The sequence below is a fragment of the Sorex araneus genome, chromosome 6, assembly GCF_027595985.1.
Source record: "Sorex araneus isolate mSorAra2 chromosome 6, mSorAra2.pri, whole genome shotgun sequence".
In the NCBI taxonomy this organism is placed as follows: Eukaryota; Metazoa; Chordata; class Mammalia; order Eulipotyphla; family Soricidae; genus Sorex; species Sorex araneus.
The window spans coordinates 162,306,480-162,446,239 of record NC_073307.1 but is presented as its reverse complement, the minus strand read 5'-3'; the positions used below and the strand labels follow the sequence as shown (position 1 = coordinate 162,446,239).

General features: G+C 56.2%; 4 protein-coding genes across 4 annotated transcripts; all 4 read left to right on the top strand.

The window, feature by feature from the left end:
• The first annotated feature begins 25,465 nt into the window (after window positions 1-25,465).
• LOC129405669 (phospholipase A and acyltransferase 3-like) lies at window positions 25,466-33,934 on the top strand. Its single transcript, XM_055142643.1, has 6 exons — window positions 25,466-25,520; window positions 26,768-26,862; window positions 29,651-29,789; window positions 31,183-31,454; window positions 33,429-33,542; window positions 33,814-33,934. Exons 2-5 carry the CDS (start codon window positions 26,854-26,856, stop codon window positions 33,507-33,509), a joined length of 501 nt encoding a protein of 166 aa, XP_054998618.1. The 5' UTR covers window positions 25,466-25,520; window positions 26,768-26,853; the 3' UTR covers window positions 33,510-33,542; window positions 33,814-33,934.
• A 22,213-nt stretch (window positions 33,935-56,147) lies between these two features.
• On the top strand, window positions 56,148-78,357 carry LOC129405668 (phospholipase A and acyltransferase 3-like). The gene is made up of 6 exons (XM_055142641.1): window positions 56,148-56,191; window positions 57,793-57,887; window positions 58,723-58,837; window positions 75,163-75,428; window positions 77,557-77,668; window positions 78,093-78,357. The coding sequence occupies exons 2-5, from the start codon at window positions 57,867-57,869 to the stop codon at window positions 77,656-77,658; spliced, it is 504 nt and encodes a 167-aa protein (XP_054998616.1). The 5' UTR covers window positions 56,148-56,191; window positions 57,793-57,866; the 3' UTR covers window positions 77,659-77,668; window positions 78,093-78,357.
• A 7,820-nt stretch (window positions 78,358-86,177) lies between these two features.
• LOC129406065 (uncharacterized) lies at window positions 86,178-110,491 on the top strand. The gene is made up of 7 exons (XM_055143823.1): window positions 86,178-86,198; window positions 87,124-87,238; window positions 87,663-87,934; window positions 90,057-90,171; window positions 105,217-105,482; window positions 109,876-109,987; window positions 110,314-110,491. Exons 1-6 carry the CDS (start codon window positions 86,178-86,180, stop codon window positions 109,975-109,977), a joined length of 891 nt encoding a protein of 296 aa, XP_054999798.1. The 3' UTR covers window positions 109,978-109,987; window positions 110,314-110,491.
• A 7,988-nt stretch (window positions 110,492-118,479) lies between these two features.
• LOC129405751 (phospholipase A and acyltransferase 3-like) lies at window positions 118,480-123,166 on the top strand. The gene is made up of 5 exons (XM_055143056.1): window positions 118,480-118,575; window positions 119,503-119,617; window positions 120,039-120,310; window positions 122,697-122,784; window positions 123,059-123,166. The coding sequence occupies exons 1-5, from the start codon at window positions 118,555-118,557 to the stop codon at window positions 123,124-123,126; spliced, it is 564 nt and encodes a 187-aa protein (XP_054999031.1). The 5' UTR covers window positions 118,480-118,554; the 3' UTR covers window positions 123,127-123,166.
• Window positions 123,167-139,760: the final 16,594 nt, after the last annotated feature.

Below are 139,760 nucleotides of genomic sequence, written 5' to 3'. Positions count from 1 at the left end.
GGGTGAAGAGGCAGAGCACATGCCTGGCATGCGGGAGACCCTGGGTTGCACCCCGGGCACCTCAGGGGCAGGCAGTGCAGTACTAGGTGTGGACAGGAGAGAAAACAGGAGTATTGGAGTTGGGGGGAGCGTGATCCGGCAGAGGAGGCGGTTAGGGCCACAGGCACCCCTTGCCCCATGCTCAGGTTCAGGGTCTGACGGTCAGTGTCTCAGTCCATTGGGCACAAGGTCCGGCTCCTAGTTGTCCTCTCCAAGGACAGACAGGCTGAGTGCGCCCCCTGGAGGTGGGTTCTGTCTGCGCAGAGGCAGCTCCCCTTGGTCCTCCATCCTGGTGTCCAGGATGCTGATCCCTGAAACTCCTCACCTGGGACACTCGAAGTGGGCACAGGGAACCCTGTAAGGAGGAGGAAGGCCCTGGAGAAATGGGATGTGACCGAGGGGAACCCACACCCTTGGGAATGAGGTGCCAGGAAGGAGCCCAGGCAGTTACAGAGACTGTGTCGGGCATCCGGATGCCCAGGGGACGGCGCGGTGTTGCCCCAGCCCTTGTGCTGTCTCGGGTCACTCTGACAAACTGTGGTCACTGTCACTGTCATCCTGTTGCTCATCGATTTGTTCGAGCGGGCACCAGTAATGTCTCTCATTGAGAGACTTATTGTTACTGTTTTTGGCATGTCCAATATGCACAGGTAGCTGGATACTCTCGATAGCTTTCCGGGTTCTCCGAGAGGGGCGGAGGAATCGAACTCAGTTCGGCCGCATGAAAGGCAAATGCCCAACCGCTATACTATTGCTCCAGCCCTGACAGTATTTTAAGCTCTCTGCAGGGGTGTTGTGATCACATAAACACACACACATCCCTGGAGTGCACCAAAGGTCATGAAACACTGAACCCACGGGCAGCGAATCTCACCGAGAGGAACAATGGTCTCGGCACATCTCCAGAGAGACCCTTTATTTTAAGATCGGCAGAATGGGACTAATTTGTTCAGTGGCTCAGGCACTCGCTTGTCTTTGTGAAGCCCCTGACGTTGACTCTGACCCATGGTCAAGGCCTTAGTCCACCATTTCTTCTAAGATCTCAGTGGGCAGCGCAGCCCCTGCTCAGGGCACCCGGCTCAGCTGAGGCAGTGGCAGCAGTTGTGGCCAGACCCAGGGCACCCCCAGAGACTCCTGTGAGGGGGTCCCCATTATGCAGGGGACCATGGCACAGTCTCCCTGCTCATGCCTCTCCACAGGGGCACAGCCCCCCAAGCTCTCCAGCTCCCCCTGGGCTCCCCCGTCAGCCTCTTGCCTGGACCCAGATTCCAGCTGCTCTGGGTGGCCCCTGTGATTGTGGGGATCTCGAGGAGCACGGGGGGAAACACTCAGACACCGTCTGGCATCTCTCCCCATGGAGGGGCTGCCAGGCTGCTGCCCTTCCTGACCCTGAGTCCCCTCCTCTTGGGGGCAGCTCTGACTCCCGGGAGTGAGGCCCACGTGGGCAGGGGCTGAGCACAGTGTCCGCAGGCTGGCCTGGGGGTCGGAACATGAACTCCAGGACCAGCAGGTGGGGAATGATGTCCTGGGGGGGTGTCTAGACCTCCTGGTGACCAGGCCTCCCTCGCTGACACAGACCTGCTCCTAGCAAAGAGGGGCTCCCGTCCACTGTGCACTTCTCCCTGTGAGCCCCTGTCACGTCTCCTCTGGGGACCCTGTTACCTCTGTCACCAAAGTCTTATTCCCGTCCCAGCCACCCCAGGAGAGGGGGGTTCTTCTCTCCTGGTGAGGGAGCCCCCTCCTCTCATGTGTTGGAGAGGAGAACAGCAGGATTCAGCAACTGATCTGGCTCCTTGCAGGTGTGGAAGGTATAGAATGTTCTAGAACCTTCCCTGTTAAGGACCCACCTCTTTCTGTCTCTGTTTTTTTTTTTCTGCAGAACCGAGTCAGTCCTGAGCCCCAACCCGGAGATCTGATTGAGATTTTCTGTAGTTATTTTGAGCACTGGGCCGTGTATGTGGGAGATAGTTATGTGGTCCATGTGACTGGCGCCGGTAAGGACGGGGTCTCTGTAGAGGACGGGCTGAGGGACTGTGGGTTCGGTTCACACTTGTGCTGGTCTCCCCTGTTGGCTTGGCCGGTGGGCACAGCACCAAGGCCGCATGACCAGAGCTGTTCTCTGTAAGCCTGTCAGGTTTTGATATTCTGTAGCCAGAATTTCCTGGACAGGCTACAGACACGTTCAGTGAGAGATTGGGGGTCACTTAGCCCCTGTTCTGGGACACAGCCCTTCCCACACCTAGTCTCCTCTGTAGCTGGTGAGCTGCAGGGACGGGGTGACAGGAAGCACGGGCTTCCCCAACTTTCATACTGCCACAGGGTCCAGGAGGAGCATGGCCCCGCTGACGGTTGGTGTCCCTGCGTCCCCTCTCTCCTCTCAAGTGCAGGCTCTGAAGCTCAAGGAGAAGCCCCTTGGGGTGGGCTGGCAGTTGGATGGTGGGCCAGGAACAGGAGTCAGTTTGGGCCACCTTGGCTCTGTGCCCCTTTCACCCATCTTTTGCGACAGTACCACCAACATCTGTCAGGGTCATTTGAAGAACTCCTGGCCTCTGCTTCAGAACCAGAAGTGAGCGGGGACCTGGGTCAGTGAGGAGGGCATGGCAGTGTGGGAGACCCGGGTTCCACCCAGTTTCCTTCTGTCTCTTAGAAAAGAAATGAGGGGAAGAGAGTCCGGGGACTCCAAAGCCGTCACCAGAGACGCAGGCCCAGTGAGTCCCTTTGTGGGTGGAGCTGGTGCGTGTCAGTCCTTCTGGGTTCATCTCCTCCGTGGGGAAGGGGCCATGGGGTGACTTACTTGGGCTGGTGGACTCCCTGGGGTTGTGCAGGGTTTGCCCTGAGTCCTCTCTTGTGTCCCCATAGACACTGAGATTCTGGGAGTAAAATCCTTTGTCGCATCGTCTGTCCAGGACACCCGTGCCGTGGTGAAGAAGGAGCTGCTGTCAGAGGTGGCCGCAGCGTGCGAGTACCGGGTCAATAACAAACACGATGGTAAGCACCAAGTGCGATCTCCTGAGAAGATCATCCAAATGGCCTTGACACTGGTGGGGCAGGAGTGGCCCTACAGTTTCACCCGGAAGAACTGCAAGCACTTCGCCATGGAGTTGCGCTACGGAGAACCTTTCTACGACCAGGTATGTCCTCAACCATTGCCCATGTCCCCGGCAGTGTGCTGGACCAGACGGAGCAGATGGACCAGACAGACTTCCGGGCATGAGCTGGACAGACAGAGAGCCACTGTCCCCCATCCAAAAGGTCACTGTCTGGGTGGTAGGTGGAGAGGCACCACCATAGGCTCTGCACATCTGGCTGAGCTGGACCCACTACTGAGAAGCAGGTTCTCTCACCCACTTCACAGATGGAGTAAACGAGGCCCACAGTGCTCCATGTATTATTAATACTCTAGCACTTGCCCTTTAGGTGGGATCTGACTACAGGGCACCTGCCATACAGGTCTTGATGTCCATGGAGGGGTCAGGGAGAGGCAGCCCAGCAGTGGAGGCCAGTTTGAGTCTGACCCTGTGAGGGAGCTGAGAGCCCAGGGAATAAGTGGTGTGAGGTTGGGCAGAGGAGGGGCCGGGCTGTGGGTGAAGAGGCAGAGCACATGCCTGGCATGCGGGAGACCCTGGGCTGCACCCTGGGCACCTCAGGGGCAGGCAGAGCAATACTAGATGTGAGCAGGAGAGAAAACAGGAGTAGAGGAGTTGGGGGGAGTGTGACCACAGCAGAGGAGGCGGTTTGGGCCACAGGCACCCCTTGCCCCATGCTCAGGCTCAGAGTCTGCCGGTCAGTGTCTCAGTCCACTGGGCACTGTTGTCCCCCAGGGTCAGATCAGCCTCTCCGTCTCTTCGGGAAAAGCTGACAGTGTTGACCTAAACCAAGTTGTCAGTCACTGACAAAGTCTGACTCCCAGTGGCCGTCTCCAGGATAGAGAGGCTGAGGCCATCTCCAGGGATAGAGAGACCCACCTGGACGTGGGTCCTGTCTGCACAGAGGCAGTCCTCTGTGGTGTCCAGGATGCTAACTCCTGAGACTCCTACCCTGGAACACTCTAACTTGGCACAGGAACCCCTGTAAGGAGCAGGAGGGCCCTGGAGGAAGGGGATGTGACTAGGGGAATCCACACCTACTCCATGCAGAGAGGGGGCTCCTGCCCACTGTGCACCCCTCCCTGTTGGCCCCCCTTCACAGCTCCTCTGGGTACCCTGTCACCTCTGTCCCAAAGGTTCATTCCCACCCCGCACCTCCAAGAAGGTGGGATGGCTCTCTTCAGATTACGGGAGCCCCTTTCTCTACGCTTCCTGATATGTGAACAGGAGGAGTCTTTGCCTGGGCCTAGATCCTTGCAATTGTGTTGGATATAGAATGCTCTAGAAGGTTATGTGCCAAGGACTCACCTCTTTCTGTCGCTTTTTCTTTTGCAGGGGAGATTCGGTCCTGAGCCCAAACCTGGAGACCTGATTGAATTTTTCCGTAGTGGAAAATTCAATAGTCCCGTGCTGGAATATCAGCACTGGGCCGTGTGTGTGGGAAATGGTTACGTGGTCCATGTGACTAGTCCCGGTAAGCACGGGGTCTCTCTTGAGGATGGGTTGGCATGACTGTTGGTTTTGTGACACACCGCTGGTCCCCCTGCAGGCCTGGCTAGTGGGAATAGCACTGAGGCCACATGACCAGTGCTGTCCCCTGATAGCCCACCAGCTTCTGTTCCTCAGTAGCCGGAAATTCCAGAGAGGTGAGGTCTGAAGGAGAAATTTGGGGGTCAGAAATATTGAGGCAGATTGCAGTGTAGGGTGTTTTTCTGCACACACATACAAAAATGTATCTTGATATAAGTTTTAGGGGCCCTTCTGGAATAGTCCTCAGGAGCCATTAAGGTCCCACCCTCAGTTCTCATCCTCCCTGTCCTGGGGTTCCTCCCAGGCCAAGACTGTTGTGCTGCTCAGGCCTTGTGGTGCTGGGGGTACCTGGGCCACACCCGGTATTGCTCCAGGACCAGGTGGCGCCTGGAAGGAACCCGAGTCAGTGCAAACAAAGCTGCTCCCCACCAAGGTCCCATCTCCAGAACCCAGAATATTTCTAGGGTGTCTCGTCACGGAGTTCAAGGCTGCCCCATGAGGGGCACGAAGACTACCAGTGAGCCCCGTGCCCTCCCTGCCAGGTTCCTCTTCTGCCTGCTGCCTCCTGACCGGGTGAGATGCCAGCAGAGCCCGATATTGCCCTCGGGGTCTCACGCTCCCCCCACCTGGTCCTGCAGCTGGAGGAGCCTGAGCAGACACGGTGTTGAGTTGCCCTTTGGTGATAATCAATGGGGAAGGACAGCGAAAACCACCCCCCCCCCACACACAGACAGTCCCTAGAGCAGCTGAGCCAGACACTGGTCTCATGGGGAGGCTTAGAGGAGAATCAGGAATTTGACAATTCAGAGTTTGGACTCCTGCCCTGGACCTTCCACCTTGGCCTGTTCAGGCTTCCCAGTTGGGGCACAGGGTGGTGCAGGGTTGCTGACTGACCACAAGTGAGTGGGTGGTGGGCTGGCCTCAGTAACCCAGCATCTGCCACCTTGGCTCTGTACCCGTGTCACCCACCTTCACGCGACAATTCCATCAAACTCTGTCTTGGGGCATTTGAAAAACTGCAGGCGTTTGCTTCAGAAAGCAAGGGTGAGAAGGGCATGGCCATGTGGGAGACCCGGGTTCCTCCCAGTTGTCCCTTAGAAAAGAAATTAGGGAAAGAGAATCCGGGGACTCCCAAGCCTTCTCTAGAGGCCCAGGCCTGAGGGGGCCCCCATTGTTGGCTGGAGCCGGGGGATGTCAGTCCTTCTGGGGTCACACCCTCCGTGGGGACAGGGGCCATGGGGTGACTTACTTGGGCTGGTGGACTCCCTGGGCATGTGCAGAGTTGACCCCGAGTCCTCTCTTGTGTCCCCGTAGACATTGATATTCGGGATGTGGAATCGATTGTGGCAGCATCTTCGCAGGGTATCCGAGCCACGGTGAAGAAGGAGCTGCTGTTCGAGGTGGCCGCAGGGAGCAAGTTCTGGGTCAATAACAAGAATGATCAGTTGTTCTCGGCACGGCCTGCTGCGGAGATCGTCCAAAAGGCCTTGGCGCTGGTGGGGCAGGAGAGAAGCTACAGCCTCATTTATCAGAACTGTGAGCACTTCGCCACGGAGCTCCGCTATGGAGTTGCCCGCTCTGACCAGGTATGTCCCTGTTCCCAGCCATGTCCCCATCCTAAGCCATGTCCTCCCTGATTGTACCGGCCAGGGGGTGATACAGCATGACAAACTGGGGAGAGAGCCACTGTGCACCCTCCAAAGTCACAGTCAGGGTGGGAGGTGAAGCGACACCAGCTCAGGCTCTGAAGATGAAGATGAAGCTGAGCCGTACTCATCACTGGTGAGAGCAGGTTCTATCACCCATTTCACGGATGGAGAAACTGAGGCCCACCGTGTTCAGTATCTGTTCACTCAGCCTAGCACTTGCACGATAGGTGGTATGTGATCCCATGTAACAGCGACACAGGCCTGGATCTCACTGGAGGGGTCAGGGAGAGGTCACCCCACAGTGGAGGTGGCCGTTATTCTTAGCGAGAACCTTATCCTTGACAGAGATTCTAGAACCCAGAGTATGGTGGATGCGAGGATTGGGCAGAGGAGGAGCCGGGTCTGTGGCTGAAGAGGCAGAGCACATGCTTGGCAAGCGGGAGACCCTGGGCTGTACCCCGGGCACCTAGGGGCAGGCAGAGCAATACTAGGTGTGGACAGGAGAGAACATGGGAGTAGAGGAGTTGGGAGGAGCGTGATCATGGCAGAGGAGACGGTTTGAATCCTGTGTGCAGAAGCAGCTTCTCTTGGTTCTCCCTGCTGTTGTCCGGCTATTGACCCCTGAGACCCCACACTGGACACCCGTAAAGGGCATAGGGCTCCTTGTAAATAGGAGGAGGACCCTGGAAAAAAGGGTTATTTTTGCAATGATGAGACCTTTTGGGAATGTGGAGCCCAGGATGGAGCACAGTCAGTTACTGAGACTGTCTGGGCACCTGTGTGTGGGGATGGCATGGGATGGCATGGTGATGGCACCATCTGTGTGATTGATTTCTCAGGTCATTTACAGCATGAACTGTGGTGCTGACAGTCTCTTTGAGCTTGTCTAGTGGGGCTTCTGTGAGCACACACACACACACACACACACACGAGCACTGGGGCATCAGCCCCCTTTACTTGTGATGCTGGAGCACATCTGGCCTCATCCATGCAAGGCAGCTGTCTTCACCCCTGAAACTTTTCCTTTTACCCCTGGAGCAGGGTTGGTTTCTTCTCTCTCCTGAGTTAAGTACCCAACGCCACAAACATCTGCTCTGTGTTCGTCTTGCAATATTTCCCTTGGGCCGTGTTTGCGGTGTTACTTCCGTCTCTCTGAAGTCCTTTTGCCCCTCTAGATTTGTTATCTCAAAATTATCTCGGCGTGACTTTGGACGTGACCTTATTTTCTTTTACACTGTGATCGTAGTTTTCCCCTCAGTGAAGTCGGACACAGGAGATTTACAATGAGGGTTGCTGGGGGATGCGGGGGGGCAGGCAGCCTCAGGGTTACACCTGCTCTGCTGAGTGCGCCCACAAAGAAAACATCGTCTGCCCCTCCTACACCATGACGGGTCCGCACCCCACCAGGGTCCACTTCCTAATCCGGAAGCCCCTTTCGGTGACACCCGGAGGGAATAACTGCAGAGAAAGCTTCGCCTCTGGAGAAACAAACAGTCCCGGTCCTCATTCAGCAGATGAGCCTGCGCGCCCGCTGGGGCTGCAGGGGGCTGAGCACCGGGATAGGATTGTTTCCGGTGCTTCAGCATCCCCCTCGCTCCCCGGCTCCTGATTGGACAGTCCCGACCGAGACTTCAGGGCACTCCCTCCTTCCCTAAAGCGCCCCCTGTCGGCTTCCTTCGCCTGACCCAGCCGCAGGAAAGCGTGTCCCTCCCCAGTGTCCACAGCGGACACCCACAGCTCCTCTCCACTGCTGCTCCCCGCCTGCAGCGCCTCCTCCTCTCGAGGGTCCTGCCCCCTCGGGAGCCCCTCGGGGCCTCTCTGCACCCCCCCCCCCCAGGGGGTTCCGCGGAAGAGGACACGAGCCAGCTGGTCCCTGCAGGGTGACGGCCCGGGTGTGTGCGTGGTGGCCGGAGCCAAATGCCAGTGACCTTCTTCTCCTGCTGCAGGTGGAGGAAAAGAAAGACGCTCTCTTAGAACTGCTGGGATATAAAGGCGACCATGTCTGAGGAGCTCCGTTTCTCTCCTGAAATGATTTTGTTTCCCAGACTAACAAGTATGTGGTGAGATCCCCAAGCCCCGACGGCCAGCCTAGCCAAGGGGGTCGGGTCTGGCCTCTCGGTCACCCTGATGGACCCTTGGGGCTCATTTCAGACAGTGCAGGTGGGGGCCCTGCAGCCCATCTGTCCCAAGTGTGGAGCCCCAAAGTTCCTAGGGAGCGAGCCCCAGGCTGCAGGGACGGGGCGCCTCTGGGGGGAAGGGCTGATCTGGGCTGGGGCGATGGGTGGCCCGAGTGGGACTCTGTCCCTGTGACAAGGCGACCCGCTCTCTCCCCTCAGGAATCTCTGAGCCGACTCAAGCCCAGGCCGCTGTCGGGCAGCAGGAACGTCCCCACCGGCCGGTGCCCGCCCCGCACTGTCTCTGGCTGGTCCCCGCACACGGAGCTTTAATAAAGGGCTGGACTCCGGGGTCTGCGTCTGTGTCCGTCTTTCTCCTGCAGGACGCGGGTCCTTCCACAGACGCTCGGGGACAGGCCTATCCCGATGGGCAGGAACAGGACCCAGGGTCTGTGGCGGGCGCTGTGTGTTCCCGGCTGTGGCCGGGTGCGGCCCCAGTGCCCGCTGCTCCTGTTGCCCCGCAGGATCCGCCCATTTTCTGGCTCTCCCCGACTCTCCTCTGTGGCTCCCCATACCCCCGCCCGGGGCTCCTGCTTCTCCACAGAGGGTCCTGCACAGACCTCCCGGGGCCTCTGTCCCGCCGCCCCCACTCTACCTCCCACTCACCCACAGGCTCCCTCTTGGTGCCTGGGAGAACGTGATTGGCTGAGCGCCCCTACATTGAGCCCACTGATTGGCTGCTGCTGGGTCAGGTGACCCACCTTTGGGCTGAAGGGCAGAGCAGAGCCCTGGGCTTCACACCCAGTATCAGTGAATTACTTTGAGAGGTGTGTATGCCTTGAGACCTGGGGCGGGGCCCTGGCACGGGGCAGCCGGGTAGGGGCGAAGGCAGAGCTAGTCTGGGCCCCTGGAGAGTAGCAGGAGTCGGGACTGTGCCCCAGAGACCTTCAGGGTTGCAGTTAGCGATGGCGCATGTGTCTCCACTAAGATATGGCTCACCAAGTCCAACCTGTTAGAAAACTTAAACTCATTGGCATTATTATCATACTTTGATTTCATTGTTCTCAAATACGTGACTGTTTAGAGGGTTTTAGGAGCGTTGCCAGAACCGAAAGGCATGTGTTCTCTCTGCCCACGGATTATTGTCCTGGCAGCCCCCCTTTCTGTACTTCTCAGAAGGGCAGTATCTGTGAGGGACCCACTGAGGGTGCAGACCCGGTTCCCGGACAGAGTCTGTCAGCTGGGTGCAGCAGAGCAGAGCGGGCTCCTGCCCTCTGAGTCCTTTCTTGGACACATTTGTGGTGACTGTGGTGCTTGACTGTGGACATGAGGGTGGGGGGTGCGAATCAGGACCCCTAAGTTGCCACACAGTGCTCCCAGTCACCTGATCTTTGGTCATGACAGCTCACCCAACTGTGGGACACTGAACCCCGTTGCCGCCCACACGCTGGCCAGTCACTCTCACCGAGCTAAAAGCCCCAACCCAGGACAGGGGCTGCTTGGATTAAGGTCTCCCATCCCCTGCCTGTTTTGCTGGAACATATGAGCCTCTGTCATATCTCCAAAATATATCATGACTGGCTTTGGGGCACGAGGTACCAGAGGTTCATTGTTAATGAGCCAAATTGTCCTTGGGAGTTTATGAGAGAAAGACCAGGGGATCCATACAGCTCATCTCCTGTCCCTTCCTGAGGTGGCCTAGAACCCAGGCTTCCTTTGTCCCGTTTCTAGAGCAGATACAAACTTTCCGCTAAGTTAAGGGTCCCCCTGCCCCTGAACTTTAAGTGGCCTTTGGTCACTAATAGCCATATAAGCTCACTAGAAGCCATGACCCAGAAACTCACAAATAAATCTCAGATGAGATCAACAAGCTGCAGAGATGCCTCTAGCCCCTGCACCAGGCTAAGTCTCAAATGGGCAGCCTAGAGGGGGCGAGTGAGTCCCCGCCCTGCTGATTAGAGGTCAAGCAACTGAAAACCTCCAGAAGTCAATCGCCACCATGCTCATGGCAGATCTCTACAGGATTGGATGAGCTTCATCCATGAGGGAATCTGCTGAAAAACTCCAGTATGCGGATTTTGTGACTGAAATGTCCAGGCTCTCACAGAGTTGAGGATAGGAACCTCCCTCCATCTCCCTCTGTTTCCAGGAGCTTGGCAGTCACACCCACGAACTGTCTCTGAGGCCAAACAAACTCATTAATGGACATGACCCAGAGACTCACAAATCTCAGAAGAGATGCAGAAGCTGGAGAAATGTCTCTGGACACCAAAATCACTACCCAGTTGAAAATTTACGTCCACTTGCATCACCAATTTAACATTTTTGAATTCCTGGAGCAAATGTGGCTGAGCGACAACTCATACTCTACACCAGTGATATGCTAGGAGTAGCACACCACATTGGCACACAAGGCTCAACCTGCAATGGCATATTGTTCAAACTCTTAGCTCCCAGGTGAGATACAACAATCCTCAAGATTCAACACTGGAGCCTCCACGCCTATTGACTGTGATCCTGAGGTCTCCTAACCCATTTTGGCACCAGAGCGGATGCTTGAGCCATGCATTTTGACTGTGAACTGAGCTACAACCTTGTGCAGCCCGGGGAGGGATTTTTTCCCCTCTCCACCCCATTTTTCTGAGCGAAAATGGCGGCAGCGGCAGCAGCCACGCGGTGAGAGCCACCCTCTAAGACCCCTCCACCAGGAGGTAGGACTTTCTTTAGTGACGTAGCCTGTAGGTGGTCCTGGGAGGGGGGATGTTCCCGGCGCGCCTTCCGCCCAGAGATGAACCGAGAGCCGCGGCACGAGAAGCAGAGCCTCCGCGCCTATTGACTGTGATCCTGAGGTCTCCTAACCCATTTTGGCACCAGAGCGGATTCTTGCAGCCATCCATTTTGACTGTGAACTGAGCTAAAATATTAGAAACCCAAAACCGCGCGGCCGCTATTGCGGCCGCGAGACTCAAAGTCTTCATTCTTACCAATGAAGAGAAATTATTAGATGATGCCTATTCGGCAGGCCTGATTGTTGGGGAAAATTTCCAATCAATAATAGTGAGTTCTGTATGGAAATATGAAATGTACTCAATATATATGGAGAATAATGGGAATATCATTAGCTACTTAGATGGGGAGTGGGGTGGGAGGGGGGGTGTATTGGGGTTCTTGGTGGTGGAACGGGTGCACTGGTGAAGGGATGGTGGTTTAATCAGTATTTGACTGTGACTTAAACCTGAAAGCTTTGTATTTTTTTCTTGTTTTCACGGTGGTTCAATAAAATATTTCTTTAAAAAAAAAGATTCAACACTGCCTCCTTATGAAACTTTTTGAGATCATTTTTAGCAGATTATCCATAGCAAACAATTAAAAATAAGTTATTTAGGGTCTGCTACTGGGGCAGATTTGGGTTGTGGCTGGGAAAATTGGATAGAATGGTGGTTGGAAGGTGTAATGGTGGTGGAAATGGTGTTGGAATATTGAATGTAATAAATTACTGTGAACAACTGAAAAATAACTTCTGTTCATTTTTTCTCCTCATTTTTTGTTGGGGTTGGAGGTTTTTTTCTTATACAATTTTACTAGTGTCTTGTATATCCTGGATATTAATCCCTTATCAGATGGATATTGGGTAAATATTCTTTCCCATCCTGTGGGGTCTTTCTGTATTTTGGTCACTGTTTCCTTCGAAGTGCAGAAGCTTCTAAGTTTGATGTAGTCCCATTTGTTTATGTTTGCTCCCACTTGCATGGTCAGTGCTGTTTCATCCTTAAAGATGCTTTTAGCTTCAATGTCATGGAGTTCTGCCTACATTTTCTTCTATGTACCTTATAGATTAATGCCTGATATTGAGATCTTTAATCCACCTTGATCTGACTTTTGTGCCTGGCATTAGACAGAGGTCAGAGTTCATTTTTTTTGCAGATAGCTATCCAGTTTTCCCAGAACCACTTGTTGAAGAGGCTTTCTTTGTTCCATTTCACATTTCTTGCTCTTTTGTCAAAGATTAAGTGGCCATATATTTGGGGGTCTGTGACAGGATATTCAACTCTGTTTCATTGGTCTGCTGGTCTGTTCCTAGCTCAAGACTATGATGTTTTAATTACTACTGCTTTATAGTAGAGTTTGAAATTGGGGGAGGTGATGCCTCCTATCTTCTTTTCCCCAAGGATTACCTTAGTTATTCGTGGGGGTTTATTGTTCCGTATGAATTTCAGGAGTGTTTTGTCTATTTTTTTGAAAAATGTGATGGGTATCCTGATAGGGACCGCATTGAAAATTGTATAGTGCTTTGGGCAGTATTGCCATTTTGATAATGTTAATTCTCCCTACCCATGAGCAGGGGATGTATCTCCATTTCCCAGTGTCCTCTTTTATTTATTGAAGTAGAGTTTTGTAATTTTCCTTGTATAGGTCCTTCACCTCTTTGGCTCAGCTGATTCCAAGGTACCTGATTTTTTGAGGTACTACTGTGAACGGGATTGTATATATATTTAGTATTGTTAGTTCTTCCTGTTGTACAGATCCCTTTACCAATAAAAATGACCTTCACTGTTTCTTGTGACCTTCTTCAGTCTGAAATCAATGTGGTCTGATACTAGGATGGCTACCCCAGCTTTTTTGTGGGAGCTGTTCGCCTGTAGGATTGTTTTCCAGCCTTTGACTTTGAGCCTGTTTTCTCTGACTGTTGAGATGTGTTTCTTGCAGTCAGCAGAATGTTGGGTTCAATTTTCTGATCCATCTTCCCACTCTGTATCTTGGCCATTCTGCAGGACAGAGTTATTAGTTTACCTCTCTTCACCTCTACCAAGAGGTTGCTGCCCCTGGACCTGAAATCACTGAAATGATCAGTCACAAGGGAAAGTGGGGTCCATCAGAACCCATGACTAGATGGTGAAGTAGGGGGCCAGAGACAAAAAGACTCACTAAAAACAGGACAAAGACAACACAAAAATGATACTCAGACAACAGACACACAACAGCTGAAAAGACTTTCTGACAATGTGTGCTCCAGATTCAGATTCTGACACCCCAAACTTGTGGTATCCCAGGAAATGTGAGGACGTCTCCCACACTACCGACCAGCGACCCTCCGGCTCATCCGCCTAGGTCCTCTGCCAGTCGCCAGATTGGGCCCTTCTGCTAGTCCCCCTGACTAGCGTCCTTCCAGGCCAGTTTTCTATGCAAGAAAGAGCTGGCACAGTCCAATTTTCCGAAACTGGCAAAACTCTGATTTTCCAAAACCAGCAAAACTCTGGTTTTCTGAAACCAGCAAAACGTGGCCAATTCAGTCCAGTTTTCTGAAACTGGCAAAACTCCAGTTATCAAAAACTGGCAAAACTTGGTCCAGTTTTCCAAAACTGGCAAAACTTGGATAAAGTTTCTATATTGTATGTGGAGACATCTCAACCGCTAGGGTTCCCGGTCAATGCACCAGATGTTGTGCCTGAGTTTCAGATCCCCAATTGTGGAGAGGCCCAGTTCCACACGTGATAATGCAGAAGCAAAGGAAATTTATTATAGCCCCAGCCAGCGCTAGCCCGAGCTAGGGTCCAAGTCTCATCGACACAGTGGAGTCTTGACAAAGACTCCGACTCCAAATCACAAGCAGTTTATACAGGGTTCAGAGTCAAGAAGTAATTTATGTACTGGTCTATTTTTAGCATTGGCCCTATTCCAGTGGTGGTCAGCAATTAGGCAATGGTTAGCAACAGTTTCTAAGGAGAGTGCAGTGACCCCTCATGGCCGGCCAGACCCAACTGCCCAATTCCTTGTCTAAGCACGTTACTCAATGGGGTAACACCAGAAACTGCAAGTCCTGCTTTGGGGAAAGAGAAACTGAGGCCTAGTTGAGACTTTATGTTAGCTGCAGCTTGTCATGGCTGCTGAGGAACCTGCTTTTGGGCCTCACAGTGCCCCTGCTCTCCCTCCCCTGAGTCCTGCATCTGAGTTTCCGGCTCCCACCCCTCCCCCACCGCCTGTGTCTGCCTTTGCTGCTTCCTCCTCCCGCCCCAAAAGTCCCCCTGAGACCAAGATGCTTTGGGGGATCCTCTCAGGCTGCTGGCATCTGGATAAACCTCTTAACTAACAACAACTGCCCCTGGGCATAGGCTGGCCAGTGACTGGGACCGTCTCTGTGCGGGATGGGGAAAGTCTATGTAGGTCGCGTCCAGACATCGGCCCTGACCTGTGAGGTTTGTCCTGCTCAGGGCGGGTAGTTTGGGGGCTGAATGTGAGGCTACTTGCAGCACCTCTTTCCCTGCCCAGGCTCCCCCCTCTCTCTCCTCCCTCCTGCTGACCCTTCTCTCCCTCCCCTTCTCCCCCTGCACATTGGGCAGAGGGATGGGTGTTGGGCCACTCCTCCTTTGGGCTCAGAGGTCCCTCCTGATGGTGCTCAGGAGACCATAGACAGTGCCTGGGTGTAACTGGGTTGGATGCATCCAAGTCAATTGCTGTCCCTCCTGGGCAGTGTCCAGCCCCCAGATGGGGTGATTTTGGCCTCTGCCCTGACCTAGACCACAACCACATCTTCCACTCAGGCCCTGCTGTCCGATGTCTCTTCTCTCTGGCTCATTTTCTGGTCCAGGTGCCCTTAGGGCGGGGCCTGCCCTGCTTGGAGAAGGAAATGGCAGCTTTGACAGAAACTGCTTGATGCGGGATTTATAATGTTAACATTCCTGGGAGGGTCAGAGAGAAAGTGAAACTTTTGTGAAAGTGAAACAGAGTGCGCAGTAAGTAGACCCTGGACTTTCGGGGCAGTAGGTCCTCGGAAGCAGGACAGCGAACTCGGTAAGTGTCCAGGAAACTGTGCCATTAGACCTGTGGTTTCGGGCGGGAGAGAGTATCGGGTGAGGTGCGGCTGTGTGCAGGGTCACCAGTGGGTTGGCCGTGGCTCCAGCCGGGTCTCAAGGCCTCAGAGCAGCTCTGGGGGTGGCCTTAGCCCCTCTGACACTCATCCCCGGAACCTGAGGGGCTGTGCGGCACCACATCCTGGACCAGGGGCACTGCCTGAGGCCCCACAGGCACCCGACCCCCACCTGGCAGTTCAGTTGGTGGGGACTGTGGGGACGTTCTAGGGGTGATGGTGCCAGAGCTGCTTGGCCTGGGCGGGGCTGGATGGCGGCTCAGGGAGGACCCCCCCATCCACCTCCTCTGTCCCTGCTCTGTGTCAGTGGGACACACTGGGAGGGGCCCAGAAAGATGATTCAAGGGGCAGAGTCAGGAGAGCGGCCCTGCCCCCCACACTCCTTCTTTGCACCCCGGGGTCCTCCCCTCAGTTGCTCTGCTCTTGCCTCAGAAATAAGCTCCCCTGGCCTGGTTCGTGGAGTACAATACTGAGGAAGTGCCTGAGCTCCTAACGGGGCTCTTTGGGGTCAGCACTTCCGCATTCCCAGAGGGGGCCAAGGGACTTCAGAGGGCGCTAGGACCCGCTCACTGCGATAGCCCGGATGGATTCCATCTCTCAGCAGTTCTGGATTTTCCCTTTGGGTTTTCTGTTCTTGTCACGTCCTTTGTGCTTCTAGTCCCACTTTGTGTGTTTCTTGTCATTTACCCACACTGCCTGGTCTGGAATAATTTCAGCCATTTCCAACAAAAAGCCTGATGCTGGGACCTCCCGGGTCTCCCCCAATTTAGATGCCGGTCACCTAGGGGGGACGACTCTTGTCACAGGGGCAGGACGGGTCTTTTCCTGGTTGAGGAGAGATTGGATGAGGCCAAAGGCAGAACGGGACAGTTGCTCTCAGCAACATGACTAGGAGGGATGGGCGATTAGCTGTAGGACTCAGCCCTTTCCCTAATAATCATTGGTTTAAAGCTCTGCGCATGGAAACTGAAAGGCAATACCTTGGCTCTGACTCACCCTCTGCTCCTTTTGAGCCTGAACTTGAACTCTGAAGTCTCCTCTGCTTAATCCCTAAGTCTGCTCCTACTGGTTCTACTCTTCCCTGCCTGAGACACAGAGCTGTGGTATGAACTTTGATACTCGTCATTTATGACACAGGTGCACCTGGATGCGACTGAGGGAAAATAAAAGTCTGCAGTGCAAGAAGGATGAACCACAGGCAGCGAATCTCACTGAGACGAAAATGGCCTCTGTAAATCTCCAGAGACCCTTATTTTAAACTCAGAAAATTGGCGCTAATCCAAGATCAGGGGTCCAGTGACCGCTCCATCTTTCTGTCGCCCCCACGTTGACTCTGGCACCTTGGATCCAAGGCCTTGTTCCATCATTTCTCCCTGAGCATCTGTGGGCGGCGCCTTCCCCACCCCCAGCAGTGAAGCTCCTGCTCAGGGCACCCGGCTCAGCTCAGATAGTGGCAGCAGGTGTGGCCAGTTCCAAGACACCCCCCAGAGGCTCCTTTGAAGGGGCCCCCATTCTGCAGGGGACCAGGGCACAGTCTCCCTGCTCATGGCACTCCACAGGGGCACAGCCCCCCAAGCTCTCCAGCCACCTCTGAGCTCCCCTTTCTGCCTCTTGCCTGGACACAGATTGCAGCTGCTCCGGGTGGCCCCTGTGATTGTGGGGGTCTCAGCGTGCATGAGGGGAAACACTCAGATACAGTCTCAGCGTCTCTCCCCAGGGAAGGGCTGACAGGCTCCAGCCCTTCCTGACCCTGAGTCCCCTCCTCTGTGGAGGCAGCTCTGACTCCCGGGAGTGAGGCCCACGTGTGCTGGTGCTGAGCTCAGTGTCCACAGTCTGGTCTGGGGGTAGGAACATGAGGTCAGGCCTCCCTCATTGACACAGAACTGCTCTGCAGAGAGGGGCTCCCTCTCACTCTGCACCCCTCCCTGTGAGTCCTCGCTCAAGACTCCTCTGGGGACCCTGTCATCTTTGTCCCCAAAGGCTCATTCGCAGCCAGGAAACCCAGGAATAGGTGGGCTACTCTATTGATGAGTGAAACCCCTCCTCTTCACTTCCTGCATGGGGGATCAGCAGAGTAAAGGCTAGGATGGCTTCTTGATGGTGTGGCAGTTGTAGAACATTTAGAACCTTCCCTGTCAAGGACTCACCTCTTTCTGTCTCTGTTTTTCTTTTGCAGAACAGAGAAGGTCCTGAGCCCAAACCCGGACACCTGATAGAGATTTTCCGTGGTAGCAAATTCGCTCCTCCCACATTCAGATATCAGCACTGGGCCGTGTATGTGGGAGACGGTTATGTGGTCCATGTGACTAATGTCGGTAAGGACGGGGTCTCTGTAGAGGACGGGCTGAAGTGACTGTGGGTTCGATTCACACTGTGCTGGTCTCCCTTGCAGGCCTGGCTGGCGGGCACAGCATTGAGGTCACATGACCAGAACTGTCCCCTGTAGACCCGTTAGCTGCTGATCTCCTGTAGCCAGAAGTTCCTAGACAGGCTGTGCACACGACCCTTTAGAGTGTAGGAGTCACTCAGCCCCTGTCGTGGGGACACAGGCCTTCCTGCGCCCAGTCTCCTCTGTAGCTGCTGATCTGCAGGGACGGGGGTACAGGAAGCAGGGGCTCCCCAACACTCAGCTCTGTCACAGGGTCACGGAAGGAGCTTGGCCCCCATCCCAGGGAGCAGCACGGTGGACCCTGGTCCCCGCCCACTGACTGTGGCTGTCTCTGTCCCTCCTTCCTCTCAGCTGCACGGTCTTTGACACAGGGAGAAGTGCCAGATCTGGAGAAGCCAGATTGAGATCCAGATCCAGAGGAGAAGGAGAATGAAGTAGCATGGGGGAGAAAGAAGCAGGAAGAGAATCAGAGGAGAATGGAGATGGGAATGGATTAAACTGCAACTGAAACCAACCAGCCTGGCTCCATTCCTTCCTTCGCCTGCCTCATCATCGCCATTAACCTCCCCGGGATCCGGGAAGCGGCTGGAGACCACCGAATGCGGGCGGCGGGAGAGACAGAGCACCGCTGCCCTGTGCCCGGTGCAGTGCCCTCCTCTCCCCTCCCTTTTCTATTTTGTATGTTTACACAACTGGCATCCCTGGGCAGTGGCGGTGACCATCCATGGTTATGGGATGGGGGAAAGTGTCTCTAGGCCGCATCCAGTCATCAGCCCTGACCTGTGAGGTTTTTCCTGCTCAGGCCGGGCAGTTTGGGGCTGAGTGTGGGCTCCTTGCAGCATCTCCCTCAGTTTGTACCAACTTATAAGAAATTGCAGAGGGGAACATAACAGGGGTAGACATCTCTGCAGAAAGAGAAGGAGCAGACGATATGGGACTAGGACAATGCAATGCGTTTTCCCGCACCAGCAGCAAAGTTAATATTATCCATTATAAACCGCCAAAGTGCAAAAGCATCTAGCAGCGTATCAGCTGGGCCACAATTATAATATTGCTGAAGCTCATGCCCTACCTGACTCCACGTTGTCTCATTCAAGATACCTTCCTTAGGAAACCAAGGACAGATTATTCTTACATGCTCAAGAAAGGCTTCTATTTGCTTCTCTTTCATTTTCAAGCCTTTTGCTCTAAACGACATTCGCAAGATTTGTGCAAACAGCTGCTGGTGACTAGAAGCTTGCCCCGGTTTTACTCCCTATTATCAATTTACACAATACCCCAAAACTCTTTCAATTACTCCGTAAATTAGTTATGACGCGTCTCTTTTTGTTGGGCCTCTTCATTGACTAATTCGTTCTCTGGTCCCTGTTCGGGCACCACTTGCTGTGTTCCGCACAGTCTACTTGAACTTAGGCAGGAGAGAGGGAATGAGAGCTGAAGACGGGGTAGAGAGGACTGTATGAAACATACAGCGACTTTATTCCAATGCTCATTTTCTTTTGTCGTATGCTGTGAACACCCTGTGGGAAAGCCGAGGGTTACAAGTTGAGTGAGCTACGTTACCTGTTATTCTGTCTTGCAGCTGCGTATGTGGGCAGTTTCTTGAACTCTCTCAGGAGTGAGAATGTGGCTCCTGGCCTGGCCAAGGTGCATCGGGTGCAGCTTTCACTTTGGCACCCCTTAACAGGGTTAGCCGCCAGGCCATGGTGCTCCCACACACCCAGCTTTCCCCCTGCTCATTCCCTTCTCAGGGAAAGCAAACAGGGGCTACCAAGGCCAGTTCCCAACAGTTTCCACAGACGCTCCCGTCAGGATTCAGGCCAGAACCTAGTGCGCACCACCTGGGCCCTTCCCTTCCCAGGACCCCCTGGCAGCTGCATCCTTCTCCATCCCTGTGAGCCAGGGACAGGCTGAAATTCACTCACAAGGGCCAGGTCCCCTCGGGTGGCTCAAGGACCCGAGCCTCCGACTCTAGCTGGGACCTTGAGCTCTTGTGTTCACATGTCTGTCTTCCCCCTTCTCTCTCTCACTTCCTGCTCACCTGCACGTCTCTTCCAGTTCCTTATCAGGGCAGGGCACAAGTTCATCTCCCATCGGCCCCCAGCCTCTGTCACTCTGGCTGCTCGGCCTTGGGGACACAGTGTCAGAGAGGCCTGTTCCCTGTGGTTTCAGGTGTGGGTGGGCACTGACCTGTTGGCCCTTTAGGGGTGGAGAAGAGGAGAAAGATGGTGTGGGGGGCTCCTGTCCTGCCTTCACAGAGTCTCATCAGGATGTCACCGGCAGGAGGGACTCGGGAGCTGGGACTCAGGAGCTGGTGTCCCATGAGGGAGAGACAGATGTCCTGGGTTGGGGACGCAGACCGCGGCAGAGCCAGGCAGGACTAGGGCCAGAGGAGGCGTTTCTGGAGGGACCAGAGGAGGAGGAAGTGTGGAAGCAGGTTGATGAAAGAGGTGCTGAGAGGGGTTCCCATACCCCAAAGCACTGCTTACATTCACCCCTGGAGCATAGACCCCTGGAGATGAGACCCAACAGGCCCCCACCCAGGCAGGTCAGGGCAGTGTCCCCCAGAGACCATCTCCCAACTACTCAGGCAGGTCATCATTTGCACCCCATTCAGCTCCCTTCATCCTGGGTTGAGTGCTCATGGCCAGTATTGCTAGTTCCGGCTTCACTCCCCTAAACGGTGCTCAGTCCTGTCTGTTCCGTGTCTCTGCAGTGCAGGCAATGTGACCCTCTGTCTGCTCTGAGATGGGCTCTGTTCAATCCATCAGCACCCTTGGGCTGCCTATGGTATCATAGAGCAGGAATCTCCTGATGTTACTGGGCCAGGCCGGGTCTGGGGTCCGGATAGCTGCAGCTTCAGCATGAGGGGGACTCAGCCCTGTCGGAATAATGCTGGGCCCATAGTCTTTGAGCTCCTGGATGGTCCAGCTGCTGATGGTCAGGAGCTGCTGGAGTTCCTGCTGACGCATCTCCTGAGCCCTATGGACTGGTCAGCCTGTGGAAACGCTCCCTGGCCCTGGGGCAATGGCCTCGATAAGCTCTTTTTGATAACAGGGCAGACTGACTTAACGGGAAATGATGTTTCCTGAAAATTATTGTAGATTGATGATTAAAATTTTTTTAAAAAAATCCAATCACTGTGAGATACAAAGTTAAAGATTGTTCATTGTTGGATTTTAGTTATATAATGTTCCAACATCCATCCCTTCACCAGTGTACATTTCCCACCCCAATGTCTTCAGTTTCCCTCTCACGCAAAGAGAGGCTGCTAAAATCTCAGGGCCGAACTAGGCTGCCAAAATGAAGAAGGACTAACATGACTGTCTGCACTTTTAACGCATGTACACTGGCATCAAAAGCATCCATCAAAGACCCGATAGTGTAAGCGCAGAAGACCAAGTACGACGTCATTGGATTGACCGAGATGAGAAGGCATCGACCACATCACGCCGTTTTCGACACTGGAGAAGAATTGTTCCTTGGAACATACGACAGTAGAGGCGTTGGTGGTGTCAGTGTCCTCGTCAACAAGAACTTGGCCTTGAGCATTGATTCGTTTGAATGCATAACAACCCGAATCAGACGCTTACGTTTGAATACAGGTGGCTCATTGCTGGCAGTTTCTATCTTCGTCGTCTATGCACCAACATCCAACGAAGAAATTGAGAAGTTCTACATGGAGCTGGAGAAGTTCTATAAAGAAGACCACACCTTCTACAAGTCATTGTTGGTCATTTTAATACCAAGATAGGACTGAGAAGGTCACCCAAAGGACTCCACCTCGGAATCCATGGCCTAGAATGAATGAACAGGGTGAGAGACTGTCTGAGTTCATCATGTTGACCAAGACCATCCATGGTAATTTGAAGTTCCAGAAGACCGAATCTAAACGTTGGACCTGGGAGTCTCTTGGCAGACAGTTCCACAACGAAATTGACTACATCATATTCAATCGACGGTTTTGCCTCACCGATGTCACTATTTTCCCAAAATTCCAAATGGGATCAGACTACCGTCTCCTTCGTTCGAAATTCTACTTCACTAAGTGGGGAGAATGGGCTTCAAGTTTTAAGAAGAGAACTCCTAGAACGACCACCAACTGGGAGCTCTTTAGCACTATTGCAGCAATATGGGAAAATACCATCGTTGACAACATCGACGAGGAATATGATTGACTGGTACAGCACCTCCATGATTGTGCGAGGAATGCCGAGAGTGAGAAAGCCAGGAAAAGACGCCAGTTTTCAGAAACTCTCAAGCTCATTTGCCAACGTGGTTCAGCACAAGCCTCAGGCAATCCCAAGCTAATGTCTGAGCTTGCAAAGCTGTGCAGAGATGCAATAAAGGAAGACCTCAAAGAGAGAAGAGCAGCAGTGTTGGCCGATGTGGCAGAAGCCGGGATAAGTATTGGCAATGCCTGCCTGTCCTTCGCCAACTACAAGACCAAGTGACTGTCCTTCGACATCCTGATGGATCTATCACATCTTCCAGAAGGGCAATGGAAAATGTTATCCATGACATCTACTCAGATCTCTTCGATAGCCACATCCATTTGCCCATATACCAAATTCCACAGGATGGATATGTCATTCCCAGCGTTCTCCCCTTTGAAATCCGACATGCCATTTAGTTGGTAAAGAAGCGTATAGCACCAGGTCCAGACATGATCAGACCCGAACACCTGAAGAATCTGCCACCAGTACTCATCAATACACTGGCTTGGCTTTTCACACTCTACCTGTCTGTATACAAGGTTCTGTCCAAATGTAAAACCAGAGGGACCATTCTGTTGTACAAGAAGGGAGACAACCAGGACATCAGGAACTATTTCCCAATCTGCCTGTTGTCCGGTGTCTACAAGATATTCACTCGAGTCATCCTGAATAGGATTGGCAGAACACTAGACAAAGGACAACCATATGAGCAAGCCAGGTTCTGTAAAGAATTCAGCACGATCGATCATATCCACACGGTGACCAAGCTCATTGAGGTTTTACGAGAGTTCAAGATGCCACTCTGTCTAACATTCATCAATTTAAAGAAGGCCTTTGATTCTGTTGAGACTGAAGCAGTCATTGAAACCCTAGCCAAACAGGTCGTTCAAACGCAGTACATCAGGACCCTCCATGAGCTGTATTACGGACTCACCACCAAGATCTCACCTTTATACAAGGAAGTGATCATCGATGTAAAGGGAGAGGTTCGGCAGGGCGACACCATTTCACCGAAACTCTTCAGTGCCAACCTCGAGAACATCATGTGTCATCTGGAATGGGAAAGAATGGGAGTGAAGATAGATGGTTGTCAACTACACATCCTCTACGTCGCTTATGACATCGTTCTAATAACACCAAATATCAACCAATTGGCACAATGCTGGCCAACTTTGACTGTGACTGTGGAAAGGTTGGACTGCAGCTGAATCTCACCAAAACAATGTTCATGAGAAATGGACAAGTTCCTGATGTTCCATTTGCTCTCAACAGAAAAAACATCTCCAAATGCAGCAGTTATGTGTACCTAGGTAGAGAACTCAACATGATGAACGACCTGGCATCTGAGCTGTGCAGGAGGAAGACAGCAGCGTGGAATGCCTTCATGAGCATTGAAGAAGTTGTTAAGAGGATGAAGAACCTCCAGCTCTGGGCACATATTTTTTACTTCATCGTTCTTCTTGCACTAATATATGCCTCACAGACCTGGACCGTATGAAAATAGGATAAGAACGCTACTCGGGTATCCCAAAGAGGAATCAAAAGAGCAATGCTTGGAATATTACGTTTCACTCAAGTGATAGAAGGAATCCAGAATTCCAACCTCTGTCGAAGATCAAGAACCAGGGACGCTGTCTCATTTGCCAAGGTGTCTAAAATCAGATGGGCCGGACTCATAATGCGATTTAGAGGTGACCAGGACTAGAGTTGTTTCTGACTGGATTCCACGGTATGTCAAAAGAACGCCTGGCTGCCTACCTACGAGATGGCCAGACTTCTTTGTCAAAATCCTCAATGAACTGTTTGAGGTTCTTCATATTTCTGGAGCAAGCAAACGCCAATGGGGTACACTGGCATGCAACAGGGATGAATGGAGATGTTAGTGGCGCCCGCTCGAGCAAATCGATGAACAACGAGATGACAAGTGATACAAGTGATTTCCTTACCTACTTTCATCACTCAGTTCCTGTCCATTGTCACCATTTCTAATTGGATAGATTGGTGCCCTGACTGGACACATGGGATGCTGTCACTGTAGGGAGTTGAGAAACCGATGATTCTGTGTTTGCGTAGAGATCTAGACACACCCTTACCATGGCCCCCCCATAACTGCATATAGCCCATGAACCTTCAGCTCCCCCTCTCCTGCCTCCTACACCACATGCTCCCCTCTCACACGTGCTGCATTCCTGACTGACTTGTGACGTAGCAGGTGACTCTGGGTTTAGTGTGGGGTGCAAGTACATGAGGGCCAGAAACGTCCTCCTACTCACGACAGTCTCTCCTTTCACACCTTCACCCTTGGCTCAGCCTTCCCCAGGAATAAGAAACGGCCCCATGGCATGCGGGCTTAGGTGGAACAGGCACCCATCCCTGATGGAATAACCAAGAATGGGTGTCCTTCCCGATGGCCAGGTATGAGGGGCAGCACTGAACTGGGGTAAGCTGAGCTTCACACATGACAGGCAGGACCAGTGATTTCTCAAACCACCATCATCACCACCACCACCATCATCATCATCATGATAATCATAATCACCATCATCATCGTGACCTGCATCCATCAGAGCTCCTGGCTCCTGCCCCTCCCCTACCTCCCATGTCTGCCTTTGCTGCTTCCTCCCCCCACCCGATAACCACAAGCCCTCCCGAGACCAGGATGCTTTGTGGGGGTCTTCTCAGGCTGCTGGCACCTGGATAAACCTTTTAACTGGCAGCAACTGACCCTGCATATAGGCCTGCCGGTGGCGGGGACCATCCATGGTTGTGGGATGCGGGAAAGTGTCTCTAGGCCGCACCCAGTCATCGGGAGTGACCTGTGAGGTTTGTTCTGCTCAGGCCAGGCAGTTTGGGGCTGAGTGTGGGCTCCTGGCAGCACCTCCCTCCCTGCCCAGACTCTCATCTCTCTCCCTCCGTCCAACCTACCCCTTCTCTCCGTCCCCTCCTCCCCTCCTACCCTTGCACATTGGGTAGAGGTATGGGGTTTGGGCCTCTCATGCTCTGGGCTCAGATGTCCCTCCTGGTGGTGCTCAGGGGATCATAGACAGTGCCTGGGTGGAACTGGGGTCGGCTGCATCCAAATCGGTTCCTACCCACTGAACTGTGTCCAGCTGTCAGACGGGGTGACCTTGGCCTTTGCCCTGACCTTGAACAACATCACCATATTCCACTATTCTACTCAGCTTCTGCTGTCCAATGTCTCCTCTCTCTGGCTCATTTACAGGTCAATGTGTCCGTAGGGTGGGGCCTGCCCTGCTTGGAGAAGGAAATGGCAGCTTTTTTTTTTTTTTTTTTTTTGCTTTTTGGGTCACACCCGGCGATGCACAGGGCTCACTCCTGGCTCATGCATTCAGGAATCACCCCTGGCGGTGCTCAGGGGACCATATGGGATGCTGGGATTCGAACCCGGGTTGGCCGCGTGCAAGGCAAACGCCCTACCCACTGTGCTATCACTCCAGCCCCGGAAATGGCAGCTTTTACAGCAATTTCTTGATGTGGAATTTAAAATGTTAACATGCCTGGGAGGGTCAGAGAGAAAGTGAAACTTTTGTGAAAGTGAAACAGAATTGCGATGTATTTAAACGCTGGACTACCGGGCAGCAGGTAACTAGGAGACGGGTCAGTAGCCTTGGTAAGTGTCCTGGAAACTGTGCCATTGGACTGGTGGGTTTGGGAGAGAGAATTGGGTGAGGTGCGGCTGTGCGCAGGGTTAACAGTGGGTTGGCTGGGGCTCGGGCCGTGTCTCAAGGCCTCAGAGCAGTTCTTGGGGTGAACTTAGTGCCTCGGACTCCATCGTCCCCGGAACCTGAGGGTCTGTGCGGCACCACGTCCTGGGCCAGGGGCACTGCCTGAGACCCCACAGGCACCCGACCCCCATCTGGCAGTTCAGTGAGTGGGGACTGTGGGGACCTTCCTAGGGGTGACAGTGCCAGAGCTGCTAGGCCTGGGTGGGGCAGGTTGGCGGCTCAGGGAGGACCCTCCAGCCCCATCCACCTCCTCTGTCCCTGCTCTGTGTCAGTGGGACACACTGGGAGGGGCTCAAAAACATGATCCAAGGGGTAGAGTCAGGAGAGCGGCCCTGCCTCCCCACACCAAACCGTGCCTTCCTTTTTTGCTTCCTGCACCCCGGGGTCCCTCCCTCAGCCGCTCTGCTCCTGCTCAGAAACAGGCGCCCCCTGACCTGGTGCCTGGGGTACAATACTGAGGAAGTGCCTGAGCTCCTAACGGGGCTGTTTGGGGTCAGCACTTCCGCATTCCCTGGAGGGGGTGCATGGACTTCAAAGGGCTCAAGGACCCGCTCACTGCGATATCCGGACGGATTCCATCTCTAAGCAGTTCTGTGTTTTCCCTTTGGCTTTTTCCATTCTTGTCACTGTCCTCTGTCCTTTGTGTTTCTTGTCCCCCTTTGTGTGTTTCTTGTCATTTCCCCATACTGTCTGGTCTGGAATAATTGCAGATATTTCCAACAAAAGGCCTGATGCTCGGACCTTCCAGGTCTTCCCCAGTTTAGATGCCAGTCACCTAGGGGGGACAGCTCTCCCACAGAGGCAGAGCAGGTTTTTCCCTAGTTGAAAAGAGAATGGATGAGGGCAAGGGAAGAACGAGGCAGTTGCTATCAGGAACATAACTAGGAGAGATGCGTGATTATCTGTAGGACTCAGCCCTTTCCTTAATAATCACTGGTTTGAAGCTCTGTGTATGGAAAGTGAAAGGTAATACCTCGGCTCTACTCACCGTCTGCCCCTGTAGACTCTGAGGTGGAACCCCGATATCTCCTCTGCTTAACCCTAGAGTCTCTGTGCCTACTGGGCTCGACCCTGCCCTGCAGGGGACACAGAGCTGCGATGTGAACTTTGATGCGCATCATTTATGACACAGGTGCACCTGAGTATGATTGAGAGAAAATAAAACTCTGCAGCGCAACGAAGGCTGAACCACAGGCATCGAATCTCACCGAGAAAAAAATGGCCTCTGTAAGTCTCCAGGGACCCTTATTTTATTTTATTTATTTTTTTAATTTAATAGTTTATTTTTAATTAGTGAGTCAATGTGAGGGTACAGTTACAGATTTATACATATTTGTGCTCATGTTTCTCCCTTACAAAGTTTGATAACCCATCCCTTCACCAGTGCCCATTCTCTACCAAAAGTAAACCCAACATCCCTCTCCCCCCTCCCCAGTCCCGTCTCCCCCCACCCCACACTGCCACTATGGCAGGGTATTCCCTTTTGTTCTCTCTTTCTGATTAGGTGTTGTGGTTTGCAATAAAGGTGTTGAGTGGCCATTGTGTTCAGTCTCTAGCCTATATTGGGCCCGCATCATCTTTCCCCCACATGACCTCCAATCACATTTTACTTGGTGTTCCCTTCTCTGAGTTGCCCAGAATGAGAGACCAGCCTCCAAGCCATGGAGACAACCTCCTGGTACTTATTTCTACTATTCTTGGGTGTTAGTCTTATAGTCTGTTATTCTATAGTCCACAGATGAGTGCAATCTTCCTATGTCTGTCTCTCTCTTTCTGGCTCATTTCACTTAGCATAATACTTTCCATGCTGATCCACTTATATGCAAACTTCATGACCTGATTCTTTCTAACAGCTGCATAGTATTCCATTGTATAGATGTACCAGAGTTTCTTCAACCAGTCATCTGTTCTAGGGCACTCGGGTTTTTTCCAGATTCTGGCTATTGTAAACAGTGCTGCGATGAACATATAAGTACAGATGTCATTTCGACTATACTTTTTGGCTTTTCTGGGATATATTCCCAGCAGTGGTATTGCTGGGTCAAATGGGAGCTCAACCTCTAGTTTTTTGAGAATCGTCCATATTGTTTTCCAAAAGGGCTGAACTAGCCGACATTCCCACCAGCAGTGTAGAAGGGTCCCTTTCTCCCCACATCCTCTCCAACAGCGGTTGCTTTTGTTCTTTTGGATGTGTGCTAGTCTCTGTGGTGTGAGGTGGTATCTCATGGTTGTTTTGATCTGCATCTCTCTGATGATTAGTGATGTAGAGCACTTTTTCATGTGCCTTTTGGCCATTCGTATCTCTTCCTTGGTAAAGTTTCTGTTCATTTCTTCACCCCATTTTTTGATGGGGTTGGATGTTTTCTTCTTGTAGAGTTCAACCAGTGCTTTATATACCCTTGATATCAACCCCTTATCTGATGGGTATTGTGTAAATATCCTTTCCCATTCTGTAGATAGTCTTTGTATTCTGGTCGCTGTATCTTTTGCGGTGCAGAAGCTTTTTAGTTTAATGTAGTCCCATTTGTTGATCTCTGTTTTTACTAGATTGCTTAGTTCCATGTCACCTTTGAAGATACCTTTATCTTCAATATCCTGGAGGGTTTTGCCTACCTTGTCTTCAATGTACCTTATGGTTTGTGGTCTGATGTTGAGGTCTTTAATCCATTTTGATCTGACTTTTGTGCATGGTGTCAGATCGAGTTCTAAGCCCATTTTTTTGCATGTGGTTGTCCAGTTGTGCCAGCACCATTTGTTAAAGAGGCTTTCCTTGCTCCACTTCACATCTCTTGCTCCCTTATCAAAGATTAGATGATCATACATTTGGGGTTGTGTGTAGGGATATTCCACCCTGTTCCATTGGTCTACAGCTCTGCCTTTGTTCCAGTACCATGCTGTTTTAATTGTTACCGCTTTGTAGTAGAGTTTAAGGTTGGGGAGGGTGATGCCTCCCATCATCTTTTTCCCAAGAATTGTTTTAGCTATCCGTGGGCGTTTATTGTTCCATATAGATTTCAGGATTGCTTGCTCCGTTTCTTTGAGGGACCCTTATCTTAAAATCAGAAAATTGGTGCTAATCCAAGGTCCCCGCATGTCAGAGCCTGGCAAGCTACCTGTGGTGTATTGGATATGCCAAAAACACTAATGACAAGTCTCAAAATGGAGACGTTACTGGTGCCAGCTCGAATAAATCGATGAGCAACGGGATGACAGTGAGAGTGACAATTAAAGGTCTGGGGTCCAGTGACTGCTCCCTCTTTCTGCCACCCCCATGTTGACTCAGATCCATTGGGTCCAGGGCCTTGTTCCATCATTTCTTCCTGAGCCTCAGTGGGCAGCGCTCACCCAACCCCCAACAGTGCAGCCCCTGCTCAGGGCATCTGACTCAGCTGAGGCAGCCGCAGCAGGTGTGGGAACCCCCAGAGACTCCTGGGCACTAGAGACTCCTGGGCAGCCCTAGAGACCAGGGCACCCACAGAGACTCCTGTGAAGGGGCCCCCATTCTGCAGAGGACCAGGGCACAGTTTCACTGTTCATGCCGATCAGCCCCCCCAAACTCTTGAGCTCCCCTGGGCTCCCTGTCAGCCTCTTGCCTGGACTCAGATTGCAGCTGCCCCGGGCTGACCCCTGTGGTTGTGGGGGTTTCGGGGTGCACGGGGAGAAATACTCAGATACAGTCTCGGCATCTCTACCGGGGAGGGGGCTGACAGGCTCCTGCCCTTCCTGACCCTGAGTCCCCTCCTCTGTGGGGGCAGCTCTGAGTCCCGGGAGTGAGGCCCACGTGAAGGGGCTGAGCTCAGTGTCCCCAGCCTGGCCTGGGGGTTGGAACACGAGAATAGGCCTCTCTCTCTGACACAGACCTGCTCTGTAGGGAGGGGTTCCCTCTCACTGTGCACTCCTCCCTGTGAGTCCCCTCTCAGGACTCCTCTGGGACCGTGTCATCTCTGTCCACAAAGGCTCACTCGCAGGCAGGAAACTCAGGACTCACCTCTTTCTATTGTTTTTTCTTTTGCAGAGTAGGTTCCATCCTGAGCCCAAACCTGGAGATCTGATTGAATTTTTCCGTAGTGGGAAATTGAACAGTCCCGGGCTGGAATATCAGCACTGGGCCGTGTATGTGGGAAATGGTTACGTGGTCCATGTGACCAGTCCCGGTAAGCACGGGGTCTCTCTTGAGGATGGGTTGGCATGACTGTTGGTTTTGTGACACACTGTGCTGGCCCCCCTGCAGGCCTGGCCATTGGGGAGGCCACTGAGGCCACATGACCAGTGCTGTCCCCTGATAGCCCACCAGCTTCTGTTCTTCAGTAGCCGGAAATTCCAGAGAGGTGAGGTCTGAAGAAGAAATTTTGGGGTCAGAAATATTGAGGCAGATTGCAGTGTAGGGTGTTTTTACACACACACACACACACACACAAATGGATCTTGGTATAAATTTTAGGAGGTCTTCTGTAATAATCCTCAGGAGCCATTGAGGTCCCACCCTCAGTTCTCATCCTCGCTGTCCTGGGTTCCTCCCAGGCCGAGGCTGTGGGGCTGCTCAGGCCTCGCAGTGCTGGGGGTGCCCAGGTCACACCCGCTATTGCTCCAGGACCAGGTGGTGCCTGGAAGGAACCCGAGTCAGTGCACGCCGAGCTGCTCCCCACCAAGGTCCCATCTCCAGAACCTAGAATATTTTTAGGGTGTCCTGTCACGGAGTCCAGGGCTGCCCCAGGAGGGACATGAAGTCTACCAGTGAGCCCCGTGCCCTCCGTGCCCACATTCTCTGCCCAGGTTCCTCTCCTGCCTGCAGTCTCCCCTTCTGGCCCGGTGAGATGCCAGAGGGCCTGATGCTGCCCTCGAGGTGTCCTGTGTCCCCATCTGGTCCTGCAGCTGGAGGAGCCTGACCAGACACGGTGTTGAATTGCCCTTTGGTGATAATCAATGGTGAAAGACAGCGGAACCCCCCCTCCCACACAGACAGCCTCTAGAGCAGCTGAGCCAGACTCTGGTCTCCTGGGGAGGCTTAGAGGAGAATAGGGAATTTGACAATTCAGAGTTTGGACACCTCCTGCCCTGGAGCTTCCGGCTTGGCCTGCTGAGGCTTCCCAGCTGGGGCTCAGGGTGGTGCAGGGTTGCTGACTGGCCACAAGTGAGTGGGTGGTTGGTTGGCCCCAGTAACAAGCATCTGATGCCTTGTCCCTGTGCCCGTGTCACCCACCTTCATGCGACAATTCCAGCAACATCTGTCTTGGGGCATTTGAAAAACTGCAGGGGTCTGCTTCAGAAAGCAGGGGTGAGGAGGGCATGGCCGTGTGGGAGACCCGGGTTCCTCCCAGTTGTCTTATAGAAAAGAAATGAGGGAAAGAGAGTCTGGAGACTCCAAAATCTTTGCCAGAGGCCCAGGCCCATTGTGGCCGCATAGTTAGTTGGAGCCGGGATATGTCAGTCCTTTAGGTGTCATCCCCTCCCCATGGTCATCTGGGGCCATGGGGTGACTTACTTGGGCTGGTGGACTCCCAGGGCATGTGCAGAGTTGACCCCGAGTCCTCTCTTGTGTCCCCGTAGACATTGATATTCGGGATGTGGAATCAGTTGTGGCAGCATCTTCGCAGGGTATCCGAGCCGAGGTGAAGAAGGAGCTGCTGTTGGAGGTGGCCGCAGGGAGCAATTTCCGGGTCAATAACAAGTATGATGGGGAGCTCAGGGCACGGCCTGCTGAGCAGATCGTCCAAAGGGCCTTGGCGCTGGTGGGGCAGAAGAGAAGCTACAATCTCATCTATCAGAACTGTGAGCACTTCGCCACGGAGCTGCGCCATGGAGTTGCTCGCTCTGACCAGGTGTGTCCCTGTTCCCAGCCATGTCCCCATTCTAAGCCATGTCCCCCCTGAGTGTACTGGTCAGGGGATTATTGGACATAACTGGAACTGGGGAGAGAGCCACTGTGCATGCTCCAAAGTCACAGTCAGGGTGGGAGATGAAGCGACACCAGCTCAGGCTCTGAAGATGAAGATGAAGCTGAGTCATACTCATCACTGGTGAGAGCAGGTTCTATCACCCGTTTCACGGATGGAGAAACTGAGGCCCACGGTGCTCACTACCTGTTCACTCAGCCTAGCACAGCAGGATAGGTGGTATGTGATCCCATGTAATAGCCACACAGGCCTGGATTTCATTGGAGGGGGTCAGGGAGAGGCCACCGCGCAGTGGAGGTGGCTCTTATCTTAGGGTCTGATCTTTGACAGAGATTCTAGAACCCAGAGTATGGGGGATTCGAGGATTGGGCAGAGGAGGAGCCGGGGCTGTGGGTGAAGCGGCAGAGCACATGCCTGGCATGCGGGAGACCCTGGGCTGCACCCCGGGCACCTCAGGGGCAGGCAGAGCAATACCAGGTGTGGACAGGAGAGAGAACAGGAGTAGAGGAGTTGGGGAGAGCATGACTATGGCAGAGGAGGCGGTTTGGGTCCTGTGTGCAGAGGAAGCTCCCCTTGGTCCTCCCTGCTGCTGTCCATCTATTGACCCCTGAGTCTCCATACCCTGGACACCCCAAAAGGGCATAGGGCTCCTTGTAAAGAGGAGGAAGAACTAGATAAGGGTGTTGTTTTTGTGGTGATGATACATTTAGGGAATATGGAGCCCAGGATGGAGCCCGGGAAGTTACTGAGGCTGTCTGGGCACCTCTGTGTGGGGATGGCATGGGATGGCGTGGTGATGGCACCATCTGTGTGATTTCTCAGGTCACTCTGATGAACTGTGGTGCTGACAGTCTCTTTAAGCTTGTCTGGTGGGGCTTCTGGAGCACACACACAGACACGACACGGACACACACACACACATGAGCACTGGGGCACGAGTCCCCTTTACTTGTGGTGCTGGAGCACATCTGGCCTCACCCATGCAAGGCAGCTGTCTTCACGCCTGAAACTTTTCCTTTTACCCCTGGAGCGGGGTTGGATTCTTCTCTCTCCTGAGTTAAGTACCCAATGCCACAAACATCTGCTCTGTGTTCGCCTTGCAATATTTCCTTTGTTCCGTGTTTGCGGTGTTATTTCCGTCTCTCTGAACTCCTCTAGATTGGTTATCTCAAAATTATCACGGCGTGGCTTTGGGCGAGTCTTTTACACTGTGACCTTAGTTTTCCCCTCGGTGAAGTGGACACAGGAGATTTATGAGGAGGGTTGCTGCAGGGCCAAGAAACGTCAGGGTGACACCTGCTCTGCTGAGTGCGCCCACACAGGGAATATCGTCTGTCCCTCCTGCACCATGACGGGTCCCCACCCCGCCAGGGTCCACTTCCTAATTCAGAAACCCCTTTTGGTGACGCCCGGGGAATAACTGCAGTGAAAGCTTTGCTTCTGGAGAAACAAACAGTCCCGGCCCTCGTTCAGCAGATGAGCCTGAGCGCCCACTGGGGCTGCAGGGGGCTGAGCACCGGGATAGGATTGTTTTCCGTGGCTCAGCATCCCCCTTGTTCCCTGGCTACTGATTAGCCAAGCCCCGACCTAGACTTCAGGGCACTCACTCCTTCCCCATAGCGCCCCCTGTCGGTTTCCTACGCCTGACCCAGCCCCAGGCCCGTGTGTCCCTCCCCAGTGTCCACAGCGGACTCCCACAGCTCCTCTCCACTGCTGCTCCCCGCCGGCAGCGCCTCCTTCTCTCGAGGGCCCTGCCCCGCTCAGGAGCCCTTTCTGGCCTCTCTGCCCCCCGGGTTCTGCTGAAGAGGGCATGAGCCAGCTGGTCCCTGCAGGGTGACGGCCCGGGTGTGTGCGTGGTGGCTGGAGCTCCACGCTAGTGACCTTCTTCTCCTGCTGCAGGTGGAGAAAAAGAAAGACGCTTTCTTAAAATTGCTGGGAATTAAAGACGACCATGCCCGAGGAGCTCTGTTTCGCTCCTGAAATGATTGTGTTTCCCAGACTAACAAGAATGTGGTGAGATCCCCAAACCCCGACGTCAGGCCTAGCCAAGGGGGTTGGGTCTGGCCTCTCAGTCACCCTGATGGACCCATGGGGCTCATTTCAGGCAGTGCAGGTGGGGGCCCTACAACCCAATTAGACCCCGGTGTATGAGCCCCAAAGTTCCTAGGGAGCCCCAGGCCTCAGGCACGGGGTCGCCTCTGGGGATAAGAGCTGGAGCTCGGCTAGGGGGCGGCGCGGGTGGGACTCTGTCCCTATGACAAGGCGACCCGCTTTCTCTCCTCAGGGAATTCTGAGCCGACTCAAGCTCAGGCCACTGTCTGGCAGCAGGAACGTCCCCACTATCCTGATGCCATCCACGCTGCCCCCTGCCCCCGGAAGACAGAGCAATAAAGGGCTGGACTCCGGGGTCTGTGTCTGTGTCCGTCTTTCTCCTGCAGGACGCGGGTGCTTCCACAGAAGCTCGGGGACAGGCCCATCCCGATGGACAGGAACAGGACCCAGGGCCCGTAGCTGGCGCTGTGTGTCCACGCGGCCATGACTGGGTGCGGCCCCAGTGCCCGCTGCTCCTGCTGCCCCTGCAGGATCCGCCCATTTTCCCAATTCTCCCGGTCAATCTAGTCTCTCCCCTGTGGCTCCTCCTAATCCCGCCTGGGGCTCCAGCCTCCCCCACAGTGTCCTGCACAAGTCTCCCAGGCCTCTGTCCCCCCTCCCACCCCCCCACACCCACAGGCGCCTGTAGGTTCCCAAGAGAACATGATTGGCTGAGCGCCCCCACACTGAGCCCGCTGATTGCTGCTGGTCAGGTGACCCTCCGCTGAGCTCTGAGAACAGAGCAGAGCCCTGGGCTTCACTCCCAGTATTAGTGATGTTACCCTGAGGGGTTTGTGTGCTCCGAGATCTCAGTGTTGGGGGGGCTGTGGCACTGGGTAGCCGGGTAGGGGCAAAGGCAGTACCAGTCTGGGCCCCTGAAGAATAGTGTGAGTCGGGACTCTACCCCAGACACGCACAGGGTTGCAGTTAGGGGTGGCACATGCATATCTGCTAAGATAGGCATCACCAGGTCTAACGTGTTTGAGAACTTAAACTCATCATCATCATGATCCTCCTCCTCCTCCTCCTCATCATCATCATCCTCATCCTCATCATTATCATCATCATCATCACCATCATTATCATCATTATTATTACAATCTCTTGCCCACACGTCTGGCTGTCTTACCCGGGGCCCTTCGGAGAAGATGGGCTTCAGTTTCCTCCCTGACCCGAGCAGAGCTTCCACGGCCGAAGATCTCCAGAGCCTAGCCACAGCCATGCTCAAGGTCCCTCTCCACACATTCGGACGAGCCTCACACATGAAGGAACCGGCAGAGGAACCCAGGTATGTGGGACCCAGGGCTGAGACCTCCAAGACTGCTCGGATCAGGAATGGACCTCTTTCGCCCAGATTCCCCATCTTCCAGTAGCTAAGAGGTCACACCCAGGGACTGCCCCCAGTGCCATGTAATCCCACCAATGGCTAACATCCAGAGACTTTAAAACCAAACTCCTGAAAGCGACATCTTATGGCCTAGTTCTCCCTCTGGGAGAGCCTGGCAAGCTACCGAGAGTGTCCTGCCCGCATGGGAGGTTCCCAAGAGAACATGATTGGGTGAGCGCCCCTACACTGAACCTACAGATTGACTGCTGCTGGCAAACTCCCCATGGCATATTCATATGCCAAAACCAGTAACAATGATGGGTCTCATTCCCCTGACCCTGAAAGAGCCTCCAATGCGGCACCATTGAAAAGGACAAGTAAAGAGAGGCTTCTAAAATCTCAGGGCTAGGATGAATGGAGACGTTATTGAGACTGCTCAAGAAATTCAACGATCAATGGGATGATGATGATGATGATGATGATGATTGTCTTGCTTTCCTTATTCTCCAATACATGACTGTTTAGAGGTTTTAGGAGCAGTGCCAGATCCTAAAGGCGTGTGTTCTCTCTGCCCACGAATTATTGTCCTGGCAGCCCCCCTTTCTATACTTCTCAGAAGGGCAGTATCTGTGAGGGACCCACTGTGGGTGCAGACTGGGTCCGGGACCAGAGTGTGTCTGCTGGATGCAGCAGAGCTGAGTGGGCTCCCGCCCTCTGAATCCTATCTTAGACATGTCTATGGTGATTATGGTCCTTGACTGTGGACAGGAGGGTGTGGGTGTGGAATCAGGACTCCCAAGTTGCCACACAGTGCTCCCTGGTCACCCAATCTTTGGTCATGACAGCTCAGCCAACACTGGGACACTGAGCCTCCGCTGCCACCCACAGGCTGGCCAGCCACTTTCTCACTGAGCTCAAAGTCCCAACCCGGCACAGGGGAGGCTTGGGTTGAGGTCTTCCACCCTCTGCCTGTTTTGCTGGAACATATGAACCTCTGTCATATCCCCCAATGGTTTAATGACTGGCTTTGGGGCACAAGGTGCCAGAGGTTCACTTTGAATGGTGCCCCGTCTTCTTGGGAGGTCTTGAGGAAGAAAGCCCAAGGATACAGCCCACCACTGTCCTTTGGTGAGGTAGCTCAGAGCCCATGCCTCCTTTTCCCCATTTCCAGAAGAGACATAAGCCTCCTGCTAGGTTAAGGGTCCCCCCCAAACTATAAGTGGCCTTTGCTCTCGCGACATGTAAGCTCACTAATAGCCATGTAGCCATGACCCAGAGACTCACAAATAAATCTCGAAAGAGATCAACAAGCTGCAGAGGTGCCTCCAGCCCCAGCGCCAGGCTAAGTCTCATCCGGGACAGCCCAGAGCAGGCGGGTGAGTCCCTGCCCCACTCCGACAGAGCCCCAAACAGTTGTAAACCTCCAGAAGTCAATTGCCACTCTTAGGGTCCGAGTCGATAATTTCCCCTTCTGATTCCGCACAAAGAGTTCAGCCAGTAATGCAACACACAAGCAGAGTTTATTAAGCCAGCTAGCTGGGGTCAAGCTTCTAGGCACGAAGGCCCAAGCAAGACCCCAAATAAGGGAAAAGCAGCAAATTTTATAGTCAGTGCTTACATCTGCTTACATCCCAACCCGCACGTATGAATTTTAACGAAAGCATGAGTAAAAATATAAGTTTCATGATTCAGAAGAAAACATACTTTCAAATAGTGCAAACAGGCAGTTACAGATAGGTAATCTAGACATGTTTTCAGAACACTCTGGCAGCTACCCACCCTGCTTGTATCTGGGTGGCTTCAATAGACAGTGAATAGAGGTTATGAAATTATTTGCCAAGGCCAAGTTTTCAGCTCAAATGACCTTTCCTCACAGATGGCCGGGGGGAGAAGTGGAGCTTTTAAGAAAAACAAAAAGATTTAAGTGAAACAAAATGTGAAGCAGGAAACAGGCATGATGAGTCGCTCCTGCTCCGCTCTGTGTCCAACACCATCACATTCATGGCCAATCTCCACAGGTTTAGATGAGCCTCATCCATTGGTGAATCTTCTGGAAAAACTCCAGTATGCAGATTTTTCGACCAAAATGTCCAGGCAGTCATGGGGTTTGGGATGGCGACCTCCCTTCATCTCCCTCTCCTTCCAGGAGCTTGGCAGTCACACCCACAAACTGCCTCTGGGGCCAAATAAGCTCATTAATGGACATGACCCAGAGACTCACAAATCTCAGAAGAGATCCACAAGCTGGGAAGATGTCTTTGTACCCAAAAATCACTATCCAGTTGAAAATTTCACTCTAGTTGTTTCGCCCTACATGAAGTTTTGAATTCCTGGAGCAAATGTAGAAAAGTGACCAGAAACCATCTCATATTCTATACCATTGATATATAGGAACACACACACACACACACACACACACGCACACACACACGCACGCATTAGCACATGACAGAGGCTGGCAAGCTACCTGTGGTATATTCGATATGCCAAAAACAGTAACAAGACTCACAATGGAGATGTTACTGCTGCCCGCTCGAGCAAATTGATAAACAATGAGACGACAGTGCTACAGTGCAATATTTCCAGTCATTTTGTATGAACACAATAAGAGATCTATTAAGCTTAAAGTTTGGCTCCGCCTGGGGATATCTCACTATGTATTCCAAATAACAGTCCTCAGGCCAGGTTAGTCTTTCCCAACCCAAGCAGGGTCCTTATCCAGGTACTTTTCTTTGGGTCATGACAGAATTTGTTCCAGGACCATGCTCTTATATAACTCTTATTGCACTTAGCTTGTCCCCTTTCTATGCTATGGGAATTACAGCTTGCACTGGGTCCATTCAGTCCCTTCATCTGAAGGATCCTCCTTTTGGGGGTGTTTGGAAGAAAGGACAACTGAGGCTTAAGTCAGGTAAATATGATGGTTGCCCAGGAGTCAATCTTACATGTAGCGAATTAACTCCTATGTTACAAAAACCGTCTTCCTGTGTCTTTACAAAAAAAGGACATTGCTAAACGATGCAAGTGACAAAAAGAAAAAAGCAACATGGGATTATTAGTGCATGATGGAATTGGGTGTGCCTCAGGGGCACTCCCGTGGGAATAACTCAATAAATATAAGCTCTTTGAGGGAGGAGCAAGGACAAACCAATGTTATCCAACACCCCTTGTCCCACGCTCTCCCCTCTCAGTCCCCAGACCACCCTCTCCCCTCTCAGCCCCCTGTCACATCCTCTCCTCCCTCAGACACTGTCCCACCTATTTCCCCGTTTTGCTGTTTCTTCCCTCCCCAGCCCCTAAGGAAGCCCTGGACCCAGCCTGAGGGAGGGGGCCTGGGGTCTCTGCTCCATCACAGGCTCCGGAATCAGTTGTTTCTCTGCAGCAACCCTGCTTAAGAGTCCGGGCTCGATCCTGATGAGGCTCGGATGGGGGTCCAGGTCACGTGTCTGTGAGGATGGGGTGTGGGCTCTGGCCCTCTGACTCTGTGAGTCCTATGTCTCTGCTCTGGCCGGGCAGGTTTCTGCTGGGTCTGGGCCTCCTGCTCCCCTCCCCGTCTGCCGCTCTCTGTGCCCCCCAGTACCTGCCTTGCCTGAGCCCCTCTTTCCCTCGTGGGGCTTTACCTCTGCTCTGACTCACCCTCCGCCTTCTCTTTAGATTCTGAGCTTGTACTCTGCTGTCCCCTCTCCTTAATTTTGAACCTACTGGTCACTTCCCTGCTCTTCTGGGAGACACAGTGGTTCCTGTGTGAACTTTGGTCCACATCATTTATGACACAGGTATACCTGGGCAGGGGTTGAGGGACACACTTACTGGAGTACAACTAAGACTGAAGCCACCGGCAGCCAATCCCTTCTGGGGGAACAATGGCCTTGGTAAGTCTCCAGAAACTTTTTATTTAAGCTTAAAAATTCAGGAACCAGAAAGAGTTGAGGTGCTCTCTCTCTCCTAATGCCCCAGCCTTGATTCTGACACCTGAGTTTGGATGCTTTACCCCACCGATTTGTCCTGTTCCTTCCTGGAGACCTCAGTGGGCGGCGCCCTCCCCATCCCAAGCAGCCCAGCCCCTACTCAGGGCACGCGGCTCAGCTGAGGCAGCGGCAGCAGGTGTGGCCAGACGCAGGGCACCCCCAGAGACCCCTGTGAAGGGTCCCCCATTCTGCAGGGACCAGGGCACAGTCTCCCTGCTCATGCCGCGCCACAGGGGCACAGCCCCCCAAGCTCTCCAGCTCCCCCTGGGCTCCCCCATCTGCCTCTTGCCTGAACTCAGATTGTAGCTGTTCCAGGCTGGCCGCTGTAGTTGTGGGGGTCTCAGGATGCGTGGGGCAAAACACTCAGATACAGTCTCGGCGTCTCTCCTGGTGGAGGGCTGCCAGTCTCTTGCCCTTCCTGATCCTGAGTCCCCTCCTCTGTGGGGGCAGCTCTGACTCCCGGGATTGAGGCCCATGTGGGCAGGGGCTGAATTCAGTGTTCCCAGGCTGGAATCTGGGTCGGAACACAAAATCAAACCGGGACCAGCAGTCGGGGGGGGGAAACGAAGGCCTGGGGGAGCGTCTAGACCTCCTGGTGACCAGGCCTCACTCACACAGATCTGATCTGTGCAGGGAGGAGGCTCCCGCCCTCTCTGCACCCCTCCCTGTAAGCCCCCTCTCACGGTTCCTCTGGGGACCCTGTCACCCCGTCCCCAAAGGCTAATTTTAGCACAAAAACTCTAGTAAAATATTGTTGAAGGAAGCCCCCTCCTCTTCACTCCTGCATTGTGGGAGTCCCGTCCTGTCTAGCAAGGAGGACCCTTCGTGGGACTGAGAAGGGGACGCAACCCAATGAACAGACTCACAGAGAGAGAGAGAGTGAGAGAGAGAGAGAGAGAGAGAGAGAAAGAGAAAGAGAGAAAGAGAGAGAGAGCATTTATTCTATGGCAGTTACAGTATTTATGCCTCTCTGCTGGGAGGGGGTGGTATGGTTACATGCAGGGACCCCCAATACAAACAGTAGTAAAATGCAGGGTGTGACATGGGCTTTAGCTAATGATAAACAAATGGCGATAGGATAAGATCAGTAAGATCAGGAGTGGCAACCTGCTACAGGAATTTAAGTAAGCCTCTGTTTAATCAGAAGATAAGAGCCAAGCTTTGTAAAATGGCTCCCTACACCAGTCGGTGCCTCATTGGCTTTTCTCCTCTCCCCTGACACAAATGCCCAATGCCACAAGCATCTGCTCTATGTTCGCCTTTGGAATGTTCTCTTTAGTGCTCCTGTTTGGGATGTTGCTTCCTTGTCCCTGATGTCCTGGGTGTCCCCTCTAGGATCAGGTATCTTACGGCCATCACTTGTCGACTCTGAGAGAGCCACTTACACTGTCAGACTCAGTCTTCTCTTCTGTGAAGTGGGAGTACAGGAGATTTATGAAGAGGGTTGCTGGGCGGCCGAGACAAATGCTCCTGTAGAGCTCAGGTCCCGCTGCTGATGCTGGGCCTTCAAGGACACTCCTCTCCTTGGGAGGGCAGAGGGCACCCTCTGGGTGACAGCTGGTCTGCTGAGTGAACAAAACCCAGGGAACATGCTCTGTCCCTTCTGCACCATGGCAGGTCCCCACCCCGCCAGGATCTTCCTACTCCAGAACCCCCTTCCGGTGACACCCGGGGGATAACTGCAGTGAAAGCTTCACCTCTGGAGGAACAAACAGTCCTGACCCTTGTTCAGCAGATGAGCCTGAGCATCACTGAGGCTGCAGGGGGCTGAACACTGGGATAGGATTGTTTCTGGTGCCTCAGCATCCCCCTTTCTTCCTGGCTCCTGATTGGCCAGTTCCAATGGAGATTTCCCGGGCACTCTCCCCTGCCCCAGAGCGCCCCCTGTTGGCTTCCTCCGCCTGTATCAGCCCCAGGCCCCGTGTCCCTCCTGAGTGTACAGAGCAGACACCCACAGCTCCTCCCCCACTGCTGCTCCCCCCTAGAGACCAGCACCCTACTACCGATGCAGGTCAGGGTAGTGGCCCCCAGAGAGCATCCTCTGGTCTCCCTCAGCCCATCCCGCCCCTCACATGCAGGACTCACATGCAGATGAGACACAGCCATGACATAGGACATGGTCCCAGCCCTGGGAAATGCAGCCTGTGGGCACCCCACCAGCAGCCTCTGTGGCAGTCTGACCTGGCCGTTGAGAGGGTGCTGGGGCCCACATGAGGCGACTCTGGGTCTCTGGTGGGGGCAAATTTGCCAGTGATTCAGAGTCACACAGGCCCCCTCGCTCCCAGGGAGCACTTCCAGCTGTGTCTGAGATGCATGGGGAGGCCTCGTTGGATGTGAGTCTCAAGTCCCCGACAGCAGGTCCCCGGTGCAGCAGTGGCCTGGAGAAGGTGCCCGAATTCTCTGCCTGGCTCCGCACCCTCCTGTCTTCTGGTCACTGTTGAAGGCCGGTCAACTGCTGTCGGAGGAGAGCCTGGCGGGAAGGAGCCCCTTCTGCAGAGGGGAGAAGCCGGGACAGCTTCATCCACGGCGCTGCGCTCACGCTACAGACCGGCTTCTAAACTTGGTGAAGGACGGGGAGAGCGGCCGCCCTGCTCCACACAGAGCTGGTACATATGTGACTCCTCACCACCTGCCAGGTCCCCATGCCACTGATCCTCCGTGTCCGTGGCCCTCAGTGCTTTGGGACCTATAGTTGTTCCCCAGAGCTGATGGAAAAAGAGTCACAGGCTCTTTAGCCGGCAAAACCTTTATTAAAATTCAACAGGGCTCATATAGGGAAGGAGGAACTATGGGACAGGGATAGAGGGGGGCAATGTAGTGGAGTGGAGCACGCAGGAGGGTTTTCACAGGAGGGCAGAGAGCACTCCTGGGAGTGGAGGCGCACCCCCCAAGCAAAGCAGAGTGAAACAATGGTCAGAGTCCACGGTAACTCCATTAACGTAAGCTCCCTGGAGGGAGGAAGTTTGCCCCAGAGCCAAGCCTGAGCTTCTTCTACAGAGGGACCATGATCCCGCAGAACTACAGCAATTACAAATTATGGGAACACGGGCCCCTTCAATGCTGTCCTTCCCCATCTCTGGAGTAGTGTCTCTGAAGTCCTCTTGCCTCCAGAAGAATCCCTGGACGGTTCCTCAATGGGCTGGCACCAGCCAGGCAGTTCAGAAACAGTTTGAGCAGGGAACCAAGGATTGTGTCCTGAGGCTCTAGGTCTGAAGAGGAGGGCAGGTTAAGGGTTAAATTTGCCTTTGTAACTGCTTGGCTGATTTGAAAGATGCTTTTGCGACCAACCGCTGGGCAGGAAATGGTCACCAAGTGGGCCAACAAACTGCTCTAGGAACTGTAAGCAAACATTTAACATTTATCAGTTAACAGTTAACAAATGTTGAGATTAGCAAATTAAGTGACCTATGTGTGATTCCCTTGGATCCAGTAGGTGTAATTCCCTTTGATCCAATATATGTGATTCCCTTTGATCCAATATGTGTGATTCCCTTTTCTCCCCCAAAAGGGTACAAACACGGTTTGTTTTTGAGTTCGGGGCCCTCAGCCTTGCCACTCTCAGGCACGGTTGAAGGTCCCGACATGGACATGTTGGCTTGAATAAACCCCATGTGTTTGCAGAAAGAGTTATCTCGGTTTTGTTCCTTTGTTCCTCCGTGCCTCCAATGGGCAGAGATCTGCTCCACCCCTAACAGGTCTTTCCTATTTGTCATGTCAGAGACACAGGCGCTGCTCAATATAGGTTGAGATCATGTTTCTAAAGTGCATGTTTAATTCAGAATATCTTGAATGGAAAATGACGGAACTCCCCTCCTGGGAGAAAGGCTGAGCCTAAGCAGCCCACTGCAGATACCCAAACATCCCTACCTGCACTCGGATCCACAACCGAGCTTCGTCTTGAGCCAGAAAGCTTTGATATTGACTCTTCCACTTACCATATAGGCCATGCAGTTGTCTGGGGATCAAGAGTTTAGAATTGCTCGGATGGGGGACCCGGGGTGTGTTTCTGTGAGGATGGGGTGTTGGGGGGCTGTGTCTCTCTGACTCAGTGAGTTCTGTGTCTCTGCTCAGGCTGGGCATGTTTCTGCTGGATCTGGGCCTCCTGCTCCCCTCCCAGTCTGCCACCCTCCGTGTCCCCCCATGCACCTGCCTTGCCTGAGCCCCTCTTTCCCTCGTTGGGTTTTACCTTGGATCTGACTCACCCACAGCCCCTTTAGACTGTGAGTTTGAACCCCGATGCACCTACTGGGCACAACCCTGCCAGGGGACAAAGCACCTATGGTATGAAGTTTGATGCATGTCATTTATGACACAGATGCACCTGGGCAGGGTTGAGAGAAAATAAAACTCTGTAGTGTAACAAAGGCTGAACCACAGGCAGCGAATCTCACCAAGAGAAGAATGGCCCTGGTAAGTCTTCAGAGACCCTTATTTTAATTCAGGAAATTGGCATTAACCCTAGTTCAGGGGCTGAGGTGCTCGCTTCATTTTTCTGCCGCCCCCATGTTGGATCCGACCCCTTGGGTCCAAGGCCTTGTTCCATCGTTTCTCCCTAAGCCTCAGTGGGTAGCGCCTTCCCCACTCCCAGCAGCGCAGCCCCTGCTCAGGGCACCCGGCTCAGCTGAGGCAGCAGCAACAGGTGTGGCCAGACCCAGGGCACCCCCAGAGACTCCTGTGAAGGGCCCCCATTCTGCAGGGACCAGGGCAGAGTCTCCCTGCTCATGTTGCTCCACAGTGGCAGAACCCCTCAAGCTCTGCAGCTCCCCCTGGGATCCCCCATTTGCCTCTTGCCTGAATCCAGATAGCAGCTTCCCCGGTCTGGCCCCTGTGATTGTGAGGGTCTCGGGTGCACGGGGGGAAACACTCAGATACTGTCTCAGCTTCTCTATGGGGGAGGGGCTCTACAGGCTCCTGCCCTTCCTGACCCTGAGTCCCCTTCTCTGTGGCGGCAGCTCTGACTCCCGGAAGTGAGGCCCACATGGGAATGGGCTGAGCTCAGTGTCCCCAGGCTGGACTCGGGGTCAGAAATGAGGTCAGCCCTGGGGGTGACGATGGTCTGGGGGAGTGTCTAGACCTCCTGTTGACCAGGCCCCCATCTCTGACACAGACCTGCTCCGTGCAGGGATGGGGTTCCACCAACTGTGCACCCCTTCCTTGTGAGCCCCCTCTCGTGATTCCTCTGGGGACCCTGTCACCTCTGCCCCCAAAGACTCATTCCACCTCAGCAAGCCCAAGAAAGTGGGATGCTTCTCTTCAGGTGAAGTCCTCTACACTTCCTGCAGACGGGAAGAGGAGGAGTCTGCACCTGGGCCTAGTTCCTTGCTATTGTGGTGGATTTAGAGTGCTCTCTGTCAGGACTCACCTCTTTCTGTTGCTTTCTCTTTCACACATCAGACTTGGTCCAAAGCCCATACCCAGAGACCTGATTGAGATTTCCCGTGGTGAGAAAATCATCCCTTGCGACGGAGATATGTGGAAGACGGTTACGTGGTTCATCTGACTCTCCTAGGTAAGCACGGGGTCTCTCTGAGGATGGCCTGACGTGACTGTGGGTTCACTGGGGCACTGTGCTGGTCCCCCTGCTGGCCTGGCCAGTGGAAATAGCACGGAGACTTAGTGACCAGTGCTGTCCCCTGATAGCATGTCACCTTCTGATCTTCAGAAGACAGGCTGTGAACACATCCTGTTTGAGAGGTGAGATCTGAAGGAGAAATTTGGGGGTCCGAGATATTGAAGCAGATTGCAGCATAGGGTGTTTTTCCACACAAACAAATAAAATGACTCCTTGGTATAAATTTTAGGGGGTCTTCTGGAATAATCCTCAGGAACCATTGAGGTCCCACCCTCAGTTCTCATCCTCTCTGTCCTGGGTTCCTCCCAGGCCCGAGGCTGTGGGGCTGCTCAGGCCTTGCAGTGCTGGTGGTGCCCAGGCCACACCCAGCATTGCTCTAGGACCATGTGGTGCCTGGATGGAACCCGGGTCAGTGCACGTCAAGCTGCTCGCCACCACGGTCCCATCTCCAGAACCCAGAATACTTCTAGAGGGTCCTGTCAAGGAGCCATGCTGTTCCATGAGGAGCACGAAGTCTCCCAGAGATCCCCGTGCCCTCCCTGCCTACACTAGGTGCCCAGGTTCCTCTTGCATGCAGCAGCTTCCTTTTCTGGCTGGTGAGATGCCAGTAGGGCTTGATGCTGCCCTCTGGGTTCTCCTGCTCCTGTACCTACTCCTGTAGCTGGAGGAAGCCAAGCTTGGACAGTGTGGAATTGCCCTTTTGAAGAGAATCAATGGTGAAGGACAGCGGAAACCCCCCTTCCGCACAAACAGCCCCTAGAGCAGTTGAGCCAGACACTGGCACCAGCCCAGCTGCTCTCCTGGGGCGTCCTTAGAGGAGAATCAGGGAACTTGACCCTGGGGAGTGTGGACATGTCCTGCCCTGGACCTTCCACCTGGGCTTGCTGAGGCCTTCCAGCTGGGGCTCAGGGCAGTGCAGGGTTGGTGACTAGTCACAAGCTAGTTGGGTGGTGGGCTGGCACCAGGAACCAGCGTCGGCTACTTTGTCTCTGCATCCGTGTCAACCACCTTCATGCGACAATTCCAGCAACATCTGTCGTGGGGCATTTGAAAATTTCCTGGTCTCTGCTTCAGAAAGCAACGGCAAGGAGGACATGGCCATGTGGGAGTCCCGGGATCCACCCAGCTTCCCTCTGTCCCTTAGAAAAGAAATGAGGGGAAGAGAGTCCGGGGACTCCAAAGCCTTGGCCAGGGCCAGACCCAGCGGCCCCTGTTGTGGGAAGGAGCAAACAGATGTCAGCCCTTCTGGGCTCATCCCCTCCATTGGACAAGAGCCATTGGATGGAATCTTTGGAGATTGCTGGGTGACAACCTAGTCCTATCTCGTGACCCCACACGCTCTGGGAAATCAGGAGCAAATATGACCGGGTCTCTGTCAGTCTTGAGCCCCAGAGCTGTGGTGAAGAAGGAGCTGCTGTCTAAGGTGGCCACAGGGTGCAAGTTCTGGGTCAATAACATGAATGATCGGCACCTCTAGCCACTACCTCCTTTGGAGATTGTCCAAAAGGCATTGATGCTGGTGGGGCAGGAGAGGCACTACAGCTTCAACCAAGAGAACTGCAAGCACATCACCACGGAGCTATGCTATGGTGCTGCCCGCTCTGACCAGGACACCCTGCCATGTCCCTGCATGAAGCAATGTCCCCACTGACTGTGCTGGCCAGAGTTCATTGGGCATGACTGGACAGAGAGCCAATGTGCCCCTCATAAGTGACACTCAGGCTTGGAGGTGAAGTGATACCAGCCTGGGCTCTGTTCACTCAGGCTAGCACCTGCACGATAGGTGGTATGTGATCCCATGCACCAGCCACACAAGTCTGGATCGCAGTGAATGGGTCAGGGAGAGGCCACCCCGCAGTGGAGGTGGCTTTTATTCGTAGGGAGAGCCTGACCCTTGACAGAGATCCTAGAACCCAGGGAATATGAGCTGTGATGATTGGGCAGAGGAGGGGCTGAGCTGTGGGTGAAGAGGCACAGAACAGGCCTGGCATCCGGGAGACCCGGGGTCCAACCCAGGCACCTCAGGAGCAGGCAAAGCAATACTAGGTGTGGACAGAAGGAAAAACGATAAGACGGGGAGTTGGGGGGAGCGTGACCATGGCAGAGGGCGAGTTTGGGCCACAGGCACTGCCCACAGCTTGGGCATCCCCTTGCCCAGCGCCCAGGCTCAGTGTCTGCTGGTCAGTGTCACAGTCCACTGGGCACTTTTGTCCTCCAGGGTCAGATCAGCCTCCTGTCTGTTCAAGAAAAGCTGATAGTGTTGATCTAAACCAACTTGTCAGTCACTGACAAGGTCCGACTCCCAGTTGCCGTCTCCACGGACAGAGGCTGGACAGAGGCGCCCCCTGGAGGTGGGTCCTGTCTGCTCAGAGGCAGCTGTCCTAGGGCCTCCCTGCTGGTGTCCAGGCTATTGTACCCTGAGACCCTACACTGGGAACACCCCAGAAGGGCACCGAACTTCTTGTAAAGAGGTGGAGGCCCCTGGAGAAAGGAGACATTGGTGCAGTGATGAAACATTTTGGAATGTGGAGCCCAATATTGAGCCCAGGTGGTTACTTAGATTATCTGGGCACCTGGGTGTCCAGGGGATGGCGTGGTGATGGCCCCAAACCATGTTATGTCTCAGGTCACTCTGATAAACTGTGGTGTTGACAGTCTCTTTGAGCTCATCTGGTGGGGCTTCTGTGAGCACATACACAGAGACAGACACAGACAGAGGACCTCTCCCCCCCGAACACACACACGAGCACTGGGGAATCAGCCTCCTTTACTTGTATTGCTGGAGCACATCTGCCTCACCTTTGCACAATAGCTGTGTTCACCCCCCAAACCTTTCCTCTTACCCCTGGACTGGGGTTGGATTCTTCTCTCCCCTGATTCAAATGCCCAATGCCACAGACATTGCTGTGTTCTCCTTTGCAATATTTTATTCGGTTGTGTTTGCGGTGTTATTTCCTTCTCTTGCCGGAGTCCAGCTCCGGCATGAAGACCATGGACTCAGAGATGAAGCATTGACCAGCAGCTATCGAGGCTGAAGGCCAGGTTTATTCTCAAGCAAGCAGTTTTTATATTCTTAACATACATTTGCCCAGGCACATAGCCAAGTCAAAAGATGTTCTCATGAGTTATACACCAAACAGACATATTTTGTGTTTGTCTCAGGATGTTCTCATTAAAAAATACCAAGTCAGATTATTCCCAAGGTTACTTAGAGCACGAGGAGTATGTACGTGCAGGATGTGTCCTGCTTATCTTGCTGGTAGGTTTTACCTTCAAGGCCCCTCTTTCAAGAGGCCCTCTGCACAGGACTCTCCCAAGCCCCCAGTGCAGGTCATACAAAGTTCATTGTCCCACGCTGGTCTCTAGTCTCTAGTCTATGTGCTCCAAGCAATCCCACTACATCCTCTCTGAACTCCTTAGTGCCCTTCTTGATTGGGCATCTCAGAATCATCCCCATGTGGCTTTGGGCGAGCCTTTTACACTGTGATCTCAGTTTTCTCCCTTGTGAAGTGGAGCACAGGAGATTTATGAAGAAGATTGCTGGGCAGGCAAGCAACCTCAGGGTGTCAGCTGCTCTGCTGAGTACGCTCACAAGGAATATCCTCTGTCCCTCCATGACCATGACAGGTCCCCACCCCACCAGGATCCACTTGTTACTCCAGAATCCCCTTCCGGTGACACCCAGGGTATAACTGCAGTGAAAGCTTCACCTCTGGTGAATAAACAGTCCCGATCCTCATTGAACAGATGAGCCTGAGTGCCCGCTGGATCTGCAGGGGATGAGCATTGGGATAGGATTGATTCCGGTGCCTCAACATCCCTCTTGCTCCCCGACTCATGATTGGCCAGTCCCGACCTAGACTTCAGGGCACTCCCCTCTGTCCCACAGCGCCCCCTGTCAGCTTCCTCCGCCTGACCCAACCCAGAGACTGCGTGTCCCTCCCACAGCGGACACCCACAGCTCCTCTCTTACTGCTGCTCCCTGTCGGGCAGCGCTTCCTTCTCTCGAGTGTCCTGCCCCCTCAGGAGCCCCTCCCGGCCTATCTGCTTCTCGGAGGGTTCCGCTGAAGAGGATACGGGCCAGTTGGGCCCTCCTGGGTGACGTCTGCGGGTGTGTGTGTAGTGGCTGGAGCCTTATACCAGTGGCCCTCTTCTGCTGAAGGTGGAGAAGAAGAAAGATGCTTAGAATCGCTTAGATATAAAGGTGCCTATCACCGAGGAGTTCTGATCTTTCCTGTAATGATCCCACCCCCTCACACACACACTAACAAGAATGTGGTAAGCCCCTGTAACCCACTATCGGCACAGCCTAGGGGGTTGGGTCTGGCCTTTTGGTCACCCTGATGGATCCTTGGGGTTCATTTCAGGTAGTGCATTGGGGGCCCCGCAGCCCATATAGACCCCAGCATGTGAGCCCCAAAGTTCCTAGGGAGCCCCAGGCCACAGGCACAGGGGCGTGTCTCGGGGAAAGGGCTGGAGCTGGGTTAGGTGGCGGTCCGGGTGGGACTTGAGTTCCTGTGACAAGGCGACCCACTTTCTCCCCTCAGGGGCCTCTCAGCCGACTCAAGCCTAGGCTGCTGTAAGACAGCAGGAATGTACCCATGATCCTGATGCCACCTGCGCTGCCCCTTCCTGCTGGTGGACAGAGAAATAAAGGGCTGGACTCCAGGGTCTACATCTGTGTCCATCTTTCTCCTGCAGGACACGGGTCCTTCCACAGAAGCACGGGGACATGCCCATCCCGATGGGCAGGTACAGAACCCAGGGCCCGTGGCCAGCGCTGTGTGTCCTTGCGGCCGTGACCGGCTGCGGCCCCAGTGCCCGCTGCTCCTGCTGACCCTGCAGGATCCCCCGTTTTCTCAGCTCTCCCGTCTCACCATGTCTCTCCTCTGTGGCTCCCCCTGCTCTTGCTCAGGGCCCCTGCTTCTTTTTTTTTTTAAAAAAAAAACTTTGAATAGTTCCTTTTTTAAAATTTTTATTCTTTTTATTGAATCACCATGAAAAAAGTTACAAGCTTTCAGGTTTAAGTCTCAGTCATGCAATGATCAAACCCCCATCCTTTCACCAATGCACATGTTCCACCAACAACAACCCTAGTATACACCCCTCCCAGCCCCCCCACCTGTGTGGCTAATGATCTTCACTTTACTCTCTCTTTACTTTGATTACATTAAATTTTTCAACAAAAACTAACTATTATTATTTGGAATTTTCCACCAACAATCAAACCTGCGGAAAAGACATCATTTGATAGTTTGTTTTCCATCGATTGCTAAGAATGAAGAATATATGAGCTCACGTGGCCGCTGTTGCGGCTGCGTAGTTTTGGATGTCTGATATTTTAGTAATTAAGTCCAGAGAGATTTCTGTCAGAAATCTCCGAAAGAAAAGGCCGAGAGAGAAAAACCTTTCCCTCCAGGGGTGGCATGGGGTTGTAGCTCAGTTCACAGTCAAGATGCATTTCTGTAAGAAGCTACTGGGTGCCAAAAGTTAGTAGGCCTCTGGGATCATAGTCTTTTAGGAGCAGAGGAGCCATTTCGTGTGCGGTCGCTCCGGATATCCCTGGGGCCCCTGCTTCTCCCCAAAATGTCTTGTACAGCCTCCTGGGGCCTCTGTCCTGCCTCCACCCCTCCCCCACTCCCCCACAGGCTCCCACAGGGTTCCCGAGAGAACGTGATTGACTGAGCATCCCCACACCGAGTCCAATGATTCGCTGCTGGTGGATCAGGTGACCCTCTGCTGAGCTCCAAGGGCAGAGCAGAGCCCTAGTCTTCACCCCCAGTGTCAGCGATGTTACTGTGAGGGGTGTGTGTGCTGTGAGCCCTGTGGGGCGTCCTGGCGTGGGGCAGCTGCGTAGGGGTGAAGCCTCACCAGTCCAGGCCCCTGGAGAGTAATGGGACTCGGGACTGTACCCCGAAGACATTCATGGTTGCAGTTAGCGGTGGAGCATACATCTCTTCTTAGACATCATCAGGTCCAACGTGTTTGCAAACTTAAACTCATAATTATTATTATTATTATTATTATTATTTTGATTTCTTTGGTCTCAAATGCATAACTGTTTAGAGGGTTTCAGGAGCATTTCCTGAACCAAAATTTCTGTGTTTTCCCGGCCTACAGATTATTGTCTTGGCAGCCCCCCTTTCTGTACTTGTCAGAAGGTCAATATCTGTGAGAGACCCACTGTGGGTGCAGACCCGGTTCTGTGACCAGAGTTTGTCCGCTTGGTGCAGCTTAGCTGAGCGGACTTCTTCCCCCACACACTCCCCAGTCCCTTTTTGGAACGTCTGTGGTGACTGTTGTCTTTGACATAGACAGAAGGCAGGGGGGAGTGGGACCATGACTCCCAAGTTGCCGCACAGTGCTCCCTGGTCACCTGATTCTTGGTCATGATAGCTCACCCAACTGTGGGACACTGAGCCCCTCTATGGCCCACAGGCTGACCAGCCACTCTCTCACCGAGCTCAAAGCCATAACTTGGGACAGGGACGGCTTGGTTTTGCTGGAACTTATGGACCTCTGTCATACCCCCAAAAGATTTCATGACTGGCTTTGAGGCATGAGGTGCCAGAGGTTTATTGTCAATGGTCCCAAGTCTTCCCTGGGAGGTCGTGTGGAAGAAAGCCCAGGGAACACTTACAGCCTGTCTCCTGTCCCCTTGTGAGGTGGCCTAGAGCCCAGGTCTCCTTTGTTCCATTTCCAGAGCAGATATGAGCCTTCTGCTAGGTTAAGGGCCCCCCCAAACTGAAAGTGGCCTTAGCTATCACCCATATAATCTCAGTAATAGCCATGACCCAGAGACTCACAAATAAATCTCAGCTAGCTGAACAAGCTGCAGAAATGCCTCCAGACCCCGAGCCAGGCTAAGTCTCATCCGGGGCAGCCCAGAGGGGCGGGTGAGTCTCCACCCTGCCCAAACAGAGCCCCAGCAGCTGAAAACCTACAGAAGTCAATTGACATCATGCTCATGGCCAATCACCACAGGCTTGGATGATCCTCATCCATGAGGGAATCTGCTGAGAAACTCCAGTATGAAGATTTTGTGACCAAAATGTCCAGGCTTTCACGGAGTCAGGGATAATAACCTCCCTCCATCTCCCTGTGCTTCCATAAGCTTGGCAGTCATGCCCACGAACTGCCTCTGGGGCCATATAAGGTCATTAACTCACATGATTCAAAAACCTCAGAAGAGATCCACAAGCTGGAGAAATATCGCTGGACCCCCAAATCACTATCCAATTGAAAATTGAACTCCAGTGTGTCACCCAATTTAACAGTTTAGAATTCCTGGAGCAGATGTGGCCGTGGGACATCTCATTCTCTACACCAGTGCTATGCTAGGAGTAGCACACGACATTAGCACACAAGACTCAACATGTAGGCACATGTTGTTAAATCTCATACAAAGGCTCAATGGCTCCCAGGTGAGATACAACAATCCTCACACACTTTCTTCTAAAGAAAAACTTTTTAAGATCATTTTTAGCAGATTATCCATAGAAGCAATACAAAATAAGTTAGTTAGGGCCTGCTACTGGGGCAGGCTTGGGTTTTGGCTGGGAAAATTTTATAGAATGATAGTGGGAAGGTATAATGGTGCTGTGGATGATGATGGAATATTGAATGTAATAAATTATTGTGAACAACTGAAAATAATTAAAAGAGGCCTTCCACATTATTATTCCTCTTCCTGACTCTCTCTTGCCTCCCCTATCACAAACTTGAACATTATTACAAAGCTGCCACCACAGCACAGTTCTGGTCCCAGGCTCACCCCCACACTGATCCATGGAAGCCCCATTTTCGTGTCCTGCCTGAGAGCAGACAGTCAAGACAGAACTCATTGGCATGGACCCCGAGCCTCACAGGGGTGGAGGTAAATGTGTTTGTGGCAGGGCCATTAGCGGTGCCTAGAGGGCACGCTAGAACTGAGCCCGGATATTCTGTCTCCAGACAGGGAGGCCCAAGAGACAGACTGGGTTAGCGGCCTCCCCCCCAAACCTGCAGAGTGTGGGCATGAGCCTGGCATGGGACAGCCGGGTAGGGGGCCTGGCTGGGAGAGGCTGGAATAGGCGTCCTCAATGCAGTGGGGCAGCTGCTAGCGCTCTCTGCACCCTGTTACCTGCCAGGGGCTGCCTGAGCACCTCCCCCTGCACCCACAACCGGGGCCGCACAGAGACTGAGCCCTAGGACAGTCCATGGCACACCTGAGAACCCTCTCCTCCTTCCTGTGTCCCTGTTTCCTGACTCAAGCCGCCTCTAGAACATACTTTGGAATGGTGGATGTAAACAGCGATCCATGAGCTCTGTGTGGAGGAGGGGGAGGGGCATAAGGGGAACGTCCCTGTGTCCATCCAGCAGCCCCAAAGCTCCAAAGTGGCACAGATGCACCTAGAAATGTGAAGGGATGACATTCAACGATGAGCTTGTGCTCAGAGGGCTCAGTCAATGAGGAAATACTTTGGTGGGTCCCTCGAGGAGTCCCGTCGGAAGGTCCCTAGAGACCAGAGCCAGGAGTAGCCCCAAAGCATCTCTCATGGCAAAAAGGAAGACAGGAAAAAAGCAAAACACACCAAAGCGGACCAAGAGGTCAGCAAGGTGGCCCTGCATCAGGGATGCAGGTTTGATCCTGGCACTGCCCCTGGGTACTGGCTCCAGGCATCTCTAGGTGAGGCCCAGAGGCTGTAGCTCACATTGAGAGGCCCTTGCCATGAACTCATTGGCTAGGAGTCCCATGCGGGCACTGGGTTCCCAGGGCACTGTCTGTGAGACCATCTGTGCTTCGAGACTTACAATATCAGCCCCACGGCCTAGGAATGCGTGTGAGGGGCCACAGTCTGTTCTGTGAAAGTCTGACCGAGCAGACCTGATGAGCGGCTGGGCTGGGAGTGTGTGGAGGTGCTGAGCACGCGGCTGACCCCAAGAGGCCAGGGATCCTCCCACTCCCTGCCCTGCACAGCTGCTGCCCGCGGGTTCTTGAGCTGTGCCCAGGCCGGAAACTGTGAGGTCAAGGGCCTCTGAGCTTGCGGGCCATGCTGGATGGTCATGGACGCTTAGAGGGGTGCAGGGACCCCTGGTGTGCAGCCTTGTGGGCGTCTGATGTGGGAAGGGGCAGTTCGTGAGAGCAGGCCCCTCACTGCGGGCTTAGCTTCACTCTGGGCAGTCGGGGTCCGAGGGGAATTGCCGAGCACTCCGGACCCGAATGGGGGCCAGCAACACCAGGGGGCCGGAAGGAGGAGGTGCCGCCAGCACAACTTCTCCAGATGGAACCCTGGCGACACTGAGCAGCAACTAACACGGCTCCAGGATTCGGGACCGGGACACATCCGAGCCACGGGGGGGCACTGGAGTGGGCTGGCGCCACCCCAAAACTCCAAGTGGTCCCGGCCGCCGGAAGTCACGCCCTCGACCCACCCTCGGCGCCATCTTGCTGACACAATCCACAGAGAAGCGGCAGGCATTCTGGTGAACAACGCGGCCCGGACAATGCTCCGGACCCGAATTGGGGCCAGCAACACCGGGGGGCCGGAAGGAGGAGGTGCCGCCATCACACCTTCTCCAGATGGAACCCTGGCGACACTGAGCAGCAACTAACACGGCTCCAGGATTCGGGACTGGGACACATCCGAGCCGCGCGGCCGTGTTAGCGGCCGCGCGACCTTTTCTAAAATCTGAAAACATACAATCTTTTAATGGAAAACTAATTATCAAATGCCTCCTTATTAGGGTTATCTTGTTTGGGGATATAACTCCCACAACAATAGTGAGTTTTGTGATGAAATATGGAACGTAATCAAGGTGAAGAGAAACTAAAGTGAAATTCATCAGTTATACAGTTGGGGTGGGGGGCGGGGGGTATACCGGGGATTTTGGTGGTGGAATATGGGCACTGGTGAAGGGATGGTGTTTGAATATGGTATAACTGAGACATAAACCTGAGAACTCTGTAACTTTCCACATGGTGATAAAATTTTTTAAAAAATAAAAATTAAAAAAAAAATTGCCGAGCACTCAGCGTGAGAGTCAGAGATTGGCAGTTGGGGATGGCAGCGCCCTGAGAAGTTTCTGGTACACGCTGTTCTCACTAGGAAGAGCAATTCGATACTCTAAGCCCGGCTTCTTCTAATCAAAGTCTGTCACAGGTCTGAACTCTCATTGGAGGAGCATGAGGCTTGTTCTGGGGGTCCTCAGGGCTACAACCAGTGCTGCTCAGGGAGCCCATGAGGACCCATTAGGGCCGTGTGGGGCCATGTGGGGCTGTGTGGGGTCAGGCTTGGACCCCAGGCAGGTGCTGCAGCTCTTGGTGGCCCCTCCCTGTCTGTCTAAAGCTGTTACTCGGCACAGAGCCTGACTGATACAATTCATGGTTCTTGCTGCAGCCTGTGGGGCCTACGCCCTGTGTCCACACCAGGTGGCAGTGGGTTGGGGTTTCCGAGGGTGTGGATGTGTTTCTGGGTGTGGGGCAGCTGGGCGAGCGGCCTGGTCTCTGAAGAGTTCTGGCCAGCAGGTGCTCTGGTCCCCTCGGGGTGCTGGAGAGCAGGCGCCAGAGACTCCATCTCGTTCCCCAAGGAATTTCCCTCCCTTCACACCTTGATGCTCTCATCCAGCCTCTCCGCAGGGCTAAGAAATGTCCCCATCACTGAGGATTTAGTGTCAACCAGGTGCTGACCCTGATGGGAGGGAAGAACGAAGCGGGGAACTAGCCGCATCACGGGGTGAGGGGCAGCGCTGCACTGGGGTCACCTGTGCTTCACACACCACAGGCCGGGCCAGCGATGGCATCAAACTGCCATAGTCACCATCTTCATCATCATCATCATCATCATCATCATCACCATCATCATCAGTGTGACCAGCGTCCTGCATCTGAGTTCCGGTTCCCGCCCCTCCCCCACCTCCCGTGTCTGCCTTTGCTGCTTCCTCCCCCAGCCCCAATGACCACAAGTCCCCGAAGTAAGATGCCCGGGGTGGGGGGGCCTTCTCAGGCTGTTGGTACTGAATAAACTTGTCTATTGGCAGCACCGTCTGGGGTATATAGGCCTGCTGGTGCCAAGGGATAAGAATGTGTGTCCGGGAATAGGGATCAAGTCCCTGAGGACCTTGGTTCTCACCTGTAGTGTGTCCTGCTCAGGGCGGGGAGTTTGGGGGCTGAGTGTGGGGCTCCTTGATGCACCACCGTCCCGCCAGACTCTCCCCTCCCTCCCTCACTCCTGCTGCCCCTTCTCTCCCTCCCATTCTCTCCCTGCACACTGGGTAGAGGGATGGGGGTTGGGCCCCTCCTGCTCTGGGTTCAGATGTCCCTCCTGGTGGTGCTCAGGGGACCATAGACAGTGCCTGGGTGGAACTGGGTCGGATGCATCTGAGTCAAGTGCCGTCCCCCCTAGACAGTGTCTAGCCCCCAGACGGGCTGACTTTGGCCTCTGCCCTGACCTCGACCAACACATCTTCCACTGATCTTCTGCTATCTGATGTCTCCTGTCTCTGACTCATTTCTTGGTCCAGGAGCCCTTAGGGCAGGGCCTGCCCTGCTTGGAGAAGGAAATGGCAGCTTTGACAGGAAATGCTGAGCAGAATGTAAAATATTAACATGGTTGGGGGAGGGGGTGAAAGAGAAATTGAAAGTGTTTGAGAGTAAACAGAATTGCGCTGCACTTAAACCTCAGACCGGGCCAGCAGGTAACTCGGAGGCAAGATAGCGGCCTCGGTAAGTGTCCAGGAAACTGTGCCGTTAGTCTGGTGGGTTTGGGCAGGAGAGTGTCCGGGTGAGGTGCGGCTGTGTGCAGGGTCAACAGTGGGTTGGCTGTGTCTCCAGCTGTGTCTCAAGGTCTCAGAGCAGCTCTGAGGGTGGCCTTATCCCCTCAGACACCATCGTCCCTGGAGCCTCAGGGTCTGCGCGGCACCACGTCCTGGGCCAGGGGCACTGCCTGAGACCCCACAGGCACCCGACTCCCATCTGGCAGTTCAGTTAGTGGGGACTGTGGGGACGTTCCTAGGGCTGACGGTGCCAGAGCTGCTTGGCCTGGGCGGGTCAGGAAGGCGGCTCAGGGAGGACCCCAAACATCCACCTCCTCTGTCCCTGCTCTGTGTCAGTGGGACAACTGGGGGAGGGGCCCAGAAAGATGATCCAAGGGGTAGAGTCAGGACATCGGCCCTGACTCCCCACCAAACCCTGCCTCCTTCTTTGATTCCTGCACCCAGGGGTCCCCCCTCAGCTGCTCTGCTCCTGCTCAGGAACAGGCACCCCTGATCTGGTGCCCAGAGTACAATCGTGAGGAAATGCCTGAGCTACTAACTTGCTGTTTGGGGTCAGCACTTCCGCATTCCCTGGAGGGGGCGAAGGAACTTCAAAGGGCGCTAGGACCCGCTCACTGCGATATCTTGGGTGGATTCGATCTCTAAGCAGTGTAGGGAGCCATTTTACAAGCCCGGCTCTTATCCTAGTCAAGTGGAGGCTTACTTGGGATTCCTGTAACAAGGTCACCACTGCTGACCTTACTGATCTTATCAGTTCGCCATTCCTCTCACTAGCCAACGCCCATGCCTGATCTGCCCAACGCCCATGCCTGATCTGCATTTTACTATTGTTCCTATGGGGGTCCAAGCATGCATACCGCCCCCTCCCACCAAGAGGTATAAGTATTGTAACTGCTGTGAATAAACTCTCTCTCTCCTCCTCCTTCTGGCTCTGCGTCTGTTCATTCGGTTACGTCCCCTCCTTAGCCCCACGAAGGGTCCTCCCTGCGGGACAGGATGGGACCCCACAAAGCAGTTCTGAATTTTCCCTTTGGGTTTTCTGTTCTTGCCACCGTCCTTTGTGTTTCTTGTGTCCCTTTGTGTGTTTCTTGTCATTTCCCCACACTGCCTGGCCTGGAATAATTTCTGACATTTCCAACAAAAGGCCTGATGCTGGGACTTCCCGGGTCTCCCCCAGTTTAGATGCCGGTCACCTAGTGGGGAAGACTCTCTCACAGAGTCAGAGCAGGTCTTTTCCTACTTGAAAAGAGATTGTATGAGGGCAAGGGCAGAACAGGGCATTTTCTCTCAGAAACATGAATAGGAGGGAGGAGTGATCATCTGTAGGACTCGGCCCTTTCCCTAATAATCACTGGTTTGAAACTCTGCGTGTGAAGAGTGAAAGGCAATACCTTGGTTATGACTCACCCTCTGCCCATTTTGAGTCTGAGCTTGAACCCCGATATCTCCTCTGCTTAACCCTCGAGTCTCTGGTCCTACTGGGCATGACCCTGACTGCAGGGGACACAGCAGTTTTGGTGTGAACTTTGATGCCCATCATTTATGACACAGGCGCACCTGAGCACAGTTGAGGGACAATAAAAGTCTGCAGTGCAACGAAGGCTGAATCGAAGACAGCAGATCTCATGGGTGGGGGACAGTCCTCGGTAAGTCTCCAGAGGGGCTGTAGCGATAGCACAGCGGGTAGGGCGTTTGCGTTGCATGCGGCCAACCCGGGTTCGATTCCCAGTATCCCATATGGTCCTGTGAAGGGCCCCCATTCTGCAGGGACCAGGGTACAGTCTCCTGCTCATGCCGCTCCACAGGGGCACAGCCCCCCAAGCTCTCCAGCTCCCCCTGGACTCCCCCATCTGCCTCTTGCCTGGACCCAGATTGCAGCTGCCCCGGGCTGGTCTCTGGCTGTGGGGGTCTCAGCGTGCATGGGGGGAAACACTCAGATACAGTCTTGGCGTCTCTCCCGGGGGAGGGTCTGACAGGCTCCTGCCCTTCCTGACCCTGAGTCCCCTCCTCTGTGGGGGCAACTCTGACTTCCGGGAGTGAGGCCCACGTGGGCAGGGGTTGAGCTCAGTGTCCGCAGGCTGGCCTGGGGGTCAGAACACGAGGTCACCCCGGGACCAACAGATGGGGGATGATGGTCTGAGGGAGCATCTAGACCTGGTGACCAGGCCTCCCTCGCTGACATAGACCTGCTCCGTGCAGGGAGGGAGGTCCCATCCACTGTGCACCCCTCCCTTGAACCTCTCTCATGGCTCCTCTGGGGACCCTGTCTCCCTGTCCCCAAAGGCTCATCCCCAGCCCAGAAACCACAGGAAAGTGGGGCTACTCTCATGGTGAGGGAAGCCCCCTCCTTTTTATTACTAGCAGGGGGAATATTGGACATATGAGGCTGGGCTGGGCTCCTTGCAGATGTGGTGGTTGTAGAATGTTCTAGAACCTTTCCTGCCAAGGACTCACCTCTATCTGTCTCTTTTTCTTTTGCAGAACCAAGAAGTTCCTGATCCCAAACCCGGAGACCTGATTGAGATTTTCTGCAATGGTTACGAGCACTGGGCCGTGTATGTGGGAGACGGTTATGTGGTCCATGTGACTGACGTTGGTGAGGACGGGGTCTCTGTAGAGGATGGGCTGAGGTGACTGTGGATTTGGTTCACACTGTGCTGGTCTCCCCTGCTGGCCTGGTCATGGGCACAGTCATCGAGGCCACATGACCATGGCTGTCCCTTGTAGGTCCATCAGCTGCTGATCTCCTGTAGCAGGAAGTTCCTGGACAGGCTGTGGACACGTCCAGTTAGAGAGTGGGGGTCATTCTGCCTTGTTCCGGGGACAGAGCCCTTCCCGCGCCCAGTCTCCTGTGTAGCTGGTGATTTGCAGGGACAGGGGGGACAGGAAGCAGGGGCTCCCAAACACTCAGCACTGCACAGGGTCACAGAAGGAGCATGGCCCCCACCCCAGGGAGCTGCACGGTGGACCCTGGTCCCCGCCCACTGACTGTGGGTGTCCCTGTGTCCCTCCCTCCTCTCAGATGCACCCTCTGTGGCTTTAGGGAGAAGAGCCCTGGGGTGGGGGTGGCAGTAGGGAGGGCGGGGTGGCCTTGGCAGGGCTGAGCCACCTTCCTCCCTACGGGAAGTACAAATTCTTTAAACTTATAGGGGGCTTCTGGATGGGTGCTCAGGAGGCCTCAAGGCCCCACACATGATTCTTCGAACTCTCTGTCTGGGATTCCTCCCTGGCCTGAGGCTGTGGGGCTGTTCGGGCCCTGCAATGTGGGTGGGGGGTGCTCAGATAGAACCCAGATCAATGCACGCCAAGCCTGCACCTCAAACCATGTCCCATCTCCAGAACCCAGAATATTTCTAAGGTGTCCCAGGATGGAGCCCAGGGCTGTCCCATGAGGGGTGCGGGCTACCGTTGAGCCCTGTGCCATCCCTGCCCACTGTCAGTGCCCAGGTTTCTCTGCTGCCTGTAGTCTCCACTCTGACCGGGTGAGATGCCAGCTGGACCCAATGCTGCCTTCTGGGTTCTCCTGTGAACCCAGCTGTTCCCACAGCCTGAGGGAGCCAGGCCTGACAGTGTGGAATTGCCCTTTGGAAGATAATATATGGTGAAGGACATCGGAAACACCTCCTCCCGCACAGACAGCCCCTAGAGCAGCTGAGCCAGACATTGGCACCAGCCCAGCTGCTCTCCTGGGGTATCTTTTGGGAAGAATCGGGGAACTTGAACCTGAGAAGTATGACATCTCCTGCTGTGGACTTTCTGCCTGGGCCTGCTGAGGCCTCCCAGCTGGAACTCAGGGCAGTGCAGGGTTGGTGACCGGCCACAAGCTAGTTGGATGCTAGGCTGGGACCAGGAGCCAGTGTCGGCCAACTTGGCTGTGTCCCTGTCACCCACCTTCATGTGCAGTTCCAGCAACATCCTGTTGGGGCATTTGAAGAACTCAAGGCCTCTGCTTCAGAACCAGCAGTGGGCGAGGACCTGGGTCAGGGAGGAGGGCATGGCCGTGTGGGAGACAGGGTTCCTCCCAGCGTCCCTCTGTCCCTTAGCAAAGAAATGAGGGGAAGAGCGTCCAGGGACTCCAAAGCCTTCGCCAGAGGCCCAGGCCCAGTGGTCCCCCTTGTGGGTCGGAGCCGGGGGATGTCAACCCTTCTGGGTTCATCCCCTCCCTAGGGACAGGGGCCATGGGGTGACTTATTTGAGGAAGGAGTTTCCCTGGGGTTGTGCAGGGTTGACCACTGAGTCCTCTCTTGTGACCGCACAGATGGTGGGCCTTCAGGAGTGAATTTCTCCGGGTCTCCATCGGGCTTGAGATCCCGAGCTGTGGTTAAGAAGGACCTGCTGTCCAAGGCGGCCGCAGGATGCCCGTACAAGGTCAATAACAAATACGATGAAGAGATCGGGGCACGGCCTGTTGAGGAGATCGTCCGAAGGGCCTTGGCAAGGGTGGAGCAGGAGAGGAACTACAACCTCCTCTATGAGAACTGCGAGCACTTCGCCACAGATATGCGCTACAGAATTGCCCGCTCTGACCAGGTGTGTCCCCGTCCCCAGCACTGTCCCCACTAACTGTGCTTACCAGAGGGTGATTGACCAGACAAACAGAGAGCCAGTGTGCCCCTTCCGAAGTCAGTGTCAGGGTGGGAGGTGAAGGGACACCAGCTCAGACTCTGTAGATGAAGATGAGCTCTACCCATCACCGGCGAGAAGCAGGTTCTATCACCCATTTCACAGATGAAAAAACCAAGGTCCACAGTGCTCAGCTATATGTTTACTCAGCCTACTGCCTGCATGGAGGGTGGGATGTGACCCCAGGGCACCAGCCACACAAGTCTGACCGCCCTGGAGGGGTCAGGGATAGGAGACCATGCAGTGAAGGTACATTTTATTCTTGGGGTGAACCTGACCCTTGACAGGAATCCTAGAGCCCAGGAATCATGGGCTGTGAGGATTGGGCAGAGGAGGGGCTGGGATGTGGTTCAAGGGGCAGAGCACATGCCTGGCATGCGGGATACCCTGGGCTGCACCCCAGGCACCTCAAGGGCAGGCAGAGCAATACTAGGTGGGTCCTGTCTGCTCAGAGCAGTGCCCCTTGGTCCTCCCTGCTGGTCTTCCGATGATGAACAAAGAGCTAGACTAGATACCCCGCTCTTAGATGGGCACAGCGCTCTAGTGTACGGAGGAGATCACGGACAGAAGGTTCGGGGGTGAGGGGAACCCACACCTTTGGGAATGAGGAGCCAAGGATGGAGCCCAGGCAGTCGCTGAGACTGTTCTAGGCATCTGGGTGCCGAAGCGACAGTATAGTGCTGTCCCCGGCCGGGTTTTGTCTCTGGGAAACTTGGTTGAACTGTGAGTTGACATCCTCTTTAAGTGCATCTGAGGAATTGCTATGAGCACATGCATGTGCACACAGAACACACACAGCCACACACACACACACACACACACACACACACACGAAGTCAACACTTTAGTTGTGGCCCTGGAGCACATCTGGCCTCACCCTTGCAAAGGAGCTGCCTTCACCCCTGAACCACTTCCTCTTCCCACGGAGGGTGGTTGGATTCTTCTCTCCCCTGACTCAAACTTCCAAGGCCACAGACATCGTGTTTGCCTTTGCAATACTCTTTGTTTCCTGTTTGGATGCTATTTCTCTGTCCCTGATGTCCTGAGTGCACCCCTTGAGTGGGGCATCACTGGGCCCTTCACTGAGCGATTTAGGGGGCACTGGAATTTATGAAGAGCGTTGCTGGGCAGCCGGGACAAACAGCTTCTGTAGACACTGCTGACGTCGTGTGTTCAAGGCCCCCCTTTCTACTGAGAGGACAGGGGGCACCCTTATGGTGACAGGTGCTCTGCTGAGTGTGTCCACCCCAGGGAACATCCTCTGTCCCTCCTGAACCATGACGGGTCTCCACTCCCGCCAGGATCCACTTCCTACTCCAGAATCCCCTTCTGGTGACACCCGGGGGATAACTGCAGTGAAAGCTTCATGTCTAAAGGAACAAACAGTCCCGGCCCTGGTGCAGCAGATGAGCCTGAGCGCCCACCGGGATAGGATTGTTTCCGGTGCCTCAGCAGCCCCCTTGCTCCCCGGCTCCTGATTGGCCAGCCCCAACCGAGACTTCAGGGCACTACTCCCTTCCCCACAGCGCCCCCTGTCGGCTTCCTCCACCTCTACAAGCCCCAGGCCCGTGTGTCCCTCCCGAGTGTCCCCAGCGGACACCCACAGCTCCTCTCCCACTGCAGCTCCCCGCTGGGCAGCGCCTCCTTCTCTCGAGGGTTCTGCCCCCTCGGAAGCCCCTCCGGCCACTCTGCTCCCCCCGGGTTCTGCTGAAAAGGACACGAGACAGCTGGTCCCTCCGAGTGACGGCTGCTGGGGGTGGCCGGAGCCTCACTCCAGTGACCCTCTTCTCCTGCTGCAGGCGGAGTATCCCTTTCATGCTTTGGTAGATAGACTTGGTGTGGGAAACAACAATGCTGTACCGAGTACTGTGCAGGAAACGGAAAGAGGTAAGAACCTCCAACCCCGACGGCCGGCCTAGCCAAGGGGCTTCGGTCTGGCCTCTCGGTCACCCTGATGGACCCCTGGGGCTCATTTCAGGCAGTGCAGGTGGGGGCCCTGCAGCCCATCTGGACCCCAGTGTGTTAGCGCTAAAGTTCCTAAGGAGCCCCAGGCCACAGGGACGGGGGCGCCTCTGGGGGGAGGGGCTGGTTTGGGCTAGGGGAGTGGCCCGGGTGAGACTCGTGTTCATGTGGCAAGGAGACCTGCTCTCTCTCCTCAGGGGACTCTCAGCCGACTCAAGATCGGGCCACTGTCCGGCGCTGGGACGTCCCCACCCACCAATGCCCGCGGCGCACTGTCTCTCGCTGGTCCGGCACACGGAGCTTTAATAAAGGCCTGGACTCCGGTGTCTGCGTCTGTGTCCGTCTTTCTCCTGCAGGACGAGGGTCCTTCCACAGACGCTCGGGGACAGGCCCATCCCGATGGGCAGGAACAGGACCCAGGGCCTGTGTGTCCACGCGACAGTGACCGCGTGCAGCCCCAGTGCCCGCTGCTCCTGTTGCCCCCGCAGGATCCGCCCGCTTTCTCTGCTCTCCCCGTCTCTCCCCGTCTCTCCTCTGTGACTCCCCCTGCCCCAGCCCGGGGCTCCTGCTCCTCCCCACAGGGTCCTGCACAGACCTCCCGGGGCCTCTGTCCCGCTGGCCCTACCCCACTCACAGGGCCCCCCCCGCAAGATTTCTGAGAGAACGTGATTGGCTGAGCGCCCACACACTGAGCCCGCTGATTGGCTGCTGGTGGGTCAGGTGGCCCTCCCCTGGGCTCTGAGGACAGAGCAGAGCCCTGGGCTTCACCCCAGTGTCAGTGATGTTACCATGAGGGGTGCGTGTGCTGCGAGCCCTGTGGGGGACCCTGGCAAGGGGCAGCAGGGTAGGGGCGAAGGCAGCGCCAGTCTGGGGCTCTGTGCCCCGCAGTCGTTCACGGTCGCAGTTACCGGTGGCGCATGAGTCTCTGCTAAGATAGGGGTCACCAGGACCAAGGTGTTTCAAACTTAAACTCATTGTTGTTGTTGTTATTATTATTATTATTTATTTTCCTTAGTCTCCAATACATGACTGTTTAGATGGTTTCAGGAGCATTGCCAGAACCGAATGGCATTTGTTCTCTCTGCCCAGGATTATTGTCCTGGCAGACCCCCTTTCTGCACTTCTCAGAAGGTCCGTATCTGTGAGGGACCCACTGTGGGTGCAGACCCGGTTCCGGGACCAGCTGGGTGCAGCAGAGCTGAGCCTTTCTTGGCTGAGTCCTTTCTTGGACATGTCTGAGTGACTGTGGCCCTGCACCGTGGACAGGAGGGTGGGGGTGCGGGATCAGGACCCCAAGTTGCCACACAGTTCTCTCTGGTCACCCGATCCATGACAGCTCACCGAACTGGGGACACTGAGCCCTGTTCCACCCACAGGCTGGCCAGCCACTCTCTCACCGAGCTCAAAGCCCCAACCCGGGACAGGGACTGCTTGGGTTGAGGTCTTCCACACCCTGCCTGTTTTGCTGGAACATATGAACCTCTGTCATATCCCAAAAGGTTTCATGACTGACTTTGGGGCACGAGGTGCCATAAGTTCACTTTCAATGATGCCAAGTCTTCCCCTGGAGGTCGTGAGGAAGAAAGCCTAGGGGATCCCTATAGCCCGTCTCCTGTCCCTTCATGAGGTGGCCCAGAGCCCAGTCATCCTTTGTTCCATTTGCAGAGCAGATATAAGCCTTCTGCTAGGTTAAGGAACTCCCCCCGGACTTTAAGTGGCCTTTGGTCTCAAGCCATATAAGCTCACTAATGACCATGACCCAGAGACTCACAAATAAATCTCAGAAGAGATCAACACGCTGCAGAGATGCCTCCAGACCCCTATCAGGCTAAGTCTCAATTGGGGCAGCCTAGAGGGCTGGTGAGTCCCCGCCTCACTGATCAGAGGTCCAGCAGCTAAAAATCTCCAAAAGTCAATCACCGCCATGCTCATGGCGAATCTCCACAGGATCAGAGGAGCCTCATCCATGAGGGAATCTGCTGAAAAACTCCAGTATGCGCATTTTGTGACTGAAATGCCCAGGCTCTCACAGAGTCAGGGATGGCAACCTCCCTCCACCTCCCTCTGCTTTCAGAAGCTTGGCAGTCACACCCACAAACTGCCTCTGAGGCCAAATAAACTCTTTAATGAACATGACCCAGAGACTCACAAATCTCAGAGGAGATGCAGAAGCTGGAGAAATGTCTCTGGACGCCAAAAATCACTCTCCAGTTGAAAATTTACCCCACTGCATCACACAATTTAACAGTTTAGAATTCCTGGAACAAATGTGACGTGTTACATTAGTGATATGCTAGGAGTAGCACACCACATTGGCACAAAAAGCTCAACCTGTAACTGCATGTTGTTAAATCTCTCATACAAGAGCCCCCAGGTGAGATACAACAATCCGCACACTGTCTCCTAAAGAAACGTTTTGAGATCATTTTTAGCAGATTATCCGTAGCAAGCAATTAAAAATAAGTTACTTAGGGCCTGCTACTGGGGCAGACTTGGGTTGTGGCTGGGAAAAATTGATAGAATGGTGGTTGGAAGGTTTAATGGTGGTGGAAATGCTGTTGGAATATTGAATGTACTAATCTATTGCGAACAACGGAAAAATAATTAAAAGAGGCTTTTTTTTTTATCAAATCTCCCCACTTTACCATTCCTCTTTTTGACCAATCTTGCCTCCTATATACCAACCTGAGCATTACTGCAAAGCTGCCACCACAACACAGAGCTGGTCCCAGGCTTGCCCCCACTAACCCATTGAAGCCCCATTTGCCATGTCCTACCAGAGAGCCAACAGTCAACACAGGACTCATAGCCATGGACCCCAGTCTCTCAGGGGCGGAGGCAAACGTGTTCGCAGAAGGGCCTATCTGGCTCCTAGAATCAATGCTAGAACTGATCCCAGATATCTTGTCCCCAGACAGTGAGGCCCAAGAGACAGATTGGGCTAGGAGTCTCTCCCAAAAACCTGGACAGGGTAAGGATGAGCCCAGCTGCCCCCCAGGGGACCCAGACATGAGGAGCTAGAATGAGCATCCCCAGATCAGTGGGGCAGCTGCTGTCTCTCTCTCCACTCTGTCACCTGCTAGGGGCTGCCCGAGCCCCTCCTCCTGCACCCATATCCTGGCGGCACAGAGACTGAGCCCTAGGACACTTCACGGCTCCCCCATGAGCCCTCTCCTCCTTCCTGTGTCCCTGTGTCCTGACTCAAGCTGCCTTGAGAGCATCCTCTGGACTAGTGGATGCAGAAGTGATTCATGAGCTGTGTATGGAGGAGGGGAAGGGGGACAAGGGAACATCCCTGTGTCTAGTCAGGGACCCCACGGCTCCAAAGAAGCACAGATGCACCATAAAAAGGTTTCAGGATGACATTCAAGGACAAGCCCCAGTCAGAGAGCTCAGTGGAATGAGGAAATGCTTGGTAGGTCACTGTAGGAGCACTGTCAGCAGAACCCCAGAGACCAGAGTCAGGAGAAGAGGCAAAGCACTTCTGCATGGCAAAAAGGAAAAAAAGCAAAACAAACTGAAGGGAGACAGGAGCCAGGGAGGTGGCCCTGGGTCAGGAATTCAGGTTTGATCCTGGCACTGCCCCTGGGTGTTGGCCCCGGGCATCGCTGGGTGAGGCCCAGGGACCGTAGCTCCATAACACCAGTCCCTTGACCTGCACCCATTGGCCAAGAGTCCCGACGTGGCTCTGGGCTCCCTGAGCACTGTGAGCTCATCTGTGAGCCCGTCTGTGCTTCAAGGGTTAAAAGTCAGCACCAAGGCCTGGGAATGCGCTGAGGGGCCACAGTTTGCTCTATGAGGAGATCTGATGAGCGACTGTGCAGGAGCGTGTGGAGCTGCTGAGTGGAGCTGACTCTCAGAGGCTGAGGACGCTCCAACCCCTTGCCCTGCGCAGCTGCTGCCTGCGGGGTCCCTAAGCTGTGTCCAGGCCTGAAACTCTCTGTGTGGTCAAGGGCCTCTGAGCTGTGTGGGCTGTGCTGGCCGGTCACGGACACTTAGAGGAAAGTGGGGACCCCTGGTGTGCAGTGCAGCCCTGTCAGCGTCTGACATGGAAAGGGGCAGTTGATGAGAGCCGGCCCTCACTGCGGGCTCAGCCTCACTCTGGGAAATCGGGGTCAGAGGGGAACTGCCGAGCACTCAGCATGAGAGCCAGAGATTGGCGGTTGGGGATGGCAGCGCCCTGAGAAGTCTCTGGTACACGCTGTTCTCACTAGGAAGAGAGATTCGGTTCTCTAAGCCCGGCTGCTTCTAATCAAAGTCTGTCACAGGTCTGAACTCTCATGGAGGGGCACGAGGCTTGTTCTGGGGGTCCCCAGGGCCACAGCCAGTGCTGCTCAGGGAGTCCATGATGACCTGTGTGGGGCCGTGTGGGGCCGTGTGAGGCCGTGTGGGGCCGTGTGGGGCCATGTGGGGTTAAGCTTGGACCCCAGACAGGAGCTGCTGCTCTTGGCAGCCCCTTCCTGCCTGTCTAAAGCTGTTATTGGGCAAAGAGCCTGACCGAGATTAGCTCCTTGTTCTTGCTGCAGCCGTGGTCCCAGCGGCGATGGGAAGCTTTGGACTTTTTATACATGGCTGCAGCAGGCAAGGCCCATGGTGGGTGTGAGAGCAGAGACTCGGGCTGGTGGGTGGGTCAGCTGGGGCCTAAGACCTCCGTCCAATCAGGCGGAGGTGGGTGTGGATGTGTTTCTGGGTGTGGACCAGCTGGGCGAGCGGCCAGCAGGTGCTCTGGCTCCCTCGGGTGCTGGAGAGCAGGCGCCAGAGACTCCATCTCCTTCCCAAGGTATTTCCCTCCCTTCACACCTTGAAGCTCTCCCCCAGCCGCTCTTCAGGGCTAAGAAATGTCCCCATCAGGGGCTGGAGAGATAGCACAGCAGGGAGGGCGTTTGCCTTGCACACTGTCAACCCGGGTTCGATTCCCAGCATCCCATATGGTCTCCCGAGCACAGCCAGGAGGACTTCCTGAGTGCATGAGCCAGGAGTGACCCCTGTGCATCGTCAGGTGTGACCCAAAAAGCAAAAAAAAGAAAGTCCCCATCACTGAGGGTTTTTAAAAATTATTTATTTTTTAAAATTTTATTTTATTATATTGAATCACTGTGCAAAAAAAAAATACAAAGCTTTGAGGTATAAGTCTCAGTCATATAATGATTGGAATCCCATCCCTTCACCAGTGCACATGTTCCACCACCAAGAACCCCAGTATACCCCCCTCCTACCCAGCCCCCACCAAAGTAGCTAGTGATCTTCATTTTATTGTCTATACTCTGAATGCATTCAATATTTCAATAGAGAACTCACTATTATTATTTGGAATTTCCCCCCAACAATCAGACCTGCTGAAAAGGCATCATTTAGTCATTTCTTTTCATTGCTGAGAATAAAGAATGAAGATTCTATGATCTCACGGGGCCGCAATAGCGGCAGCACAGTTTTGGATTTCTGATGTTTTAGTTCAGTTCACAGTCTAGATGCATATCTTTAAGAAGCCGCTCTGGGTGCCAATATGGGTTAGAAGACCACTTGGATCATAGTCTTTACGAGCAGAGGGTCTGTTTCGCGAGCAGCAGCTCTGGATCTTATCTGGGCCAATGCGTGCCGGTACCGCCCCCTTCCCATGATCGCCTATGAGCCACAACATTGCAAAGTTCCTACCTCTGGGCGGAAGTCTTAGGGGGTGGCTCTCGCCACGTGGATGATGCCGCTGGTGCCATTTTCCCCACAGAAAAACATGGTGGAGAGGGAAAATCCCTCCCCGGGCAGCACATAGCCGTAGTACAGCTCACAGTCTAGATGCTTTTCTGTAAGAAGCTGCTCTGGGTGCCAAAATGGGTTAGAAGACCTCTTGGATCATAGTATTTAGGATCAGAGGGTCTGTTTCGTGAGCAGCAGCTCTGAATCTTATTTGGGCCGAGGGCGTGCCGGTACTGCCCCCTTCCATCACTGAGGGTTTAATGTCAACCAGGTGTTGACCCCGACGGGAGGGAAGAACCAAGTGGGGGCTTCCCCACCTGATGGCATCACGGGGTGAGGGGCAGCGCTGCACCGAGGGTCACCTGTGCTTCACACACCACAGGCCAGGCCAGCGATGGCATCAGACTGCCATAGTCGCCGTCATCATCATCATCTTCATCACTGTGACCTGTGACCTGCATCTGAGTCCCGGCTTCCACCTCTGCCCCACATCCCACATCTGCTTTTGTTGCTTCCTCCCCCAGCCCCAATGACCACAAGTCCGTGAGAGCAAGATACTTGGGGGAGGGGAGGTTGATCTTCTCAGGCTGCTGGCACTGAATACTCTTATTTTTTTTTCTCTTTGGGTCACACCCGGCAATGCACAGGGGTTACCTCCTGGCGTTACACTCAAGAATTACTTCTGGCGGTGCTCAGGGGACCATATGGGATGCTGGGAATCAAACCCAGGTCGGCTGCGTGCAAGGCAAATGCCCTACCTGCTGTGCTATTGCTCCAGCCCCAGGCACTGAGTAATCCCGTCTATCGACAGCAGTATCCTGCAGTAGACGCCTTCGGTGCTCAGGGATGGAAATGTGTGAACTGAATAGGGAATTTGTCCCTGACGCCGGGTCCCACAGCCCTCAGCTCTAACCTATAAGGTTTGTCCTGCCTAGGGGGTGCAGTTTGGGGGCCTTGTGTGGGACTTCTTGCAGCACCTCTCTCTCCTCCTTGCCCAGACTCTCCCCTCCATCCCTCCTTCCTACCTGCCCTTTCTCCCCCTCCCCTCCTCTCCCTGCACATTGGGTAGAGGGATGGGGATTGGGCCCCTCTGGCTCTGTGCTCAGGTGGTACTCAAGGGACCATAAACAGTGCCTGGGTGGAACTGGGTCGGCTGCATCTGAGTCAAGTGCCGTCCCCCATGGACTGTGTCCAGCTCCCAGACGGGGTGACTTTGGCCTCTGCTCTGACCTCAACCACCACCACATCTTCCACTCAGCCTCTGCTGTCTGATGTCTCCTCTCTTTGTCTCATTTCAGGGTCCAGGTCTCCGGAGGACGGGGCCTGCCCTGCTTGGAGAAGGAAATGGCAGCGTTGACAGGAATTCTGTCAAATTCTGTCTGCTTGGGGCAGAATTTAAAATGTTAAGATGCCTGGGAAGGTGAAAGAGGAAGTGAAACTTTTGTGAAAGTGAAACAGAGTGCGCTGCACTTAGACCCTGGACTTCAGGGCAGCTGGTAACTCAGAGGTAGGACAGTGGCCTCGGTAAGTGCCCAGGAAACTGTGCCGTTAGACGGGCGGGTGCGGGCGGGAGAGAGTGTCCGGGTGAGGTGCGGCTGTGTGCAGGGTCACCAGTGGGTTGACCGTGGATCCAGCCGTGTCTCAAGGCCTCAGAGCAGCCCTGGGGTTGGCCTTAGGGCCTCAGACACCATCATCCCTGCAACCTCAGGTTCTGCGCAGCACCACGTTCTGGGCCAGGAACACTGCCTGAGACCCCACAGGCACCCGACCCCCATCTGGCTGTTCAGCTAGTGGGGACTGTGGGGTCATTCCTAGGGGTGACAGTGGCAGAGCTGCTTGGCCTGGGCAGGGCAGGAAGGCGGCTCAGGGAGGATCCCCCCACCCCCATCCACCTCCTCTGTCCCTGCTCTGTGTCAGTGGCACACACTGGGGAAGGGTCCCAGAAAGATGATCCAAGGGGTAGAGTCAGGAGAGCGGCCCTGCACCCCATACCTAACCCTGCCTCCTTCTTTGCATCCTGCACCCCGAGGTCCCCCCTCAACTGCTCTGCTCCTGCTCAGGAACAGGCTCCGCCTGACCGGCCCAGCACCCCTGAAAGGCTCTTACTGAAGCTTTGCGACCAGCTGGGCAGTAGGAACTATGAGTGACCCCAACTCTCCAAATGTGGAGCCGGGTCTGAGGAAGCCCTAGTTCCAGTCTGAGGGAGGAGGTCTGGGGCCTCTGCTCCATCACGGGCTCCGGAATCAGCCGTTTCCCTGCAGCAACCCTGCTCCGGAGTCTGGGCTGGAGCCTGTGACGGGGCTCAGATGGGGGACGTGGGGCGCGAGTCTGTGAGGATGGGGGCTAGGGCTCTGTCCCTGCTCAGGCTGGGCAGGTTTCTGCTGGGTCTGGGCCTCCTGCTCCCTCCCCGTCTGCCGCCCTCCGTGCCCCCCTTGCACCTGCCTTGCCTGAGCCCCTCTTTCCCTCTCGGGGCTTTACCTCAGCTCTGACTCACCCACCGCCCCTTTAGACTCTGAGCTTGAACCTCGCTATCTCTTCAGCTTAATCCCCGAGTCTCTGTGCCTACTCGGCACGACCCTGCCTGCAGGGGACACAGCAGTTTTGGTGTGAACTTTGATGCGTGTCATTTATGACACAGGTGCACCTGGGCACGGCTGAGGGAAAATAAGACTCTGCAGTGCAACGAAGGCTGAACCACAGCGGATCTCATGGGGGGCACAAATTCCTCGGCAAGTCTCGAGAGACCCTTATGTTAAAATCAGTAATTTGGGGTAATCCTAGTTTAGGCGCTGAGGTGCTTGCTCTGTCTTTCTGCTGCCCCCACGTTGACTCTGACCCCTACTCAATGCCCTTTTCCTACTGTTTCACCCCAAGATCTCAGTGGGCAGCGCAGCCCCTGCTCAGGGCACCCGGCTCAGCTGAGGCAGGTGCAAAGGGTGTGGCCAGATTCAAAGCATCCCCAGAGACTCCTGTGAGGGGGACCCCATTCTGCAGGGGGCCAAGGCAGTCTCCCTGCTCATGCTGCTCCACAGGGGCACAGCCCCCCAAGCTCTCCAGCTCCCCCTGGGCTCCCCATCAGCCTCTTGCCTGGATCCAGATTTCAGCTTCCCCAGGCTGGCCCCTGTGATTGTGGGGATCTTGGGGTGCTCGGGGGAAACACTCAGATACAGTCTTGACGTTTCTCCCAGGGGAGGGGCTGACAGGCTCCTACCCTTTCTGACTCTGAGTCCCCTCCTCTGTGGGGGCAGATCTGACTCCCGGGAATGAGGCCCTTGTGGGCAGGGGCTGAGCTTGTGTCCACAGGCTGACCTGGGGGTTGGAACACGAGGTCACCCCAAGACCAGCAGATGGGGGGACGAAGGCCTGGGGGAGCATCTAGACCTCCTGGTGACCAGGCCTCCCTTGCTGACACAGACCTGCTTTGTGAAGGGAGGGGTTCCCGCCCACTGTGCACCTCTCCCTGTGAGCCCCTCTCACGGCTCCTTTGGGGACCCTGTCACTCTGCCCCGAAGGCTCATTCTCAGTCCAGAAACCCCAGGAAATGGGAGGCTACTATATTGGTGAAGGGAGCTTCCCCTCTTCATTTCTTTTTTTTTCTTTTTCTTTTTTTTTTTTTGCTTTTTGGGTCACAGCTGGCGATGCTCAGGGGTTACTCCTGGCTCTGCACTCAGAAGTCACCCCTGGTGGTGCTCAGGGGACCATATGGGATGCTGGGAATCGAACCAGGGTTGGCCGAGTGCAAGGCAAACGCCTTACCCACTGTGCTATCACTCCAGCCCCACCTCTTCATTTCTTGCAGGGGGAATATTGGGCATCTGTGGCTGGACTGGGATCCTTGCAGGTATGGTTGTAGAATGTTCTAGAACCTTCTCTATCAAGGACTCACCTTTTTTCTGTCTCTATTTTTCTTTTGCAGAACAGAGAAGTTCCTGAGCCCAAACCTGGAGAACTGATTGAGATTTTCCTCGATGGTTACGAGCACTGGGCCGTGTATGTGGGAGACGGTTACGTGGTCCATGTGACTGACGTCGGTGAGGACGGGGTCTCTGTAGAGGACAGGCCGAGGTGACTGTGGGATAGGTTCACATTGTGCTGGTCTCCTCTGCTTGCCTGGCCGGTGGGCACAGCCACTGTCCCCTGTAGGCCCGTCAGCGGCTGATCTCCTGTAGCCGGAAGTTCCTGGACAGGCTGTGGACACGTCCAGTTAGAGAGCAGGGGGTCACTCAGCCCTGTCCCGGGGACACAGGATTCCCATACCCAGTCTCCTCTGCAGCTGCTGATCTGCAGGGACAGGGGGACAGGAAGCAGGGGCTCCCCAACACTCAGCACTGCCCAGGGTCATGGCAGGAGCATGGCCTCCACCCTAGGGAGCTGCACGGTGGACCCTGGCTCCTGCCCGCCGACTGTGGGTATCCCTGTGTCCCTCCCTCCTCTCAGCGTCACCCTCTGTGGCTCAGGGAGAAGCCCCTGGGGTGGGGGTGGCAGTAGGGAGAGCAGGGTGGCCTTGGCAGGGCTGAGCCAACCCCCTCCCCTCCAGCACCTGGCATGGAAGGAAACACCAGCCGGGTGCCCGGGGCAGGGCAGGGTCTGGTCTGGGGGCTGGAGAGGCCCCTCGTGTGAGTGTCCCCCTGAAGCCGACAGCGGGGCTCTGAGTGCACGTGCCTCTGTCCCGCTACAGGGACTCGGGCGTCTCAGTGCTCCCTGCAGTCTACCTGTCGTAGACACCCTCACCTCAGTCCAGTCACGGAGGATTCGTCCCTGGCCTCGCCCTCCCTTCCATGGGAAGACGCACTTTCCCGCCTAGTTGCACTGAGCTCCTGCCGTCGAGGTCCAGGCGAGATGACAGTCCTTTGTTCCTTCCCTGCTGGGTTCGATTCCTTTATCTTCACTTCTCCAGGAGTTGCTCCCCAGACAGTGCTCAGGAGGTCCCGGTCCGATGCTGACTCTTGCAGGTTGGGCTGGCAGTCCGGGACTCACGGATGGAGATATGATGCTGCTCAGGGGTTTTGTTTGTTTATTTGGGGCCACACCCGATTGTGCTCAGGCCTGACTCCTGTCTCCATGCTCAGGGATCCCTCCTCGCGGGTGAAGGGAACTGTATGAGATGCCAGGGATGGACCCGGGTCGCCCGTGGCAAGGCCAATGCCCTCCCCACTGTGCTCTCCTGGCTCTGAGCTTGTGCTCACCCCCTGGTGCTGAGAATGACCCAGGGCCGCCTGAAGGCGCTGATTTACCAAGGGTCTCCAGGGCTGTGCCCGACGGTGTCTCAGGGACCCCATGGTGCCTGGAATCAAATCCAGAGCGAGTGCCGAGCTCTCTCTGTCGCAGCTGGGGATCTCGATGGCACACCACGCTCGGAATCCTGTTCCCCAGAAGGATTTATTTGGGGGGTGGTGCAGTGCAGGGGGACTTTGATTTTTGGACCTTGTTATTGAATCCTCTATAAGTCTTTCCGCACAGTGTTACTTTGTTTGTGCAAACGTAGATTTTCATGTCTTTATGGTTACTGGACTGGAGCGATAGCACAGCGAGAAGGGCGTTTGCCTTGCACGCGGCCAACTCGTGTTCTATTCCTCCACCCCTCTCGGAGAGCCCGGCAAGCTACCGAGAGTATCGCACCCGCACGGCAGAGCCTGGCAAGCAACCGGTGGCGTATTCGATATGCCAAAAACAGTAACAAGAAGTCTCACAAGTAACAAGGAGACGTTACTGGTGCCCTCTCGAGCAAATCGATGAACAACAGATGACAGTGCTACAGTGGTTACTGGGGGTGGGGTAGAGAGGGACTGTGGGTGTGTGCCCCTCCCCTATGGTCCAAGGCGCTCTCTCTCTCTCTCTCTCTCTCTCTCTCTCTCTCTCTCTCTCTCTCTCTCTCTCTCTGTGTTTCTAGAAGTAGGAGAGGGCGCCTCCTACAGGGCAGAGGAAAGAAGCACACTGTAGTGGGGAGGCAGGGGCAGGGAGAGAAGGGAGAGATGTTGGGAGCCTGGATGGGGGAGGGAGAAGATGGGGGGCGTTACAGAAAGCGCCGGAAGAGTAAGGGTCAGAGGAGGGAGAACCTGAAGGAGAGATTGGGGTCAGAGACCCTGAAGGCCGGCAGAGCGGGGAGCGGACTGTGTTTCCACGCAAGAGAAGGAATCCTTGGTATAAATGTTAGGGGGGCTTCTGGATCGTGCTCAGGAGGCCTGAGTGCCCGGCCCAGGTCTCCAGGCCCCTCTGCCCGAGGCTGTGGTGCTGGGGGTGCCCGGGCCACACCCGCATGACTCTGGGACCTGGTGGTGCCCGGATGGAACCCGCGTCAGTGCACGCCGAGTTGCGCCCCAACCTAGCTAAGAGGGAGGGTCTCTCCCCATCCCTGAGCTCTCACTGTCCCTCCCCCTCACTGAGCTAGGTCGCCCCTGGGGTCCACCCAGCTCCTCCTCTGCCTCGCCAGGAAAATAAAGAAAAAACCCCGAAATAAACAGATCCGGAGACTCGGGAACCTTCTCCAGAGGCCCCAGTGGGCCCCAGTGGGTCGGAGCCGGCGGGTGTCAGCCCTTCTCGACTCACCCGTTCCTGGGGGCAATGGGGAGGGGCTTACTTGGAGCTGGTTGGCGTTGCTGGTGTGGCCCAGGGTTGACCACTGAGGCCTCTCTTGTGACCCCACAGAGAAGGGGCCTTCGGGAATGAATTTGATCGCCTCTGTGTTGAGCCTGAGCACCGGAGCTGTGGTGAGGAAGGAGCTGCTGTCCAAGGCGGCCGCGGGGAAGAAGTACCGGGTCAACAGCAAATACGACCAGACGCACCCGCCGCTGCCTCGCGTCGTTGAACGGGCAGAGGCGCTGGTGGGCCGGGAGATATCCTACAACCTCCCTGAAAGGAACTGCGAGAACTTTGCCACTCTGGTGCGATACGGAGTTTCCCTCAGCGAGCAGGTGTGTCTCAGCCGCGTCCCGGTCCTCCCGTAATAGTCCTCCCTAACTCTGGCAGCAGGTTCTAGCACCCATTCTATAGATGGAGAAACTGAGGCCCACGGTGCTCAGGGATCGGTCCACACTCAGCCTAGCGTCTGCCCCCGTGAGTGGGGCCGGAGCCCTGGGCACCTGCCACACAGGCCCCGATGTCCCCGGGTGAGTCAGGGAGAGGCAGCCCCGCAGTGGAGGCAGCTTATCTCTTGGTGTTTTGCTCTCTGGGCTCTGAGCCCAGGGAATGGGGGCTGAGAGATTGGGCAGAGGAGGGGCCAGGTTCTGGGTGAAGAGGCAGAGCACATGCCTGGCGTGCGGGAAACCCTGGGCTGCACCCTGGGCACCTCAGGGGCAGGCAGAGCAATACTAGGTGTGGGCAGGAGAGGAAACAGGAGTAGAGGAGTTGGGGGGAGCGTGATCACGGCAGAGGAGGCCACAGGCACTGCCCACAGCTCGGGCATCCTGTTGCCCTGTACTCAGGCTCAGTGTCTGCTGGTCAGTGTCTTATCCACTGGGCACTATTGTCTCCCAGGGTCAGAGCAGCCTCCCCGTCTCTTGGGGAAAAGCTGACAGTGTTGACCTAAACCAACTTGTCAGTCACTGACAAGGTCCGACTCCCAGTTGCCATCTCCAGGGGTAGAGAGGCTGAGGGCGCCCCCTGGAGGTGGGTCCTGTCTGCTCAGAGGCAGCTCCCCTGGGTCCTTCCTGCTGGTGTCCAGGATGCTGACCCCTGAATCTCCAACTAGGGACGCTCTAGATGGGCACAGGGACCCCTGTGAGGAGGAGGAGGGCCCTGGAGAAAGGGGATGTGACCGAGGGGAACCCACACCTTTGGGATTGAGGAGCCCAGAAGGAGCCCAGGCGGTTACTGAGACTGTTCTGGGCACCCGAATGCCCAGAGGCCAGCGCCGTGCTGCCCCAGCCCGTGTGCTGTGTCGGACCACTCTGATGAACTATGTTCTCTTTAAGCTTGTCTGAAGGGGTTTTTTGATCACACACACACACATACACACATACACACACACACAACGAGCACTCAGGATCACACCCCTCAGTTGTGGTGCTGGAGCACATCTGGCCTCACTGTGCAAGGCAGCTGCCCTTGCCCCTGGACCATTCCCACACCCCTCCCGAGGCTGGTTGGCTTCTCTCCTCTCCCTGGGCTCAAATGCCCGAGGTCGCAAGATCCACTCTGTGTTCATCTTTGGAATGTTCTCTTCGGTCTCTGTTTGGGGTGTTGTTTCCTTGTTCTTGATGCCCTGGGTGCCCTTTAGGATCGGGCATCTCAGGGCTGTCACTTTGTGGCTTTGGGAGTGTCGTTTACACTGTTGGCCTCTTTCCCTGTGTTGGCCTGTACACAGTCTTCCCCTCTATAAAATGGGAGCACAGGAGATTTATGAAGAGGGTTGATGGACAGTTGAGACAAACCTGTAGAGTTCGGGTCCCATTGCTGACGCTGGGTCTTCAAGGACCCCCTTCTCCCGAGAAGGGCAGGGGGCACCCTAGGAGTGACACCTGCTCTGCTGAGTGCCCCCACCCTTGGGAACATCCTCTGTCTCTCCTGCACCACGACGGGTCCCCACCCTGCCAGGATCCAATTCCTACTCCAGAATCCCTTTCCGGTGACACCCGGGGAATAACTGCAGTGAAAACTTCGCCCCTGGTGAACAAACAGTCCCGACCCTCGTTCAGCAGATGAGCCTGCGCGCCCGCTGAGGCTGCAGGGGGCTGAGCACCGGGATAGGATTGTTTCCGGTGCCTCAGCATCCCCCTTGCTCCCCGGCTCCTGATTTGCCAGCCCCGACCGAGACTTCCGGACACCCCCCCTGCCCACAGCGCCCCCTACCGGCTTCCTCCGCCTGTACCAGCCGCAGGCCCGCGTGTCCCTCCCAGTGCCCACAGCGGACACCCACAGCTCCTCTCCCACTGCTGCTCCCCGCTGGGCAACTCCTCCTTCTCGAGGGTCCTGCCCCCTCGGGAGCCCCTTCTGGTCTCTCTGCCCCCCCCTCCCCCTGGGTCCGCTGAAGAGGACACGGGCCGCGGGTGTGTCCGTGGTCGCCGGGGCCCCACGCTAGTGACCCTCTTCTTCCTGCTGCAGGTGGACAAAAAGGCAAAGGTCATCAGCGAGAACGTAGCTTTACTCGGAGTCGTGGCCCTGGCCGTGATCATCCCACTCGCGTTCATTGTGTTCAGAAACTAGCTGCCAAGTGGTGAGTCCCGGGCTCCGCAACCACCAGTCGGTCTGACTCAGCCACGGGTTGTGTGTGTGTGTGTGTGTGTGTGTGTGTGTGTGTGTGTGTGTGTGTGTGTGTGTGATCTGACTTCTGGGTTATACTGCTCGGGGTCCTATTCGTGAAGACTGTGGTGTGTGTGTGTGTGTGTGTGTGTGTGTGTGTGTGTTTGTGTGTGTGTGTGTGATCTGGCTTCTGGGTTATACTGCTCGGGGTCCTGTTCGGAAGACTGTGTTGGGGCACTGCGGCCCAGGGGGAGTGTGTTAGGTACCGCCGGGCCTGTCCTGGGCCCAAGCGCAGAGGGACCAGGTGCCCCCGGGAGGCCAGGGCTGGGCGAGGGTAGAGGCTGCCGCGGGATGGGCATCGAATCCTTGTAAGAAGGCCACTCGCGCTCTCTCCTCAGGTGGGGATGCGTGGGCAGGACGCCCGTGAGGGAGGACTGACCCCAGGGCCCTGATGCCGGCTCCCGGCTCCCGCCTTCTGCTTCCGACAGGAGCAATAAACGGCCGCGTCCAGGATCCTGACAGTGGCCTTGGGATTAGTCCTGGTCAATGTGGTTCTTCTTACCCGCACACAGGGGCGGGGAGACGCCCCCGACGGACAAGAACAGGAGCCAGCGCCCCCTGCTGGCGCTGATGCATGCGTGCTACATGTGTCTCGACCCCAGTCTACACTGTGTCCTGACCCCAGTCTATACCATATCCCCATCCCAGTCTACACTGTCCTGACCCCAGTCTACACTGTGTTCTGACCCCAGTCTACACTGTGTCCTGAACCCAGTCTATACCGTGTCCCGACCCTAGTCTACACTGTGTTCTGACCCCAGTCTACACTGTGTCCTTACCCCAGTCTACATCATGTCCTGACCCCAGTCTGCACAGTGTTCTGACCACAGACTACACTGTGTCCTGACCCCAGTCTACACTGTGTCCTGACCCCAGTCTACACAGTGTTCTGACCCCAGTCTACACTGTGTCCTGACCCCAGTCTACACTGTGTCCTGACCCCAGTCTACACTGTGTCCTGATCCCAGTCTATACCATATCCTGACCCCAGACTACACTGTGTCCTGACCCCAGTCTATACCATATCCCGACCCCAGTCTATACTGTGTCCTTACCCCAGTCTACACAGTGTTCTGACCACAGACTACACTGTGTCCTGACCCCAGTCTACACTGTGTCCTGACCCCAGTCTACACTGTGTCCTGATCCCAGTCTATACCATATCCTGACCCCAGACTACACTGTGTCCTGACCCCAGTCTACATCATGTCCTGACCCCAGTCTGCACAGTGTTCCGACCACAGACTACACAGTGTCCTGACCCAAGTCTACACTGTGTCCTGACTCCAGTCTACACTGTGTCCTGACCCCAGTCTATGCTGTGTTCTGGCCCCAGACTACAACATGTCCTGACCACAGACTACACCATTTCTTGACCTCAGTGTACACCGTGTCCTGACCTGTCTACACAGTGTCCCAGCCCCAGTCTACACCATGTCCTGACCCCAATCTGCGTCTACAGACTCTCTGAGCACCTGAAGCTCCCCTCATCCATTCCAAGGTGCTCAGAGAGCCTGTGGGCACCTTGACATCAATCAAGGGCTCCACACACAGGCCCCTTGCGTGACAACAGCCCAGCCCCTGGGGGGTCTGCGTCTCAGGGCATCTCGACTATCTGGAGAAGTGATGCCGTGTCCATGAGTCAGGGTGACCGCTGTCCTTTGGAAGGCACGATGCCCACAAGGGCCCTGGGGCAGGTGCAGGCTTCTCCCTGCTCCCACCCAGAGATGTGCAGCCTCACTGTGCAGGGTGGGGGCCGTCCAGATCTTAATGACATTTGCAGAGAGCGGGACCCTCCCCCGCACCCCCCCAGCCTTACCCTCCACAGACACTGCCATCAGGGCTCAGGCCTGGACCCAGGGCGCACCAGCTGGGCCCTTCCCTTCGAGGACCCGCGGGTGGCTGTGTCCTTCTCCATCTCTGAGCCAGGGACAGTCCTGAGATTCGCTCACAAGGGCCAGGTCCCCTCGGGGTGGCTCACGGAGTGACCTCCGAGGCAAGCCGGGACCTTGATCTCCTGCGTGCACGTGTCTGTTTTCCCCGTTCTCTCTCTCACCTCCTGCCCACCTGCCCGTCTCTTCCAGTCTGCTATTCGGGCAGGGGCCAAGTTCATCCCCATCAGCCCCCAGCCTCTGTCACTCTGGCTTCATGGCCTTGGGGACACAGTGTCAGAGAAGAATGTTCCCTGTGGTTTCAGGTGTGGGTGGGTGCTGGCCTGTTGGCCCCTTTGGGGTGGAGCAGAGGAGAAAGAGGGTGTGGGGGGTCCTGCCCCTACCTTCACAGAGCCTCATCAGGATGTCACCGGCAGGAGGGACTCGGGAGCTGGTGTCCCATGAGGGAGAGACAGATGTCCTGGGTTGGGGACCTAGAGGGCTCCTGAGCCAGGAGCCGCCTCTGGGCCAGAGGAGGCGATTCTGGAGGGACCAGGGGAGGAGGAGGAGGGTGTGGAGGGAGGTTGGTGAAAGACACGTCAGGTGCTGAGAGGGGCCCCCAGACCTCAAAGCACTGTTTACACTCACCCCTGGAGCACAGACCCTGGAGATGAGACCCACCCCGCCCCCACCCAGGCAGGTCAGGGTAGTGTCCCCCAGAGACCATCCCCCACCTCCCCAGGCAGGTCAACATTCGCACCCCATTCAGCTCCCTTCATCCTGGGCTGAGTGCTCAGGGCCGGTGTTGCTCCTTCCCGCTTCACTTGCCTGAATGGTGCTCAGCCGGGCTGTTCCCTGTCTCTGCAGTGCGGGAACGTGACGCTCTCTCTGCCCTGAGACGGGCTCTGCTCAGCCCCTCAGCCCCCTGGGGCCGCCTACGGTGACTCGGAGCAGGTGTCTCCTGATGTTGCTGGGCCAGGCCGTGTCTGGGGTCCGAGCTGGCCGCAGGCGCGGTGTGAGGGGGTCAGCCCTGCCGGATTGCTGCTGGGCCCATAGTCTTTGGCCTCCTGGACGGTCCAGCTGCTGAATCCTCGGCCCAGAGCTGCTGGAGTTCCCGCTGACACAGCCCTGAGCCCGCTGGACTGGTCAGCCTGTGAGAACGCTGCCCAGCCCTGACGCACGGCCACCCCGATAACGGCGACAGACTGACGTCAGGGGGCCTGATGCTCCCTGAAAATTGTTATGGATTGATGATTAAAACAATATTTTTAAGTCAATCACTGTGAGATAGAAAGTTAAAGATTGATCATGGTCCTTCCTTTCTTCCTTGTTTTCTTTTTTTGTTTTGTTTCTTGACTCTGTAGAATTATTTTATTTTTATTTTTTATTTTTAGCTCTCCAGGCCCTGCTTTCTTTCTTCTTTTCTTTCTCTCTTTCTCTCTCATATTGTTCCAACACCCGTCCCTTCACCAGTGTACATGTCCTCAGTTTCCCTCCCGCCACCCCCCTACTCCACAGCCTGCCTCTGTGGTAGGCACTTCGCTCTCTCCCTCCCTCCCTCCCTCCCTCTTTTCCTCCCTCTTTTCCTCCCTCCCTCCCTCCCTCCCTCCCTCCCTCTCTTCCTCCCTCTCTCCCTCCCTCCCCCTTCTCTCCTCTCACTTCTCCCTCAGAGCATTACGGTTTGCAATACAGACATTGAAAGGTTATCATGTGTATCCCTTTACCTACTCTCAACACTCAGTTCTTGACCAGAGTCACCATTTCTAACCGAATAGATTGGCGCCCAGACTGGATACATGGGATGCTGTCACTGTGTGCAGTCAAGAAACGGATGGTTCTGTGTCTGCATAGAGAGTTAGACACCTCGTACCATGGCTCCCCCGTAACTGCACGTAGCCCATGAACCTTCAGCTCCTCCCTCTCCTGCCCCCCGCACCACATGCTCCCCTCTCACACGTGCTGCCTTCCTGCCTGACTTCCGAAGTAGCAGGTGACTCTGGGTCCAGTGTGGGTGCAAGTACACGGGGGCCAGGAAGCCCCTCGAACTCCCGACAGTCACTCCTTTCACCCCTTCCCCCTCGGCTCTGCCCTTCCCCAGGGCTAAGAAATGTCCCCATGGCCTGTGGGTTTAGGGGCAACAGGTGCCCGTCCCTGATGGACAGAAATAAGTATGAGTGTCCCTCCTGATGGCCACGGCCTGAGGGGAAGCACTGCACAGGGGTCAGCTGAGCTTCACACATGACACGCCGGACCAGCAATTTCTCAAACCCCCATCATCATCATAATCATCATAATCATCATCATCATCATCATCATCATCATCATTATCATCATCATCATCGTCGTGACCTGCGTCCTACATCTGAGTTCCCGGCTGAGTTCCCCCCTCCCCCCCCATTCTGCCTTTGCTGCTTCTTCACCCCACCCCGATAACCACAAGCCATCCCAAGACCAAGATGCTTCGGGGGGGTCTTCGCAGGCTGCTGGCACCAGGATAAACCTCTTATCTGGCAGCAACTGCCCCTGGGTATAAGCCTGCAGGTGGCAGGGACCGTCCTGCGATGTCGGATGGGGAAAGTGTCTCTAGGCCTTGTCTAGACATTGGCCCTGACCTGTGAGGTTTGTCCTGCTCAGGGCGGGCATTTGGGGGCTGAGTGTGGGGCTCCTTGCAGCATCCCCCCTGCCCAGTCTCTCTCCTCCCTCCCTCCTGCCTGCCCCTTCTCTCCCTCCCCTCCTCTCCCTGCACATTCGGTAGAGGGATCGGGGCTGGGGCTCTCCTGCTTTGGGCTCAGGGGTCCCTCCTTGTGGTGCCCAGGGGACCATAGACAGTGCCTGGGTGGAACTGGGTCGGCCACATCTGAGTCAAGTGCTGTCCCCCCTGGACTGTGTCCAGCCCCCAGACGGGGTGACTCTAGCCTCTGCCCTGACCTCGACCACCCCCACATCTTCCACTCAGGCCCCGCTGTCTGATGTCTCCTCTCTCTGGCTCATTTCAGCGTCCAGGTGCCCGTAGAGTGTGGCTTGCCTCTATTGGACAAAGAAATGGCAGCTTTGACAGGAACCCCTTGATGCAGAATTTAAAATGTTCACATGCCTGGGAGGGTCAAAGAGAAAGTGAAACTTTTGTGAAAGTGAAACAGAGTGCGCTGCACTTAGACGCGGGACCCGGAGCAGCAGGTGACTCGGAGGCAGGACAGCGGCCTCGGTAAGTGTCCAGGAAACTGTGCCGTTAGACTGGCGGAAGAGAGTGTCCAGGTGAGGCGCGGCTGTGTGCAGGGTCACCAGTGGGTTGGCCGTGGCTCCAGCCGTGTCTCATAGGCATCAGAGCAGCTCTGGGGTGGCCTTAGGGCCTCAGACACCATCGTCCCTGCAACCTCAGGGTCTGCACGGCACCACATCCTGGGCCAGGGGCACTGCCTGAGACCCCACAGACACCCGGCCCCCATCTGGCAGTTCAGCTAGTGGGGACTGTGGGGACGTTCCTAGGAGTGACGGTGCCAGAGCTGCTTGGCCTGGGCGGAGCAGGATGGCGGCTCAGGGAGGACCCCCCCCCTCCACACTGGGAGGGTCCCAGAAAGATGATCCAAGGGGTACAGTCAGGAGAGCGGCCCTGGCCCCCCCACAAAACTGTGCCTCCTTCTTGCTTCCTACACCCTGGGGTCCCCCCTCAGCTGCTCTGCTCCTGCTCAGGAACAGGCTCTAAACCGGGCTGTTTGGGGTCAGCACTTCCGCGTCCCCTGGAGGGGGTGAAGGGACTTCAGGGGGCTCTAGGACCCGCTCACTGCGATATCCCAGATGGATTTCATCTCTAAGCAGTTCTGAGTTTTCCCTTTGTGTTTTCTGTTCTTGTCACTGTCCTTTGTGTTTCTTGTTCCCCGTTGTGTGTTTCTTATTGTTTCCCCACACTGCCTGGTCTGGAATAATTTCCAACCAAAGGCCTGATGCTGGGACCTACCGGGTCTCCCCCAGTTTAGATGCCGGTCACCGGGGGGGTGGGGGGGAGGACGCTCTTGTCATGGCGGCAGGGCGGGTCCTTTTCTGGTTGAGGAGAGATTAGATGAGGGCAAAGGCAGACCGGGGCAGTTGCTCTTGGAACATGACTAGGAGGGACGAGCAATTCCCTGGAGGACTCAGCCCTGTCCCTAATAAGCACTGTTTGAAGCTCTGCATGTGGAGAGTGAGAGGCAGTCGGAACCGTCCAAGGCCATCGCCCCCACCCTGCTCTGTCTCTTATTTCCATCTCACTGTCTTAACCCTCCAGGAGACCCTGCCTCAGCCTGATCACCAGGGGCAGGTCCCTGGCAGCTGTAACAGCTGTAGGGTGGGACATCTGTGAAGGGGTCTCTGCTGTGGGGGGCTCTCTGGTGGGGGTGTCAGAGGAGAGAGACTTGGGGCTGGTGGCGAGTCAGCTGGGCCTACATCTCCCTCCACACCAGGCAGGACTGAGTTGGGTTTCCACTGGGGCCGGGTGTGTGTCTCTGGGGGTTGGGCCAGAGGGGGTGAGGGGCCTGGGCTCTCCTGACTTCTGGGGCAGCAGGCGGCTCTCCTCCTGTGTGGGGTGCCCGTACACAGGCACCAGAGACCCCATCCATCCCCACAGAGCTGTCACTCCTTTCATACCTTCACCCTCGGCTCAGCCCTAACCCAGGGCTAAGAAACGTCCCCATGGCCTGTGCGCTTAGGAGCAACAGGTGCCCTTTCCCGATGGAAAGAACCAAGCACGGGTGTCCCTCCCGATGGCCTTGGGTTGAGGGGCAGCACTGCACTGAGGTCAGCTGTGCTTCATAAGGGCAGGCCGGGCCTGGGATTTCTCAAACCGCCATCATCATCATCATCATCATCATCATCATTGTCGTCGTCGTGATTTGCGTCCTGAATCTGAGTTCGTGGCTCCCGCCCTCCCCCACCTCCCATGTCTGCCTTTGCCGCTTCGTCTTCCCAACCCGATAACCACAAGTCCCCCTGAGACCAAGATGCTTTGGGGGGGTCTTTCCACACTATTGGTACCTGGATAAACCTCTTAACTGGCAGCAACTGCCCCTGGGTATAGGCCTGCCGGTGGCTGGGACCGTCGATGGATGCGGGATGGGGAAAGTGTTTGTGGGACGCGTCCAGACTTCGGTCCTGACCTTGGAGGTTTGTCCTGCTCAGGGCGGGCAGTTTGGGGGCTGAGTGTGGGTTTCCTTGCAGCACCTCAACCCATGCCCAGACTCTCCCCTCCCTCCCTCCCTCCCTCCCTCCCTCCCTCCCTCCCTCCCTCCCTCCCTCCCTCCCTCCCTCCCTCCTTCCTTCCCTCCCTCCCTACCTCTCCCTGCACATTTGGTAGAGGGATGGAGGTTGGGCCCCTCCTGCTCTGGACTCAGGGGTCCCTCCTGGGCGTGCTCAGGGGACCTTAGACAGTGCCCGGGTGGAACTGGGTCGGCCACATCTGAGTCAAGTGCTGTGCCCCCTGGACTGAGTCCAGCCCCCAGACGGGGTGACTTTGGCCTCTGCCCTGACCTCGAGTAGCACCACATCTCCCACTCAGGCCCCGCTGTCCGATGTCTCCTCTCTCTGGCTCCTTTCAGCGTCCAGGTGCCCGTAGAGTGTGGCTTGCCCCTATTGGACAAAGAAGTGGCAGCTTTGAGAGGAACCGCTTGATGTGGAATTTATGATGTTTATGTGCCTGGAAGGGTCAGAGAGGAAGTGAAGTTTTTGTGAAAGTGAAACACAGAGTGCGCTGTTTAGACCCAGGGTCACCGATAACTCAGAGGCAGGACAGCGGCCTCATCTCATGGTGAAGGGTCACCTGGGGTCGGCTGTGCATCATAGCGACAGGACGGCCAGTGGCTTCATCAAAGCGCCTTGTCACCTGCAGCCCCCGGGGTACAACTGCTGCCCCCTCCAGGACCTTTCCCACCCTCCCCCCTCAGCCCTCTGTCCCACCCTCTCCCCTCAGCACCCTGTCCCGCCCTCTCCAGCTTCTCCTTCTGTTTCCTCCCTCCCCCGCCCCGGAGGACCCCCAGTCCCAGCCTGAGGGAGGAGGTCTGGGATCTCTGCTCCATCACGGGCTCTGGAATCAGCCGTTTCCCTGCAGCAATCCTGCTCCGGAGCCCGGGCTCAAGCCTGTGACGGGGCTCGGATGGGGGTCCCGGGGCGCGTGTCTGTGAGGGTGGGGCGTGGGGCTCTGTCCCTCTGACCCTGTGAGTTCTGTGTCTCTGCTCAGGCCGGGCAGGTTTCTGCGGGGTCTGGGCCTCCTGCTCCCTCCCCGTCTGCCACCCTCCGTGCCCCTCTTGCACCTGCCTTGCCTGAGCCCTTCTTTCCCTCTCGGGGTTTTACCCAGGCTCTGACTCACCCCCCGCCCCTTTAGACTCTGAGCTTGAACCCCGACGTCCCCTCTGCTTAACCCCTGACTCTCTGCACCGACCAGGCACGACCCGGCCTGCAGGGGACACGGCAGTTTAGGTGTGAACTTTGATGCCCATCATTTATGACACAGGTGCACCTGGGCACGGTTGAGGGAGAATAAGACTCTGCAGTGCAACGAAGGCTGAACCACAGGCAGTGGGCCTCATGGCGGAGAGTCCGTCCTCGGTAAGACTCCAGAGACCCTTATGTTAAAATCAGCAAATGGGGCTAATCTTAGCTCAGTGGTCGGGTGCTCACTCTGTCATTCTGCCTCCCCCCTGGTGACTCTGACCCCGGGTCAAAGCCTTGTCGTACTGTTTCGCCCCAAGATCTCAGTGGGCAGCGCAGCCCCTGCTCAGTACATCCCGCTCAGCTGAGGCAGCGGCAGCAGGTGTGGCCAGACCCAGGGCACCCCCAGAGACTCCTGTGAAGGGCCCCCATTCTGCAGGGCCCCCATTCTGCACGGACCAGGACACAGTCTCCAGCTCATGCCACTCCACAGGGGCACAGCCCCCCAAGCTCTTCAGCTCCCCCTGGATCCCCCATTGGCCTCTTGCCTGGACCCAGATTGCAGCTGCCCCGGGCTGACCCCTATGGTTGTGGGGGTCTCGGGTTGCACGGGGGAAACACTCAGATACAGTCTCGGTGTCTCTCCCGGGGAAGGGGCTGACAGGCTCCTGCCCTTCCTGACCCTGAGTCCCCTCCTCTGTGGGGGCAGCTCTGACTCCCGGGAGTGAGGCCCACGTGGGCAGGGCTGAGCTCAGTGTCCCCAGGCTGGCCTGGGGGTCGGAACACGAGGTCACCCCAGGACCAGTAGATAGGGGGACGATGGCCTGGGAGAGCACTGTGCACTTCTCCCTGTGAGCCCTTCTCATGGCTCCTCTGGGGACCCTGTCACCTCTGTTCCCAAACACTCATTCCTAGCCCAGCAACCCCAGGAAAGGGGATCTACTCTCTTGGTGAAGGGAGTCCCCTCTTCTTCATTTCCTGCGGGGGAATATCGGGCTTCTGTGGCTGGGCTGGGCTCCTTACAGGTGTGGTGGTTGTAGAATGTTCTGGAACCTTCTCTGTCAAGCACTCTCCTCTTTCTGTCTCTGTTTTTCTTTTGCAGAACAGAGAAGGTCCTGAGCCCCATCCTGGAGATCTGATTGAGATTCCCCGAGGTGTTTACAAGCACTGGGCCGTGTATGTGGGAGATGGTTACGTGGTGCATGTGACTGACGTCGGTGAGGACGGGGTCTCTGTAGAGGACAGGCTGAGGTGGCTGTGTCCCTGTCACCCACTTTCATGTGCAGTTCCAGCAACATCCTGTTGGGGCATTAAAGAACGCCCGGTCTCTGCTTCAGAACCAGCAGTGAGCAAGGACCTGGGTCAGGGAGGAGGGCATGGCCCTGTGGGAGACAGGGTTCCTCCCAGCGTCCCTCTGTCCCTTAGCAAAGAAATGAGGGGAAGAGAGTCCGGGGACTCCAGAGCCTTCGCCAGAGACTCAGGCCCAATGGTGCCCCTTGTGGGTCGGAGCCAGGGGATGTCAACCCTTCTGGGTTCATCCCCTCCCTGGGGACAGGGGCCATGGGGTGACTTATTTGAGGAAGGAGGGTCCCCTGGGGTTGTGCAGGGTTGACCACTGAGTCCTCTTTTGTGACCCCACAGATGGTGGGCGTTCAGGAGTGAATTTATTCGGGTCTTTGTTGGGCTTGAGTTCCCGAGCTGTGGTGAAGAAGGACCTGCTGTCTGAGGTGACTGCGGGATGCCGGTACAAGGTTAATAACAAACACGATGAAACGATCGAGGCATGGCCTGCTGAGGAGATCGTCCAAAGAGCCTTGGCAAGAGTGGGGCAGCAGTGGAACTACAACCTCCTCTATGAGAACTGCAAGCACTTCGCCACAGATATGCGCTACAAAATTGCCCGCTCTGGCCAGGTGTGTCCCCATCCCCAGCACTGTCCCCACTGACTGTGCTTACCAGAGGGTGATTGACCGGACAAACAGAGAGCCAGTGTGCCCCTTCCGAAGTCAGTGTCAGGGTGGAAGGTGAAGGGACATCAGCTCGGACTCTGTAGATGAAGATGAGCTCTACCCATCACTGGCGAAAAGCAGGTTCTATCACCCATTTCACAGATGAAAAAACCAAGGCCCACAGTGCTCAGCTATCTGTTTACTCAGCCTACTGCCTGCATGGGGGGTGGGATGTGACCCCAGGGCACCAGCCACACAAGTCTCATTGCCCTGGAGGGGTCAGGGATAGGAGACCATGCAGTGAAGGTGTGTTTTGTTCTTGGAGAATGCCTGACCCTTGACAGGGATCCTAGAGCCCAGGAATCATGGGCTGTGAGGATTGGGCAGAGGAGGGGCCGGGCTGTGGGTGAAGAGGCAGAGCACATGCAGGAGACCCTGGGCTGCACCCCTGGCACCTCAGGGGCAGGCAGAGCAATACTAGGTGTGGACAGGAGAGAGAACAGGAGTAGAGGAGTTGGGGGGAGGTGACCACGGCAGAGGAGGCGGTTTGGGCCACAGGCACCCCTTGCTCCGCGCTCAGGCTCAGAGTCTGCTGGTCAGTGTCTCAGTCGACTGGGCACTATTGTCCCCCAGGGTCAGATCAGCCTCCTCATCTCTTCGGGAAAAGCTGACAGTGCTGATCTAAACCAACTTGTCAGTCCCTGGCAAGGTCCGACTCCCAGTGGCCATCACCAGGGGCTGAGAGGCTGAGGGGGCCCTTGGAGGTGGATCCTGTCTGAGAGGACAGGTCCTCTGCTGCCCCTTGGTCCTCCCTGCTGGTCTTCCGATCCTGACCAAAGACCCCGACTAGATACCCCCCTCCTAGATGGGCACAGCGCTCTAGTGTAAGGAGGAGAAGATCATGGAGAGAAGGTTCGGGGGGTGAGGGGAACCCACATCTTTGGGAATGAGGAGCCAAGGATGGAGCCCAGGCAGTCACTGAGACAGTTCTAGGCATCTGGATGCCGAGGCAACAGTGTAGTGCTGTCCCCCGACTGGGTTTTGTCTCTGGGAAACTTGGTGAACTGTGAGTTGACATCCTCTTTAAGCGCATCTGAAGGCTGAACCACAGGCAGTGGACCTCATGGGGGCGAGTCCCTCCTCGGTAAGACTCCAGAGACCCTTATGTTAAAATCAGCAAATTGGGGCTGATCCTAGTTCAGTGGTCGGGGTGCTCACTCTGTCATTCTGCCTCCCCCCTGGTGACTCTGACCCCGGGTCAAAGCCTTGTTGTACTGTTTCGCCCCAAGATCTCAGTGGGCAGTGCAGCCCCTGCTCAGTGCATCCTGCTCAGCTGAGGCAGCGGCAGCAGGTGTGGCCAGACCCAGGGCACCCCCAGAGACTCCTGTGAAGGGTCCCCATTCTGCAGGGCCACCATTCTGCAGATCCTCCATTCTGCAGGGACCAGGGCAGTCTTCAGCTCATGCCACTCCACAGGGCACAGCCCCCTAAGCTCTCCAGCTCCCCCTGGATCCCCCATTGGCCTCTTGCTTGGACCCAGATTGCAGCTGCCCCGGGCTGACCCCTATGGTTGTGGGGGGTCTCGGGTTGCACGGGGGAAACACTCAAATACAGTCTCGGTGTCTCTCCCGGGGAAGGGGCTGACAGGCTCCTGCCCTTCCTGACCCTGAGTCCCCTCCTCTGTGGGGGCAGCTCTGACTCCTGGGAGTGAGGCCCACATGGGCAGGGGATGAACTCAGGGTCCCCAGGCTGGCCTGGGGGTCGGAACACGAGGTCACCCCAGGACCAGTAGATAGGGGGACGATGGCCTGGGAGAGCACTGTGCACTTCTCCCTGTGAGCCCTTCTCATGGCTCCTCTGGGGACCCTGTCACCTCTGTTCCCAAACACTCATTCCTAGCCCAGCAACCCCAGGAAAGGGGATCTACTCTCTTGGTGAAGGGAGCCCCCTCTTCTTCATTTCCTGCGGGGGAATATCGGGCTTCTGTGGCTGGGCTGGGCTCCTTACAGGTGTGGTGGTTGTAGAATGTTCTGGAACCTTCTCTGTCAAGCACTCTCCTCTTTCTGTCTCTGTTTTTCTTTTGCAGAACAGAGAAGGTCCTGAGCCCCATCCTGGAGATCTGATTGAGATTTTCTGCGGTGTTTACGAGCACTGGGCCGTGTATGTGGGAGATGGTTACGTGGTCCATGTGACTGACGTCGGTGAGGACGGGGTCTCTGTAGAGGACAGGCTGAGGTAGCTGTGTCCCTGTCACCCACTTTCATGTGCAGTTCCAGCAACATCCTGTTGGGGCATTAAAGAACGCCCGGTCTCTGCTTCAGAACCAGCAGTGAGCAAGGACCTGGGTCAGGGAGGAGGGCATGGCCGTGTGGGAGACAGGGTTCCTCCCAGCGTCCCTCTGTCCCTTAGCAAAGAAATGAGGGGAAGAGAGTCCGGGGACTCCAGAGCCTTCGCCAGAGACTCAGGCCCAATGGTGCCCCTTGTGGGTCGGAGCCAGGGGATGTCAACCCTTCTGGGTTCATCCCCTCCCTGGGGACAGGGGCCATGGGGTGACTTATTTGAGGAAGGAGGGTCCCCTGGGGTTGTGCAGGGTTGACCACTGAGTCCTCTTTTGTGACCCCACAGATGGTGGGCGTTCAGGAGTGAATTTATCCGGGTCTCCGTTGGGCTTGAGGCCCCGAGGTGTGATGAAGAAGGACCTGCTGTCTGAGGTGACTGCGGGACGCTGGTACAAGGTCAATAACAAACACGATGAAGAGATGGGGCCACGGCCTGCTGAGGAGATCGTCCAAAGAGCCTTGGCAAGAGTGGGGCGGGAGTGGAAATACAACTTCCTCTATGAAACCTGCGAGCACTTCGCCACAGATATGCGCTACAGAATTGCCCGCTCTGGCCAGGTGTGTCCCCATCCCCAGCACTGTCCCAACTGACTGTGCTTACCAGAGGGTGATTGACCAGACAAACAGAGAGCCAGTGTGCCCCTTCCGAAGTCAGTGTCAGGGTGGAAGTTGAAGGGACACCAGCTCGGACTCTGTAGATGAAGATGAGCTCTACCCATCACTGGCGAAAAGCAGGTTCTATCACCCATTTCACAGATGAAAAAACCAAGGCCCACAGTGCTCAGCTATCTGTTTACTCAGCCTACTGCCTGCATGGAGGGTGGGATGTGACCCCAGGGCACCAGCCACACAAGTCTGACCGCCCTGGAGGGGTCAGGGATAGGAGACCATGCAGTGAAGGTACATTTTATTCTTGGGGTGAACCTGACCCTTGACAGGAATCCTAGAGCCCAGGAATCATGGGCTGTGAGGATTGGGCAGAGGAGGGGCTGGGATGTGGTTCAAGGGGCAGAGCACATGCCTGGCATGCGGGATACCCTAGGCTGCACCCCAGGCACCTCAAGGGCAGGCAGAGCAATACTGGGTGGGTCCTGTCTGCTCAGAGCAGTGCCCCTTGGTCCTCCCTGCTGGTCTTCTGATGCTGAACAAAGAGCTAGACTAGATACCCCGCTCTTAGATGGGCAGAGCGCTCTAGTGTACGGAGGAGATCACGGACAGAAGGTTCGGGGGTGAGGGGAACCCACACTTTTGGGAATGAGGAGCCAAGGATGGAGCCCAGGCAGTCACTGAGACTGTTCTAGGCATCTGGGTGCCGAGGCGACAGTGTAGTGCTGTCCCCCGACTGGGTTTTGTCTCTGGGAAACTTTGTTGAACTGTGAGTTGACATCCTCTTTAAGCGCATCTGATGAATTGCTATGAGCACATGCATGTGCACACAGAACACACACAACCACAAACACACACACACACACACACACGAAGTCAACACTTTAGTTGTGGCCCTGGAGCACATCCGGCCTCACCCTTGCAAAGGAGCTGCCTTCACCCCTGAACCACTTCCTCTTCCCACGGAGGGTGGCTGGATTCTTCTCTCCCCTGACTCAAACTTCCAAGGCCACAGACATCGTGTTTGCCTTTGCAATACTCTGTTTCCTGTTTGGATGCTATTTCTCTGTCCCTGATGTCCTGAGTGCACCCCTTGAGTCGGGCATCACCGGGCCCTTCACTGAGCGATTTAGGGGGCACTGGAATTTATGAAGAGCGTTGCTGGGCAGCCGGGACAAACAGCTTCTGTAGACACTGCTGACGTTGTGTGTTCAAGGCCCCCATTTCTACTGAGAGGACAGGGGGCACCCTTATGGTGACAGGTGCTCTGCTGAGTGTGTCCACCCCAGGGAACATCCTCTGTCCCCCCTGCACCATGACGGGTCTCCACTCCCGCCAGGATCCACTTCCTACTCCAGAATCCCCTCCTGGTGACACCCGGGGGATAACTGCAGTGAAAGCTTCATGTCTAGAGGAACAAACAGTCCCGGCCCTGGTGCTGCAGATGAGCCTGAGCGCCCGCTGGGATAGGATTGTTTCCGGTGCCTCAGCAGCCCCCTTGCTCCCCGGCTCCTGATTGGCCAGCCCCAACTGAGACTTCAGGGCACTACTCCCTTCCCCACAGCGCCCCCTGTCGGCTTCCTCCACCTCTACAAGCCCCAGGCCCGTGTGTCCCTCCCGAGTGTCCCCAGCGGACACCCACAGCTCCTCTCCCTCTGCTGCTCCCCGCTGGGCAGCGCCTCCTTCTCTCGAGGGTTCTGCCCCCTCGGAAGCCCCTCCGGCCACTCTGCTCCCCCTGGGTTCTGCTGAAAAGTACACGAGACAGCTGGTCCCTCCGAGTGACGGCCGCTGGGGGTGGCCGGAGCCTCACTCCAGTGACCCTCTTCTCCTGCTGCAGGCGGAGTATTCATTTCATGCTTTGCTACAAATACTTCAAGTGAAAATCATCACTGCTGTACGGAGTACTGTGCAGGAAACGGAAAGAGGTAAGAACCTCCAACCCCGACGGCCAGCCTAGCCAAGGGGCTTGGGTCTGGCCTCTCGGTCACCCTGATGGACCCCTGGGGCTCATTTCAGGCAGTGCAGGTGGGGGCCCTGCAGCCCATCTGGACCCCAGTGTGTTAGCACCAAAGTTCCTAGGGAGCCCCAGGCAGCAGGGATGGGGGCGCCTCTGGGGGGAGGGGCTGGAGTTGGGCTAGGGGTGTGGCCCGGGTGAGACTCGTGTCCATGTGGCAAGGAGACCTGCTCTCTCTCCTCAGGGGACTCTCAGCCGACTCAAGCTCGGGCCACTGTCCGGCGCTGGGACGTCCCCACCCACAAATGCCCGCGGCGCATTGTCTCTCGCTGATCCCCGCACACGGAGCTTTAATAAAGGCCTGGACTCCGGTGTCTGCGTCTGTGTCCGTCTTTCTCCTGCAGGACGAGGGTCCTTCCACAGACGCTCGGGGACAGGCCCATCCCGATGGGCAGGAACAGGACCCAGGGCCTGTGTGTCCACGCGACAGTGACCGCGTGCAGCCCCAGTGCCCGCTGCTCCTGTTGCCCCCGCAGGATCCGCCCGCTTTCTCGGCTCTCCCCGTCTCTCCTCTGTGGCTCCCCCTGCCCCAGCCCGGGGCTCCTGCTCCTCCCCACAGGGTCCTGCACAGACCTCCCGGGGCCTCTGTCCCGCTAGCCCTACCCCACTCACAGGCCCCCCCCCCCCCGCCAGATTTCTGAGAGAACGTGATTGGCTGAGTGCCCACACACTGAGCCCGCTGATTGGCTACTGGTGGGTCAGGTGGCCCTCCCCTGGGCTCTGAGGATAGAGCAGAGCCCTGGGCTTCACCCCAGTGTCAGTGATGTTACCATGAGGGGTGCGTGTGCTGCGAGCCCTGTGGGGGACCCTGGCAAGGGGCAGCAGGGTAGGGGCGAAGGCAGCGCCAGTCTGGGGCCCTGTGCCCCGCAGTCGTTCACGGTCGCAGTTACCGGTGGCGCATGAGTCTCTGCTACGCTAGGGGTCACCAGGACCAAGGTGTTTGCAAACTTAAACTCATTTTTGTTGTTGTTGTTGTTGTTATTATTATTATTTATTTTCCTTAGTCTCCAATACATGATTGTTTAGAGGTTTTCAGGAGCATTGCCAGAACCGAATGGCATTTGTTCTCTCTGCCCAGGATTATTGTCCTGGCAGACCCCCTTTCTGCACTTCTCAGAAGGTCCGTATCTGTGAGGGACCCACTGTGGGTGCAGACCCGGTTCCGGGACCAGCTGGGTGCAGCAGAGCTGAGCCTTTCTTGGCTGAGTCCTTTCTTGGACATGTCTGAGGTGACTGTGGCCCTGCACCGTGGACAGGAGGGTGGGGGTGCGGGATCAGGACCCCAAGTTGCCACACAGTTCTCTCTGGTCACCCGATCCATGACAGCTCACCCACCCAACTGGGGACACTGAGCCCTGTTCCACCCACAGGCTGGCCAGCCACTCTCTCACCGAGCTCAAAGCCCCAACCCGGGACAGGGACTGCTTGGGTTGAGGTCTTCCACACCCTGCCTGTTTTGCTGGAACATATGAACCTCTGTCATATCCCAAAAGGTTTCATGACTGGTTTGGGGACACAAGGTGCCATAGGTTCACTTTCAATGATGCCAAGTCTTCCCCTGGAGGTCGTGAGGAAGAAAACCTAGGGGATCCCTATAGCCCGTCTCCTGTCCCTTCATGAGGTGGCCCAGAGCCCAGGCATCCTTTGTTCCATTTGCAGAGCAGATATAAGCCTTCTGCTAGGTTAAGGAACTCCCCCCGGACTTTAAGTGGCCTTTGGTCTCGCGCCATATAAGCTCACTAATGACCATGACCCAGAGACTCACCAATAAATCTCAGAAGAGATCAACACGCTGCAGAGATGCCTCCAGACCCCTATCAGGCTAAGTCTCAATTGGGGCAGCCTAGAGGGCAGGTGAGTCCCCGCCTCACTGATCAGAGGTCCAGCAGCTAAAAATCTCCAAAAGTCAATCACCGCCATGCTCATGGCGAATCTCCACAGGATCAGAGGAGCCTCATCCATGAGGGAATCTGCTGAAAAACTCCAGTATGCGGATTTTGTGACTGAAATGCCCAGGCTCTCACAGAGTCAGGGATGGCAACCTCCCTCCACCTCCCTCTGCTTTCAGAAGCTTGGCAGTCACACCCACAAACTGCCTCTGGGGCCAAATAAACTCTTTAATGAACATGACCCAGAGACTCACAAATCTCAGAAGAGATGCAGAAGCTGGAGAAATGTCTCTGGACGCCAAAAATCACTCTCCAGTTGAAAATTTACCTCCACTGCATCACACAATTTAACAGTTTAGAATTCCTGGAACAAATGTGACATGTTACATTAGTGATATGCTAGGAGTAGCACACCACATTGGCACAAAAAGCTCAACCTGTAACTGCATGTTGTTAAATCTCTCATACAAGGGCTCCCAGGTGAGATACAACAATCCCCACACTGTCTCCTAAAGAAACTTTTTGAGATCATTTTTAGCAGATTATCCGTAGCAAGCAATTAAAAATAAGTTACTTAGGGCCTGCTACTGGGGCAGACTTGGGTTGTGGCTGGGAAAATTTGATGGAATGGTGGTTGGAAGGTTTAATGTTGGTGGAAATGGCGTTGGAATATTGAATGTACTAATCTATTGCGAACAACGGAAAAATAATTAAAAGAGGCTTTTTTTTTTTTTTATCAAATCTCCCCACTTTACCATTCCTCTTTCTGACCAATCTTGCCTCCTATATACCAACCTGAGCATTACTGCAAAGCTGCCACCACAACACAGAGCTGGTCCCAGGCTTGCCCCCACTAACCCATTGAAGCCCCATTTGCCATGTCCTACCATAGAGCCAACAGTCAACACAGGACTCATAGCCATGGACCCCCAGTCTCAGGGGTGGAGGCAAATGTGTTTGCTGAAGGGCCTATCAGGCTACTAGAAGCAATGCTAGAACTGATCCTAGATATCTTGTCCCCAGACAGTGAGGCCCAAGAGACAGATTGGGCGAGGTGTCTCTCCCAAAAACCTGGACAGGGTAAGGATGAGCCCAGCTGCCCCCCAGGGGACCCAGACATGAGGAGCTAGAATGAGCATCCCCAGATCAGTGGGGCAGCTGCTGTCTCTCTCTCTCCACTCTGTCACCTGCTAGGGGCTGCCCAAGCCCCTCCTCCTGCACCCATATCTCGGCGGCACAGAAACTGAGCCCTAGGACAGTTCATGGCTCCCCCATGAGCCCTCTCCTCCTTCCTGTGTCCCTGTGTCCTGACTCAAGCTGCCTTTAGAGCATCCTCTGGACTGTTTGATGCAGAAAGTGATCCATGAGCTGTGTATGGAGGAGGGGAAGGGGGACAAGGGAACATCCCTGTGTCTAGTCAGCGACCCCACAGCTCCAAAGTCGCACAGATGCACCATAAAAAGGTTTCAGGATGACATTCAAGGACGAGACCCAGTCAGAGAGCTCAGCGCAATGAGGAAATGCTTGGTGGGTCCCTCTAGGAGCACTGTCGGCAGAACCCCAGAGACCAGAGCCAGAAGAGCCAAAACACTTCTGCATGGCAAAAAGGAAAAAAATTAAAACAAACCGAAGGGAGACAGGAGCCAGGGAGGTGGCCCTGGGTCAGGAATTCAGGTTTGATCCTGGCACTGCCCCAGGTGTTGGCCCCGGGCATCGCTGGGTGAGGCCCAGGGACCGTAGCTCCATAACACCAGGCCCTTGACCTGCACCCATTGGCCAAGAGTCCCCACGTGGCTCTGGGCTCCCTGAGCACTGTGAGCCCGTCTGTGGACCCGTCTGTGCTTCAAGGGTTAAAAGTCAGCACCAAGGCCTGGGAATGTGCGTGAGGGGCCACAGTTTGCTCTATGAGGAGATCTGATGAGTGACTGGGCAGGAGCGTGTGGAGCTGCTGAGTGGAGCTGACTCCGAGAGGCTGGTGACCCTCCAACCCCTTGCCCTGCGCAGCTGCTGCCTGCGGGGGTCCCTAAGCTGTGTCCAGGCTAGAAAGTGTGTGGTCAAGGGCCTGTGAGCTGTGCGGGCTGTGCTGGCCGGTCACGGATGCTTAGAGGAAAGTGGGGACCCCTGGTGTGCAGTGCAGCCCTGTCAGCGTCTGACATGGAAAGGGGCAGTTCATGAGAGCCGGCCCTCACTGCGGGCCCAGCCTCACTCTGGGCAGTCGGGGTCAGAGGGGAATTGCCGAGCACTCAGCGAGAGACTCAGAGATTGGCGGTTGGGGATGGCAGCGCCCTGAGAAGTCTCTGGTACATGCTGTTCTCACTAGGAAGAGAGATTCGGTTCTCTAAGGCCTGCTGCTTCTAATCAAAGTCTGTCACAGGTCTGAACTCTCATGGAGGGGCACGAGGCTTGTTCTGGGGGCTCCCAGGGCTACAGCCAGTGCTGCTCAGGGAGTCCATGAGGACCTGTGTGGGGCCGTGTGAGGCCGTGTGGGGCCGTGTGGGGCCATGTGGGGTCAAGCTTGGACCCCAGACAGGAGCTGCAGCTCTTGGCGGCCCCTTCTTGCGTGTCTAAAGCTGTTATTGGGCAAAGAGCCCGACCGAGATCAGCTCCTGGTTCTTGCTGCAGCCCTGGCCCCAGGGGTGATGGGAAGGTTTGGACTTTTTATACTTGGCTACAGCGGGCGAGGCCCATGGTGGGTGTGAGAGAGGTGGTGGGTGTGGATGTGTTTCTGGGTGTGGACCAGCTGGGCGAGTGGCCAGCAGGTGCTCTGGCTCCCTCGGGTGCTGGAGAGCAGGCGCCAGAGACTCCATCTCCTTCCCAAGGAATTTCCCTCCCTTCACACCTTGTCACTTTCCCCTTGCCTCTTTGCAGGGCTATGAAATGTCCCCATCAGGGGCTGGAGAGTTAGCACAGCAGGGAGGGCATTTGCCTTGCACGTTGCCGACCTGGGTTCGATTCCCAGCATCCCATATGGTCTCCTGAGCACCGCCAGGAGGAATTCCTGAGTGCATGAGCCAGGAGTGACCCCTGTGCATCGCCAGGTGTGACCCAAAAAGCAAAAAAATGAAAGTCCCCATCACTGAGGGTTTTTAAAAATTATTTATTTTTATTTTTTAAAATTTTATTATATTGAATCACCGTGCAAAAAAAAATACAAAGCTTTCAGGTATAAGTCTCAGTCATATAATGATTGAAACCCCATCTCTTCACCAGTGCACATGTTCCACCACCAAGAACCGCAATATACCCCCCTCCTACCCAGCCCCCACCTAAGTAGCTAGTGATCTTCATTTTAGTCTCTATACTCTGAATACATTCAATATTTCAATAGAGAACTCACTATTATTATTTGGAATTTCCCCCCAACAATCAGACCTGCTGAAAAGGCATCATTTAATCATTTCTTTTCATTGCTGAGAATAAAGAATGAAGATTCTATGATCTCACGCTGCCGCAATAACGGCCGCACAGTTTTGGATTTCTGATGTTTTAGTTCAGTTCACAGTCTAGATGCATATCTTTAAGAAGCTGCTCTGGGTGCCAAAATGGGTTAGAAGACCTCTTGGATCATAGTCTTTACGAGCAGAGGGTCTGTTTCGAGAGCAGCAGCTCCGGATCTTATCTGGGCCGATGGTGTGCCGGTACCGCCCCCTTCCCACGATCGCCTATGAGCCACAACATTGCAAAGTTCCTACCTCTGGGCGGAAGTCTTAGGGGGTGGCTCTTGCCACGTGGATGCTGCTGCTGCTGCCATTTTCCCCACAGAAAAACATGGTGGAGAGGGAAAATCCCTCCCCGGGCAGCACATAGCCGTAGTACAGCTCACAGTCTAGATGCTTTTCTGTAAGAAGCTGCTCTGGGTGCCAAAATGGGTTAGAAGACCTCTTGGATCATAGTATTTAGGATCAGAGGGTCTGTTTCGTGAGCAGCAGCTCCGAATCTTATTTGGGCCGAGGGCGTGCCGGTACTGCCCCCTTCCATCACTGAGGGTTCAATGTCAACCAGGTGTTGACCCCGACGGGAGGGAAGAACCAAGTGGGGGCTTCCCCACCCGATGGCATCACGGGGTGAGGGGCAGCGCTGCACCGGGGGTCACCTGTGCTTCACACACCACAGGCCAGGCCAGCGATGGCATCAGACTGCCATAGTCGCCGTCTTCATCATCATCTTCATCACTGTGACCTGTGACCTGCATCTGAGTCCCGGCTCCCACCTCTCCCCCACCTCCCACATCTGCCTTTGTTGCTTCCTCCCCCAGCCCCAATGATCACAAGTCCGTGAGAGCAAGATACTTGGGGGAGGGGGGTTGATCTTCTCAGTCTTCTGGCACTGAATAATGTTTTTTTTTTCCTTTTTGGGTCACACCCGGCAATGCACAGGGGTTACCTCCTGGCGTTACACTCAAGAATTACTCCTGGTGGTGCTCAGGGGTCCATATATATGGGATGCTGGGAATCAAACCCAGGTCGGCCGCGTGCAAGGCAAATGCCCTACCCGCTGTGCTATTGCTCCAGCCCCAGGCACTGAGTAATCCCATCTATCGGCAGCACCATCCTGCAGTAGACGCCATCGGTGCTCAGGGATGGAAATGTGTGAACTGAATAGGGAATGTGTCCCTGACGCCGGGTCCCACAGCCCTCAGCTCTAACCTATAAGGTTTGTCCTGCTCAGGGCGGGCAGTTTGGGGGCTGAGTGTGGGGCTCCTTGCAGCACCTCCCTCCCTGCCCAGACTCTGCCCTCCCTCCCTCCCTCCCTCCCTCCCTCCCTCCCTCCCTCCCTCCCTCCCTCCCTCCCTCCCTCCCTCCTTCCTGCCTGCCCCTTCTTCCCCTCCCCTCCTCTCCCTGCACATTGGGTAGAGGGATGGGGATTGGGCCCCTCTGGCTCTGTGCTCAGGTGGTGCTCAAGGGACCATAAACAGTGCCTGGGTGGAACTGGGTCGGCTGCATCTGAGTCAAGTGCCGTCCCCTATGGACTGTGTCCAGCTCCCAGACGGGGTGACTTTGGCCTCTGCCCTGACCTCAACCACCACCACATCTTTCACTCAGCCTCTGCTGTCTGATGTCTCCTCTCTCTGACTCATTTCAGGGTCCAGGTCTCCGGAGGACGGGGCCTGCCCTGCTTGGAGAAGGAAATGGCAGCGTTGACAGGAATTCTGTCAAATTCTGCCTGCTTGGTGCAGAATTTAAAATGTTAAGATGCCTGGGAAGGTGAAAGAGGAAGTGAAACTTTTGTGAAAGTGAAACAGAGTGCGCTGCACTTAGACCCTGGACTTCAGGGCAGCAGGTAACTCAGAGGTAGGACAGTGGCCTCGGTAAGTGCCCAGGAAACTGTGCCGTTAGACGGGCGGGTGCGGGCGGGAGAGAGTGTCCGGGTGAGGTGCGGCTGTGTGTAGGGTCACCAGTGGGTTGACCGTGGCTCCAGCCGTGTCTCAAGGCCTCAGAGCAGCCCTGGGGTTGGCCTTAGGGCCTCAGACACCATCATCCCTGCAACCTCAGGTTCTGCGCAGCACCACGTTCTGGGCCAGGAACACTGCCTGAGACCCCACAGGCACCCGACCCCCATCTGGAGGTTCAGCTAGTGGGGACTGTGGGGTCATTCCTAGGGGTGACAGTGGCAGAGCTGCTTGGCCTGGGCAGGGCAGGATGGCGGCTCAGGGAGGACCCCCCCACCCCCATCCACCTCCTCTGTCCCTGCTCTGTGTCAGTGGCACACACTGGGTAAGGGTCCCAGAAAGATGATCCAAGGGGTAGAGTCAGGAGAGCGGCCCTGCACCCCATACCTAACCCTGCCTCCTTCTTTGCTTCCTGCACCCCGAGGTCCCCCCTCAACTGCTCTGCTCCTGCTCAGGAACAGGCTCCGCCTGACCGGCCCAGCACCCCTGAAAGGCTCTTACTGAAGCTTTGCGACCAGCTGGGCAGTAGGAACTATGAGTGACCCCAACTCTCCAAATGTGGAGCCGGGTCTGAGGAAGCCCTAGTTCCAGTCTGAGGGAGGAGGTCTGGGGTCTCTGCTCCATCACGGGCTCCGGAATCAGCCGTTTCCCTGCAGCAACCCTGCTCCGGAGTCTGGGCTGGAGCCTGTGACGGGGCTCAGATGGGGGACGTGGGGCGCGAGTCTGTGAGGATGGGGGCTAGGGCTCTGTCCCTGCTCAGGCTGGGCAGGTTTCTGCTGGGTCTGGGCCTCCTGCTCCCTCCCCGTCTGCCGCCCTCCGTGCCCCCCCTGCACCTGCCTTGCCTGAGCCCCTCTTTCCCTCTCGGGGCTTTACCTCAGCTCTGACTCACCCACCGCCCCTTTAGACTCTGAGCTTGAACCTCGCTATCTCTTCAGCTTAGTCCCCGAGTCTCTGTGCCTACTCGGCAAGACCCTGCCTGCAGGGGACACAGCAGTTTTGGTGTGAACTTTGATGCGTGTCATTTATGACACAGCTGCACCTGGGCACGGCTGAGGGAAAATAAGACTCTGCAGTGCAACGAAGGCTGAACCACAGCGGATCTCATGGGGGGCACAAATTCCTCGGCAAGTCTCCAGAGACCCTTATGTTAAAATCAGTAATTTGGGGTAATCCTAGTTTAGGCGCTGAGGTGCTTGCTCTGTCTTTCTGCTGCCCCCATGTTGACTCTGACCCCTACTCAATGCCCTTGTCATACTGTTTCACCCCAAGATCTCAGTGGGCAGCAGAGCCCCTGGTCAGGGCACCCGGCTCAGCTGAGGCAGGTGCAAAGGGTGTGGCCAGATTCAAAGCACCCCCAGAGACTCCTGTGAGGGGGCCCCCATTCTGCAGGGGGCCAAGGCAGTCTCCCTGCTCATGCTGCTCCACAGGGGCACAGCCCCCCAAGCTCTCCAGCTCCCCCTGGGCTCCCCATCAGCCTCTTGCCTGGATCCAGATTGCAGCTTCCCCAGGCTGGCCCCTGTGATTGTGGGGATCTTGGGGTGCACGGGGGAAACACTCAGATACAGTCTTGACGTTTCTCCCAGGGGAGGGGCTGACAGGCTCCTACCCTTTCTGACTCTGAGTCCCCTCCTCTGTGGAGGCAGATCTGACTCCCGGGAATGAGGCCCTTGTGGGCAGGGGCTGAGCTTGTGTCCACAGGCTGACCTGGGGGTTGGAACATGTGGTCACCCCAAGACCAGCAGATGGGGGGACGAAGGCCTGGGGGAGCATCTAGACCTCCTGGTGACCAGGCCTCCCTTGCTGACACAGACCTGCTTTGTGAAGGGAGGGGTTCCCGCCCACTGTGCACCTCTCCCTGTGAGCCCCTCTCACGGCTCCTTTGGGGACCCTGTCACTCTGCCCCGAAGGCTCATTCTCAGTCCAGCAACCCCAGGAAATGGGAGGCTACTATATTGGTGAAGGGAGCTTCTCCTCTTCATTTTTTTTTTTTTTTTTTTTTTTTTTTGCTTTTTGGGTCACACCCGGCGATGCCAGGGGTTACTCCTGGCTCTGCACTCAGAAGTCACCCCTGGTGGTGCTCAGGGGACCATATGGGATGCCGGGAATCGAACCAGGGTTGGCAGCATGCAAGGAAAACGCCCTAACCGCTGTGCTATCACTCGAGCCCCACCTCTTCATTTCTTGCAGGGGGAATATTGGGCATCTGTGGATGGACTGGGATCCTTGCAGGTATGGTTGTAGAATGTTCTAGAACCTTCTCTATCAAGGACTCACCTTTTTTCTGTCTCTATTTTTCTTTTGCAGAACAGAGAAGTTCCTGAGCCCAAACCTGGAGAACTGATTGAGATTTTCCTCGATGGTTACGAGCACTGGGCCGTGTATGTGGGAGACGGTTACGTGTGCATGTGACTGACGTCGGTGAGGACGGGGTCTCTGTAGAGGACAGGCCGAGGTGACTGTGGGATAGGTTCACATTGTGCTGGTCTCCTCTGCTTGCCTGGCCGGTGGGCACAGCCACTGTCCCCTGTAGGCCCGTCAGCGGCTGATCTCCTGTAGCCGGAAGTTCCTGGACAGGCTGTGGACACGTCCAGTTCGAGAGCAGGGGGTCACTCAGCCCTGTCCCGGGGACACAGGATTCCCATACCCAGTCTCCTCTGCAGCTGCTGATCTGCAGGGACAGGGGGACAGGAAGCAGGGGCTCCCCAACACTCAGCACTGCCCAGGGTCATGGCAGGAGCATGGCCTCCACCCTAGGGAGCTGCACGGTGGACCCTGGCTCCTGCCCGCCGACTGTGGGTATCCCTGTGTCCCTCCCTCCTCTCAGCTGCACCCTCTGTGGCTCAGGGAGAAGCCCCTGGGGTGGGGGTGGCAGTAGGGAGAGCAGGGTGGCCTTGGCAGGGCTGAGCCAACCCCCTCCCCTCCAGCACCTGGCATGGAAGGAAACACCAGCCGGGTGCCCGGGGCAGGGCAGGGTCTGGTCTGGGGGCTGGAGAGGCCCCTCGTGTGAGTGTCCCCCTGACGCCGACAGCGGGGCTCTGAGTGCACGTGCCTCTGTCCCGCTACAGGGACTCGGGCGTCTCAGTGCTCCCTGCAGTTAGATACCTGTCGTAGACACCCTCACCTCAGTCCAGTCACGGAGGATTCGTCCCTGGCCTCGCCCTCCCTTCCATGGGAAGACGCACTTTCCCGCCTAGTTGCACTGAGCTCCTGCCGTCGAGGTCCAGGCGAGATGACAGTCCTTTGTTCCTTCCCTGCTGGGTTCGATTCCTTTATCTTCACTTCTCCAGGAGTTGCTCCCCAGACAGTGCTCAGGAGGTCCCGGTCCGATGCTGACTCTTGCAGGTTGGGCTGGCAGTCCGGGACTCACGGATGGAGATATGATGCTGCTCAGGGGTTTTGTTTGTTTATTTGGGGCCACACCCGGCTGTGCTCAGGCCTGACTCCTGTCTCCATGCTCAGGGATCCCTCCTCGAGGGTGAAGGGAAATGTATGAGATGCCAGGGATCGACCCGGGTCGCCCGTGGCAAGGCCAATGCCCTCCCCACTGTGCTCTCCTGGCTCTGAGCTTGTGCTCACCCCCTGGTGCTGAGAATGACCCAGGGCCGCCTGAAGGCGCTGATTTACCAAGGTTCTCCAGGGCTGTGCCCGAAGGTGTCTCGGGGACCCTGTGGTGCCTGGAATCAAATCCAGAGCGAGTGCCGAGCTCTCTCTGTCCCAGCTGGGGATCTTGATGGCACACCACGCTCGGAATCCTGTTCCCCAGAAGGATTTATTTGGGGGGTGGTGCAGTGCAGGGGGACTTTGATTTTTGGACCTTGTTATTGAATCCTCTATAAGTCTTTCCACACAGTGTTACTTTGTCTGTGCAAACGTAGATTTTATGTCTTTGTGGTTACTGGACTGGAGCGATAGCACAGCGAGAAGGGCGTTTGCCTTGCACGCGGCCAACTCGGGTTCGATTCCTCCACCCCTCTCGGAGAGCCCGGCAAGCTACCGAGAGTATCGCACCCGCACGGCAGAGCCTGGCAAGCAACCGGTGGCGTATTCGATATGCCAAAAACAGTAACAAGAAGTCTCACAAGTAACAAGAAGACGTTACTGGTGCCCTCTCGAGCAAATCGATGAACAACAGATGACAGTGCTACAGTGGTTACTGGGGGTGGGGTAGAGAGGGACTGTGGGTGTGTGCCCCTCCCCTATGGTCCAAGGCTCTCTCTCTCTCTCTCTCTCTCTCTCTCTCTCTGTGTGTTTCTAGAAGTAGGAGAGGGCGCCTCCTACAGGACAGAGGAAAGAAGCACACTGTAGTGGGGAGGCAGGGGCAGGGAGAGAAGGGAGAGATGTTGGGAGCCTGGATGGGGGAGGGAGAAGATGGGCGGGTTACAGAAAGCGCCGGAAGACTAAGGGTCAGAGGAGGGAGAACCTGAAGGAGAGATTGGGGTCAGAGACCCTGAAGGCCGGCTGAGGCGGGGAGCGGACTGTGTTTCCACGCAAGAGAAGGAATCCTTGGTATAAATGTTAGGGGGGCTTCTGGATCGTGCTCAGGAGGCCTGAGTGCCCGGCCCAGGTCTCCAGGCCCCTCTGCCCGAGGCTGTGGTGCTGGGGGTGCCCGGGCCACACCCGCATGACTCTGGGACCTGGTGGTGCCCGGATGGAACCCGCGTCAGTGCACGCCGAGTTGCGCCCCAACCTAGCTAAGAGGGAGGGTCTCTCCCCATCCCTGAGCTCTCACTGTCCCTCCCCCTCACTGAGCTAGGTCGCCCCTGGGGTCCACCCAGCTCCTCCTCTGCCTCGCCAGGAAAATAAAGAAAAAACCCCGAAATAAACAGATCCGGAGACTCGGGAACCTTCTCCAGAGGCCCCAGTGGGCCCCAGTGGGTCGGAGCCGGCGGGTGTCAGCCCTTCTCGACTCACCCGTTCCTGGGGGCAATGGGGGGGGCTTACTTGGAGCTGGTTGGCGTTGCTGGTGTGGCCCAGGGTTGACCACTGAGGCCTCTCTTGTGACCCCACAGAGAAGGGGCCTTCGGGAATGAATTTGATCGCCTCTGTGTTGGGCCTGAGCACCGGAGCTGTGGTGAGGAAGGAGCTGCTGTCCAAGGCGGCCGCGGGGAAGAAGTACCGGGTCAACAGCAAATACGACCAGACGCACCCGCCGCTGCCTCGCATCGTTGAACGGGCAGAGGCGCTGGTGGGCCGGGAGATATCCTACAACCTCCCTGAAAGGAACTGTGAGAACTTTGCCACTCTGGTGCGATACAGAGTTTCCCTCAGCGAGCAGGTGTGTCTCAGCCGCGTCCCGGTCCTCCCGTAATAGTCCTCCCTAACTCTGGCAGCAGGTTCTAGCACCCATTCTATAGATGGAGAAACTGAGGCCCACGGTGCTCAGGGATCGGTCCACACTCAGCCTAGTGCCTGCCCCCGTGAGTGGGGCCGGAGCCCTGGGCACCTGCCACACAGGCCCCGATGTCCCCGGGTGAGTCAGGGAGAGGCAGCCCCGCAGTGGAGGCAGCTTATCTCTTGGTGTTTTGCTCTCTGGGCTCTGAGCCCAGGGAATGGGGGCTGAGAGATTGGGCAGAGGAGGGGCCAGGTTCTGGGTGAAGAGGCAGAGCACATGCCTGGCGTGCGGGAAACCCTGGGCTGCACCCCAGGCACCTCGGGGGCAGGCAGAGCAATACTAGGTGTGGGCAGGAGAGGAAACAGGAGTAGAGGAGTTGGGGGGAGCGTGATCACGGCAGAGGAGGCCACAGGCACTGCCCACAGCTCGGGCATCCTGTTGCCCTGTACTCAGGCTCAGTGTCTGCTGGTCAGTGTCTTATCCACTGGGCACTATTGTCCCCCAGGGTCAGATCAGCCTCCCCGTCTCTTGGGGAAAAGCTGACAGTGTTGACCTAAACCATCTTGTCAGTCACTGACAAGGTCTGACTCCCAGTTGCCATCTCCAGGGGTAGAGAGGCTGAGGCGCCCCCTGGGGGTGGGTCCTGTCTGCTCAGAGGCAGCTCCCCTGGGTCCTTCCTGCTGGTGTCCAGGATGCTGACCACTGAATCTCCAACTAGGGACGCTCTAGATGGGCACAGGGACCCCTGTGAGGAGGAGGAGGGCCCTGGAGAAAGGGGATGTGACCGAGGGGAACCCACACCTTTGGGATTGAGGAGCCCAGAAGGAGCCCAGGCGGTTACTGAGACTGTTCTGGGCACCCGGATGCCCAGAGGCCAGCGCCGTGCTGCCCCAGCCCGTGTGCTGTGTCGGGCCACTCTGATGAACTATGTTCTCTTTAAGCTTGTCTGAAGGGGTTTTCTGATCACACACACACACATACACACATACACACACACACACACACACACAACGAGCACTCAGGATCACACCCCTCAGTTGTGGTGCTGGAGCACATCTGGCCTCACTGTGCAAGGCAGCTGCCCTTGCCCCTGGACCATTCCCACACCCCTCCCGAGGCTGGTTGGCTTCTCTCCTCTCCCTGGGCTCAAATGCCCGAGGTGGCAAGATCCACTCTGTGTTCATCTTTGGAATGTTCTCTTCCGTCTCTGTTTGGGGTGTTGTTTCCTTGTTCTTGATGCCCTGGGTGCCCTTTAGGATCGGGCATCTCAGGGCTGTCACTTTGTGGTTTGGGAGTGTCGTTTACACTGTTGGCCTCTTTCCCTGTGTTGGCCTGTACACGGTCTTCCCCTCTATAAAATGGGAGCGCAGGAGATTTATGAAGAGGGTTGATGGACAGTTGAGACAAACCTGTAGAGTTCGGGTCCCATTGCTGACGCTGGGTCTTCAAGGACCCCCTTCTCCCGAGAAGGGCAGGGGGCACCCTAGGAGTGACACCTGCTCTGCTGAGTGCCCCCACCCTTGGGAACATCCTCTGTCTCTCCTGCACCACGACGGGTCCCCACCCTGCCAGGATCCACTTCCTACTCCAGAATCCCTTTCCGGTGACACCCGGGGAATAGCTGCAGTAAAAGCTTCGCCCCTGGTGAACAAACAGTCCCGACCCTCGTTCAGCAGATGAGCCTGAGCGCCGGCTGTGGCTGCAGGGGGCTGAGCACCGGGATAGGATTGTTTCCGGTGCCTCAGCATCCCCCTTGCTCCCCGGCTCCTGATTGGCCAGCCCCGACCGAGACTTCCGGACACTCCCCCCTTGCCCACAGCGCCCCCTGTCGGCTTCCTCCGCCTGTACCAGCAGCAGGCCCGCGTGTCCCTCCCAGTGCCCACAGCGGACACCCACAGCTCCTCTCCCACTGCTGCTCCCCGCTGGGCAGCTCCTCCTTTTCGAGGGTCCTGCCCCCTCGGGAGCCCCTTCTGGACTCTCTGCCCCCCCCTCCCCCTGGGTCCGCTGAAGAGGACACGGGCCGCGAGTGTGTCCATGGTGGCCGGGGCCCCACGCTAGTGACTCTCTTCTTCCTGCTGCATGTGGGCAAAAAGGCAAAGGTCATCAGCGAGAACGTAGCTTTACTCGGAGTCGTGGCCCTGGCCGTGATCATCCCACTCGCGTTCATTGTGTTCAGAAACTAGCTGCCAAGTGGTGAGTCCCGGGCGCCGGAACCACCAGTCGGTCTGACTCAGCCACGGGGTGTGTGTGTGTGTGTGTGTGTGTGTGTGTGTGTGTGTGTGAGATCTGACTTCTGGGTTATATTGCTCGGGGTCCTATTCGTGAAGACTGTGGTGTGTGTGTGTGTGTGTGTGTGTGTGTGTGTGATCTGGCTTCTGTGTTATACTGCTCAGGGTCCTGTTCGGAAGACTGTGTTGGGGCACTGCGGCCCGGGGGGAGTGTGTTAGGTACTGCCGGGCCTGTCCTGGGCCCAAGCGCAGAGGGACCAGGTGCCCCCGGGAGGCCAGGGCTGGGCGAGGGTAGAGGCTGCCGCGGGATGGGCATCGAGTCCTTGTAAGAAGGCCACTGCCGCTCTCTCCTCAGGTGGGGACGTGTGGGCAGGACGCCCATGAGGGAGGACCGACCCCAGGGCCCTGATGCCGGCTCCCGGCTCCCGCCTTCTGCTTCCGACAGGAGCAATAAACGGCTGTGTCCAGGATCCCGACAGTGGCCTTGGGATTAGTCCTGGTCAATGTGGTTCTTCTTACCCGCACACAGGGGCGGGGAGACGCCCCCGATGGACAAGAACAGGAGCCAGGGCCCCCTGCTGGAGCTGATGCATGCGGGCTACATGTGTCCCGACCCCAGTCTACACTGTGTCCCGACCCCAGACTACACTGTGTCCTGACCCCAGTCTATACCATATCCCGACCCCAGACTACACTGTGTCCTGACCCCAGTCTATACCGTGTCCTGACCCTAGTCTACACTGTGTCCTGACCCCAGTCTACACTGTGTCCTGAGCCCAGTCTACATCATGTCCTGACCCCAGTCTGCACAGTGTTCCGACCACAGACTACACTGTGTCCTGAGCCCAGTCTACACTGTGTCCTGACTCCAGTCTACACTGTGTCCTGACCCCAGTCTATGGTGTGTTCTGGCCCCAGACTACAACATGTCCTGACCACAGACTACACCATTTCTCGACCTCAGTGTACACCGTGTCCTGACCTGTCTACACAGTGTCCCAGCCCCAGTCTACACCATGTCCTGACCCCAATCTGCGTCTACAGACTCTGAGCACCTGAAGCTCCCCTCATCCATTCCAAGGTGCTCAGAGAGCCTGTGGGCACCTTGACATCAATCAAGGGCTCCACACACAGGCCCCTTGCGTGACAACAGCCCAGCCCCTGGGGGGTCTGCGTCTCAGGGCATCTCGACTGTCTGGAGAAGTGATGCCGTGTCCATGAGTCAGGGTGACCGCTGTCCTCTGGAAGACACGATGCCCACAAGGGCCCTGGGGCAGGTGCAGGCTTCTCCCTGCTCCCACCCAGAGATGTGCAGCCTCACTGTGCAGGGTGGGGGCGGTCCAGACCTTAATGACGTTTGCAGAGAGTGGGACCCTCCCCCGCCCCTCCCAGCCTTACCCTCCACAGACACTGCCATCAGGGCTCAGGCCTGGACCCAGGGCGCACCAGCTGGGCCCTTCCCTTCCGAGGACCCGCGGGTGGCTCTGTCCTTCTCCATCTCTGAGCCAGGGACAGTCCTGAGATTCACTCACAAGGGCCAGGTCCCCTCGGGGTGGCTCACGGAGTGACCTCTGAGGCAAGCCGGGACCTTGATCTCCTGCGTTCACGTGTCTGTCTTCCCCGTTCTCTCTCTCACCTCCTGCCCACCTGCCCGTCTCCTCCAGTCTGTTATTCGGGCAGGGGCCAAGTTCATCTCCCATCAGCCCCCAGTCTCTGTCACTCTGGCTTCATGGCCTTGGGGACACAGTGTCAGAGAAGAATGTTCCCTGTGGTTTCAGGTGCGGGTGGGTGCTGGCCTGTTGGCCCCTTTGGGGTGGAGCAGAGGAGAAAGAGGGTGTGGGGGGTCCTGCCCCTGCCTTCACAGAGCCTCATCAGGATGTCACTGGCAGGAGGGACTCGGGAGCTGGTGTCCCATGAGGGAGAGACAGATGTCCTGGGTTGGGGAACTAGAGGCCAGGCGCGGCCTCAGGGCCAGAGGAGGAGATTCTGGAGGGACCAGGGGAGGAGGAGGAGGAGGGTGTGGAAGGAGGTTGGTGAAAGACACAGGCCGCGGGTGTGTCCGTGGTCGCCGGGGCCCCTCGCTAATGACCCTCTTCTTCCTGCTGCAGGTGGACAAAAAGGCAAAGGTCATCAGCGAGAACGTAGCTTTACTCGGAGTCGTGGCCCTGGCCGTGATCATCCCACTCGCGTTCATTGTGTTCAGAAACTAGCTGCCAAGTGGTGAGTCCCGGGCTCCGCAACCACCAGTCGGTCTGACTCAGCCACGGGGTGTGTGTGTGTGTGTGTGTGTGTGTGTGTGTGTGTGTGTGTGTGTGTGTGTGTGTGTGTGATCTGGCTTCTGTGTTATACTGCTCAGGGTCCTGTTCGGAAGACTGTGTTGGGGCACTGCGGCCCGGGGGGAGTGTGTTAGGTACTGCCGGGCCTGTCCTGGGCCCAAGCGCAGAGGGACCAGGTGCCCCCGGGAGGCCAGGGCTGGGCGAGGGTAGAGGCTGCCGCGGGATGGGCATCGAGTCCTTGTAAGAAGGCCACTGCCGCTCTCTCCTCAGGTGGGGACGTGTGGGCAGGACGCCCATGAGGGAGGACCGACCCCAGGGCCCTGATGCCGGCTCCCGGCTCCCGCCTTCTGCTTCCGACAGGAGCAATAAACGGCCGCGTCCAGGATCCCGACAGTGGCCTTGGGATTAGTCCTGGTCAATGTGGTTCTTCTTACCCGCACACAGGGGCGGGGAGACGCCCCCGATGGACAAGAACAGGAGCCAGCGCCCCCTGCTGGCGCTGATGCATGCGTGCTACATGTGTCTCAACCCCAGTCTACACTGTGTCCCGACCCCAGTCTACACTGTGTCCTGACCCCAGTCTATACCATATCCCGATCCCAGTCTACACTGTCCTGACCCCAGTCTACACTGTGTTCTGACCCCAGTCTACACTGTGTCCTGAACCCAGTCTATACCGTGTCCCGACCCTAGTCTACACTGTGTTCCGACCCCAGTCTACACTGTGTCCTTATCCCAGTCTACATTATGTCCTGACCCCAGTCTGCACAGTGTTCTGACCACAGACTACACTGTGTCCTGACCCCAGTCTACACTGTGTCCTGACCCCAGTCTACACAGTGTTCTGACCACAGACTACACTGTGTCCTGACCCCAGACTACACTGTGTCCTGACCCCAGTCTACACTGTGTCCTGACCCCAGTCTACACTGTGTCCTGATCCCAGTCTATACCATATCCTGACCCCAGACTACACTGTGTCCTGACCCCAGTCTATACCATATCCCGACCCCAGTCTATACTGTGTCCTCACCCCAGTCTACACAGTGTTCTGACCACAGACTACACTGTGTCCTGACCCCAGTCTACACTGTGTCCTGACCCCAGTCTACACTGTGTCCTGATCCCAGTCTATACCATATCCTGACCCCAGACTACACTGTGTCCTGACCCCAGTCTACATCATGTCCTGACCGCAGTCTGCACAGTGTTCCGACCACAGACTACACAGTGTCCTGACCCCAGTCTACACTGTGTCCTGACTCCAGTCTACACTGTGTCCTGACCCCAGTCTATGCTGTGTTCTGGCCCCAGACTACAACATGTCCTGACGACAGACTATACCATTTCTCGACCTCAGTGTACACCGTGTCCTGACCTGTCTACACAGTGTCCCAGCCCCAGTCTACACCATGTCCTGACCCCAATCTGCGTCTACAGACTCTCTGAGCACCTGAAGCTCCCCTCATCCATTCCAAGGTGCTCAGAGAGCCTGTGGGCACCTTGACATCAATCAAGGGCTCCACACACAGGCCCCTTGCGTGACAACAGCCCAGCCCCTGGGGGGTCTGCGTCTCAGGGCATCTCGACTGTCTGGAGAAGTGATGCCGTGTCCATGAGTCAGGGTGACCGCTGTCCTTTGGAAGGCACGATGCCCACAAGGGCCCTGGGGCAGGTGCAGGCTTCTCCCTGCTCCCACCCAGAGATGTGCAGCCTCACCGTGCAGGGTGGGGGTGGTCCAGATCTTAATGACGTTTGCAGAGAGTGGGACCCTCCCCCGCACCCCCCCCAGCCTTACCCTCCACAGACACTGCCATCAGGGCTCAGGCCTGGACCCAGGGCGCACCAGCTGGGCCCTTCCCTTCCGAGGACCCGCGGGTGGCTCTGTCCTTCTCCATCTCTGAGCCAGGGACAGTCCTGAGATTCGCTCACAAGGGCCAGGTTCCCTCTGGGTGGCTCACGGAGTGACCTCCGAGGCAAGCCGGGATCTTGATCTCCTGCGTTCACGTGTCTGTTTTCCCCGTTCTCTCTCTCACCTCCTGCCCACCTGCCCGTCTCCTCCAGTCTGTTATTCGGGCAGGGGCCAAGTTCATCTCCCATCAGCCCCCAGCCTCTGTCACTGTGGCTTCATGGCCTTGGGGACACAGTGTCAGAGAAGAATGTTCCCTGTGGTTTCAGGTGCGGGTGGGTGCTGGCCTGTTGGCCCCTTTGGGGTGGAGCAGAGGAGAAAGAGGGTGTGGGGGGTCCTGCCCCTACCTTCACAGAGCCTCATCAGGATGTCACCGGCAGGAGGGACTCGGGAGCTGGTGTCCCATGAGGGAGAGACAGATGTTCTGGGTTGGGGAACTAGAGGCCAGGCGCGGCCTCAGGGCCAGAGGAGGCGATTCTGGAGGGACCAGGGGAGGAGGAGGAGGGTGTGGAGGGAGGTTGGTGAAAGACACGTCAGGTGCTGAGAGGGGCCCCCAGACCTCAAAGCACTGTTTACACTCACCCCTGGAGCACAGACCCCTGGAGATGAGACCCACCCCGCCCCCACCCAGGCAGGTCAGGGCGGTGTCCCCCAGAGACCGTCCCCCACCTCCCCAGGCAGGTCATCATTCGCACCCCATTCAGCTCCCTTCATCCTGGGCTGAGTGCTCAGGGCCGGTGTTGCTCCTTCCCGCTTCACTTGCCTGAATGGTGCTCAGCCGGGGTGTTGCCTGTCTCTGCAGTGCGGGAACGTGACGCTCTCTCTGCCCTGAGACGGGCTCTGCTCAGCCCCTCAGCCCCCTGGGGCCGCCTACGGTGACTCGGAGCAGGTGTCTCCTGATGTGGCTGGGCCAGGCCGGGTCTGGGGTCCGAGCTGGCCGCAGGCGCGGTGTGAGGGGGTCTGCCCTGCCGGATTGCTGCTGGGCCCATAGTCTTTGGCCTCCTGGATGGTCCAGCTGCTGAATCCTCGGCCCAGAGCTGCTGGAGTTCCCGCTGACACAGCCCTGAGCCCGCTGGACTGGTCAGCCTGTGAGAACGCTGCCCAGCCCTGACGCACGGCCACCCCGATAACGGCGACAGACTGACGTCAGGGGGCCTGATGCTCCCTGAAAATTGTTATGGATTGATGATTAAAACAATATTTTTAAGTCAATCACTGTGAGATAGAAAGTTAAAGATTGATCATGGTCCTTCCTTTCTTCCTTGTTTTCTTTTTTTGTTTTGTTTCTTGACTCTGTAGAATTATTTTATTTTTATTTTTTATTTTTAGCTCTCCAGGCCCTGCTTTCTTTCTTCTTTTCTTTCTCTCTTTCTCTCTCATATTGTTCCAACACCCGTCCCTTCACCAGTGTACATGTCCTCAGTTTCCCTCCCGCCACCCCCCTACTCCACAGCCTGCCTCTGTGGTAGGCACTTCGCTCTCTCCCTCCCTCCCTCCCTCCCTCCCTCCCTCCCTCCCTCCCTCCCTCCCTCTCTCACTCCCTCACTCCCTTCCTCCCTCCCTCCCTCCTTTCCTCCCTCCCTCCCTCCCTCCCTCCCTCCCTCCTTCCCTTCCTCCCTCCCTCCCTCCCTCCCTTCTCCCTCAGAGCATTACTGTTTGCAATACAGACATTGAAAGGTTATCATGTGTATCCCTTTACCTACTCTCAACACTCAGTTCTTGACCAGAGTCACCATTTCTAACCGAATAGATTGGCGCCCGGACTGGATACGTGGGATGCTGTCACTGTGTGCAGTCGAGAAACGGATGGTTCTGTGTCTGCATAGAGAGTTAGACACCTCGTACCATGGCTCCCCCGTAACTGCACGTAGCCCATGAACCTTCAGCTCCTCCCTCTCCTGCCCCCCGCACCACATGCTCCCCTCTCACACGTGCTGCCTTCCTGCCTGACTTCCGAAGTAGCAGGTGACTCTGGGTCCAGTGTGGGTGCAAGTACACGGGGGCCAGGAACGCCCTCCTACTCCCGACAGTCTCTCCTTTCGCCCCTTCCCCCTCGGCTCAGCCTTCCCCAGGGCTAAGAAATGTCCCCATGGCTTGTGGGCTTAGGGGCAACAGGTGCCCGTCCCTGATGGAAAGAAATAAGTATGAGTGTCCCTCCTGATGGCCTGAGGGGAAGCACTGCACAGGGGTCAGCTGAGCTTCACACATGACAGGCCGGACCAGCGATTTCTCAAACCGCCATCATCATCATCATCATCATCATCATCATCATCATCATCATCATCATCATCATCATTATCATCATCATCATCATCGTCGTGACCTGCGTCCTGCATCTGAGTTCCCGGGTGAGTTCCCACCCCTCCCCCACCCCCCATTCTGCCTTTGCTGCTTCTTCACCCCAACCCGATAACCACAAGCCATCCCAAGACCAAGATGCTTCGGGGGGGTCTTCGCAGGCTGCTGGCACCAGGATAAACCTCTTATCTGGCAGTAACTGCCCCTGGGTATAAGCCTGCAGGTGGCAGGGACCGTCCTGGGATGTCGGATGGGGAACGTGTCTCTAGGCCTTGTCTAGACATCGGCCCTGACCTGTGAGGTTTGTCCTGCTCAGGGCGGGCATTTGGGGGCTGAGTGTGGGGCTCCTTGAAGCACCTCCCCCCTGCCCACACTGTCCCCTCCCTCCCTCCCTCCCTCCTGCCTGCCCCTTCTCTCCCTCCCTTCCTCTCCCTGCACATTGGGTAGAGGGATCGGGGCTGGGGCTCTCCTGCTTTGGGCTCAGGGGTCCCTCCTAGTGGTGCCCAGGGGACCATAGACAGTGCCTGGGTGGAACTGGGTCGGCCACATCTGAGTCAAGTGCTGTCCCCCCTGGACTGTGTCCAGCCCCCAGACGGGGTGACTCTAGCCTCTGCCCTGACCTCGACCACCACCACATCTTCCACTCAGGACCCGCTGTCCCATGTCTCCTCTCTCTGGCTCATTTCAGCGTCCAGGTGCCCGTAGAGTGTGGCTTGCCTCTATTGGACAAAGAAATGGCAGCTTTGACAGGAACCCCTTGATGCAGAATTTAAAATGTTCACATGCCTGGGAGGGTCAAAGAGAAAGTGAAACTTTTGTGAAAGTGAAACAGAGTGCGCTGCACTTAGACGCGGGACCCGGAGCAGCAGGTGACTCGGAGGCAGGACAGCGGTAAGTGTCCAGGAAACTGTGCCGTTAGACTGGCGGAAGAGAGTGTCCAGGTGAGGCGCGGCTGTGTGCAGGGTCACCAGTGGGTTGGCCGTGGCTCCAGCCGTGTCTCATAGGCATCAGAGCAGCTCTGGGGTGGCCTTAGGGCCTCAGACACCATCGTCCCTGCAACCTCAGGGTCTGCACGGCACCACATCCTGGGCCAGGGGCACTGCCTGAGACCCCACAGACACCCGGCCCCCATCTGGCAGTTCAGCTAGTGGGGACTGTGGGGACGTTCCTAGGAGTGACGGTGCCAGAGCTGCTTGGCCTGGGCGGAGCAGGATGGCGGCTCAGGGAGGACCCCCCCTCCACACTGGGAGGGTCCCAGAAAGATGATCCAAGGGGTACAGTCAGGAGAGCGGCCCTGGCCCCCCCACAAAACTGTGCCTCCTTCTTGCTTCCTACACCCTGGGGTCCCCCCTCAGCTGCTCTGCTCCTGCTCAGGAACAGGCTCTAAACCGGGCTGTTTGGGGTCAGCACTTCCGCGTCCCCTGGAGGGGGTGAAGGGACTTCAGGGGGCTCTAGGACCCGCTCACTGCGATATCCCAGATGGATTCCATCTCTCAGCAGTTCTGAGTTTACCCTTTGGGTTTTCTGTTCTTGTCACTGTCCTTTGTGTTTCTTGTTCCCCGTTGTGTGTTTCTTATTGTTTCCCCACACTGCCTGGTCTGGAATAATTTCAGACATTTCCAACCAAAGGCCTGATGCTGGGACCTACCGGGTCTCCCCCAGTTTAGATGCCGGTCACTGGGGGGGTGGGGGGGAGGACGCTCTTGTCACGGCGGCAGGGCGGGTCCTTTTCTGGTTGAGGAGAGATTAGATGAGGGCAAAGGCAGACCGGGGCAGTTGCTCTTGGAACATGACTAGGAGGGACGAGCGATTCCCTGGAGGACTCAGCCCTGTACCTAATAAGCACTGTTTGAAGCTCTGCATGTGGAGAGTGAGAGGCAGTCGGAACCGTCCAAGGCCATCGCCCCCACCCTGCTCTGTCTCTTATTTCCATCTCACTGTCTTAACCCTCCAGGAGACCCTGCCTCAGCCTGATCACCAGGGGCAGGTCCCTGGCAGCTGTGACAGCTGTAGGGTGGGACATCTGTGAAGGGGTCTCTGCTGTGGGGGGCTCTCTGGTGGGGGTGTCAGAGGAGAGAGACTTGGGGCTGGTGGCGAGTCAGCTGGGCCTACATCTCCCTCCACACCAGGCAGGACTGAGTTGGGTTTCCACTGGGGCCGGGTGTGTGTCTCTGGGGGTTGGGCCAGAGGGGGTGAGGGGCCTGGGCTCTCCTGACTTCCGGGGCAGCAGGCGGCTCTCCTCCTGTGTGGGGTGCCCCTACACAGGCACCAGAGACCCCATCCATCCCCACAGAGCTGTCACTCCTTTCATACCTTCACCCTCGGCTCAGCCCTAAACCAGGGCTAAGAAACATCCCCATGGCCTGTGCGCTTAGGAGCAACAGGTGCCCTTTCCCGATGGAAAGAACCAAGCACGGGTGTCCCTCCCGATGGCCTTGGGTTGAGGGGCAGCACTGCACTGAGGTCAGCTGTGCTTCATAAGGGCAGGCCGGGCCTGGGATTTCTCAAACCGCCATCATCATCATCATCATCATCATCATCATCATCATCATCATCATCATCATCATCATCATCATTGTCGTCGTCGTGACCTGCGTCCTGAATCTGAGTTCGTGGCTCCCGCCCTCCCCCACCTCCCATGTCTGCCTTTGCCGCTTCGTCTTCCCAACCCGATAACCACAAGTCCCCCTGAGACCAAGATGCTTTGGGGGGGTCTTTCCACACTATTGGTACCTGGATAAACCTCTTAACTGGCAGCAACTGCCCCTGGGTATAGGCCTGCCGGTGGCTGGGACCGTCCATGGGTGCGGGATGGGGAAAGTGTTTGTGGGCCGCGTCCAGACTTCGGTCCTGACCTTGGAGGTTTGTCCTGCTCAGGGCGGGCAGTTTGGGGGCTGAGTGTGGGTTTCCTTGCAGCACCTCACCCCATGCCCAGACCCTCCTCTCCCTCCCTCCCTCCCTCCCTCCCTCCCTCCCTCCCTCCCTCCCTCCCTCCCTCCCTCCCTCCCTCCCTCCCTCCCTCCCTCCCTCCTGTCTGCCCCTTCTCTCCCTCCCCTCCTCTCCCTGCACATTTGGTAGAGGGATGGAGGTTGGGCCCCTCCTGCTCTGGACTCAGGGGTCCCTCCTGGGCGTGCTCAGGGGACCTTAGACAGTGCCCGGGTGGAACTGGGTCGGCCACATCTGAGTCAAGTGCTGTCCCCTCTGGACTGAGTCCAGCCCCCAGACGGGGTGACTTTGGCCTCTGCCCTGACCTCGAGTAGCACCACATCTCCCACTCAGGCCCCGCTGTCCGATGTCTCCTCTCTCTGGCTCCTTTCAGCGTCCAGGTGCCCGTAGAGCGTGGCTTGCCCCTATTGGACAAAGAAGTGGCAGCTTTGACAGGAACCGCTTGATGTGGAATTTATGATGTTTATGTGCCTGGAAGGGTCAGAGAGGAAGTGAAGTTTTTGTGAAAGTGAAACACAGAGTGCGCTGTTTAGACCCAGGGTCACCGATAACTCAGAGGCAGGACAGCGGCCTCATCTCATGGTGAAGGGTCACCTGGGGTCGGCTGTGCATCATAGCGACAGGACGGCCAGTGGCTTCATCAAAGCGCCTTGTCACCTGCAGCCCCCGGGGTACAACTGCTGCCCCCTCCAGGACCTTTCCCACCCTCCCCCCTCAGCCCTCTGTCCCAGCCTCTCCCCTCAGCACCCTGTCCCGCCCTCTCCCGCTTCTCCTTCTGTTTCCTCCCTCCCCCGCCCCGGAGGACCCCCAGTCCCAGCCTGAGGGAGGAGGTCTTGGATCTCTGCTCCATCACGGGCTCTGGAATCAGCCGTTTCCCTGCTGCAACCCTGCTCCGGAGCCCGGGCTCAAGCCTGTGACGGGGCTGGGATGGGGGTCCCGGGGCGCGTGTCTGTGAGGGTGGGGCGTGGGGCTCTGTCCCACTGGCCCTAGGAGTGCTGTGTCTCTGCTCAGGCCGGGCAGGTTTCTGCGGGGTCTGGGCCTCCTGCTCCCTCCCCGTCTGCTGCCCTCCGTGCCCCCCATGCACCTACCTTGCCTGAGCCCTTCTATCCCTCTCGGGGTTTTACACAGAAATGACTCACCCCCCCGCCACTTTAGACTCTGAGCTTGAACCCCGACGTCCCCTCTGCTTAACCCCTGACTCTCTGCACCGACCAGGCACGACCCGGCCTGCAGGGGACACGGCAGTTTAGGTGTGAACTTTGATGCCCATCATTTATGACACAGGTGCACCTGGGCACGGCTGAGGGAGAATAAGACTCTGCAGTGCAACGAAGGCTGAACCACAGGCAGTGCGCCTCATGGCGGAGAGTCCGTCCTCGGTAAGACTCCAGAGACCCTTATGTTAAAATCAGCAAATGGGGCTAATCTTAGCTCAGTGGTCGGGTGCTCACTCTGTCATTCTGCCTCCCCCCTGGTGACTCTGACCCCGGGTCAAAGCCTTGTCGTACTGTTTCGCCCCAAGATCTCAGTGGGCAGCGCAGCCCCGGCTCAGTGCATCCCGCTCAGCTGAGGCAGCGGCAGCAGGTGTGGCCAGACCCAGGGCAACCCCAGAGACTCCTGTGAAGGGCCCCCATTCTGCAGGGCCCCCATTCTGCAGGGACCAGGACACAGTCTCCAGCTCATGCCACTCCACAGGGGCACAGCCCCCCAAGCTCTCCAGCTCCCCCTGGATCCCCCATTGGCCTCTTGCCTGGACCCAGATTGCAGCTGCCCCGGGCTGACCCCTATGGCTGTGGGGGTCTCGGGTTGCACGGGGGAAACACTCAGATACAGTCTCAGTGTCTCTCCCGGGGAAGGGGCTGACAGGCTCCTGCCCTTCCTGACCCTGAGTCCCCTCCTCTGTGGGGGCAGCTCTGACTCCCGGGAGTGAGGCCCACGTGGGCAGGGGATGAACTCAGTGTCCCCAGGCTGGCCTGGGTCTCGGAACACTAGGTCACCCCAGGACCAGTAGATAGGGGGACGATGGCCTGGGAGAGCACTGTGCACTTCTCCCTGTGAGCCCCTCTCATGGCTCCTCTGGGGACCCTGTCACCTCTGTTCCCAAACACTCATTCCTAGCCCAGCAACCCCAGGAAAGGGGGTCTACTCTCTTGGTGAAGGGAGCCCCCTCTTCTTCATTTCCTGCAGGGGGAATATCGGGCTTCTGTGGCCTGGCTGGGCTCCTTACAGGTGTGGTGGTTGTAGAATGTTCTGGAACCTTCTCTGTCAAGCACTCACCTCTTTCTGTCTCTGTTTTTCTTTTGCAGAACAGAGAAGGTCCTGAGCCCCATCCTGGAGATCTGATTGAGATTTCCTGCGGTGTTTACAAGCACTGGGCCGTGTATGTGGGAGATGGTTACGTGGTCCATGTGACTGACGTTGGTGAGGACGGGGTCTCTGTAGAGGACAGGCTGAGGTGGCTGTGTCCCTGTCACCCACTTTCATTTGCAGTTCCAGCAACATCCTGTTGGGGCATTAAAGAACGCCCGGTCTCTGCTTCAGAACCAGCAGTGAGCAAGGACCTGGGTCAGGGAGGAGGGCATGGCCGTGTGGGAGACAGGGTTCCTCCCAGCGTCCCTCTGTCCCCTTTCTTTAATGAGGGGAAGAGAGTCCGGGGACTCCAGAGCTTTACCAGAGGCTCAGGCCCAGTGGTCCCCCTTGTGGGTCGGAGCCGGGGGATGTCAACCCTTCTGGGTTCATCCCCTCCCTGGGGACGGGGGCCATGGGGTGACTTATTTGAGGAAGGAGGGTCCCCTGGGGTTGTGCAGGGTTGACCACTGAGTCCTCTCTTGTGACCCCACAGATGGTGGGCGTTCAGGAGTGATTTTATCCGGGTCTGTGTTGGGCTTGAGTTCCCGCGCTGTGGTGAAGAAGGACCTGCTGTCTGAGGTGACTGCGGGACGCCGGTACAAGGTCAATAACAAATACGATGAAGAGATCGGGGCACGGCCTGTTGAGGAGATCGTCCGAAGAGCCTTGGCAAGAGTGGGGCAGGAGTGGCACTACAACCTCATCCATGAGAACTGCGAGCACTTCGCCACAGATATGCGCTACAGAATTGCCCGCTCTGGCCAGGTGTGTCCCCATACCCAGCACTGTCCCCACTGACTGTGCTTACCGAGGGTGATTGACTGGACAAACAGAGAGCCAGTGTGCCCCTTCCGAAGTCAGTGTCAGGGTGGAAGGTGAAGGGACACCAGCTCGGACTCTGTAGATGAAGATGAGCTCTACCCATCACTGGCGAGAACCAGGTTCTAACACCCATTTCACAGATGAAAAAACCGAGGCCCACAGTGCTCAGCTATCTGTTTACGCAGCCTACTGCCTGCATGGAGGGTGGGATGTGACCCCAGGGCATCAGCCACACAAGTCTGATTGCCCTGTAGGGGTCAGGGATAGGAGACCATGCAGTGAAGGTGCGTTTTGTTCTTGGAGTAAGCCAGACTCTTGACACGGATCCTAGAGCCCAGGAATCATGGGCTGTGAGAATAGGGCAGAGGAGGGGCCGGGATGTGGTTCAAGGGGCAGAGCACATGCCTCGCATGAGGGAGACCCTGGGCTGCAGCCTGGGCACCTCAGGGGCAGGCAGAGCAATACTAGGTGTGGACAGGAGAGAAAAAATAGAGGAGCTGAAGGCAGTGCAGAGGAGGTGGTTTGGGCCACAGGCACTGCCCACAGCTCGGGCATCCCCTTGCCTTGCGCTCAGGCTCAGTGTCTGCTGGTCAGTGTCTCAGTCCTCTGGGTGCTATTGTCCCCCAGGGTCAGATCAGCCTCCTTGTCTCTTCGCGAAAAGCTGACAGTGTTGACCTAAATCAACTTGTCATTCCCTGGGAAGGTCCGACTCCCAGTGGCCATCACCAGGGGCTGAGAGTCTGAGGGGGCCCTTGGAGGTGGATCCTGTCTGAGAGGACAGGTCCTCTGCTGCCCGTTGGTCCTCCCTGCTGGTCTTCCGATCCTGATCAAAGACCCCGACTGGATACCCCCCTCCTAGATGGGCACAGCGCTCTAGTGTAAGGAGGAGAAGATCATGGAGAGAAGGTTCGGGGGTGAGGGGAACCCACACCTTTGGGAATGAGGAGCCAAGGATGGAGCCCAGGCAGTCGCTGAGACTGTTCTAGGTATCTGGGTGCCGAGGTGACAGTGTAGTGCTGTCCCCCGACTGGGTTTTGTCTCTGGGAAACTTGGTGAACTGTGAGTTGACATCCTCTTTTTTTTTTTTTTTTGCTTTTTTGGGTCACACCTGGCGATGCACAGGGGTTACTCCTGGCTCTGCACTCAGGAATTACCCCTGGCCGTGCTCAGGGGACCATATGGGATGCTGGGATTCAAACCCGGGTCGGCCGCGTGCAAGGCAAACGCCCTACCCGCTGTGCTATCTCTCCAGCCCCTTGACATCTTCTTTACGTGCGTCTGAGGAACTGCTATGAGCACATGCATGTGCACACAGAACACACACAACCACACACACACGATGACAACACTTTAGTTGTGGCCCTGGAGCACATCCGGCCTCACCCTTGCAAAGGAGCTGCCTTCACCCCTGAACCACTTCCTCTTCCCACGGAGGGTGGTTGGATTCTTCTCTCCCCTGACTCAAACTTCCAAGGCCACAGACATCGTGTTTGCCTTTGCAATACTCTTTGTTTCCTGTTTGGATGTTATTTCTCTGTCCCTGATGTCCTGAGTGCACCCCTTGAGTCGGGCATCACCGGGCCCTTCACTGAGCGATTTAGGGGGCACTGGAATTTATGAAGAGCGTTGCTGGGCAGCCGGGACAAACAGCTTCTGCAGACACTGCTGACGTCGTGTGTTCAAGGCCCCCATTTCTACTGAGAGGACAGGGGGCATCCTTATGGTGACAGGTGCTCTGCTGAGTGTGTCCACCCCAGGGAACATCCTCTGTCCCCCCTGCACCATGACGGGTCTCCACTCCCGCCAGGATCCACTTCCTACTCCAGAATCCCCTTCTGGTGACACCCGGGGGATAACTGCAGTGAAAGCTTCATGTCTAGAGGAACAAACATTCCCGGTCCTCGTTCAGCAGATGAGCCTGAGCGCCCGCTGGGGCTGCAGGGAGCTGAGCACCGGGATAGGATTGTTTCCGGTGCCTCAGCATCCCCCTTGCTCCCCGGCTCCGGATTGGCCAGCCCCGACCGAGACTTCCGGGCACTCCCACAGCGCCCCCTGTCGGCTTCCTCCGCCTCTACAAGCCCCAGGCCCGTGTGTCCCTCCCGAGTGTCCCCAGCGGACACCCACAGCTCCTCTCCCACTGCTGCTCCCCGCTGGGCAGCGCCTCCTTCTCTCGAGGCTCCTGCCCCCTCTGGAGCCCCTCCGGCCTCTCTTTCCCCCCCGGGGTTCTGCTGCAAAGGACACGAGGCAGCTGGTCCCTCCTGGGTGGCAGCCGCGGGTGTGCGCGTGGTGGCCGGAGCCCCTCGCCAGTGAGCCTCTTCTCCTGCTGCAGGCGGAGTATCCCCTTCAGTCTTTTGCGGATAGAGTCGGTGTGAGAAACATCACTGCTGTACGGAGTACTGTGCAGGAAACGGAAAGAGGTAAGAACCTCCAACCCCGACGGCCAGCCTAGCCAAGGGGGTTGGGTCTGGCCTCTCGGTCACCCTGATGGACCCCTGGGGCTCATTTCAGGCAGTGCAGGTGGGGGGCCCTGCAGCCCATCTGGACCCCAGTGTGTTAGCACCAAAGTTCCTAGGGAGCCCCAGGCAGCAGGGATGGGGCCGCCTCTGGGGGGAGGGGCTGGAGTTGGGCTAGGGGTGTGGCCCGGGTGAGACTCGTGTCCATGTGGCAAGGAGACCTGCTCTCTCTCCTCAGGGGACTCTCAGCCGACTCAAGCTCGGGCCACTGTCCGGCGCAGCGGGAACGTCCCCACCGAGCAATGACCGCCCCGCACTGTCTCTCGCTGGTCCCCGCACACGGAGCTTTAATAAAGGGCTGCACTCCGGTGTCTGCGTCTGTGTCCGTCTTTCTCCTGCAGGACGCGGGTCCTTCCACAGACGCTCAGGGACAGCTCATCCCGATGGGCAGGAACAGGACCCAGGGCCTGTGTGTCCATGCGGCCCCAGTGCCCGCTGCTCCTGTGGCCCCCGCAGGATCCGCCCGTTTTCTCGGCTCTCCCCGTCTCTCCCCGTCTCTGTGGCTCCCCCTGCTCCAGCCCAGGGCTCCTGCTTCTCTCCACAGGGTCCTGCACAGACCTCCCGGGGCCTCTGTCCCCACGCCCCTTCCCCATCCACAGGCCCCCCGCCGGGTTCCCGAGATAACGTGATTGGCTGAGCGCCCACACACTGAGCCCGCTGATTGGCTGCTGGTGGGTCAGGTGGCCCTCCCCTGGGCTCTGAGGACAGAGCAGAGCCCTGGGCTTCACCCCAGTGTCAGTGATGTTACATGAGGGGTGCGTGTGCTGCGAGCCCTCTGGGGGACCCTGGCAAGGGGCAGCAGGGTAGGGGCGAAGGCAGCGCCAGTCTGGGGCTCTGTGCCCCACAGTCGTTCACGGTTGCAGTTAGCGGTGGCGCATGAGTCTCTGCTAAGATAGGGGTCACCAGGACCAAGGTGTTTCAAACTTAAACTCATTGTTGTTGTTGTTGTTGTTATTATTATTATTATTATTATCATCATTTTTTCCTTAGTCTCCAATACATGACTGTTTAGAAGGTTTCAGGAGCGTTGCCAGAACAGAATGTCATTTGTTCTCTCTGCCCAGGATTATTGTCCTGGCAGAACCCTTTTCTGCACTTCTCAGAAGGTCCGTATCTGTGAGGGACCCACTGTGGGTGTAGACCCGGTTCTGGGACCAGAGTGTGTCAGCTGGGTGCAGCAGAGCTGAGCCTTTCTTGGCTGAGTCATTTCTTGGACATGTCTGAGGTGACTGTGGTCCTGCACCGTGGACAGGAGGGTGGGGGTGCGGGATCAGGACTGCCAAGTTGCCACACTGTTCTCTCTGGTCACCCGTTCCATGACAGCTCACCCACCCAACTGGGGACACTGAGCCCTCTGCCGCCTACAGGCTGGCCAGCCACTCTCTCACCAAACTCAAGGCTTCAACCCGGGACAGGGACTGCTTGGGTTGAGATCTTCCACCCCCTGCCTGTTTTGCTGGAACATATGACCCTCTGTCATATCCCCAAAAGGTTTCATGACTGACTTTGGGGCACGAGGTGCCATAGGTTCACTTTCAAGGATGCCAAGTCTTCCCCTGGAGGTTGTGAGGAAGAAAGCCCAGGGGATCCCTACAGCCCATCTTCTGTCCCTTCATGAGGTGTCCCAGAGCCCCGGCCTCCTTTGTTCCATTTCCAGAACAGATAGGTTCTGGAACAGACTCAAACCTTCTTCTAGGTTTGAGTCACCCCAGGACTTTTAGTGGCCTTTGGTCTTGTGCCATATAAGCTCACTAATGACCATGACCCAGAGACTCACCAATAAATCTCAGAAGAGATCAACACGCTGCAGAGGTACCTCCAGACCCCTATCAGGCTAAGTCTCAATTGGGGCAGCCTAGAGAGCAGGTGAGTCCCCACCCCACTGATCAGAGGTCCAGCAGCTGAAAATCTCCAAAAGTCAATCATAGCCATGCTCATGGCGAATCTCCACAGGATTGGACGAGCCTCATCCATGAGGGAATCTGCTGAAAAACTCCAGTATGAAGATTTTGTGACTGAAATGCCCAGGTTCTCACAGAGTCAGGGATGGCAACCTCCCTCCACCTCCCTCTGCTTCCAGGAGCTTGGCAGTCACACCCACAAACTGTCTCTGGGGCCAAATAAACTCATTAATGGACATGACCCAGAGACTCAAATCTCAGAAGAGTTGCAGAAGCTGGAGAAATGTCTCTGGACGCCAAAAATCACTCTCCAGTTGAAAATTTACCTCCACCTGCATCACCCAATTTAACAGTTTAGAATTCCTGGAACAAATGTGACGTGTGAAATATCATACTGTACATTAGTGATATGCTAGGAGTAGCACATCACATTGGCACAAAAAGCTCAACCTGTAACTGCATGTTGTTAAATCTCTCATACAAGGGCTCCCAGGTGAGATACAACAATCCCCACACTCTCTCCTAAAGAAACGTTTTGAGATCATTTTTAGCAGATTATCCGTAGCAAGCAATTAAAAATAAGTTACTTAGGGTCTGCTACTGGGACAGACTTGGGTTGTGGCTGGGAAAATTTGATAGAATGGTGGTTGGAAGGTTTAATGGTGGTGGAACTGGCGTTGGAATATTGAATGTACTAATCTATTGCGAACAACGGAAAAATAATTAAAAGAGGCCTTTGTTATCAAATCTCCCCACTTTACCATTCCTCTTTCTGACCAATCTTGCCTCCTATATACCAACCTGAGCATTACTGCAAAGCTGCCACCACAACACAGAGCTGGTCCCAGGCTTGCCCCCACTAACCCATTGAAGCCCCATTTGCCATGTCCTACCATAGAGACAACAGTCAACACAGGACTCATAGCCATGGACCCCCAATCTCAGGGGTGGAGGCAAACGTGTTTGCAGAAGGGCTTATCTGGCTCCTAGAAGCAATGCTAGAACTGATCCCAGATATCTTGTCCCCCGACAGTGAGGCCCAAGAGACAGATTGGGCGAGGAGTCTCTCCCAAAAACCTGGACAGGGTAAGGATGAGCCCAGGTCCCCCAGGGGACCCAGCCATGAGGAGTTGGAATGAGCATTCCCAGATCAGTGGGGCAGCTACTGTCTCTCTCTCTCTCCACTCTGTCACCTGCAAGTGGCTGTCCGAGCCCCTCCTCCTGCACCCATATCCTGGCGGCACAGAGACTGAGCCCTAGGACAGTTCACGGCTCCCCAGTCAGCCCTCTCCTCCTTCCTGTGTCCCTGTGTCCTGACTCAAGCTGCCTTTAGAGCATCCTCTGGACTAGTGGATGCAGAAGTGATCCATGAGCTGTGTATGGAGGAGGGGAAGGGGGACAAGGGAACATCCCTGTGTCTAGTCAGGGACCCCACGGCTCCGAAGTAGCACAGATGCACCATAAAAAGGTTTCAGGATGACATTCAAGGACGAGCCCCAGTCAGAGAGCTCACGCAATGAGGAAATGCTTGGTGGGTCCCTCTAGGAGCACTGTCAGCAGAACCCCAGAGACCAGAGCCAGGAGAAGAGGCAAAGCACTTCTGCATGGCAAAAAGGAAAAAAAGCAAAACAAACCGAAGGGAGACAGGAGCCAGAGAGGTGGCCCTGGGTCAGGAATTCAGGTTTGATCCTGGCACTGCCCCTGGGTGTTGGCCCCGGGCATCGCTGGGTGAGGCCCAGGGACCGTAGCTCCATAACACTAGGCCCTTGACCTGCACCCATTGGCCAAGAGTCCCCAGGTGGCTCTGGGCTTCCTGAGCACTGTGAGCCCGTCTGTGAGCCCGTCTGTGCTTCAAGGGTTAAAAGTCAGCACCAAGGCCTGGGAATGTGCGTGAGGGGCCACAGTTTGCTCTATGAGGAGATCTGATGAGCGACTGTGCAGGAGCGTGTGGAGCTGCTGAGTGGAGCTGACTCCGAGAGGCTGGTGACCCTCCAACCCCTTGCCCTGCGCAGCTGCTGCCTGCGGGGTCCCTAAGCTGTGTCCAGGCCTGAAACTCTCTGTGTGGTCAAGGGCCTCTGAGCTGTGTGGGCTGTGCTGGCCGTTCACGGATGCTTAGAGGGATGTGGGGACCCCTGGTGTGCAGTGCAGCCCTGTCAGCGTCTGACATGGAAAGGGGCAGTTCATGAGAGCCGGCCCTCACTGCGGGCTCAGCCTCACTCTGGGAAATCGGGGTCAGAGGGGAATTGCCGAGCACTCAGCAAGAGACTCAGAGATTGGCGGTTGGGGATGGCAGCGCCCTGAGAAGTCTCTGGTACACGCTGTTCTCACTAGGAAGAGAGATTCGGTTCTCTAAGCCCGGCTGCTTCTATTCAAACTCTGTCACAGGTCTGAACTCTCATGGAGGGGCACGAGGTTTGTTCTGGGGGCCCCCAGGGCTACAGCCAGTGCTGCTCAGGGAGTCCATGAGGACCTGTGTGGGGTCGTGTGGGGCCGTGTGGGGTCAGGCTTGAACCACAGGCAGGTGCTGCAGCTCTTGGCAGCCCCTTCCTGCCTGTCTAAAGCTGTTATTGGGCAAAGAGCCCGACCGAGATCAGCTCCTGGTTTTTGCTGCAGCCCTGGCCCCAGGGGCGATGGGAAGGTTTGGACTTTTTATACATGGCTACAGCGGGCGAGGCCCATGTTGGGTGTTAGAGAGGTGGTGGGTGTGGATGTGTTTCTGGGTGTGGACCAGCTGGGCAAGCGGCCAGCAGGTGCTCTGGCTCCCTCGGGTGCTGGAGAGCAGGCGCCAGAGACTCCATCTCCTTCCCAAGGAATTTCCCTCCCTTCACACCTTGTCACTTTCCCCCTGCCTCTTTGCAGGGCTACGAAATGTCCCCATCAGGGGCTGGAGAGTTAGCACAGCAGGGAGGGCATTTGCCTTGCACGCTGCCGACCTGGGTTCGATTCCCAGCATCCCATATGGTCTCCTGAGCACCGCCAGGAGGAATTCCTGAGTGCATGAGCCAGGAGTGACCCCTGTGCATCGCCAGGTGTGACCCAAAAAGCAAAAAAATGAAAGTCCCCATCACTGAGGGTTTTTAAAAATTATTTATTTTTATTTTTTTAAATTTTATTATATTGAATCACCGTGCAAAAAAAAATACAAAGCTTTCAGGTATAAGTCTCAGTCATATAATGATTGAAACCCCATCTCTTCACCAGTGCACATGTTCCACCACCAAGAACCCCAATATACCCCCCTCCTACCCAGCCCCCACCTAAGTAGCTAGTGATCTTCATTTTATTCTCTATACTTTGAATGCATTCAATATTTCAATAGAGAACTCACTATTATTATTTGGAATTTCCCCCCAACAATCAGGCCTGCTGAAAAGGCATCATTTAATCATTTCTTTTCATTGCTGAGAATAAAGAATGAAGATTCTATGATCTCACGCGGCCGCAATAGCGGCCACACAGTTTTGGATTTCTGATGTTTTAGTTCAATTCACAGTCTAGATGTATTTCTGTAAGAAGCCGCTCTGGGTGCCAAAATGGGTTAGAAGACCTCTTGGATCATAGTCTTTACAAGCAGAAGGTCTGTTTCGCGAGCAGCAGCTCCGGATCTTATCTGGGCCGATGGCGTGCCGGTACCGCCCCCTTCCCATGATCGCCTATGAGCCACAACATTGCAAAGTTCCTACCTCTGGGCGGAAGTCTTAGGGGGTGGCTCTTGCCACGTGGATGATGCCACTGCCGCTATTTACCGCACAGAAAAACGGTGGAGAGGGAAAATCCCTCCCCGGGCAGCACATAGCCGTAGTACAGCTCACAGTCTAGGTGCATTTCTGTAAGAAGATGCTCTGGGTGCTAAAATGGGTTAGAAGACCTCTTGGATCATAGTCTTTAGGATCAGAGGGTCTGTTTCGTGAGCAGCAGCTCCGAATCTTATCTGGGCCGAGGGCGTGCCTGTACTGCCCCCTTCCATCACTGAGGGTTTAATGTCAACCAGGTGTTGACCCCAACGGGAGGGAAGAACCAAGTGGGGGCTTCCCCACCCGATGGCATCACGGGGTGAGGGGCAGCGCTGCACCGGGGGTCACCTGTGCTTCACACACCACAGGCCAGGCCAGCGATGGCATCAGACTGCCATAGTCGCCGTCTTCATCATCATCTTCATCACTGTGACCTGTGACCTGTATCTGAGTCCCGGCTCCCACCTCTTCCCCACCTCCCACATCTGCTTTTGTTGCTTCCTCCCCTAGCCCCAATGACCACAAGTCCGTGAGAGCAAGATACTTGGGGGAGGGGGGTTGATCTTCTCAGGCTGCTGGCACTGAATACTCTTATTTTTGTTTCTCTTTGGATCACACCCGGCAATGCACAGGGGTTACCTCCTGGCGTTACACTCAAGAATTACTCCTGGCGGTGCTCAGGGGACCATATGGGATGCTGGGAATCAAACCCAGGTCGGCTGCGTGCAAGGCAAATGCCCTACCCGCTGTGCTATTGCTCCAGCCCCAGGCACTGAGTAATCCCATCTATCGGCAGCACCATCCTGCAGTAGACGCCTTCGGTGCTCAGGGATGAACTGAATAGGGAATGTGTCCCTGACGCCGGGTCCCACAGCCCTCAGCTCTAACCTATAAGGTTTGTCCTGCTCAGGGCGGGCAGTTTGGGGGCTGAGTGTGAGGCTCCTTGCAGCACCTTCCTCCCTGCCCAGACTCTCCCCTCCCTCCGTCCTTCCTACCTGCCCTTTCTCCCCCTCCCCTCCTCTCCCTGCACACTGGGTAGAGGGATGGGGATTGGGCCCCTCTGGCTCTGTGCTCAGGTGGTGCTCAAGGGACCATAAACAGTGCCTGGGTGGAACTGGGTCGGCTGCATCTGAGTCAAGTGCTGTCCCCCATGGACTGTGTCCAGTTCCCAGACGGGGTGACTTTGGCCTCTGCCCTGACCTCAACCACCACCACATCTTCCACTCAGCCTCTGCTGTCTGATGTCTCCTCTCTCTGACTCATTTCAGGGTCCAGGTCTCCGGAGGACGGGGCCTGCCCTGCTTGGAGAAGGAAATGGCAGCGTTGACAGGAATTCTGTCAAATTCTGTCTGCTTGGGGCAGAATTTAAAATGTTAAGATGCCTGGGAAGGTGAAAGAGGAAGTGAAACTTTTGTGAAAGTGAAACAGAGTGCGCTGCACTTAGACCCTGGACTTCAGGGCAGCTGGTAACTCAGAGGTAGGACAGTGGCCTCGGTAAGTGCCCAGGAAACTGTGCCGTTAGATGGGCGGGTGAGGGTGGGAGAGAGTGTCTGGGTGAGGTGCTGCTGTGTGCAGGGTCACCAGTGGGTTGACCGTGGCTCCAGCCGTGTCTCAAGGCCTCAGAAAAACTCTGGGGTAGCCTTAGGGCCTCAGACACCATCATCCCTGCACCTTAGGGTCTGAGCAGCACCACGTCCTGGGCCAGGAACACTGCCTGAGACCCCACAGGCACCTGACCCCCATCTGGCTGTTCAGCTAGTGGGGACTGTGGGGACATTCCTAGGGGTGACGGTGCCAGAGCTGCTTGGCCTGGGCAGGGCAGGATGGCGGCTCAGGGAGGACCCCCCCACCCCCATCCACCTCCTCTGTCCCTGCTCTGTGTCAGTGGCACACACTGGGGAAGGGTCCCAGAAAGATGATCCAAGGGGTAGAGTCAGGAGAGCGGCCCTGGCCCCCATACCTAACCCTGCCTCCTCTTTATTCCTGCACCCCGAGGCCCCCCCTCAACTGCTCTGCTCCTGCTCAGGAACAGACACCCCTGACCTGCCCAGGACCCCTGAAAGGCTCTTACTGAAGCTTTGCGACCAGCTGGGCAGTAGGAACTATGAGTGACCCCAACTCTGCAAATGTGGAGCCGGGTCTGAGGAAGCCCTAGTTCCAGTCTGAGGGAGGAGGTCTGGGGCCTCTGCTCCATCACGGGCTCCGGAATCAGCCGTTTCCCTGCAGCAACCCTGCTCCGGAGTCTGGGCTGGAGCCTGTGACGGGGCTCAGATGGGAGACGTGGGGCGCGAGTCTGTGAGGATGGGGGCTAGGGCTCTGTCCCTGCTCAGGCTGGGCAGGTTTCTGCTGGGTCTGGGCCTCCTGCTCCCTCCCCGTCTGCCGCCCTCCGTGCCCCCCTTGCACCTGCCTTGCCTGAGCCCCTCTTTCCCTCTCGGGGCTTTACCTCAGCTCTGACTCACCCACCGCCCCTTTAGACTCTGAGCTTGAACCTCGCTATCTCTTCAGCTTAATCCCCGAGTCTCTGTGCCTACTGGGCACGACCCTGCCTGCAGGGGACACAGCAGTTTTGGTGTGAACTTTGATGCATGTCATTTATGACACAGGTGCACCTGGGCACGGCTGAGGGAAAATAAGACTCTGCAGTGCAACGAAGGCTGAACCACAGCGGATCTCATGGGGGGCACAAATTCCTCGGTAAGTCTCCAGAGACCCTTATGTTAAAATCAGTAAATTGGGGTAATCCTAGTTTAGGCGCTGAGGTGCTTTCTCTGTCTTTCTTCTGCCGCCATGTTGACTCTGACCCCTACTCAATGCCCTTGTCATACTGTTTCACCCCAAGATCTCAGTGGGCAGCGCAGCCCCTGCTCAGGGCACCCGGCTCAGCTGAGGCAGGTGCAACAGGTGTTGTCAGATTCAAAGCACCCCCAGAGACTCCTGTGAGGGGGCCCCCATTCTGCAGGGGGCCAAGGCAGTCTTCCTGCTCATGCTGCTCCACAGGGGCACAGCCCCCCAAGCTCTCCAGCTCCCCCTGGGCTCCCCATTAGCCTCTTGCCTGGATCCAGATTGCAGCTGCCCCGGGCTGGCCCCTGTGATTGTGGGGATCTTGGGGTGCACGGGGGAAACACTCAGATACAGTCTTGACGTTTCTCCCAGGGGAGGGGCTGACAGGCTCCTGCCCTTTCTGACCCTGAGTCCTCTCCTTTGTGGGGGCAGCTCTGACTCCCGGGAATGAGGCCCACGTGGGCAGGGGCTGAGCTCAGTGTCCGCAGGCTGGCCTGGAGGTTGGAACACGAAGTTACCCCGGGACCAACAGATGGGGGGACGATGTCCTGGGGGAGCAACTAGACCTCCTGGTGCCCAGGCCTCTCTCGCTGACACAGAACTGCTAGGTGTAGGTAGAGGCTCCCGCCTACTGTGCACCTTTCCCTGTGAGCCCCTCTCACTGCTATTCAGGCGACCTTGTCACCCTGTCCCCAAGGCTCATTTCCTGTCCAGCAACCCCAGGACAGGGTCTTTTTTCTCTCCTGGTAAGGGAGCCCCCTCCACTAATTTGTTACAGAGGAGAACATCAGGATTCAGCAACTGACCAGGTTCTTTGCAGGTGTGGAAGGTATAGAATGTTCTAGAACCTTCCCTATTAAGGACTCACCTATTTCTGACTGTTTTTCTTTTGCAGAACAGACTTGGTCCAAAGCCCAAACGTGGAGACCGGATTGAGATTCTCTGCGATGGTTTCCAGCACTGGGCTGTGTATGTGGGGGGTGGTTATGTGGTCCATCTGACTGGCGTCGGTAAGGACGGGGTCTCTGTAGAGGACGGGCTGAGGTGACTGTGGGTTCGGTTCACGCTGTGCTGGTCTCCCCTGCTGGCCTGGCAGGTGGGCACAGCACTGAGGCCGCATGACCAGGGCTGTCCCCTATAGGCCCGTCAGCTGCTGATCTCCTGTAGCCAGAAGTTCCTGGACAGGCTGTGGACACGTCCAGTTAGAGATTGGGGGTCACTCAGCCCTGTTCTGCGGACACAGCCCTGCGCACGCCCAGTCTCCTCTGTAGCTGCTGATCTGCAGGGACGGGGTGACAGCAAGCAGGGGCTCCCCAACACTCAGCACTGCCACAAGGTCCCGGAAGGAGCATAGCCCCGCTGACTTTGGGTCCCTGCGTCCCCTCTCTCCGCTCCACTGCATGCTCTGAAATCCAAGGACAAGCGCCCTGGGGTGGGCTGGCAGCAGCGAGGGCAGAATCTGCCTTGGCAGGGCTGAGCCAACCCCCTCTTCTCAGCCTCTTGGCTTAGATATTTGACATATTTATTGAATCCCCAATCAATGCTCCCACATAAGGTTCTTTTGTTTTTGCATTCATAGATTCTCATTTTATTAAAAATTTTTATTGAATTACCATGTGGAAAGTTACAAAGTTCTCAGGTTTATGTCTCCGTTATACACTATTCAAACACCCATCCCTTCACTAGTGCCCATATTCCACCACCAAAAACTCCAGTATACCCCCCGCCCCCGCCCTCTTACCCCCAACTGTATAACTGGTGAATTTCACTACATTTTCTCTTTACTTTGATTACGTTCCATATTTCAACACAAAACTCACTATTGTTGTTGGAGTTTCCCCCTAAGAAAGACAGCCCTACTACCAAGGAAGCATTTGATGATTAGTTTTCCATTGCTGAGAATGAAGAGATATGTAGCCCCACTGCTCCAAGTACATAGCTCTTTTTTTTTCTTTTTCCTTTTCCGTTTTTTTTTCCCCCTCATCCCCCTTCCCGCGCCTCATAGTATGGTGGACGCCACTCCGCGTTTCTCCCTGAAAATGGGAAACAACCGGGAAAGAGGGATATTTCCTCTTCTCGGCCGGCGTGGGGCTGTTGCTTAATTCGCAGTCCAGAGAAGTGGCTGCTACTTTAATAACCTTCAATATTTCAACAAAAACTCATTGTTATTATTTGGAGATTCCCTCCCAAGTCAGACCTGTTAAAAAGGAACCGTTTCACATTGCTGACAATTATAGATGTTAAGACGCGTGGACGCTGGTTTTGGATTTCTATATAAAGTCTAGGGAAAATTCTGCCAGAAATTGCATAACCCAGTTCACAGTCCCAGTGCATTGCTGTAAGAAGTCTCTGGAATCAAAGTCTTTAGGCGCAGAGGGTCCGTTTCACTCTCAGCAGCTCCGAATTTATCTGGGCCGAGGGCGTGCCAGTTACACCCACTTTCAATGATTGCCTAGGAGCCCCAAGTGTAAAAATCGTATACCTCTGGGTTAGGAGTCTTAGAAGATGGCTCCTGCCATGTGGACGCTGCTGCCGCCACCACCATTTTCCATGCAGGAAGACTGGGTGGGGAGGAAAGATCCACCCCCGGGCAGCACGGGGTTGTAGCCCTGCTCACAGTCCCAGTGCATTGCTATAAGAAGCTGCGCTGGAGGCCCGAATGTGTTAGGTCTCTGGAATCAAAGTCTTTAGGTGCAGAGGCTAGATTCTCATTTTGGTGGAGGGTAAAAAGCCCCCACTCTTCTACCTTTGGTCCAGAACCCCTCTAGGAGTAGGGCGCCCCCTACAGCAGAGACAAGAAGCACATTGGGCTGGGCAGGGTGGGAAGGAGAAGGGAGAGATGTGGGGATGCTTGGGAGCTTGGATGGGGTGGGGAAAGGGGAGTGAGTGAGGGGCTAGGGAAAGAGTCAGAAGACTTTGCAGCAGGGGAGGGATGATCTGAAGGGGAAATCTGGGGTCAGAGATATTGAGGCAGCGTTAGGATCGGGCTGTGTTTTCCTGCAAAAGAATGAATCCTTGGTGTAAATGTTAGGGGTGTTTCTGGATCTGTGCTCAGGAGGCTGATTCCCCACCACAATGATCCGGCCCCTGTGTCCCAGATTCCTCTGGCCCGAGGCTGTGGTGCTGCTAAGGCCCTGCAGTGCTCTGGCCACACCTGGCTTTGCTCCGGACCATTTAGTGCCATAAGGAACCCGGGTCAGTGCACACCGAGTCTGCGCCCTAACCAAGGTCCATCTCCAGAACCCAGAATATTTCTAGAGTGTCCTGGGACAAGGCTACGGCTGCCCCATCAGGAGTGCAGGCTCTACTGCTGGCCCCACGCCCTTCCTGCCCAAACTCGGTGCCCATGTTCCTCTTCTGCCTGAAACTCCCCATATGGTCAGGTGAGATGCCAGCAGGGGCAGAATCTCTCCTCTGGGTTCTCCTGGCCCCCACCTGCTCCTGCAGCTGGAGGGAGCCAGGCCTGACAGTGTGGAATTGCCCTTTGGAAGAGAATCAATGGTGAAGGACAGCGGAAAGACCCCTCCCGCACAGACAGTCCTTAGAGCAGCTGAGCCAAACACTGGCACCAGCCCAGCTGCTCTCCTGGGGCGTCTTTACAGGAGAATCGGGGAACTTGGCCCTCGGGTGTGTGGACATCTCCTGCCCTGGACCTTGTGCCTGGACCTGCTGAGGCCTCTCAGATGAAGCGGTGCAGTCTTGGTGACTGGAGAAAAGCTAATTGGGTGCTGGGCTGGGACCAGAGCCGGTTTCGGTCACCTTGGCTCTGTGCCTGTGTCCCCACCTTCATGTGACAGTTCCAGAAACATCTGTGTCAGGGGCATTTGTAGAACTCCCGGCCCCTGCTTGAGAACCAGCTGTGGGCAGGGTTCTGCGTCAGGGAGGAGGGCATGGCCGAGCAGGGACATGGGTTCCAGCCAACTTCCCCCTGTCCCTTAGAAAAGAAATTTGGGGAAGAGGGCTGGGGACTCCAAAGCCTTTGCCAGAGGTCCAGGCCTGGTGGGCCCTGTTGTGGGTGGAGCCAGGGGGTGTCAGCCCTTCTGGGCTCATCCCCTCCATGGGGACAGGGGCCCATGGGGTGACTTAATTGGGCTTGTGGACTCCCTGGTGTCGTGCAGAGTTGACCCTGAGTCCTCTTGTGTGTCCCAATAGACACTGAGGTTCCGGGTTTTGAATTGATCTTGATGGAGAATGTCCAGGGCTTCCGAGCCGTGGTGAAGAAGGAGCTGCTGACGGAGGTGGCCGCGGGGTACAAGTACCGGGTCAATAACAAACGCGATGGTCAGCGCCGAGTGCGATCTCCCGAGGAGATCGTCCAAATGGCCTTGGCGCTGGTGGGGCAGGAGTGGCCCTACAGTCTCACCCAGGAGAACTGCGAGCACTTCACCATGGAGCTGCGCGATGGGGAACCAAATTCCGAGCAGGTGCGTCCTCAACATTTGCCCCCGTCCACAGCCGTGTTCCCACTGACTGTGCAGGACCAGATGAACTTCCGGGCATGAGTCGGACAGAGAGCCACTGTCCCCGCTCCCAAATGTCACTGTCTGGGTGGGAGGTGGAGGGCCACCAGCATGAGCTCTGCAGGTGGGACTGAGCTGGACCCAATACTGAGAAGCAGGTTCTCTCACCCACTTCACATGGAGAAACTGAGGCCCACGGTGCTCCAAGTATCATCAACACTCTAGCACTTGCCCTGTAGGTGGGATCTGACTCCAGGGCAGCAGCCACACAGGCCTTGATGGGTCAGGGAGGGGAAGCCCAGCAATGGACGCCAGTTTCACCGGGCTTGAGTCTGACCCTGGTGAGGGACCTGAGAGTCCAGGGGACAGGGGCTGAGAGATTGGGCAGAGGAGGGGCCGGGCTGTGGGTGAAGAGGCCGAGCACATGCCTGGCATGCGGGAGATTTGGGCTGCACCCCGGGCACCTTGGGGGCAGGCAGAGCAATACTATGTGTGGACAGGAGAGGAAACAGGAATAGAAGAGTAGGGGGGAGCGTGACCCGGCAGAGGCGGTTTGGGCCACAGGCACTGCCCACAGCTTGGGCATCCCCTTGCCCTGCACTCAGGTTCAGGGTCTACCGGTCAGTGTCTTATCCACTGGGCACTATTGTCCCCCAGGGTCAGATCAGCCTCCCGTCTCTTGAGGAAAAGCTGACAGTGTTGACCTAAACCAACTTGTCAGTCACTGACAAGGTCCAACCTACCAGTTGCCGACTCCAGGGGCAGAAAGGCTGAGGGCGCCCCCTGAGGTGGGTCCTGCTTGCGCAGAGGCAGCTCCCCTGGGTCCTCCCTGCCCCTGTCCAGGATGCTGACCCCTGGGACTCCTCACCTGGAGCACTCTAAGTGGGCCCCTATAAGGAGGAGGAGGGCCCTGGAGAAAGGGGATGTGACTGAGGGGAACCCACACCTTTGAGAATGAGGAGCCCAGGAAGGAGCCCAGGAGGTTACTGAGACTCTTCTGGGCACCCGGATGCCCAGGGGACGGCGCAGTGCTGCCCCAGCCCGTGTGCTCTCCTGGGCCAGTCTGACAAACTGTGGTGCTGACAGTCTCTTTAAGCTCTCTGAAGGGGTGTTGTGATCACACACACACACACACACATATCCCTGGAGTGCACCAAAGGTCACCAAAGGCTGAACCGACAGGGAGTGAATCTCACTGAGAGGAACAATTGTCTCGGGACTTCCTTTATTTTAAGAAGAGCCAAGTGGGGCTAATTTGTTCAGGGGCTGAGGTGCTGGCTCCATCTATGTGCCCACCCCGAGGTTGACTCTGACCCCTGGTCAAAGGCCTTAGTCCACCATTTCTCACAAGATCTCAGTGGGCAGCGCAGCCCCTGCTCCGGGCACCCGGCTCAGCTGAGGCAGCGGCAGCAGGTGTGGTCACACCCCGGGCATCCCCAGAGACTCCTGTGAAGGACCCCCATTATGCAGGAGACCATGGCACAGTCTCTTGCACATGATTCTCCATAGGGGCACAGCCCCCCAAGCTCTCCAGATCCCCCTGGGCTCCCCTGTCTGCCTCTTGCCTGGACCAGATTGCAGCTGACCCCGGCTGGCCCCAGTGATTTTGGGGGTCTCAGGGTGCATGGGGAGAAACACTCAGATACAGTCTCGGCGTCTCTCCCGGGGGAGGGGCTGACAGGCTCCTGCCCTTCCTGACCCTGAGTCCCCTCCTCTCTGGGGACAGCTCTGACTCCTGGGAGTGAGGCCCACGTGGGCAAGGGTGGAGCTCAGTGTCAGAGGTCAGAACATGAGGTCACCCAGGGACCAGCAGATCGGTTAGGGGGCATTGGCCTGGGGGGCGGGGAACGTGACTAAACCTCCTCTTGACTAGGCTTTTGCCCACTGTGACCACTCCATGTGAGCCCCCTTTCACAGCTCCTTTGGGGACACTGTCACCTCTGTCCCCAAAGGCTCATTCCTACCCCAACCACCCCAGGACAGGGGGGTTCTTCTCTTCTGGTGAAGGAGCCCCTCTTCTCATTTGTTGCAGAGGAGAACAGCAGGATTCAGCAACTGACCTGGCTCTTTGCCGTTGGAAGATAGGGATGTTCTAGAACCTTCCGTGTTAAGGACTCATCTCTTTCTGTCTCTGTTTTTCTTCTGTAGAACAGAGTCAGTGCTGAGCCCCAGCCCGGAGACCTGATTGAGATTTTCTACAGTTATTTCGAATACTGGGCCGTGTATGTGGGAGACGGTTATGTGGTCCATGTGACTGATGTCGGTAAGGATGGGGTCTCTGTAGAGGACGGGCGGAGGTGACTGTGGGTTCCATTCACACTGTGCTGGTCCCCTGCAGGGCTGGCTGGCGGGCACAGCACCAAGACCACATGACCAGGGCTGTGCCCTGTAGGCCCGTTAGCTGCTTATCTCCTGTAGCCAGAAGTTCCTGAACAGGCTGACGACACGTTCAATTAGAGATTGGGGGTCACTCAGCCCCTGTCCCGGGGACACAGCCCTTTCCACGCCCAATCTCCTGTGTAGCTGATCATCTGTAGGGACAGGGGTGACAGGAAGCAGGGGCTACCCCAACACTCAGCACTGCCAAGGGTCATGCAAGGAGCATGGCCCTCTGACTGTGGGTGTCCCTGTGTCCCCTCTCTCTACTCAACTGCATGCTCTGAAGCTCACGGTGAAGCACCCTGGGGTGGGCTGGCAACTGGATGGTGGGCTGGGACCAGGAGCCAGTGTGGGAGACCTTGGTTCTGTGCCCATGTCATCCACCTCTTGTGACAGTACCAGCAACATATGTGTTGGGTTATTTGGAGAACTCCTGGCCTCTGCTTCAGGAAACAGAAGTGAGCGGGGTCCTGGGTCAATGCGGAGGGCATGGCCATGTGGGAGAACCAGGTTCCACCCAGTTTCCTTCTGTCCCTTAGAAAAGAAATTTGGGGAAGAGAGTCCTGAGACTCCAAAGCCTTCGTCAGTGGCCTAGACCCAGTGGGGCCCATGCCCATTGGGGCTGAGCTGGCGGGTGTCAGGCCTTCTGGGCTCATCCCCTCCATGGGGACAGGGGCTATGGGGTGACTCACTTGGGCTGGAGGGCTCCCTGGGGTTGTGCAGGGTTGATCCTGAGTACTGTCTTGTGTCCCCATAGACACTGAGATTCTGGATACGCAATGGGTCGTGGTGGCGTCTGTCCAGGGCACCCGAGCCGTGGTGAAGAAGGAGCTGCTCACAGAGGTGGCCGCGGGGTGCAAGTACCGGGTCAATAACAAACATGATGGTCAGCGCCGAGTGCGATCCCCTGAGGAGATTGTCCAAATGGCCTTGGCACAGGTGGGGCAGGAGTGGCCCTACAGTCTGACCCGGAAGACCCGTAAGCACTTCGCCATGGAGCTGCGCTACGGAGAACCCATCTCTGAGCAGGTGCGTCCTCAAGCACTGGCCCCACTGAATGTGCTGGACCACAAACTTCCGGGCATGAGCCGGACAGACAGAGAGCCACTGTCCCCCTTCCCAGATGGCACCGTCTGGGTGGGAGGTGGAGGGTGGAGGTGCACAGCATGGGCTCTGCAGGCGGGGCTGAGCTGGACCCACTACTGAGAAGCAGGTTCTCTCACCCACTTCACAGATGGAGAAACCGAGGCCCACAGTGCTCCAGGTATCATCAACACTCTAGCACTTGCCCTGTAGGTGGGATCTGACGCCAGGGCACCTGCCACACAGGCCTTGATGTCCGTGGAGGGGTCAGGGAGGGGAAGCCCAAGCAGTGGACGCCAGTTTCACCTGGCTTGTGTCTGACCCTGGTGAGAGACCCGAGAGTCCAGGGAACAGGGACTGAGAGGTTGGGCAGAGGAGGGGCCGGGCTGTGGGTGAAGAGGCAGAGCACATGCCAGGCATGAGGGAGACCCTGGGCTGCACCCCGGGCACCTCAGGGGCAGGCAGAGCAATACTAGGTGTGGGCAGGAGGGAAAACAGGAGTAGAGGAGTTGGGGGGACCGTAACCACGGCAGAGGAGGCGG

Bases quoted from the DNA above. Each gene is read 5' to 3' on its own strand.
- LOC129405669 (XM_055142643.1), top strand. The intron at 29,790-31,182 runs GTAAGCACGGGG...GTGTCCCCGTAG, and splicing joins GGTCCATGTGACCAGTCCCG to ACATTGATATTCGGGATGTG. The intron at 31,455-33,428 runs GTGTGTCCCTGT...CTCCTGCTGCAG, and splicing joins GAGTTGCTCGCTCTGACCAG to GTGGAGAAAAAGAAAGACGC.
- LOC129405668 (XM_055142641.1), top strand. From the start codon at position 57,867: ATGGGTGGGGGACAGTCCTCG. The intron at 57,888-58,722 runs GTAAGTCTCCAG...TTTCTTTTGCAG, and splicing joins TGGGTGGGGGACAGTCCTCG to AACCAAGAAGTTCCTGATCC. The intron at 75,429-77,556 runs GTGTGTCTCAGC...TTCCTGCTGCAG, and splicing joins GAGTTTCCCTCAGCGAGCAG to GTGGACAAAAAGGCAAAGGT.
- LOC129406065 (XM_055143823.1), top strand. From the start codon at position 86,178: ATGGCGGAGAGTCCGTCCTCG. The intron at 87,935-90,056 runs GTGTGTCCCCAT...TTTCTTTTGCAG, and splicing joins AAATTGCCCGCTCTGGCCAG to AACAGAGAAGGTCCTGAGCC. The intron at 105,483-109,875 runs GTGTGTCTCAGC...TTCCTGCTGCAG, and splicing joins GAGTTTCCCTCAGCGAGCAG to GTGGACAAAAAGGCAAAGGT.
- LOC129405751 (XM_055143056.1), top strand. From the start codon at position 118,555: ATGGCGGAGAGTCCGTCCTCG. The intron at 119,618-120,038 runs GTGAGGACGGGG...GTGACCCCACAG, and splicing joins GGTCCATGTGACTGACGTTG to ATGGTGGGCGTTCAGGAGTG. The intron at 122,785-123,058 runs GTAAGAACCTCC...CTCTCTCCTCAG, and splicing joins TGTGCAGGAAACGGAAAGAG to GGGACTCTCAGCCGACTCAA.